Source organism: Oncorhynchus mykiss, chromosome 10 (assembly GCF_057628025.1).
Source record: "Oncorhynchus mykiss isolate SJ-2025 chromosome 10, ASM5762802v1, whole genome shotgun sequence".
Taxonomy (NCBI): domain Eukaryota; kingdom Metazoa; phylum Chordata; class Actinopteri; order Salmoniformes; family Salmonidae; genus Oncorhynchus; species Oncorhynchus mykiss.
In genome coordinates, this window is record NC_143031.1 from 74,801,936 (window position 1) to 74,946,114 (window position 144,179).

Sequence of the window (144,179 nt, forward strand, 5' to 3'; positions counted from 1 at the left end):
ACAGCCCCAAGATAATTCAGGGAGTTTCCAGAACTCCCCCTTCCTTTCTGCTGATTTGGACCCTCTGTTTACTACCAAATATACATCAACATGTTCAGGAGGTCCAGGACTACAAACATGGGTCATTATAATGTCCAGACAATAGATTTGACACTACAAACTGTTCCAAGTGGATATTGAGGGTGGGAAGGCTTAACCAGTGAGGATGAGATGTTGAGTGACATCTGTTTGAACAACTGAAAACATCCACTTCACTCTTTTGGGACCCTTATAAGGGAACATCAGTCAAATATGAGCATTTGATATTGTATGTGACTTGACAACAAAGACTGACGGTCAAAGATGACTTACTAACATAATTTAAGATCCTTTGATATCTCTACTACACTCATTGATTGGTGATACAGTCACCTCCTTCCTATACTGTGTATGTAATGGTGGTTTGGTACTGTTGAGTGTGTTATCACCAGGCCACAATTAGAATATATTCTTTAGAATTATTTGAATTGGAATTTATGTTTTTGCACAAAGTCAACTGTACTAATTTCAAATTATATCTGATGACGTGTGAAACAAAATGAATAGTACACAGGAAGGTACAATCAGGAAATAAGTAGGACTTTTATTAATAAGATACTACAAACAAATACAATAATAGGTGCATTTGCATGTGTGTGTGTGTACGTGTATGCATGTGTGCTTGCGTGTGTGTGAAAATCTGTGTAAGGGTGTGTTTGGGATTGAGGCAGAGTGTGTGAGCGAGATCAAGACAGAGGCTCTATCTGTGTGTGTGTGAGAGAGAGAGAGAATGAAGGAGGAAGTTGTGTGCACTGCAGGCTACAGTATGTTGTCAGGATGATGTTAAACCACTTTCTCACAAATCCAGTTGAGTTTCCAGTCACATGGCATGTCATTCCATGCCTTAAGTGGAAAGATCCAATCTTTATGTATCTCAACACAGTCCTCCTCCCCACTAGGATCTCCACTATCAGGCTGATGGTCATTTCAGTACCTACAGGGTTAAAAACCATCAGAAACCATGTTTAATACCAGTACCTAAAGGGTTAAATACCATCAGATATCATGTTTAATACCAGTACCAACAGGGTTAAAAACAGTCAGATATCATGGTTAATACCAGTACCTACAGGGTTAAACACAATCAGATATCATGGTTAATACTAGTACCTACAGGGTTAAAAACAGTCAGATATCATGGTTAATACCAGTACCTACAGGGTTAAAAACAGTCAGATTTCATGGTTAATACCAGTACCTACAGGGTTAAAAACAGTCAGATATCATGGTTAATACCAGTACCTACAGGGTTAAAAACAGTCAGATATCATGGTTAATACCAGTACCTACAGGGTTAAAAACAGTCAGATTTCATGGTTAATACAAGTACCTACAGGGTTAAAAATAGTCAGATATCACAGAACATCACAATCCTAAATAATATACTGACATTATTCAGCTTAATTCAGCTTTGTTGAATACCACCATCAATGACAATAACCTGTAGGGATAGAGGTTGAATGAACTGAACATTGGAGCCTTATTGTCATAGTAGTTATCATCTCTTAGTCTGTGGTCAGTGTTGGTCTATCAGTTGAGTATGAAGAACCTAGAGTATGAACAACACAGAGAATCAGTCCTACTCCTTACACTGTGGTCAGTGTTGTTAGAGCAGTAGTATATTACCTTGGGTTGGTCAGTGTTATTATAACAGTAGTATATTACCTTGGGGTGGTCAGTGTTATTATAGAGCAGTAGTCTCTTACCTTGGGGTGGTCAGTGTTATTATAACAGTAGTCTCTTACCTTGGGGTGGTCAGTGTTATTAGAGCAGTAGTCTCTTACCTTGGGTTGGTCAGTGTTATTAGAGCAGTAGTATATTACCTTGGGTTGGTCAGTGTTATTATAACAGTAGTATATTACCTTGGGGTGGTCAGTGTTATTATAGAGCAGTAGTCTCTTACCTTGGGGTGGTCAGTGTTATTATAACAGTAGTATATTACCTTGGGTTGGTCAGTGTTATTATAACAGTAGTCTCTTACCTTGGGGTGGTCAGTGTTATTAGAGCAGTAGTCTCTTACCTTGGGGTGGTCAGTGTTATTATAACAGTAGTATATTACCTTGGGTTGGTCAGTGTTATTAGAGCAGTAGTATATTACCTTGGGGTGGTCAGTGTTATTATAACAGTAGTATATTACCTTGGGGTGGTCAGTGTTATTATAACAGTAGTATATTACCTTGGGTTGGTCAGTGTTATTATAACAGTAGTATATTACCTTGGGGTGGTCAGTGTTATTATAACAGTAGTATATTACCTTGGGTTGGTCAGTGTTATTAGAGCAGTAGTATATTACCTTGGGGTGGTCAGTGTTATTATAACAGTAGTATATTACCTTGTGGTGATCAGTGTTATTATAACAGTAGTATATTACCTTGGGGTGGTCAGTGTTATTAGAGCAGTAGTATATTACCTTGGGGTGGTCAGTGTTATTATAACAGTAGTATATTACCTTGTGGTGATCAGTGTTATTATAACAGTAGTGTATTACCTTGGGTTGGTCAGTGTTATTATAACAGTAGTATATTACCTTGGGGTGGTCAGTATTATTAGAGCAGTAGTATATTACCTTGGGGTGGTCAGTGTTATTATAGCAGTAGTATATTACCTTGGGGTGGTCAGTGTTATTATAGCAGTAGTATATTACATTGGGGTGGTCAGTGTTATTAGAACAGTAGTATATTACCTTGGGGTGGTCAGTGTTATTATAACAGTAGTATATTACCTTGGGGTGGTCAGTGTTATTATAACAGTAGTATATTACCTTGGGTTGGTCAGTGTTATTAGAGCAGTAGTTTATTACCTTGGGGTGGTCAGTATTATTATAACAGTAGTATATTACCTTGGGTTGGTCAGTGTTATTAGAGCAGTAGTTTATTACCTTGGGGTGGTCAGTGTTATTATAACAGTAGTATATTACCTTGGGTTGGTCAGTGTTATTAGAGCAGTAGTATATTACCTTGGGGTGGTCAGTGTTATTAGAGCAGTAGTTTATTACCTTGGGTTGGTCAGTGTTATTAGAGCAGTAATATATTACCTTGGGGTGGTCAGTGTTATTAGAGCAGTAGTATATTACCTTGGGGTGGTCAGTGTTATTATAACAGTAGTATATTACCTTGGGTTGGTCAGTGTTATTATAACAGTAGTATATTACCTTGGGTTGGTCAGTGTTATTAGAGCAGTAGTTTATTACCTTGGGGTGGTCAGTGTTATTAGAGCAGTAGTATATTACCTTGGGTTGGTCAGTGTTATTAGAGCAGTAGTATATTACCTTGGGGTGGTCAGTGTTATTAGAGCAGTAGTATATTACCTTGGGTTGGTCAGTGTTATTATAGCAGTAGTATATTACCTTGTGGTGGTCAGTGTTATTATAACAGTAGTATATTACCTTGGGTTGGTCAGTGTTATTATAGCAGTAGTATATTACCTTGTGGTGGTCAGTGTTATTATAACAGTAGTATATTACCTTGGGGTGGTCAGTGTTATTATAACAGTAGTATATTACCTTGGGGTGGTCAGTGTTATTATAACAGTAGTATATTACCTTGGGTTGGTCAGTGTTATTATAACAGTAGTATATTACCTTGGGGTGGTCAGTGTTATTATAACAGTAGTATATTACCTTGGGTTGGTCAGTGTTATTAGAGCAGTAGTATATTACCTTGGGGTGGTCAGTGTTATTATAACAGTAGTATATTACCTTGTGGTGATCAGTGTTATTATAACAGTAGTATATTACCTTGGGGTGGTCAGTGTTATTATAACAGTAGTATATTACCTTGTGGTGATCAGTGTTATTATAATAGTAGTATATTACCTTGGGTTGGTCAGTGTTATTAGAGCAGTAGTATATTACCTTGGGGTGGTCAGTGTTATTATAACAGTAGTATATTACCTTGTGGTGATCAGTGTTATTATAACAGTAGTGTATTACCTTGGGTTGGTCAGTGTTATTATAACAGTAGTATATTACCTTGGGGTGGTCAGTATTATTAGAGCAGTAGTATATTACCTTGGGGTGGTCAGTGTTATTATAACAGTAGTATATTACCTTGGGTTGGTCAGTGTTATTAGAGCAGTAGTTTATTACCTTGGGGTGGTCAGTATTATTATAACAGTAGTATATTACCTTGGGTTGGTCAGTGTTATTAGAGCAGTAGTTTATTACCTTGGGGTGGTCAGTGTTATTATAACAGTAGTATATTACCTTGGGTTGGTCAGTGTTATTAGAGCAGTAGTATATTACCTTGGGGTGGTCAGTGTTATTAGAGCAGTAGTTTATTACCTTGGGGTGGTCAGTGTTATTAGAGCAGTAATATATTACCTTGGGGTGGTCAGTGTTATTAGAGCAGTAGTATATTACCTTGGGGTGGTCAGTGTTATTATAACAGTAGTATATTACCTTGGGTTGGTCAGTGTTAATATAACAGTAGTATATTACCTTGGGTTGGTCAGTGTTATTAGAGCAGTAGTTTATTACCTTGGGGTGGTCAGTGTTATTAGAGCAGTAGTATATTACCTTGGGTTGGTCAGTGTTATTAGAGCAGTAGTATATTACCTTGGGGTGGTCAGTGTTATTAGAGCAGTAGTATATTACCTTGGGTTGGTCAGTGTTATTATAGCAGTAGTATATTACCTTGTGGTGGTCAGTGTTATTATAACAGTAGTATATTACCTTGGGTTGGTCAGTGTTATTATAGCAGTAGTATATTACCTTGTGGTGGTCAGTGTTATTATAACAGTAGTATATTACCTTGGGGTGGTCAGTGTTATTATAACAGTAGTATATTACCTTGGGGTGGTCAGTGTTATTATAACAGTAGTATATTACCTTGGGTTGGTCAGTGTTATTATAACAGTAGTATATTACCTTGGGGTGGTCAGTGTTATTATAACAGTAGTATATTACCTTGGGTTGGTCAGTGTTATTAGAGCAGTAGTATATTACCTTGGGGTGGTCAGTGTTATTATATCAGTAGTATATTACCTTGTGGTGATCAGTGTTATTATAACAGTAGTATATTACCTTGGGGTGGTCAGTGTTATTATAACAGTAGTATATTACCTTGTGGTGATCAGTGTTATTATAATAGCAGTATATTACCTTGGGTTGGTCAGTGTTATTAGAGCAGTAGTATATTACCTTGGGGTGGTCAGTGTTATTATAACAGTAGTATATTACCTTGTGGTGATCAGTGTTATTATAACAGTAGTGTATTACCTTGGGTTGGTCAGTGTTATTATAACAGTAGTATATTACCTTGGGGTGGTCAGTATTATTAGAGCAGTAGTATATTACCTTGGGGTGGTCAGTGTTATTATAGCAGTAGTATATTACCTTGGGGTGGTCAGTGTTATTATAGCAGTAGTATATTACATTGGGGTGGTCAGTGTTATTAGAACAGTAGTATATTACCTTGTGTTGGTCAGTGTTATTATAACAGTAGTATATTACCTTGGGTTGGTCAGTGTTATTAGAGCAGTAGTTTATTACCTTGGGGTGGTCAGTATTATTATAACAGTAGTATATTACCTTGGGTTGGTCAGTGTTATTAGAGCAGTAGTTTATTACCTTGGGGTGGTCAGTGTTATTATAACAGTAGTATATTACCTTGGGTTGGTCAGTGTTATTAGAGCAGTAGTATATTACCTTGGGGTGGTCAGTGTTATTAGAGCAGTAGTTTATTACCTTGGGGTGGTCAGTGTTATTAGAGCAGTAATATATTACCTTGGGGTGGTCAGTGTTATTAAAGCAGTAGTATATTACCTTGGGGTGGTCAGTGTTATTATAACAGTAGTATATTACCTTGGGTTGGTCAGTGTTAATATAACAGTAGTATATTACCTTGGGTTGGTCAGTGTTATTAGAGCAGTAGTTTATTACCTTGGGGTGGTCAGTGTTATTAGAGCAGTAGTATATTACCTTGGGTTGGTCAGTGTTATTAGAGCAGTAGTATATTACCTTGGGGTGGTCAGTGTTATTAGAGCAGTAGTATATTACCTTGGGTTGGTCAGTGTTATTATAGCAGTAGTATATTACCTTGTGGTGGTCAGTGTTATTATAACAGTAGTATATTACCTTGGGTTGGTCAGTGTTATTATAGCAGTAGTATATTACCTTGTGGTGGTCAGTGTTATTATAACAGTAGTATATTACCTTGGGGTGGTCAGTGTTATTATAACAGTAGTATATTACCTTGGGGTGGTCAGTGTTATTATAACAGTAGTATATTACCTTGGGTTGGTCAGTGTTATTATAACAGTAGTATATTACCTTGGGGTGGTCAGTGTTATTATAACAGTAGTATATTACCTTGGGTTGGTCAGTGTTATTAGAGCAGTAGTATATTACCTTGGGGTGGTCAGTGTTATTATAACAGTAGTATATTACCTTGTGGTGATCAGTGTTATTATAACAGTAGTATATTACCTTGGGGTGGTCAGTGTTATTATAACAGTAGTATATTACCTTGTGGTGATCAGTGTTATTATAATAGTAGTATATTACCTTGGGTTGGTCAGTGTTATTAGAGCAGTAGTATATTACCTTGGGGTGGTCAGTGTTATTATAACAGTAGTATATTACCTTGTGGTGATCAGTGTTATTATAACAGTAGTGTATTACCTTGGGTTGGTCAGTGTTATTATAACAGTAGTATATTACCTTGGGGTGGTCAGTATTATTAGAGCAGTAGTATATTACCTTGGGGTGGTCAGTGTTATTATAGCAGTAGTATATTACCTTGGGGTGGTCAGTGTTATTATAGCAGTAGTATATTACATTGGGGTGGTCAGTGTTATTAGAACAGTAGTATATTACCTTGGGGTGGTCAGTGTTATTATAACAGTAGTATATTACCTTGGGGTGGTCAGTGTTATTATAACAGTAGTATATTACCTTGGGTTGGTCAGTGTTATTAGAGCAGTAGTTTATTACCTTGGGGTGGTCAGTATTATTATAACAGTAGTATATTACCTTGGGTTGGTCAGTGTTATTAGAGCAGTAGTTTATTACCTTGGGGTGGTCAGTGTTATTATAACAGTAGTATATTACCTTGGGTTGGTCAGTGTTATTAGAGCAGTAGTATATTACCTTGGGGTGGTCAGTGTTATTAGAGCAGTAGTTTATTACCTTGGGGTGGTCAGTGTTATTAGAGCAGTAATATATTACCTTGGGGTGGTCAGTGTTATTAGAGCAGTAGTATATTACCTTGGGGTGGTCAGTGTTATTATAACAGTAGTATATTACCTTGGGTTGGTCAGTGTTAATATAACAGTAGTATATTACCTTGGGTTGGTCAGTGTTATTAGAGCAGTAGTTTATTACCTTGGGGTGGTCAGTGTTATTAGAGCAGTAGTATATTACCTTGGGTTGGTCAGTGTTATTAGAGCAGTAGTATATTACCTTGGGGTGGTCAGTGTTATTAGAGCAGTAGTATATTACCTTGGGTTGGTCAGTGTTATTATAGCAGTAGTATATTACCTTGTGGTGGTCAGTGTTATTATAACAGTAGTATATTACCTTGGGGTGGTCAGTGTTATTATAACAGTAGTATATTACCTTGGGGTGGTCAGTGTTATTAGAGCAGTAGTATATTACCTTGGGTTGGTCAGTGTTGTTAGAGCAGTAGTATATTGCCTTGGGTTGGTCAGTGTTATTATAACAGTAGTATATTACCTTGGGGTGGTCAGTGTTATTAGAGCAGTAGTTTATTACCTTGGGTTGGTCAGTGTTATTATAACAGTAGTATATTACCTTGGGGTGGTCAGTGTTATTAGAGCAGTAGTATATTACCTTGGGGTGGTCAGTGTTATTATAACAGTAGTATATTACCTTGGGTTGGTCAGTGTTATTATAACAGTAGTATATTACCTTGGGTTGGTCAGTGTTATTACAACAGTAGTATATTACCTTGGGGTGGTCAGTGTTATTATAGTAGTAGTATATTACCTTGGGGTGGTCAGTGTTATTAGAGCAGTAGTATATTACCTTGGGGTGGTCAGTGTTATTATAACAGTAGTATATTACCTTGGGTTGGTCAGTGTTATTAGAGCAGTAGTTTATTACCTTGGGGTGGTCAGTGTTATTAGAGCAGTAATATATTACCTTGGGGTGGTCAGTGTTATTAGAGCAGTAGTATATTACCTTGGGGTGGTCAGTGTTATTATAACAGTAGTATATTACCTTGGGGTGGTCAGTCTTATTATAACAGTAGTATATTACCTTGGGGTGGTCAGTGTTATTAGAGCAGTAGTATATTACCTTGGGTTGGTCAGTGTTATTATAACAGTAGTATATTACCTTGGGTTGGTCAGTGTTATTATAACAGTAGTATATTACCTTGGGTTGGTCAGTGTTATTATAACAGTAGTATATTACCTTGGGGTGGTCAGTGTTATTATAACAGTAGTATATTACCTTGGGTTGGTCAGTGTTATTATAACAGTAGTATATTACCTTGGGTTGGTCAGTGTTATTATAACAGTAGTATATTACCTTGCGGTGGTCAGTGTTATTATAACAGTAGTATATTACCTTGGGGTGGTCAGTGTTATTATAACAGTAGTATATTACCTTGGGGTGGTCAGTGTTGTTAGAGCAGTAGTATATTGCCTTGGGTTGGTCAGTGTTATTATAACAGTAGTATATTACCTTGGGGTGGTCAGTGTTATTAGAGCAGTAGTTTATTACCTTGGGTTGGTCAGTGTTATTATAACAGTAGTATATTACCTTGGGGTGGTCAGTGTTATTAGAGCAGTAGAATATTACCTTGGGGTGGTCAGTGTTATTATAACAGTAGTATATTACCTTGGGTTGGTCAGTGTTATTAGAGCAGTAGTATATTGCCTTGGGTTAGTCAGTGTTATTAGAGCAGTAGTATATTACCTTGGGTTGGTCAGTGTTATTAGAGCAGTAGTATATTACCTTGGGGTGGTCAGTGTTATTATAACAGTAGTATATTACCTTGGGTTGGTCAGTGTTATTAGAGCAGTAGTATATTGCCTTGGGTTGGTCAGTGTTATTAGAGCAGTAGTATATTACCTTGGGGGGGTCAGTGGGGTGCCGTCCACCCATTTCCAAGTCCCCTCACTAACAGAGTCAGTCAGACCAATCCAGACTCTCTTCTTGAGTTTGAAGAGAAACTCCTGTTGTTGAGAGAGATAAGTATATATTAATATGTTTGATCATATCTACCCCTGCAATGCCATTTCTTCTCTCTCTCTTTCTGTCTCTGTCTCTCTCTCACTCTCACTCTCTCTCTCTCACCTGTTCCATATCACTGTTTATGATCACAAGGTCTGCTCCTCTCTTCAAACAGTCCTGTCTGCTCTCCTTCCAGGTTTTAGTCTCAGTAGACAGGAAGTACCAACTGGATTCAAACTTCTGCCAGCCTTCAGGACAGGTTTGTTCTACAAGATGAAAACATGCATTTCCTTCAATGTATCACGCTGGACACTTAATGACAGAATACAGACATACAATAATGTGCTTGGGATGAATGTTAACTCACTACAATTGGTAAGCTGGTCTCTCTCTTTAGTCAGGGTGTTGTAACTGGTCTGTAGCTGGTCTCTCTCTTTAGTCAGGGTGTTGTAACTGGTCTGTAGATGGTCTCTCTCTTTAGTCAGGTTGTTGTTACTTGTCTGTAGCTGGTTTCTCTCTTCAGTCATGGCATTGTAACTGGTCTGTAGCTGGTTTCTCTCTGTTGAGTTGTGATGACCAATGACTCCATCTGTATAAGGGAAGAGTTATTCAAACATGTAACTACCAAACCATTTATGGATAAGTATGATTAAGTATGCTACTTAAGTCTCAGTAAAAACATACTAAACTTACAGTAGACAGACAGGCCTATGATCCCAGCCAGTAGGAGAACACACAGCAGCCCCAGACACACTGCAGCAACTCCAGAGGGTCTCTTCCACCACTGAACATGTACTGAATCACACATTATTAAAGTAAGATCTTTAGTAATGTGTATTACTGTATCATCTAGGAATGGGACGAATAAAGGTATAGAAATACTGGGTAATCTCACCTGTTTAATATATATTGTGTGTGTGTGTGTGTGTGTTCGTGGAATCGTACCTGAAGCAACAATTCCATCTCTTGGACTAGGCTTGAAGGCTCCTACATTGGAATATAATTGGCCATCGATGTCTGTGTTCTTCATAGCATCAGGCTCATCGTTATTAAATCCATCTGGGATTTCATAGACTCCCTTTGACATCTTAACACACTTGTGGTCAAATACAGTAACTTCTACTTCTTACCTCAACTCTAATGTGCATCTAGCTGTGTTGTCTCCCTGTGCTGTTCTGCGTCTGTGTGACTTTTTAGGTAGTGAAACTCCTTATCAGTCAACCACAGTGGATGACAAATTGTGAAATCAACACAACACTGGCCACCATGTGACTTCCACCAGCCTTAGTTTGATAATATACATTATGTGACTCTATATCATGATATATGATGTATGTGTGAATTCACAGGGTCACAATTTTGTATCTGCTAAAATAAATTGGGATCCTGTTAATTGACATATACACTACATATATCATGACTGAGTTTACAGCATCCCTAGCCTTCAAATGGAGAACACATTATGGATCTCACTCTGACTGGAGGTGTAGGGGGGAGTTGCCCTTAGATGCTGATCTTGTTCAGTTGTATATTTATTCCACAAATGGTTAAGGTTGGGATTGAGGGAAAGTAACCTGATCAAAGATCTGTACTTAGGGGAAACTTCCCCCTGTGTTGTGACCGGCCACCAATGGCCATGTAAGGGTCTATGCTCTATCTATGCTGACTGTGAAGAGTTACTCAGAATGAAAAAGCAGAAGATCTGACAATATCTCCATAGTTTCAGTTTGACAGATTTAAGAGGAAGAAGAATAAAAACCCTTCACATGTATTATGATAAAACGTTCATATTTCCACCCTGTCATTCAAATCAAATCAAATCAAATGTTATTTGTCACATACACATGGTTAGCAGATGTTAATGCGAGTGTAGCGAAATGCTTGTGCTTCTAGTTCCGACAATGCAGCAATAACCAAGGAGTAATCTAGCTAACAATTAAAAAACTACTACCTTATACACAAGTGTAAAGGGATAAAGATTATGTACATAAAGATATATGAATGAGTGATGGTACAGAGCGGCATAGGCAAGATGCAGTAGATGGTATCGAGTACAGTATATACATATGAGATGAGTATGTAAACAAAGTGGCATAGTTTAAAGTGGCTAGTGATACATGTATTACATAAAGATGCAGTAGATGATATAGAGTACAGCATATACATATACATATGAGATAAATTATCTAGGGTATGTAAACATTATATTAAGTAGCATTGTTTAAAGTGGCTAGTGATATATTTTACATCAATTCCCATTATTAAAGTGGCTGGAGTTGAGTCGGTGTGTTGGCAGCTGCCCCTCAATGTTAGTGGTGGCTGTTTAACAGTCTGATGGCCTTGAGATAGAAGCTATTTTTCAGTCTCTCGGTCCCAGCTTTGATGCACATGTACTGACCTCACCTTCTGGACGATAGCGGGGTGAACAGGCAGTGGCTCGGGTGGTTGTTGTCCTTGATGATCTTTATGGCCTTCCTGTGACATCGGGTGGTGTAGACAGACAGGCCTAGGTGTCCTGGAGTAGGTGTCCTGGAGGGCAGGTAGTTTGCCCCCGGTGATGCGTTGTGCAGACCTCACTACCCTCAGGAGAGCCTTACGGTTGTGGTCGGAGCAGTTGCCGTACCAGGCTGTGATACAGCCCGACAGGATGCTCTCGATTGTACATCTGTAGAAGTTTGAGTGCTTTTGGTGACAAGCTGAATTTCTTCAGCCTTCTTCACGATGCTGTCTGTGTGGGTGGACCAATTCAGTTTGTCTGTGATGTGTACGCCGAGGAACTTAACTGACTACCCTCTCCACTACTGTTCCATCGATGTGGATAGGGGGATGTTCCCTCTGCTGTTTCCTGAAGTCCACAATCATCTCCTTAGTTTTGTTGATGTTGAGTGTGAGGTTATTTTCCTGGCACCACACTCCGAGGGCCCTCACCTCCTCCCTGTAGGCCGTCTCGTCGTTGTTGGTAATCAAGCCAACCACTGTTGTGTCGTCCGCAAACCTGATGATTGAGTTGGAGGCGTGCGTGGCCACGCAGTCGTGGGTGAACAGTGGGTCTGGCGACGAATATGTAGCGAGGGCGAGCCGACTAGAGCATACATGTCGCAGTGGTGGGTGGTATAAGGTGATTTGGTAACAAAACGGATGGCACTGTGATAGACTGCATCCAGTTTGCTGAGCAGAGTATTGGAAGCTATTTTGTAGATGACATCGCCAAAGTCGAGGATCGGTAGGATAGTTAGTTTTACTAGGGTAAGTTTGGCGGCGTTAGTGAAGGAGGCTTTGTTGCGAAATAGAAAGCCGATTTCTAGATTTGATTTTGGATTGTAGATGAGTCTGGAAGGAGAGTTTACAGTCTAACCAGACACCTAGGTATTTATAGTTGTCCACATATTCCAGGTCGGAACCGTCCATGGTGGTGATGCTATTCGGGCGGGCGGGTGCGGGCAGCGAACGGTTGAAAAGCATGCATTTGGTTTTACTAGTGTTTAAGAGAAGTTGGAGGCCACGGAAGGAGTGTTGAATGGCATTGAAGCTCATTTGGAGGTTAGTTAGCACAGTGTCCAAGGAAGGGTCAGAAGTATGCAGAATAGTGTTGTCTGCGTAGAGCAAGAGCAGCAACATTGATATATACAGAGAAAAGAGGCGGCCCGAGAATTGAACCCTGTTGTACCTCCATAGGGACTGCCAGAGGTCCGGACAACATGCCCTCCGATTTGACACACTGAACTCTTTCTGCAAAGTAGTTGGTGAACCAGGCGAGGTAGTCATTAGAAAAACCAAGGCTATTGAGTCTGCAGATAAGAATACAGGGATTGACAGAGTCGAAAGCCTTGGCCAGGTCGATGAAGACAGCTGCACAGTATTGTCTTTTATCGATGGCAGTTATGATATCATTTAGTACATTTTTTATTTGTATCTTTATTGAACTATGCAAGTCAGTTATTAAGAACAAATTCTTATTTTCAATGACGGCCTAGGAACAGTGGGTTAACTACCTTGTTCAGGGGCTGAGCGACAGATCTTTATCTTGTCAGCTCAGGGATTTGAACTTGCAACCTTTCGGTTATTAGCTCAACGCTCTAACCACTAGGCTGCCCCATTGAGCGTAGCTGAGGTGCACCCGTGACCGGCTCGGAAACAGGATTGCACAGCGGAGAAGGTACGGTGAGATTCGAAATGGTCATTGATCTGTTTATTAACTTGGCTTTCGAAGACTTTAGATGGGCAGGATCGATATAGGTCTGTAACAGTTTGCTTCTATGGTGTCACCCCCTTTGAAGAGGGTGATGACCACGGCAGCTTTCCAATCTTTAGGGATCTTGGACGATACGAAAGAGAGGTTGAACAGGCTGGTAATAGGGGTTGCAACAATGGCGGCGGATAGTTTTAGAAAGAGAGGGTCCAGATTGTCTATCCCAGCTGATTTGTAGGGGTCCAGATTTTGCAGCTCTTTCAGAACATCAGCTGACTGGATTTGGGAGTTACATCACAAACGATTAACAAATTTGACAGCATTGCTTGCTATTGGAGTTTTAGGCTGGGTTTCTATATAACACTTTGACATCGGCTGATGAAAAAGGGCTTTATAAATACATTTGATTGAAATTTGATTTCCCACCGACCGTTTCTACATTCTCAAAAATATAATTATTGTTTAATTCTTCAATTTTGTGGATGTAGTTTTGTGGATGCGTTTTGGCAGGGGAAGATCCTTGTCTCACATAGGTTTCTTTCCCCTCACACTTGCCAAACCCAAAGTTTCTACAAGGTATTTATGACCATCATAAAACCTGTGATGGGAGAGAGAGTGAGAGAGAATGGCTGTGATATACACACAAAAGGGCACCTTGTGACACCTTTGGCATATTGAGCAAGGCCTGGGTCTTTCTTTCTATGTAGGTCTACTATACATTAAGTCTCTGCTTCTAGAATTAATGTGGTGGTCTTCCAACATGGCCACCAGGAGGTGTCGTACATCAACTGCAAGACCTCTATACGTTAAGTCTCTGATTCTAGTGATATCTCTGTCTCTGAGTCATCAGTGTGTCTCTGTCTGTGTGACTGATGTATCAAATCAAATTGTATTTGTGACATACACATGGTTAGCAGATGTTAATGCGAGTGTAGCGAAATGCTTGTGCTTCTAGTTCCGACAATGCAGTAATAACCAACGAGTAATCTAACCTAACAATTCCACAACAACTACCTTATACACACAAGTGTAAAGGGATAAAGAATATGTACATAAAGATATATGAATGAGTGATGGTACAGAACGGCATTGGCAAGATGCAGTAGATGGTATCGAGTACAGTATATACATATGACGTGAGTATTGTAGGGTATGTAAACATTATATTAAGTGGCATTATTTAAAGTGGCTAGTGATACATTTTTTACATCAATTTCCATTATTAAAGTGGCTGGAGTTTAGTCAGTATGTTGGCAGCAGCCACTCAATGTTAGGTCTAATGGCCTTGAGATAAAAGCTGTTTTTCGGTCTCTCGGTCCCTGCTTTGATGCACCTGTACTGACCTCGTCTTCTGAATGATAGTGAGGTGAACAGGCCGTGGCTCGGGTGGTTGTTGTCCTTGATGATCTTTATGGCCTTCCTCTGACATCGGGTGGTGTAGGTGTCCTGGAGGGCAGGTAGTTTGCCCCTGGTGATGCGTTGTGCAGACCTCACTACCCTCTGGAGAGCCTTAGGGTTGTGGGCGGAGCAGTTGCCGTACCAGGTGGTGATACAGCCCGACAGGATGCTCTCGATTGTGCATCTGTCGACGTTTGTGAGTGCTTTTGGTGACGAGCCAAATTTCTTCAGCTTCCTGAGGTTGAAGAGGCGCTGCTGCTTCTTCTTCACAACGCTTTATGTGTGGGTGGACCAATTCAGTTAGTCCGTGATGTGTATGTCGAGGAACTTAACTTACTACCCTCTCCACTACTGTCCCTTCGATGTGGATAGGGGGATGCTCCCTCTGCGTTTTCCTGAAGTCCACGATCATCTCCTTTGTTTTGTTGACATTGAGTGTGAGGTTATTTTCCTGAATCCACACTCCGAGGGCCCTCACCTCCTTCCTGTAGGCCCTCTCGTCGATATTGGTAATCAAGCCTACCACTGTAGTGTCGTCCGCAAACTTGATGATTGAGTTGGAGGCGTGCATGGCTAAACAGTCATGGGTGAACAGGGAGTACAGGAGAGGGCTTAGAACGCACCCTTGTAGGGCCCCAGTGTTGCGGATCTGCAGGGTGGAGATGTTGTTACCTACCCTCACCACCTGGGGGCTGCCCGTCAGGAAGTCCCGTACCCAGTTGCACAGGGCAGGGTCGAGACCCAGGGTCTCGAGCTTGATGACAAGTTTGGAGGGTACTATGGTGTTAAATGCTGAGCTGTAATCGATGAAGAGCATTCTCACATAGGTATTCCTCTTGTCCAGATGGGTTAGGGCAGTGTGGTTGCGATTGCGTCGTCTGTGGACCTATTGGGGCGGTAAGCAAATTGGAGTGGGTCTAGGGTGTCAGGTAGGGTGAAGGTGATATGGTCCTTGACTAGTCTCTCAAAGCACTTCATGATGACGGAAGTGAGTGCTACGGGGCGGTAGTCGTTTAGCACAGTTACCTTAGCTTTCTTAGGAACATTAACAATGGTGGCCCTCTTGAAGCATGTGGGGACAGCAGACTGGGATACGGATTGATTGAATATGTCCGTAAACACACCAGATGTAGATGTTAACTCTAGAGTATTATCATCAACATGACACGGGTATGCCAATACAAAAATACATCAAGTTACATACTTGTGTGCATTTGTGCATGTGAGAGATTGTTACAGTGGTTATTGTAAAACTATTTTCTGCAGCACAATATACATCATTCCATGTCTCTACATGGTCAGCTTGTCAAGAGTATATCTCAACACAGTCCTCCTGCCCAGGGAATGGGACTTGCTATTTGTGATGATGGACAGGACACTATCATACCAGGAAGATATAGATCACAGAGGGGAAGTGGAGAACAAAGACTAGCTGGTAACATATATTAAATATCATATGTAACAGCCCCAAGATAATTCAGGGAGTTTCCAGAACTCCCCCTTCCTTTCTGCTGATTTGGACCCTCTGTTTACTACCAAATATACATCAACATGTTCAGGAGGTCCAGGACTACAAACATGGGTCATTATAATGTCCAGACAATAGATTTGACACTACAAACTGTTCCAAGTGGATATTGAGGGTGGGAAGGCTTAACCAGTGAGGATGAGATGTTGAGTGACATCTGTTTGAACAACTGAAAACATCCACTTCACTCTTTTGGGACCCTTATAAGGGAACATCAGTCAAATATGAGCATTTGATATTGTATGTGACTTGACAACAAAGACTGACGGTCAAAGATGACTTACTAACATAATTTAAGATCCTTTGATATCTCTACTACACTCATTGATTGGTGATACAGTCACCTCCTTCCTATACTGTGTATGTAATGGTGGTTTGGTACTGTTGAGTGTGTTATCACCAGGCCACAATTAGAATATATTCTTTAGAATTATTTGAATTGGAATTTATGTTTTTGCACAAAGTCAACTGTACTAATTTCAAATTATATCTGATGACGTGTGAAACAAAATGAATAGTACACAGGAAGGTACAATCAGGAAATAAGTAGGACTTTTATTAATAAGATACTACAAACAAATACAATAATAGGTGCATTTGCATGTGTGTGTGTGTACGTGTATGCATGTGTGCTTGCGTGTGTGTGAAAATCTGTGTAAGGGTGTGTTTGGGATTGAGGCAGAGTGTGTGAGCGAGATCAAGACAGAGGCTCTATCTGTGTGTGTGTGAGAGAGAGAGAGAATGAAGGAGGAAGTTGTGTGCACTGCAGGCTACAGTATGTTGTCAGGATGATGTTAAACCACTTTCTCACAAATCCAGTTGAGTTTCCAGTCACATGGCATGTCATTCCATGCCTTAAGTGGAAAGATCCAATCTTTATGTATCTCAACACAGTCCTCCTCCCCACTAGGATCTCCACTATCAGGCTGATGGTCATTTCAGTACCTACAGGGTTAAAAACCATCAGAAACCATGTTTAATACCAGTACCTAAAGGGTTAAATACCATCAGATATCATGTTTAATACCAGTACCAACAGGGTTAAAAACAGTCAGATATCATGGTTAATACCAGTACCTACAGGGTTAAACACAATCAGATATCATGGTTAATACTAGTACCTACAGGGTTAAAAACAGTCAGATATCATGGTTAATACCAGTACCTACAGGGTTAAAAACAGTCAGATTTCATGGTTAATACCAGTACCTACAGGGTTAAAAACAGTCAGATATCATGGTTAATACCAGTACCTACAGGGTTAAAAACAGTCAGATATCATGGTTAATACCAGTACCTACAGGGTTAAAAACAGTCAGATTTCATGGTTAATACAAGTACCTACAGGGTTAAAAATAGTCAGATATCACAGAACATCACAATCCTAAATAATATACTGACATTATTCAGCTTAATTCAGCTTTGTTGAATACCACCATCAATGACAATAACCTGTAGGGATAGAGGTTGAATGAACTGAACATTGGAGCCTTATTGTCATAGTAGTTATCATCTCTTAGTCTGTGGTCAGTGTTGGTCTATCAGTTGAGTATGAAGAACCTAGAGTATGAACAACACAGAGAATCAGTCCTACTCCTTACACTGTGGTCAGTGTTGTTAGAGCAGTAGTATATTACCTTGGGTTGGTCAGTGTTATTATAACAGTAGTATATTACCTTGGGGTGGTCAGTGTTATTATAGAGCAGTAGTCTCTTACCTTGGGGTGGTCAGTGTTATTATAACAGTAGTCTCTTACCTTGGGGTGGTCAGTGTTATTAGAGCAGTAGTCTCTTACCTTGGGTTGGTCAGTGTTATTAGAGCAGTAGTATATTACCTTGGGTTGGTCAGTGTTATTAGAGCAGTAGTATATTACCTTGGGGTGGTCAGTGTTATTAGAGCAGTAGTGGGTTGGTCAGTGTTATTAGAGCAGTAGTATATTACCTTGGGGTGGTCAGTGTTATTATAACAGTAGTATATTACCTTGGGTTGGTCAGTGTTATTAGAGCAGTAGTATATTACCTTGGGGTGGTCAGTGTTATTATAACAGTAGTATATTACCTTGGGGTGGTCAGTGTTATTATAACAGTAGTATATTACCTTGGGTTGGTCAGTGTTATTATAACAGTAGTATATTACCTTGGGGTGGTCAGTGTTATTATAACAGTAGTATATTACCTTGGGTTGGTCAGTGTTATTAGAGCAGTAGTATATTACCTTGGGGTGGTCAGTGTTATTATAACAGTAGTATATTACCTTGTGGTGATCAGTGTTATTATAACAGTAGTATATTACCTTGGGGTGGTCAGTGTTATTATAACAGTAGTATATTACCTTGTGGTGATCAGTGTTATTATAATAGTAGTATATTACCTTGGGTTGGTCAGTGTTATTAGAGCAGTAGTATATTACCTTGGGGTGGTCAGTGTTATTATAACAGTAGTATATTACCTTGTGGTGATCAGTGTTATTATAACAGTAGTGTATTACCTTGGGTTGGTCAGTGTTATTATAACAGTAGTATATTACCTTGGGGTGGTCAGTATTATTAGAGCAGTAGTATATTACCTTGGGGTGGTCAGTGTTATTATAGCAGTAGTATATTACCTTGGGGTGGTCAGTGTTATTATAGCAGTAGTATATTACATTGGGGTGGTCAGTGTTATTAGAACAGTAGTATATTACCTTGGGGTGGTCAGTGTTATTATAACAGTAGTATATTACCTTGGGGTGGTCAGTGTTATTATAACAGTAGTATATTACCTTGGGTTGGTCAGTGTTATTAGAGCAGTAGTTTATTACCTTGGGGTGGTCAGTATTATTATAACAGTAGTATATTACCTTGGGTTGGTCAGTGTTATTAGAGCAGTAGTTTATTACCTTGGGGTGGTCAGTGTTATTATAACAGTAGTATATTACCTTGGGTTGGTCAGTGTTATTAGAGCAGTAGTATATTACCTTGGGGTGGTCAGTGTTATTAGAGCAGTAGTTTATTACCTTGGGGTGGTCAGTGTTATTAGAGCAGTAATATATTACCTTGGGGTGGTCAGTGTTATTAGAGCAGTAGTATATTACCTTGGGGTGGTCAGTGTTATTATAACAGTAGTATATTACCTTGGGTTGGTCAGTGTTATTATAACAGTAGTATATTACCTTGGGTTGGTCAGTGTTATTAGAGCAGTAGTTTATTACCTTGGGGTGGTCAGTGTTATTAGAGCAGTAGTATATTACCTTGGGTTGGTCAGTGTTATTAGAGCAGTAGTATATTACCTTGGGGTGGTCAGTGTTATTAGAGCAGTAGTATATTACCTTGGGTTGGTCAGTGTTATTATAGCAGTAGTATATTACCTTGTGGTGGTCAGTGTTATTATAACAGTAGTATATTACCTTGGGTTGGTCAGTGTTATTATAGCAGTAGTATATTACCTTGTGGTGGTCAGTGTTATTATAACAGTAGTATATTACCTTGGGGTGGTCAGTGTTATTATAACAGTAGTATATTACCTTGGGGTGGTCAGTGTTATTATAACAGTAGTATATTACCTTGGGTTGGTCAGTGTTATTATAACAGTAGTATATTACCTTGGGGTGGTCAGTGTTATTATAACAGTAGTATATTACCTTGGGTTGGTCAGTGTTATTAGAGCAGTAGTATATTACCTTGGGGTGGTCAGTGTTATTATAACAGTAGTATATTACCTTGTGGTGATCAGTGTTATTATAACAGTAGTATATTACCTTGGGGTGGTCAGTGTTATTATAACAGTAGTATATTACCTTGTGGTGATCAGTGTTATTATAATAGTAGTATATTACCTTGGGTTGGTCAGTGTTATTAGAGCAGTAGTATATTACCTTGGGGTGGTCAGTGTTATTATAACAGTAGTATATTACCTTGTGGTGATCAGTGTTATTATAACAGTAGTGTATTACCTTGGGTTGGTCAGTGTTATTATAACAGTAGTATATTACCTTGTGGTGATCAGTGTTATTATAACAGTAGTATATTACCTTGGAGTGGTCAGTGTTATTATAACAGTAGTATATTACCTTGTGGTGATCAGTGTTATTATAATAGTAGTATATTACCTTGGGTTGGTCAGTGTTATTAGAGCAGTAGTATATTACCTTGGGGTGGTCAGTATTATTAGAGCAGTAGTATATTACCTTGGGGTGGTCAGTGTTATTATAGCAGTAGTATATTACCTTGGGGTGGTCAGTGTTATTATAGCAGTAGTATATTACATTGGGGTGGTCAGTGTTATTAGAGCAGTAGTTTATTACCTTGGGGTGGTCAGTGTTATTAGAGCAGTAATATATTACCTTGGGGTGGTCAGTGTTATTAGAGCAGTAGTATATTACCTTGGGGTGGTCAGTGTTATTATAACAGTAGTATATTACCTTGGGTTGGTCAGTGTTAATATAACAGTAGTATATTACCTTGGGTTGGTCAGTGTTATTAGAGCAGTAGTTTATTACCTTGGGGTGGTCAGTGTTATTAGAGCAGTAGTATATTACCTTGGGTTGGTCAGTGTTATTAGAGAAGTAGTATATTACCTTGGGGTGGTCAGTGTTATTAGAGCAGTAGTATATTACCTTGGGTTGGTCAGTGTTATTATAGCAGTAGTATATTACCTTGTGGTGGTCAGTGTTATTATAACAGTAGTATATTACCTTGGGTTGGTCAGTGTTATTATAGCAGTAGTATATTACCTTGTGGTGGTCAGTGTTATTATAACAGTAGTATATTACCTTGGGGTGGTCAGTGTTATTATAACAGTAGTATATTACCTTGGGGTGGTCAGTGTTATTATAACAGTAGTATATTACCTTGGGTTGGTCAGTGTTATTATAACAGTAGTATATTACCTTGGGGTGGTCAGTGTTATTATAACAGTAGTATATTACCTTGGGTTGGTCAGTGTTATTAGAGCAGTAGTATATTACCTTGGGGTGGTCAGTGTTATTATAACAGTAGTATATTACCTTGTGGTGATCAGTGTTATTATAACAGTAGTATATTACCTTGGGGTGGTCAGTGTTATTATAACAGTAGTATATTACCTTGTGGTGATCAGTGTTATTATAATAGCAGTATATTACCTTGGGTTGGTCAGTGTTATTAGAGCAGTAGTATATTACCTTGGGGTGGTCAGTGTTATTATAACAGTAGTATATTACCTTGTGGTGATCAGTGTTATTATAACAGTAGTGTATTACCTTGGGTTGGTCAGTGTTATTATAACAGTAGTATATTACCTTGGGGTGGTCAGTATTATTAGAGCAGTAGTATATTACCTTGGGGTGGTCAGTGTTATTATAGCAGTAGTATATTACCTTGGGGTGGTCAGTGTTATTATAGCAGTAGTATATTACATTGGGGTGGTCAGTGTTATTAGAACAGTAGTATATTACCTTGGGGTGGTCAGTGTTATTATAACAGTAGTATATTACCTTGGGGTGGTCAGTGTTATTATAACAGTAGTATATTACCTTGGGTTGGTCAGTGTTATTAGAGCAGTAGTTTATTACCTTGGGGTGGTCAGTATTATTATAACAGTAGTATATTACCTTGGGTTGGTCAGTGTTATTAGAGCAGTAGTTTATTACCTTGGGGTGGTCAGTGTTATTATAACAGTAGTATATTACCTTGGGTTGGTCAGTGTTATTAGAGCAGTAGTATATTACCTTGGGGTGGTCAGTGTTATTAGAGCAGTAGTATATTACCTTGGGGTGGTCAGTGTTATTAGAGCAGTAATATATTACCTTGGGGTGGTCAGTGTTATTAGAGCAGTAGTATATTACCTTGGGGTGGTCAGTGTTATTATAACAGTAGTATATTACCTTGGGTTGGTCAGTGTTATTATAACAGTAGTATATTACCTTGGGTTGGTCAGTGTTATTAGAGCAGTAGTTTATTACCTTGGGGTGGTCAGTGTTATTAGAGCAGTAGTATATTACCTTGGGTTGGTCAGTGTTATTAGAGCAGTAGTATATTACCTTGGGGTGGTCAGTGTTATTAGAGCAGTAGTATATTACCTTGGGTTGGTCAGTGTTATTATAGCAGTAGTATATTACCTTGTGGTGGTCAGTGTTATTATAACAGTAGTATATTACCTTGGGTTGGTCAGTGTTATTATAGCAGTAGTATATTACCTTGTGGTGGTCAGTGTTATTATAACAGTAGTATATTACCTTGGGGTGGTCAGTGTTATTATAACAGTAGTATATTACCTTGGGGTGGTCAGTGTTATTATAACAGTAGTATATTACCTTGGGTTGGTCAGTGTTATTATAACAGTAGTATATTACCTTGGGGTGGTCAGTGTTATTATAACAGTAGTATATTACCTTGGGTTGGTCAGTGTTATTAGAGCAGTAGTATATTACCTTGGGGTGGTCAGTGTTATTATAACAGTAGTATATTACCTTGTGGTGATCAGTGTTATTATAACAGTAGTATATTACCTTGGGGTGGTCAGTGTTATTATAACAGTAGTATATTACCTTGTGGTGATCAGTGTTATTATAATAGTAGTATATTACCTTGGGTTGGTCAGTGTTATTAGAGCAGTAGTATATTACCTTGGGGTGGTCAGTGTTATTATAACAGTAGTATATTACCTTGTGGTGATCAGTGTTATTATAACAGTAGTGTATTACCTTGGGTTGGTCAGTGTTATTATAACAGTAGTATATTACCTTGTGGTGATCAGTGTTATTATAACAGTAGTATATTACCTTGGGGTGGTCAGTGTTATTATAACAGTAGTATATTACCTTGTGGTGATCAGTGTTATTATAATAGTAGTATATTACCTTGGGTTGGTCAGTGTTATTAGAGCAGTAGTATATTACCTTGGGGTGGTCAGTATTATTAGAGCAGTAGTATATTACCTTGGGGTGGTCAGTGTTATTATAGCAGTAGTATATTACCTTGGGGTGGTCAGTGTTATTATAGCAGTAGTATATTACATTGGGGTGGTCAGTGTTATTAGAACAGTAGTATATTACCTTGGGGTGGTCAGTGTTATTATAACAGTAGTATATTACCTTGGGGTGGTCAGTGTTATTATAACAGTAGTATATTACCTTGGGTTGGTCAGTGTTATTAGAGCAGTAGTTTATTACCTTGGGGTGGTCAGTATTATTATAACAGTAGTATATTACCTTGGGTTGGTCAGTGTTATTAGAGCAGTAGTTTATTACCTTGGGGTGGTCAGTGTTATTATAACAGTAGTATATTACCTTGGGTTGGTCAGTGTTATTAGAGCAGTAGTATATTACCTTGGGGTGGTCAGTGTTATTAGAGCAGTAGTTTATTACCTTGGGGTGGTCAGTGTTATTAGAGCAGTAATATATTACCTTGGGGTGGTCAGTGTTATTAGAGCAGTAGTATATTACCTTGGGGTGGTCAGTGTTATTATAACAGTAGTATATTACCTTGGGTTGGTCAGTGTTAATATAACAGTAGTATATTACCTTGGGTTGGTCAGTGTTATTAGAGCAGTAGTTTATTACCTTGGGGTGGTCAGTGTTATTAGAGCAGTAGTATATTACCTTGGGTTGGTCAGTGTTATTAGAGAAGTAGTATATTACCTTGGGGTGGTCAGTGTTATTAGAGCAGTAGTATATTACCTTGGGTTGGTCAGTGTTATTATAGCAGTAGTATATTACCTTGTGGTGGTCAGTGTTATTATAACAGTAGTATATTACCTTGGGTTGGTCAGTGTTATTATAGCAGTAGTATATTACCTTGTGGTGGTCAGTGTTATTATAACAGTAGTATATTACCTTGGGGTGGTCAGTGTTATTATAACAGTAGTATATTACCTTGGGGTGGTCAGTGTTATTATAACAGTAGTATATTACCTTGGGTTGGTCAGTGTTATTATAACAGTAGTATATTACCTTGGGGTGGTCAGTGTTATTATAACAGTAGTATATTACCTTGGGTTGGTCAGTGTTATTAGAGCAGTAGTATATTACCTTGGGGTGGTCAGTGTTATTATAACAGTAGTATATTACCTTGTGGTGATCAGTGTTATTATAACAGTAGTATATTACCTTGGGGTGGTCAGTGTTATTATAACAGTAGTATATTACCTTGTGGTGATCAGTGTTATTATAATAGCAGTATATTACCTTGGGTTGGTCAGTGTTATTAGAGCAGTAGTATATTACCTTGGGGTGGTCAGTGTTATTATAACAGTAGTATATTACCTTGTGGTGATCAGTGTTATTATAACAGTAGTGTATTACCTTGGGTTGGTCAGTGTTATTATAACAGTAGTATATTACCTTGGGGTGGTCAGTATTATTAGAGCAGTAGTATATTACCTTGGGGTGGTCAGTGTTATTATAGCAGTAGTATATTACCTTGGGGTGGTCAGTGTTATTATAGCAGTAGTATATTACATTGGGGTGGTCAGTGTTATTAGAACAGTAGTATATTACCTTGGGGTGGTCAGTGTTATTATAACAGTAGTATATTACCTTGGGTTGGTCAGTGTTATTAGAGCAGTAGTATATTACCTTGGGTTGGTCAGTGTTATTAGAGCAGTAGTATATTACCTTGGGGTGGTCAGTGTTATTAGAGCAGTAGTATATTACCTTGGGTTGGTCAGTGTTATTATAGCAGTAGTATATTACCTTGTGGTGGTCAGTGTTATTATAACAGTAGTATATTACCTTGGGTTGGTCAGTGTTATTATAGCAGTAGTATATTACCTTGTGGTGGTCAGTGTTATTATAACAGTAGTATATTACCTTGGGGTGGTCAGTGTTATTATAACAGTAGTATATTACCTTGGGGTGGTCAGTGTTATTATAACAGTAGTATATTACCTTGGGTTGGTCAGTGTTATTATAACAGTAGTATATTACCTTGGGGTGGTCAGTGTTATTATAACAGTAGTATATTACCTTGGGTTGGTCAGTGTTATTAGAGCAGTAGTATATTACCTTGGGGTGGTCAGTGTTATTATAACAGTAGTATATTACCTTGTGGTGATCAGTGTTATTATAACAGTAGTATATTACCTTGGGGTGGTCAGTGTTATTATAACAGTAGTATATTACCTTGTGGTGATCAGTGTTATTATAATAGTAGTATATTACCTTGGGTTGGTCAGTGTTATTAGAGCAGTAGTATATTACCTTGGGGTGGTCAGTGTTATTATAACAGTAGTATATTACCTTGTGGTGATCAGTGTTATTATAACAGTAGTGTATTACCTTGGGTTGGTCAGTGTTATTATAACAGTAGTATATTACCTTGTGGTGATCAGTGTTATTATAACAGTAGTATATTACCTTGGGGTGGTCAGTGTTATTATAACAGTAGTATATTACCTTGTGGTGATCAGTGTTATTATAATAGTAGTATATTACCTTGGGTTGGTCAGTGTTATTAGAGCAGTAGTATATTACCTTGGGGTGGTCAGTATTATTAGAGCAGTAGTATATTACCTTGGGGTGGTCAGTGTTATTATAGCAGTAGTATATTACCTTGGGGTGGTCAGTGTTATTATAGCAGTAGTATATTACATTGGGGTGGTCAGTGTTATTAGAACAGTAGTATATTACCTTGGGGTGGTCAGTGTTATTATAACAGTAGTATATTACCTTGGGGTGGTCAGTGTTATTATAACAGTAGTATATTACCTTGGGTTGGTCAGTGTTATTAGAGCAGTAGTTTATTACCTTGGGGTGGTCAGTATTATTATAACAGTAGTATATTACCTTGGGTTGGTCAGTGTTATTAGAGCAGTAGTTTATTACCTTGGGGTGGTCAGTGTTATTATAACAGTAGTATATTACCTTGGGTTGGTCAGTGTTATTAGAGCAGTAGTATATTACCTTGGGGTGGTCAGTGTTATTAGAGCAGTAGTTTATTACCTTGGGGTGGTCAGTGTTATTAGAGCAGTAATATATTACCTTGGGGTGGTCAGTGTTATTAGAGCAGTAGTATATTACCTTGGGGTGGTCAGTGTTATTATAACAGTAGTATATTACCTTGGGTTGGTCAGTGTTAATATAACAGTAGTATATTACCTTGGGTTGGTCAGTGTTATTAGAGCAGTAGTTTATTACCTTGGGGTGGTCAGTGTTATTAGAGCAGTAGTATATTACCTTGGGTTGGTCAGTGTTATTAGAGAAGTAGTATATTACCTTGGGGTGGTCAGTGTTATTAGAGCAGTAGTATATTACCTTGGGTTGGTCAGTGTTATTATAGCAGTAGTATATTACCTTGTGGTGGTCAGTGTTATTATAACAGTAGTATATTACCTTGGGTTGGTCAGTGTTATTATAGCAGTAGTATATTACCTTGTGGTGGTCAGTGTTATTATAACAGTAGTATATTACCTTGGGGTGGTCAGTGTTATTATAACAGTAGTATATTACCTTGGGGTGGTCAGTGTTATTATAACAGTAGTATATTACCTTGGGTTGGTCAGTGTTATTATAACAGTAGTATATTACCTTGGGGTGGTCAGTGTTATTATAACAGTAGTATATTACCTTGGGTTGGTCAGTGTTATTAGAGCAGTAGTATATTACCTTGGGGTGGTCAGTGTTATTATAACAGTAGTATATTACCTTGTGGTGATCAGTGTTATTATAACAGTAGTATATTACCTTGGGGTGGTCAGTGTTATTATAACAGTAGTATATTACCTTGTGGTGATCAGTGTTATTATAATAGCAGTATATTACCTTGGGTTGGTCAGTGTTATTAGAGCAGTAGTATATTACCTTGGGGTGGTCAGTGTTATTATAACAGTAGTATATTACCTTGTGGTGATCAGTGTTATTATAACAGTAGTGTATTACCTTGGGTTGGTCAGTGTTATTATAACAGTAGTATATTACCTTGGGGTGGTCAGTATTATTAGAGCAGTAGTATATTACCTTGGGGTGGTCAGTGTTATTATAGCAGTAGTATATTACCTTGGGGTGGTCAGTGTTATTATAGCAGTAGTATATTACATTGGGGTGGTCAGTGTTATTAGAACAGTAGTATATTACCTTGGGGTGGTCAGTGTTATTATAACAGTAGTATATTACCTTGGGTTGGTCAGTGTTATTAGAGCAGTAGTTTATTACCTTGGGGTGGTCAGTATTATTATAACAGTAGTATATTACCTTGGGTTGGTCAGTGTTATTAGAGCAGTAGTTTATTACCTTGGGGTGGTCAGTGTTATTATAACAGTAGTATATTACCTTGGGTTGGTCAGTGTTATTAGAGCAGTAGTATATTACCTTGGGGTGGTCAGTGTTATTAGAGCAGTAGTTTATTACCTTGGGGTGGTCAGTGTTATTAGAGCAGTAATATATTACCTTGGGGTGGTCAGTGTTATTAGAGCAGTAGTATATTACCTTGGGGTGGTCAGTGTTATTATAACAGTAGTATATTACCTTGGGTTGGTCAGTGTTAATATAACAGTAGTATATTACCTTGGGTTGGTCAGTGTTATTAGAGCAGTAGTTTATTACCTTGGGGTGGTCAGTGTTATTAGAGCAGTAGTATATTACCTTGGGTTGGTCAGTGTTATTAGAGCAGTAGTATATTACCTTGGGGTGGTCAGTGTTATTAGAGCAGTAGTATATTACCTTGGGTTGGTCAGTGTTATTATAGCAGTAGTATATTACCTTGTGGTGGTCAGTGTTATTATAACAGTAGTATATTACCTTGGGTTGGTCAGTGTTATTATAGCAGTAGTATATTACCTTGTGGTGGTCAGTGTTATTATAACAGTAGTATATTACCTTGGGGTGGTCAGTGTTATTATAACAGTAGTATATTACCTTGGGGTGGTCAGTGTTATTATAACAGTAGTATATTACCTTGGGTTGGTCAGTGTTATTATAACAGTAGTATATTACCTTGGGGTGGTCAGTGTTATTATAACAGTAGTATATTACCTTGGGTTGGTCAGTGTTATTAGAGCAGTAGTATATTACCTTGGGGTGGTCAGTGTTATTATAACAGTAGTATATTACCTTGTGGTGATCAGTGTTATTATAACAGTAGTATATTACCTTGGGGTGGTCAGTGTTATTATAACAGTAGTATATTACCTTGTGGTGATCAGTGTTATTATAATAGTAGTATATTACCTTGGGTTGGTCAGTGTTATTAGAGCAGTAGTATATTACCTTGGGGTGGTCAGTGTTATTATAACAGTAGTATATTACCTTGTGGTGATCAGTGTTATTATAACAGTAGTGTATTACCTTGGGTTGGTCAGTGTTATTATAACAGTAGTATATTACCTTGGGGTGGTCAGTATTATTAGAGCAGTAGTATATTACCTTGGGGTGGTCAGTGTTATTATAGCAGTAGTATATTACCTTGGGGTGGTCAGTGTTATTATAGCAGTAGTATATTACATTGGGGTGGTCAGTGTTATTAGAACAGTAGTATATTACCTTGGGGTGGTCAGTGTTATTATAACAGTAGTATATTACCTTGGGGTGGTCAGTGTTATTATAACAGTAGTATATTACCTTGGGTTGGTCAGTGTTATTAGAGCAGTAGTTTATTACCTTGGGGTGGTCAGTATTATTATAACAGTAGTATATTACCTTGGGTTGGTCAGTGTTATTAGAGCAGTAGTTTATTACCTTGGGGTGGTCAGTGTTATTATAACAGTAGTATATTACCTTGGGTTGGTCAGTGTTATTAGAGCAGTAGTATATTACCTTGGGGTGGTCAGTGTTATTAGAGCAGTAGTTTATTACCTTGGGGTGGTCAGTGTTATTAGAGCAGTAATATATTACTTTGGGGTGGTCAGTGTTATTAGAGCAGTAGTATATTACCTTGGGGTGGTCAGTGTTATTATAACAGTAGTATATTACCTTGGGTTGGTCAGTGTTAATATAACAGTAGTATATTACCTTGGGTTGGTCAGTGTTATTAGAGCAGTAGTTTATTACCTTGGGGTGGTCAGTGTTATTAGAGCAGTAGTATATTACCTTGGGTTGGTCAGTGTTATTAGAGCAGTAGTATATTACCTTGGGGTGGTCAGTGTTATTAGAGCAGTAGTATATTACCTTGGGTTGGTCAGTGTTATTATAGCAGTAGTATATTACCTTGTGGTGGTCAGTGTTATTATAACAGTAGTATATTACCTTGGGGTGGTCAGTGTTATTATAACAGTAGTATATTACCTTGGGGTGGTCAGTGTTATTAGAGCAGTAGTTTATTACCTTGGGTTGGTCAGTGTTGTTAGAGCAGTAGTATATTGCCTTGGGTTGGTCAGTGTTATTATAACAGTAGTATATTACCTTGGGGTGGTCAGTGTTATTAGAGCAGTAGTTTATTACCTTGGGTTGGTCAGTGTTATTATAACAGTAGTATATTACCTTGGGGTGGTCAGTGTTATTAGAGCAGTAGTATATTACCTTGGGGTGGTCAGTGTTATTATAACAGTAGTATATTACCTTGGGTTGGTCAGTGTTATTATAACAGTAGTATATTACCTTGGGTTGGTCAGTGTTATTATAACAGTAGTATATTACCTTGGGGTGGTCAGTGTTATTATAGTAGTAGTATATTACCTTGGGGTGGTCAGTGTTATTAGAGCAGTAGTTTATTACCTTGGGGTGGTCAGTGTTATTAGAGCAGTAATATATTACCTTGGGGTGGTCAGTGTTATTAGAGCAGTAGTATATTACCTTGGGGTGGTCAGTGTTATTATAACAGTAGTATATTACCTTGGGGTGGTCAGTCTTATTATAACAGTAGTATATTACCTTGGGGTGGTCAGTGTTATTAGAGCAGTAGTATATTACCTTGGGTTGGTCAGTGTTATTATAACAGTAGTATATTACCTTGGGTTGGTCAGTGTTATTATAACAGTAGTATATTACCTTGGGTTGGTCAGTGTTATTATAACAGTAGTATATTACCTTGGGGTGGTCAGTGTTATTATAACAGTAGTATATTACCTTGGGTTGGTCAGTGTTATTATAACAGTAGTATATTACCTTGGGTTGGTCAGTGTTATTATAACAGTAGTATATTACCTTGCGGTGGTCAGTGTTATTATAACAGTAGTATATTACCTTGGGGTGGTCAGTGTTATTATAACAGTAGTATATTACCTTGGGTTGGTCAGTGTTATTATAACAGTAATATATTACCTTGGGTTGGTCAGTGTTATTATAACAGTAGTATATTACCTTGGGGTGGTCAGTGTTATTATAACAGTAGTATATTACCTTGGGTTGGTCAGTGTTATTATAACAGTAGTATATTACCTTGGGTTGGTCAGTGTTATTATAACAGTAGTATATTACCTTGGGGTGGTCAGTGTTATTATAACAGTAGTATATTACCTTGGGGTGGTCAGTGTTATTATAGCAGTAATATATTACCCTGGGTTGGTCAGTGTTATTATAGCAGTAGTATATTACCTTGTGGTGGTCAGTGTTATTATAACAGTAGTATATTACCTTGGGGTGGTCAGTGTTATTATAACAGTAGTATATTACCTTGGGGTGGTCAGTGTTGTTAGAGCAGTAGTATATTGCCTTGGGTTGGTCAGTGTTATTATAACAGTAGTATATTACCTTGGGGTGGTCAGTGTTATTAGAGCAGTAGTTTATTACCTTGGGTTGGTCAGTGTTATTATAACAGTAGTATATTACCTTGGGGTGGTCAGTGTTATTAGAGCAGTAGAATATTACCTTGGGGTGGTCAGTGTTATTATAACAGTAGTATATTACCTTGGGTTGGTCAGTGTTATTAGAGCAGTAGTATATTGCCTTGGGTTAGTCAGTGTTATTAGAGCAGTAGTATATTACCTTGGGTTGGTCAGTGTTATTAGAGCAGTAGTATATTACCTTGGGGTGGTCAGTGTTATTATAACAGTAGTATATTACCTTGGGTTGGTCAGTGTTATTAGAGCAGTAGTATATTGCCTTGGGTTGGTCAGTGTTATTAGAGCAGTAGTATATTACCTTGGGGGGGTCAGTGGGGTGCCGTCCACCCATTTCCAAGTCCCCTCACTAACAGAGTCAGTCAGACCAATCCAGACTCTCTTCTTGAGTTTGAAGAGAAACTCCTGTTGTTGAGAGAGATAAGTATATATTAATATGTTTGATCATATCTACCCCTGCAATGCCATTTCTTCTCTCTCTCTTTCTGTCTCTGTCTCTCTCTCACTCTCACTCTCTCTCTCTCACCTGTTCCATATCACTGTTTATGATCACAAGGTCTGCTCCTCTCTTCAAACAGTCCTGTCTGCTCTCCTTCCAGGTTTTAGTCTCAGTAGACAGGAAGTACCAACTGGATTCAAACTTCTGCCAGCCTTCAGGACAGGTTTGTTCTACAAGATGAAAACATGCATTTCCTTCAATGTATCACGCTGGACACTTAATGACAGAATACAGACATACAATAATGTGCTTGGGATGAATGTTAACTCACTACAATTGGTAAGCTGGTCTCTCTCTTTAGTCAGGGTGTTGTAACTGGTCTGTAGCTGGTCTCTCTCTTTAGTCAGGGTGTTGTAACTGGTCTGTAGATGGTCTCTCTCTTTAGTCAGGTTGTTGTTACTTGTCTGTAGCTGGTTTCTCTCTTCAGTCATGGCATTGTAACTGGTCTGTAGCTGGTTTCTCTCTGTTGAGTTGTGATGACCAATGACTCCATCTGTATAAGGGAAGAGTTATTCAAACATGTAACTACCAAACCATTTATGGATAAGTATGATTAAGTATGCTACTTAAGTCTCAGTAAAAACATACTAAACTTACAGTAGACAGACAGGCCTATGATCCCAGCCAGTAGGAGAACACACAGCAGCCCCAGACACACTGCAGCAACTCCAGAGGGTCTCTTCCACCACTGAACATGTACTGAATCACACATTATTAAAGTAAGATCTTTAGTAATGTGTATTACTGTATCATCTAGGAATGGGACGAATAAAGGTATAGAAATACTGGGTAATCTCACCTGTTTAATATATATTGTGTGTGTGTGTGTGTGTGTTCGTGGAATCGTACCTGAAGCAACAATTCCATCTCTTGGACTAGGCTTGAAGGCTCCTACATTGGAATATAATTGGCCATCGATGTCTGTGTTCTTCATAGCATCAGGCTCATCGTTATTAAATCCATCTGGGATTTCATAGACTCCCTTTGACATCTTAACACACTTGTGGTCAAATACAGTAACTTCTACTTCTTACCTCAACTCTAATGTGCATCTAGCTGTGTTGTCTCCCTGTGCTGTTCTGCGTCTGTGTGACTTTTTAGGTAGTGAAACTCCTTATCAGTCAACCACAGTGGATGACAAATTGTGAAATCAACACAACACTGGCCACCATGTGACTTCCACCAGCCTTAGTTTGATAATATACATTATGTGACTCTATATCATGATATATGATGTATGTGTGAATTCACAGGGTCACAATTTTGTATCTGCTAAAATAAATTGGGATCCTGTTAATTGACATATACACTACATATATCATGACTGAGTTTACAGCATCCCTAGCCTTCAAATGGAGAACACATTATGGATCTCACTCTGACTGGAGGTGTAGGGGGGAGTTGCCCTTAGATGCTGATCTTGTTCAGTTGTATATTTATTCCACAAATGGTTAAGGTTGGGATTGAGGGAAAGTAACCTGATCAAAGATCTGTACTTAGGGGAAACTTCCCCCTGTGTTGTGACCGGCCACCAATGGCCATGTAAGGGTCTATGCTCTATCTATGCTGACTGTGAAGAGTTACTCAGAATGAAAAAGCAGAAGATCTGACAATATCTCCATAGTTTCAGTTTGACAGATTTAAGAGGAAGAAGAATAAAAACCCTTCACATGTATTATGATAAAACGTTCATATTTCCACCCTGTCTTTCAAATCAAATCAAATCAAATGTTATTTGTCACATACACATGGTTAGCAGATGTTAATGCGAGTGTAGCGAAATGCTTGTGCTTCTAGTTCTGACAATGCAGCAATAACCAAGGAGTAATCTAGCTAACAATTAAAAAACTACTACCTTATACACAAGTGTAAAGGGATAAAGATTATGTACATAAAGATATATGAATGAGTGATGGTACAGAGCGGCATAGGCAAGATGCAGTAGATGGTATCGAGTACAGTATATACATATGAGATGAGTATGTAAACAAAGTGGCATAGTTTAAAGTGGCTAGTGATACATGTATTACATAAAGATGCAGTAGATGATATAGAGTACAGCATATACATATACATATGAGATAAATTATCTAGGGTATGTAAACATTATATTAAGTAGCATTGTTTAAAGTGGCTAGTGATATATTTTACATCAATTCCCATTATTAAAGTGGCTGGAGTTGAGTCGGTGTGTTGGCAGCTGCCCCTCAATGTTAGTGGTGGCTGTTTAACAGTCTGATGGCCTTGAGATAGAAGCTATTTTTCAGTCTCTCGGTCCCAGCTTTGATGCACATGTACTGACCTCACCTTCTGGACGATAGCGGGGTGAACAGGCAGTGGCTCGGGTGGTTGTTGTCCTTGATGATCTTTATGGCCTTCCTGTGACATCGGGTGGTGTAGACAGACAGGCCTAGGTGTCCTGGAGTAGGTGTCCTGGAGGGCAGGTAGTTTGCCCCCGGTGATGCGTTGTGCAGACCTCACTACCCTCAGGAGAGCCTTACGGTTGTGGTCGGAGCAGTTGCCGTACCAGGCTGTGATACAGCCCGACAGGATGCTCTCGATTGTACATCTGTAGAAGTTTGAGTGCTTTTGGTGACAAGCTGAATTTCTTCAGCCTTCTTCACGATGCTGTCTGTGTGGGTGGACCAATTCAGTTTGTCTGTGATGTGTACGCCGAGGAACTTAACTGACTACCCTCTCCACTACTGTTCCATCGATGTGGATAGGGGGATGTTCCCTCTGCTGTTTCCTGAAGTCCACAATCATCTCCTTAGTTTTGTTGATGTTGAGTGTGAGGTTATTTTCCTGGCACCACACTCCGAGGGCCCTCACCTCCTCCCTGTAGGCCGTCTCGTCGTTGTTGGTAATCAAGCCAACCACTGTTGTGTCGTCCGCAAACCTGATGATTGAGTTGGAGGCGTGCGTGGCCACGCAGTCGTGGGTGAACAGTGGGTCTGGCGACGAATATGTAGCGAGGGCGAGCCGACTAGAGCATACATGTCGCAGTGGTGGGTGGTATAAGGTGATTTGGTAACAAAACGGATGGCACTGTGATAGACTGCATCCAGTTTGCTGAGCAGAGTATTGGAAGCTATTTTGTAGATGACATCGCCAAAGTCGAGGATCGGTAGGATAGTTAGTTTTACTAGGGTAAGTTTGGCGGCGTTAGTGAAGGAGGCTTTGTTGCGAAATAGAAAGCCGATTTCTAGATTTGATTTTGGATTGTAGATGAGTCTGGAAGGAGAGTTTACAGTCTAACCAGACACCTAGGTATTTATAGTTGTCCACATATTCCAGGTCGGAACCGTCCATGGTGGTGATGCTATTCGGGCGGGCGGGTGCGGGCAGCGAACGGTTGAAAAGCATGCATTTGGTTTTACTAGTGTTTAAGAGAAGTTGGAGGCCACGGAAGGAGTGTTGAATGGCATTGAAGCTCATTTGGAGGTTAGTTAGCACAGTGTCCAAGGAAGGGTCAGAAGTATGCAGAATAGTGTTGTCTGCGTAGAGCAAGAGCAGCAACATTGATATATACAGAGAAAAGAGGCGGCCCGAGAATTGAACCCTGTTGTACCTCCATAGGGACTGCCAGAGGTCCGGACAACATGCCCTCCGATTTGACACACTGAACTCTTTCTGCAAAGTAGTTGGTGAACCAGGCGAGGTAGTCATTAGAAAAACCAAGGCTATTGAGTCTGCAGATAAGAATACAGGGATTGACAGAGTCGAAAGCCTTGGCCAGGTCGATGAAGACAGCTGCACAGTATTGTCTTTTATCGATGGCAGTTATGATATCATTTAGTACATTTTTTATTTGTATCTTTATTGAACTATGCAAGTCAGTTATTAAGAACAAATTCTTATTTTCAATGACGGCCTAGGAACAGTGGGTTAACTACCTTGTTCAGGGGCTGAGCGACAGATCTTTATCTTGTCAGCTCAGGGATTTGAACTTGCAACCTTTCGGTTATTAGCTCAACGCTCTAACCACTAGGCTGCCCCATTGAGCGTAGCTGAGGTGCACCCGTGACCGGCTCGGAAACAGGATTGCACAGCGGAGAAGGTACGGTGAGATTCGAAATGGTCATTGATCTGTTTATTAACTTGGCTTTCGAAGACTTTAGATGGGCAGGATCGATATAGGTCTGTAACAGTTTGCTTCTATGGTGTCACCCCCTTTGAAGAGGGTGATGACCACGGCAGCTTTCCAATCTTTAGGGATCTTGGACGATACGAAAGAGAGGTTGAACAGGCTGGTAATAGGGGTTGCAACAATGGCGGCGGATAGTTTTAGAAAGAGAGGGTCCAGATTGTCTATCCCAGCTGATTTGTAGGGGTCCAGATTTTGCAGCTCTTTCAGAACATCAGCTGACTGGATTTGGGAGTTACATCACAAACGATTAACAAATTTGACAGCATTGCTTGCTATTGGAGTTTTAGGCTGGGTTTCTATATAACACTTTGACATCGGCTGATGAAAAAGGGCTTTATAAATACATTTGATTGAAATTTGATTTCCCACCGACCGTTTCTACATTCTCAAAAATATAATTATTGTTTAATTCTTCAATTTTGTGGATGTAGTTTTGTGGATGCGTTTTGGCAGGGGAAGATCCTTGTCTCACATAGGTTTCTTTCCCCTCACACTTGCCAAACCCAAAGTTTCTACAAGGTATTTATGACCATCATAAAACCTGTGATGGGAGAGAGAGTGAGAGAGAATGGCTGTGATATACACACAAAAGGGCACCTTGTGACACCTTTGGCATATTGAGCAAGGCCTGGGTCTTTCTTTCTATGTAGGTCTACTATACATTAAGTCTCTGCTTCTAGAATTAATGTGGTGGTCTTCCAACATGGCCACCAGGAGGTGTCGTACATCAACTGCAAGACCTCTATACGTTAAGTCTCTGATTCTAGTGATATCTCTGTCTCTGAGTCATCAGTGTGTCTCTGTCTGTGTGACTGATGTATCAAATCAAATTGTATTTGTGACATACACATGGTTAGCAGATGTTAATGCGAGTGTAGCGAAATGCTTGTGCTTCTAGTTCCGACAATGCAGTAATAACCAACGAGTAATCTAACCTAACAATTCCACAACAACTACCTTATACACACAAGTGTAAAGGGATAAAGAATATGTACATAAAGATATATGAATGAGTGATGGTACAGAACGGCATTGGCAAGATGCAGTAGATGGTATCGAGTACAGTATATACATATGACGTGAGTATTGTAGGGTATGTAAACATTATATTAAGTGGCATTATTTAAAGTGGCTAGTGATACATTTTTTACATCCATTTCCATTATTAAAGTGGCTGGAGTTTAGTCAGTATGTTGGCAGCAGCCACTCAATGTTAGGTCTAATGGCCTTGAGATAAAAGCTGTTTTTCGGTCTCTCGGTCCCTGCTTTGATGCACCTGTACTGACCTCGTCTTCTGAATGATAGTGAGGTGAACAGGCCGTGGCTCGGGTGGTTGTTGTCCTTGATGATCTTTATGGCCTTCCTCTGACATCGGGTGGTGTAGGTGTCCTGGAGGGCAGGTAGTTTGCCCCTGGTGATGCGTTGTGCAGACCTCACTACCCTCTGGAGAGCCTTAGGGTTGTGGGCGGAGCAGTTGCCGTACCAGGTGGTGATACAGCCCGACAGGATGCTCTCGATTGTGCATCTGTCGACGTTTGTGAGTGCTTTTGGTGACGAGCCAAATTTCTTCAGCTTCCTGAGGTTGAAGAGGCGCTGCTGCTTCTTCTTCACAACGCTTTATGTGTGGGTGGACCAATTCAGTTAGTCCGTGATGTGTATGTCGAGGAACTTAACTTACTACCCTCTCCACTACTGTCCCTTCGATGTGGATAGGGGGATGCTCCCTCTGCGTTTTCCTGAAGTCCACGATCATCTCCTTTGTTTTGTTGACATTGAGTGTGAGGTTATTTTCCTGAATCCACACTCCGAGGGCCCTCACCTCCTTCCTGTAGGCCCTCTCGTCGATATTGGTAATCAAGCCTACCACTGTAGTGTCGTCCGCAAACTTGATGATTGAGTTGGAGGCGTGCATGGCTAAACAGTCATGGGTGAACAGGGAGTACAGGAGAGGGCTTAGAACGCACCCTTGTAGGGCCCCAGTGTTGCGGATCTGCAGGGTGGAGATGTTGTTACCTACCCTCACCACCTGGGGGCTGCCCGTCAGGAAGTCCCGTACCCAGTTGCACAGGGCAGGGTCGAGACCCAGGGTCTCGAGCTTGATGACAAGTTTGGAGGGTACTATGGTGTTAAATGCTGAGCTGTAATCGATGAAGAGCATTCTCACATAGGTATTCCTCTTGTCCAGATGGGTTAGGGCAGTGTGGTTGCGATTGCGTCGTCTGTGGACCTATTGGGGCGGTAAGCAAATTGGAGTGGGTCTAGGGTGTCAGGTAGGGTGAAGGTGATATGGTCCTTGACTAGTCTCTCAAAGCACTTCATGATGACGGAAGTGAGTGCTACGGGGCGGTAGTCGTTTAGCACAGTTACCTTAGCTTTCTTAGGAACATTAACAATGGTGGCCCTCTTGAAGCATGTGGGGACAGCAGACTGGGATACGGATTGATTGAATATGTCCGTAAACACACCAGATGTAGATGTTAACTCTAGAGTATTATCATCAACATGACACGGGTATGCCAATACAAAAATACATCAAGTTACATACTTGTGTGCATTTGTGCATGTGAGAGATTGTTACAGTGGTTATTGTAAAACTATTTTCTGCAGCACAATATACATCATTCCATGTCTCTACATGGTCAGCTTGTCAAGAGTATATCTCAACACAGTCCTCCTGCCCAGGGAATGGGACTTGCTATTTGTGATGATGGACAGGACACTATCATACCAGGAAGATATAGATCACAGAGGGGAAGTGGAGAACAAAGACTAGCTGGTAACATATATTAAATATCATATGTAACAGCCCCAAGATAATTCAGGGAGTTTCCAGAACTCCCCCTTCCTTTCTGCTGATTTGGACCCTCTGTTTACTACCAAATATACATCAACATGTTCAGGAGGTCCAGGACTACAAACATGGGTCATTATAATGTCCAGACAATAGATTTGACACTACAAACTGTTCCAAGTGGATATTGAGGGTGGGAAGGCTTAACCAGTGAGGATGAGATGTTGAGTGACATCTGTTTGAACAACTGAAAACATCCACTTCACTCTTTTGGGACCCTTATAAGGGAACATCAGTCAAATATGAGCATTTGATATTGTATGTGACTTGACAACAAAGACTGACGGTCAAAGATGACTTACTAACATAATTTAAGATCCTTTGATATCTCTACTACACTCATTGATTGGTGATACAGTCACCTCCTTCCTATACTGTGTATGTAATGGTGGTTTGGTACTGTTGAGTGTGTTATCACCAGGCCACAATTAGAATATATTCTTTAGAATTATTTGAATTGGAATTTATGTTTTTGCACAAAGTCAACTGTACTAATTTCAAATTATATCTGATGACGTGTGAAACAAAATGAATAGTACACAGGAAGGTACAATCAGGAAATAAGTAGGACTTTTATTAATAAGATACTACAAACAAATACAATAATAGGTGCATTTGCATGTGTGTGTGTGTACGTGTATGCATGTGTGCTTGCGTGTGTGTGAAAATCTGTGTAAGGGTGTGTTTGGGATTGAGGCAGAGTGTGTGAGCGAGATCAAGACAGAGGCTCTATCTGTGTGTGTGTGAGAGAGAGAGAGAATGAAGGAGGAAGTTGTGTGCACTGCAGGCTACAGTATGTTGTCAGGATGATGTTAAACCACTTTCTCACAAATCCAGTTGAGTTTCCAGTCACATGGCATGTCATTCCATGCCTTAAGTGGAAAGATCCAATCTTTATGTATCTCAACACAGTCCTCCTCCCCACTAGGATCTCCACTATCAGGCTGATGGTCATTTCAGTACCTACAGGGTTAAAAACCATCAGAAACCATGTTTAATACCAGTACCTAAAGGGTTAAATACCATCAGATATCATGTTTAATACCAGTACCAACAGGGTTAAAAACAGTCAGATATCATGGTTAATACCAGTACCTACAGGGTTAAAAACAGTCAGATTTCATGGTTAATACCAGTACCTACAGGGTTAAAAACAGTCAGATATCATGGTTAATACCAGTACCTACAGGGTTAAAAACAGTCAGATATCATGGTTAATACCAGTACCTACAGGGTTAAAAACAGTCAGATTTCATGGTTAATACAAGTACCTACAGGGTTAAAAATAGTCAGATATCACAGAACATCACAATCCTAAATAATATACTGACATTATTCAGCTTAATTCAGCTTTGTTGAATACCACCATCAATGACAATAACCTGTAGGGATAGAGGTTGAATGAACTGAACATTGGAGCCTTATTGTCATAGTAGTTATCATCTCTTAGTCTGTGGTCAGTGTTGGTCTATCAGTTGAGTATGAAGAACCTAGAGTGTGAACAACACAGAGAATCAGTCCTACTCCTTACACTGTGGTCAGTGTTGTTAGAGCAGTAGTATATTACCTTGGGTTGGTCAGTGTTATTATAACAGTAGTATATTACCTTGGGGTGGTCAGTGTTATTATAGAGCAGTAGTCTCTTACCTTGGGGTGGTCAGTGTTATTATAACAGTAGTCTCTTACCTTGGGGTGGTCAGTGTTATTAGAGCAGTAGTCTCTTACCTTGGGTTGGTCAGTGTTATTAGAGCAGTAGTATATTACCTTGGGGTGGTCAGTGTTATTAGAGCAGTAGTGGGTTGGTCAGTGTTATTAGAGCAGTAGTATATTACCTTGGGGTGGTCAGTGTTATTATAACAGTAGTATATTACCTTGGGTTGGTCAGTGTTATTAGAGCAGTAGTATATTACCTTGGGGTGGTCAGTGTTATTATAACAGTAGTATATTACCTTGGGGTGGTCAGTGTTATTATAACAGTAGTATATTACCTTGGGTTGGTCAGTGTTATTATAACAGTAGTATATTACCTTGGGGTGGTCAGTGTTATTATAACAGTAGTATATTACCTTGGGTTGGTCAGTGTTATTAGAGCAGTAGTATATTACCTTGGGGTGGTCAGTGTTATTATAACAGTAGTATATTACCTTGGGGTGGTCAGTATTATTAGAGCAGTAGTATATTACCTTGGGGTGGTCAGTGTTATTATAGCAGTAGTATATTACCTTGGGGTGGTCAGTGTTATTATAGCAGTAGTATATTACATTGGGGTGGTCAGTGTTATTAGAACAGTAGTATATTACCTTGGGGTGGTCAGTGTTATTATAACAGTAGTATATTACCTTGGGGTGGTCAGTGTTATTATAACAGTAGTATATTACCTTGGGTTGGTCAGTGTTATTAGAGCAGTAGTTTATTACCTTGGGGTGGTCAGTATTATTATAACAGTAGTATATTACCTTGGGTTGGTCAGTGTTATTAGAGCAGTAGTTTATTACCTTGGGGTGGTCAGTGTTATTATAACAGTAGTATATTACCTTGGGTTGGTCAGTGTTATTAGAGCAGTAGTATATTACCTTGGGGTGGTCAGTGTTATTAGAGCAGTAGTTTATTACCTTGGGGTGGTCAGTGTTATTAGAGCAGTAATATATTACCTTGGGGTGGTCAGTGTTATTAGAGCAGTAGTATATTACCTTGGGGTGGTCAGTGTTATTATAACAGTAGTATATTACCTTGGGTTGGTCAGTGTTATTATAACAGTAGTATATTACCTTGGGTTGGTCAGTGTTATTAGAGCAGTAGTTTATTACCTTGGGGTGGTCAGTGTTATTAGAGCAGTAGTATATTACCTTGGGTTGGTCAGTGTTATTAGAGCAGTAGAATATTACCTTGGGGTGGTCAGTGTTATTATAACAGTAGTATATTACCTTGGGTTGGTCAGTGTTATTAGAGCAGTAGTATATTACCTTGGGGTGATCAGTGTTATTATAACAGTAGTATATTGCCTTGGGTTAGTCAGTGTTATTAGAGCAGTAGTATATTACCTTGGGTTGGTCAGTGTTATTAGAGCAGTAGTATATTACCTTGGGGTGGTCAGTGTTATTATAACAGTAGTATATTACCTTGGGGTGGTCAGTGTTATTATAACAGTAGTATATTACCTTGGGTTGGTCAGTGTTATTAGAGCAGTAGTATATTACCTTGGGGTGGTCAGTGTTATTATAACAGTAGTATATTACCTTGGGGTGGTCAGTGTTATTATAACAGTAGTATATTACCTTGGGTTGGTCAGTGTTATTAGAGCAGTAGTATATTGCCTTGGGTTGGTCAGTGTTATTAGAGCAGTAGTATATTACCTTGGGGGGGTCAGTGGGGTGCCGTCCACCCATTTCCAAGTCCCCTCACTAACAGAGTCAGTCAGACCAATCCAGACTCTCTTCTTGAGTTTGAAGAGAAACTCCTGTTGTTGAGAGAGATAAGTATATATTAATATGTTTGATCATATCTACCCCTGCAATGCCATTTCTTCTCTCTCTCTTTCTGTCTCTGTCTCTCTCTCACTCTCACTCTCTCTCTCTCACCTGTTCCATATCACTGTTTATGATCACAAGGTCTGCTCCTCTCTTCAAACAGTCCTGTCTGCTCTCCTTCCAGGTTTTAGTCTCAGTAGACAGGAAGTACCAACTGGATTCAAACTTCTGCCAGCCTTCAGGACAGGTTTGTTCTACAAGATGAAAACATGCATTTCCTTCAATGTATCACGCTGGACACTTAATGACAGAATACAGACATACAATAATGTGCTTGGGATGAATGTTAACTCACTACAATTGGTAAGCTGGTCTCTCTCTTTAGTCAGGGTGTTGTAACTGGTCTGTAGCTGGTCTCTCTCTTTAGTCAGGGTGTTGTAACTGGTCTGTAGATGGTCTCTCTCTTTAGTCAGGTTGTTGTTACTTGTCTGTAGCTGGTTTCTCTCTTCAGTCATGGCATTGTAACTGGTCTGTAGCTGGTTTCTCTCTGTTGAGTTGTGATGACCAATGACTCCATCTGTATAAGGGAAGAGTTATTCAAACATGTAACTACCAAACCATTTATGGATTAGTATGATTAAGTAGGCTACTTAAGTCTCAGTGACAACATAGTAAACTTACAGTAGACAGACAGGCCTATGATCCCAGCCAGTAGGAGAACACACAGCAGCCCCAGACACACTGCAGCAACTCCAGAGGGTCTCTTCCACCACTGAGCATGTACTGAATCACAAATAATTAAAGTAAGATCTTTGGTATTATGTTTTACTGTATCATCCAGGATTGGGACAAAAAAAAGGTCTAGTACAACAGGGTAATCTGTTTTAATGTATTGTGTGTGTAATTTATGTGTGTGTCACATCTGCTCCTGCACCGCCCTCTACTGGCCATCTTGTGTCTCGACCTGCCGCCTCTCCCAGTATTCTCTCCCGATCTGTGTGTGTGTGTGTGTATGTTCATGTGTGCATGTGCGTGTGTGTGTGAGAGCATGAGTGCAATCTTACCTGAAGCAACAACTCCATCTCTTGGTCTGGGTTTGAAAGCTCTTACGTTGGCATATAATTGGCCATCAATGTCTGTGTTCTTCATTGCATCAGGCTCATCGTCTTCAACTCCATCTGAGTTTCCATAAACTCCCTCTGACATCTTAACACACTTTTGGTCAAATACAGTAACTTCTACTTCTGACCTCAAATCTAATGTATGTCTGTGTCTTCTCCCTGCACTGTCCTGCGTCTTCTCCCTGCAATGTCCTGTCTTCTCACTGCACTGTCCTGCGTCTTCTCCCTGCACCGTCCTGCGTCTTCTCCCTGCACCGTCCTGCGTCTTCTCCCTGCACCGTCCTGCGTCTTCTCCCTGCACCGTCCTGCGTCTTCTCCCTGCACCGTCCTGCGTCTTCTCCCTGCACCGTCCTGCGTCTTCTCCCTGCACCGTCCTGCGTCTTCTCCCTGCACCGTCCTGCGTCTTCTCCCTGCACCGTCCTGTGTCTTCTCCCTGCACTGTCCTGCGTCGTCTCCCTGCACTGTCCTGCGTCGTCTCCCTGCACTGTCCTGCGTCTTCTCCCTGCACTGTCCTGTGTCTTCTCCCTGCACTGTCCTGTGTCTTCTCCCTGCACTGTCCTGTGTCTTCTCCCTGCACTGTCCTGTGTCTTCTCCCTGCACTGTCCTGTGTCTTCTCCCTGCACTGTCCTGTGTCTTCTCCCTGCACCGTCCTGCGTCTTCTCCCTGCACTGTCCTGCGTCTGTTTGACTTAGGGTAATGACTATTTCTTAAACAGTCATCCACTGTGAAGGGGAAACTGTCAAATCGACACGTCACTGGCCACCACATGACCCACTATAGACCCACTATAGCTTCTATTGGAAATATGTTTTAAATGATTCAAGATAACTGAAGTGATCATATATTTTAGCAGATAAAAGATTGGACTTAGTGAATTTGCACATAGATCATATATCATTACTGAGGCTTTGACACCCCAGCCTTCAAACAGAGGTCACGTTATGTCTACTCTGTGACCGGCCACCGATGGCCATATAAGGATATTTTTTATCTGTATGTGTGACATCAGTGTGAAGACTTATTCGGAGCTGGTGGGGGAAATCTTTTGTCTGCATCTTTATCAGAGGTTTAAAAGGGGAACTTTAAGTGTGTGTGTGTGGCTGCGTGTGTCGTGCAGTGTGTGTGTCCTCTCATACTAGACATCATCACTTAACCATTCATCATGACAATCAACATGATAACTACTAGACATCATCACTTCACCATTCATCATGACCATCAGCATGATAACTACTAGACATCATCATGACCATGGTCAGTGTTATTATAGAGCAGTAGTCTCTTACCTTGGGGTGGTCAGTGTTATTATATAGCAGTAGTCTCTTACCTTGGGGTGGTCAGTGTTATTATAGAGCAGTAGTCTCTTACCTTGGGGTGGTCAGTGTTATTATAGAGCAGTAGTCTCTTACCTTGGGGTGGTCAGTGTTATTATAGAGCAGTAGTCTCTTACCTTGGGGTGGTCAGTGTTATTATAGAGCAGTATTCTCTTACCTTGGGGTGGTCAGTGTTATTATAGAGCAGTAGTCTCTTACCTTGGGGTGGTCAGTGTTATTATATAGCAGTAGTCTCTTACCTTGGGGTTGTCAGTGTTATTATAGAGCAGTAGTCTCTTACCTTGGGGTGGTCAGTGTTATTATAGAGCAGTAGTCTCTTACCTTGGGGTGATCAGTGTTATTAGAGCAGGAGTCTTGGGTTGGTCAGTGGGGTGCCGTCCACCCATTTCCAGGTCCCCTCAGTAACAGTAATTCAGACCAATCAAGGCGTAACTGACTGATGTAACCCCATTGATAAATATATTTTGTTGTCTCACAGAAAACATTGTAATACAAAGTATTGCCTCCACGCATTTCCAAATCCCCTTTGTCTCTCTGTCATTCAGACCGATCCAGACACTATCAATGTTCCTGTTTTAATTCAGTGAGGGATTTGTTGTTGAGAAAGATAAAGAAGTCAATTACATATGAGTATTCATTATTTACCTCTCTCTCTCTCTAGCTCTCTCTCTCTCTCTCTCTCTCATGTTGATAGTTGGATACAGTACTGAATTGTTAAGTGATGCTTCCACCTAGTGGTTAAAATGAGAGATGAACTCACCATAGAGAAGAAATAGTGGAATTACAGAAGTGTCAATGGGATCTTTCTCAATTCATCATTCCTCAATTCCTCCTCACATCCTCTCTCCTCCACTCCATTCTCCTCTAATATGGTTGAGTGTGTGTTTTACCTGAGTGCTGGTCTCCTGGTCCATTTTTAGGCGAAGGAGACCACCTCTCTTGGTGCTGGTCTCACCGTATCTCAGGGTGTCTGCACTGATGTAGATATCCACAATCCTCTCCTCCATCTCACCTCTGTTAAACTTGACCTTCTTGTTCATATCTGTTTCAGTATAGATGACCTTTGACATCTTTAACAATACCTAGATCTTTCTTTCTATGTAGGTCTAACGTGCGCTGCCACTTTAAGGGCGCATGGAGCGGTAAGGAAGGAAGAAATAAAGAGAGCTCATTCAGCTCTTTGGGAAGGGGCTCTTGGGTGGCGCGACGGTTTGATTGTGCCGTGCTGCAGAAGTTTTGTTTGTTTTCAGCGCGTGTAGTTTATAAAGTATTTAACTCAATCATCGGTGTGATCGCTCTACGTCGTGGTTGTTTTCGTTTGGGACCGATGCAACTTGTGTATTGTTATTTGAACTGTATTGAGGTGAGGTGTACTAATGACATGTGGCCGAGAAGATTGTGAACATTTTTATGGCCTTTGTTTTGTCTATGAACACCCCCCACATTCATACCCTCTGCACTCCTCCACTGGAAGATAATACAGATTATTGCAAATCCTCTGTTGATGGCTGGGTTCTTTCTGGTATGAAGTTGCTGTTAAATTGCCATTATTAGTATTATTATTATTATTATTATTGTATGAGGTATTCTTGGTGGGGTTACCCCTGTGCTGTGATGTGGGTTTAATATGGTGTGCATTCTCTCTCCACTGGCTATCTGGTGAACAGGTTACACTAGGCAGTCTCTTCTGCTGATGTGTGTGTGTGTGTGTCTGGTAGTGGTTCTCTCTATTCTACTATTTTCCTTTCGGCATGGTTAATACCTGCCTGGCGCCCGAACAAAATCTTTCTTTACCCCTCTCAAATAAACACCACTACAATACATTAAGTCTCTGCTTCTAGAATTAATGTGGTGGTCATCCAACATGGCCGCCAGGAGGTGTGGTATGTTAACTGCAAGGCCTCTATACGTTAAGTCTCTGCTTCTAGTGATATCTCTGTCTCTGAGTCATCTGTGTGTCTGTCTGTGTGACTGCTGTAGGTGTTAACTCTAGGGAAGTATCAACAAAATGACATAGTAGTTGTAGCTATGCTAATACAAAAATACAAGTTTGCAAGATTGTGTGAGAGATTTACAGTGGTTATTGTTAAACCATTTTCTGCAGCACAATATAAACCATTCCATGTCTCTACATGATCATCTTGTCCAGAGTACATCTAAACACAGTCCTCCTGCCCAGGAAATGGGACTTGCTATTTGTGATGATGGACAGGACACTATCATACCAGGAAGATATAGATCATAGAGGGGAAGTGGAGAACAAAGACTAGCTGTTAACATATATTAAATATCATATGTAACAGCCCCAAGATAATTCAGAGAGTTTCCAGAACTCCTCCTTCCTTTCACCTTTCTGCTGATTTGGACCCTCTGTTTACTCCCAAATATACATCAACATGTTCAGGAGGTCCAGGACTACAAACATGGGTCATTATAATGTCCATACAATAGATTTTAGACTACAAACTGCTCCAAGTGGATATTGAGGGTGGGTAGTCTTAACCAGTGAGGATGAGATGATTACAGTAACCACCATGTCTCTCCTCTACATTTACAGTTTAGTCATTTAGCAGACCCTCTTATCCAGAGCGGCATACAGGACCAATTAGGGTTAAGTGCCTTGCTCAAGGGCACAGCGACAGATTTTCACGTAGTCGGCTCGGGATTTTGATGCAGCAGCCTTTCGGTTTCTGGCCAAACAATCTTAACTGCTAGAAGACCTGCCTCCCTCTCTCTTAATGAACCTGATTGGTCGAGGAGATTAAGTGACAACTGGTTGACTGACTGAAAAGATCCATTTCACTTCCCTCCTTTTGGGGCCCATATAGGGAAACAACAGTCAAATATGAGCATTTTACATTGTGCTTATCTGTAACTTGACAGTAAAGATCCTAAGGTTAGGATCAGGGGAGGGGAACCTGATCCTAGATCTGTACCTAGGGAAATTTTCCCCTGAAGTGTGACCGGCCACCAATGACCATAGGGGTCTTTGTTCTATCTATGCTGACTGTGAAGAATTACTCAGAATGAAAAAGCAGAAGCTCTGACAACATCTCCATAGTTTCAGATTTAAGGGACGGCAGGGTAGCCTAGTGGTTAGAGCGTTGGACTTGTAACCGGAAGGTTGTAAGGTCAAACCCCTGAGCTGACAAGGTACAAATCTGTCGGTCTACCCACTGTTCCTAGGCCGTCATTGAAAATAATAATTTGTTCTTAACTGAAAAGTATTTTAAAAAAGATCCTGGTTAAAAAAATATATTTAAAAAAAGGGAAATGAAAGAAGAACAAAAACCCCTCACATGTTTTATGACAAAACGTTCATATTTCCACCCTGTCTTTCAGTAAAACATAACATATACACACTAGTTACATCTAATGACACAACTCTCTCTGCACTGATTCCACTGTTCCACATGACATCTACCTACATTAACTATTATACAACTCTACAGCTCTACTCTGTTCCACAGGAGGAGAGAAAGCATCACAGAGACCCTTAGATGCAGGGACAGAGTCAAAGGTGGCCCTCTGGTGGACGTAGTACTAACTACAGGTACAACTGTAGTGTTGGTGACAGAGACCTGGGTGGATGTAGTACTAACTACAGGTACAACTGTAGTGTTGGTGACAGAGACCTGGGTGGATGTAGTACTAACTACAGGTACAGCTGTAGTGTTGGTGACAGAGACCTGGGTGGATGTAGTACTAACTACAGGTACAGCTGTAGTCTTGGTGACAGAGACCTGGGTGGATGTAGTACGAACTACAGGTACAGCTGTAGTGTTGGTGACAGAGACCTGGGCCCTATTGAAAAATAGGATGATATTGGTAATAATTATGGACTTAGCCATTAGAATGGAAATGGGGCCCTGGGATGTAGAGCTCACATCCACCCCAACAGAGTTCTTCACTGAGCCCAGACACACACCTACGTTGCCTGTCCTGTCCACTACCACCAGTTCTAACTTTGAACAGCAGTTGGAGCTGCAGTCCACAGGGTCATTTTTTTCGGCCCTGGGGCCTACCGCCTTAGACATGTTGAGGGTCCCGTTGCCCTGGCATAGGGTGACGCAGACAATGCCTGTCTCATTGACACCGTCAGTGAGGTTGGCAGAGCGCTGCCAGTTTGAGGAGCTGCATGCTAACGGGCAGTCAGAGGAGAGTCAGAGGTATAATAAGAACCCGTTGTTATCAAGGTAATCATGTGTATATCTGGGTTGCATCCGGTTTACTCAGCCCACCATCACATGCACAGTAGCACTCAGTGCTCCCTGGGAGCAGCGGGAGCAGTGATGTCATCATTACGTCATCCAAAAACATGGAAGACATTGGATGAATTCACTTTTTTATTTTTTTATTTATATATATTTTTTTATCTGCCTCAGTGATAATTATCCGAATAATTCAATGGATATTTTGTGCACAAAGGTGATGACTAAAGTGTCTTCTTACACATTTTCAAATCTGACTTCTAGGCCTAGCATCCGTTAAACTGCAGTACCGAAACATAACTATTGGAGCAATCGAAACCATGCTTCTAGACCATTAACCCTGGCCCATTGGAGGAGAAGCCTGGTAGCACTCAATGGGGAGTGGTAAAACCTGTCACCTTGAGGGGGGAAGGAGGGAGGGGGTTAAGGAGGGAGGGAGAAGGGGTGGAGAGAGAGAGAGAGAGAGAGGAATGGCGATATCGGCAGATTTGGTGGACTGAGACGCAACCCATGCAAAAAAACCTGACATCTCCAGCTTAAATTGACAGATTTTGATGGGGATATTTTTATCCTTAGATTGACTCACCAGTCAATATACTCTATGGGTTTTCTAATATTTGTGGAAAGTACGAATAATATATTTAAAATGGAAATTATGAAATGCACCACATGTAGAGTGTGGACAAAGTCAAATGTACTAATGTAATGTTGATTTTTCAAACAACTACTGGTATACAGGATGCTAGAATCTGAGGAAATAACTAATGGTATAAAGAGGAAATCATATTGGTAATATGCTGGTTTCTCTCCTCAGTTGTAACTGGTCTGTAGGCGGTCTCTCTACCTTTAGTCAGGGTGTTGCAATGGGTCTGTAGCTGGTCTCTCTTCCATCCAGTTGTTGAAACTGGTCTGTAGCTGGTCTCTCTCTTCAGCCTGTTCTTCCAGGTCGGTTAAATTAAAAACATTCCTGCGGTACTCCAGGACCACGGTTGCCTACAAGGTGCAGTACTTCCCAACCCTCTCCTCTGGGTTCACCAGACAGGCACACCTGCATCAATTAGTAAAGGGTTTGATGGTTAGTAGAATGAATCAGGTGTGTCAGATTAGGACCACTGAAAACCTAACACACACTAATGTACCCAGAGGCCTTTAGTTAAAAGACACGGTTCAGTCTGCACAACAGCCAGAAGAGGGCAGTATTTAACTCCACAAGCTAAAGGAATGATTGGCAGACTAAGCTCTGACTAGACAAACCTCTTTCTGCAGCACTCCAGGACCAGGGTTTTCTACTACACTGTAGGTGCAGTACTTTCCAACCCTCTCCACTGGGTTCACCAGACAGGCACACCTGCATTAATTTGATGCACTACAGGGTTTGATGGTTAGTAGACTGAATCAGGTGTGCCAGTTAAGTGCTAAAACCAAAATGTGAAATGTCTCATGGTCCCTGAGAAGAGGGTTGGGAAACCCTGGACTGGGGGCCTCAATCTTCACTGTAGTGCTGTTTTCCATTATTCTGGGTGATTGAATGATTAAAGTGGTGTATTGGCTATTAGTATTCTAGACCTGAATCAGTCCCTGGTCAGAGGAGAATGATGATGATGAGGTTTAAGGGTATTTCTGTACTGTTACTATGGGAACCTTTATTTAGTATCAGCAGTGGTGTTGGTCATGTTCACACGTAGATCAGTATGGAAGAATGTGAAGCCATGTGGTGTTGCCTCCCTGTGTGCATGCATTAGAATGTGACCTCTATTGATCTGTGCAAACACACAACACTCTGTAAATACAGTGCATTTGGAATGTATTCAGACATGTTCACTTTTTCCACATTTTGTTACGTTACAGGCTTATTCTAATGTGGGTTAAATTGTTTTCCCTCTCTTCAATCTACACCTAACACCTCATGATAACAAAGCAAAAACATTTTTTTATGACATTTTTTTTAATTTTTTAAATCAGACCCTTTACTCAGTACTTTGTTGAAGCACGTGACAAATAAACTTTGATTTGATTTGAAGCACCTTTGGCATTGATTACAGCCCTGAGTCTTCTTGGGTCTGACGCTACCAGCTTGGCACGCCTGTATTTCTAGGAATTGCTCCCATTCTTCTCTGCAGATCCTCTTAAGCCCTGTCAGGTTGGATGGGGAGTTTTGCAACACAGCTATTTTCAGGTCTCTCCAGAGATGTTCGATCGGGTTCATGTCCGGGCTCTAGCTGGGCCACTCAAAGACATTCAGAGACTTGTCCCAAAGCCACTCCTGCGTTGGCTTGGCTGTGTGCTTAAGGTCATTGTCCTGTTGGAAGGTGAACCTTCGACCCAGTCTGAGGTTCTGAGCGCACTGGACCAGGTTTTCATCAAAAATCTCACTGTACTTTGCTCCATTCATATTTTCCTTGATCCTGACTACTCTCCCAGTCCCTGCCGCTGAAAAATATCCCCATAACTTGATACTGCCCTCACCAAGCTTTACCGTAGGGATGGTGAAAGGTTTCCTCCAGACGTGACGCTTGGCGTTCAGGCCAAACAAATAGTTCAAACTTGGTTTCATCAGACCAGAGAATCTTGTTTCTCATGGTCTAATAGTCATTTAGGTGTCTTTTGGCAAACTCCAAGCGGGCTGTCATGTGTCTTTTACTGAGGAGTGTCTTCCGTCTGGCCACTCTACTATAAAGGCCTGATTGGTAGAGTGCTGCAGAGATGGTTGTACTTCTGGAACGGTCTCTCATCGCCACAGAGGAGCTCTGGAGCTCTGCCAGAGTGACCATCGGGTTCTTGGTAACATCCCTGACCAAGGCCCTTCTCCCCCGATTGCTCAGTTTTGCCAGGCGACCAGCGCTAGGAAGAGTCTTGGTAGCAAAGGATCTGAATACTTATGTAAATAAGGTATTTCAGTTAATTTTGGGGGAGAAAAAATCATCTAAAACCTGTTTTCACTTAGTCATTATGAGGTATTGAGTGTAGATTGATCTTTTTTTATTTAATCCATTTTAGAATATGGCTGTAATATGAATATGGCTGTAATGTCACAAAATGTGAAAAAGTCAAGGGGTCTGAAAGCACCTAATCCAGCAGACATATAGTGTTATCTATACAGTTGCTGTACTTCACACATTCAGCAGCTATGAAAATTATGTTTCTGATTCCCTCCCTCTGCATCAATATTGTTTAATATTCACCATTATATTACTGATTAGCGCAGCGGTCTAAGTCATCACAGTGCTGAGGCGTCACTATAGCCCGGGGTTTGATCCCAGGCTGCGTCACAACGGGCCATGACCAGGAACCCCATCGGGTGACCCAAAACTGGCCAAGCACTGTCCGGGTTAGGGGAGAGTTTGGCAGGAGGGGAGCTATTCTTGGCTCATCGCACTCTAGTGACTCCTTGTGGAGGGACGGGAGCCTGCAACCTAACTTTGAATGTCAGTCAAATGGTGTTTCTTCCAACACATTGGTGAGGTTGACTTCTGGGTTAGTGAAAGGAAGGGGGATACCTAGTCAGTTGTACAACTGAATGCATTCAACTGAAATGTGTCTTCCGCATTTAACCCAACCCCTCTGAATCAGAGAGCAAGTATTGTGTTTAGAAGTTGGAGGCTAGGTGTTCATGACCTTCTCCTCTCCAGAACTCCACCGAGGACTTTCAGCGCTGAGACAAGATTGTAACTAGCAACTGGGGAGGAAATGGGGTTAAAACTATAATACATTTTTTGGGGGGTGAATCATTTGACATAGTTTTAAAGAGAAGTGACACTTAGTGATGGCTTTGAAATAAACTTGAGTCAAAGAGTAACAAGTAGGCTGTCTAACCAGAGAGAGAAGATTAAACTGTGTCTATCAGAGGGAGATGGGAGGGAGAGCAGTAGCAGTAGCAGGGTTGGTAGTTTCCTGTGTCTGTGAGGGCAGAGCTCAGTATGGCTCACGCTATCAACCACAAGAAGGAGAGAGCGGTCTCGTTCAAGGTCGACTATATTGCAGTCAGGCTGCACACAACAACTAATGGGCCTCCGATTGCTATATCATATAATGTGGTTAGCTGATGTGTTAAACACCTATCCAGAAGTTGTGAGATCTGGAAGGCGACTTCATTGCAGTCAGCCTGGAACACGACAATGTTACGACAGGGGTGGGAGGAGAGAGGGGCCAGGGCTCAGTTATCAGTTGTCCATTAATTTATGTTAGTATTTTTTGCTGATACAAGATTGTCTTATGTGACTTAGTCATAAGTCTGGGCATACAGATAAGAGCCGTTTGGGTACGACCTGAGTGTGTGACATCCTGTTCTCATATATCTACAGGAACTTAGATGGGTGGAAACATGAAGGAAGGAACAAACAATGGTGGCAATGTTAGCTATTTTAATCTGAACAGACAAGCTAAATCAGCTTTTACACACCATGTTCTGTGTCTACCCATCTAAGTTCCACCCATCTGCTAAACTGCCACAATGACACATTTTTTTGGGTAATTTTCCTATAAGAGGAGAGAGAACTCTGTTTGTTGGGCTTTCCTAACGATGCACTGTTGAGTGGTTGTTAATGATTGCTTCATTTTTGCTGATCTTATAACAAAGTGTTTGTTAAAGGAATCTACAGTCTCTCTTCCTGTAGAATTGCTATCATAAATAAATTACATGTATCTTATCTTTGTAAGGTTGTAGTTAGGTGTTGTAGTTTACACCAAACTCACCCTGACGACTCTCTCGCTCTAACACCTTCAAGAGGGCTTCAAACTTGTTAGCAGGGGGTTTCTGATGAACTTGGGTGGGGGGGGGGGGGGGGGGGGTCTACCAGTCAACTATCTATCCTGCCCTCTATCGACCATTCATAGTGACAATAGTGGTAGATGGATTGTTTGTCCAGATCTGCAATAGGCTAACTGGCAATCATACCACACATAAAAGCATTCCAAGCTGCATCTATAGGAATTGCTGATAGGCAGCAGACAGGCCAGTTGCATCATTGTGCATAAAATAACAGTATAGACATGAGACACAGCTCAAAAAGATCCCCTATTGATCTTGCTTAGGGACAATACAGTTATCCTGCCAAGACTAGCCTACAAAACCAAAATCCAATGAATAATTGCATTATTGTTCTACTCTAGGCTGTAGACTGCAGTAAAAATGTAATAATAAGCCCTGTTATTTGAATGTTTCATTCCATTTGGATCAGTTGTGGGCCTACTCTGACAGATTCTAGAAAGGCACAGCAGCAGGCCAGTCTGGCTGTATTTTTACTGCTGATACTGATGCGCTGTCTCTTGCCGATCATCATTCTCCCAAGTCGTTCTATATAGTGTGACCACATAGGCCTATGATCCCAGCAGGCCCAGTTATTCAGAAAAGCTCAACACACCTTCTGCCTGCTTTCCGATCCGAGCGGCTATTCCTCAACCTAGAACCTAAAGCTTAAATATAGCCTAAATACTTTCATTTTAAAATGTATTTCCTTTTAAGTGTGCATTAACATAACAGGTCACAATGTTTTAATCTGATTAGGCTACTTTAAAAGTCTCCTGTAGACTACCTGCAAATGTTCATCCACTCCCCTCTAATGTAATTCAAGCATCCAAACTGCACACCGGCCATTCCATTACACCAAAAAATGTAAAGAAATTTGGAGATTGTCAAGCCAAGACTTTAATCCTGAGTAGGGAGGGTTATATTTTCTGTTTGTCAAGATTGACATACTCTATTTGATTGTGGTGTTGAAAACGCAAACCATGATGATAAGCACTCAGTCACTAATCGGTATGCAGTCATGTGTTGCTTATTGGTTGGTGGAAAATGTGTTGCATATATGTTATATAATTAAGCAATAAGACCTGAGTTGGTGTGGCATTGCGTCGTGCTTAAGTACATCCCTTAGCCGTGGTATAATGGCCATAAATCACAAACCCTTGAGGTGCCTTATTGCTCTTATAAACTGCTTACCAACTTAATTAGAGCAGGAAAACAAAATGTATTGTCATACCCGTGGCATACGGTCTGATATACCATGACTTTCAGACAATCAGAACACAGGGCTCAAACCACCCAGTTTATAATTATAAATACAGCACCAAACTGTTGAAAATATGGTATCCCACTAGCTCATCATTATCTGAATCCGGCTCTGATCATAAAACAGGCAGAGAGAGTTGGATCATCTGTTGTGCTCGGCGAACCTTCAACCTTCTGGCCCGTTAGCCCTGCGTGGCATCCACTGTGGTAAAGTTGATATCCACGTTTGTAAGCACAAGGTTGCTACAGTTATTATTTATGGTGGTAATTCCTTTTTTTGTACATTTTAAAAGGGGAGGGTCTGCACCTTTTGGACAGTACTAGGGGAAGGTTATGTGAAAATATTATTTACGTTAGGGAGGGGGGTGAATCTTTTTTATGACACCTCCAGTTAGCAAGACCGTACAAACAGATCTGGGACTCAGGCTAGGAAAGATCTAAACAGCAGTCAGAAGTCATGAGTGAAGTCACCCTGATGACTGACTGATGACTGGTATCCTTCCATATCACAGGAGGTTGGTGGCACCTTATTTGGAGAGAGGGGCTTGTAGTAATGACTGGAGCGGAATCAGGGGAAGGGATTCAAATACATCAAACACATGGTTTCCAGGTGTATGATGTCATTCCATCCTCCGTTCCGGACATTATTATGATATTATGAGCTGTCCTCCCTTCAGCAGCCTCCACTGTTCCACATATACCAAATGTGATACATTTGCTGAAATATTTTAATTGACAATTAAGATTTTATGTTTTATTCTATTGAAATTATGATACTTGGTTCTGCCACAACATTTTTAAATAAAACCTGTTGTTGAGTCACACAACCTCAGAGACTTGTGACCATGACAACTGACTGAGCACACATTGAGGTGTTTGACTTGGGGTTGAGAAGAGCGTGAGAAAGACAGGAAGGGGGAACATGAACTCTTTCTCAGCAGCATCACTTTTAGTTTCAAATGGCCCTGTGGTGAACCAAGGTAGAGCTGTGTACATCCTCATGCATGTGTACGTGTGCAGACACAAAGATCTGCATGACTTTGTGCACGTGTTATCTTGGTGCTTCAGTGTGGGAACATGGTTTGTGGTCATGTCTGCTTGTAAAGTCAGACATCTGACCAGCTATAAGTAGAAATGTTCAGTCTGCAACACACAAGTCCTAAAGCTGAACAATAGAGGAATCTGCATACAGTCTATCTGCACTTGTCATATCCTTTCTGCCTCTGTCTGAATTTTGCTGCTCCCCAGCTTCCTGTGATAAAGGCTTCTTCTTCCTCTTCTTCATCTTCCTTGTCTCCGTGTTACTATAGCTCTGACTGAAGTCTGGAGGAGTCAACAGGTCATATTGACTAGGCTCATAACATCTTAAGATATGGGGAAAACGTGCGTAGTCGTAATTATAATTTTTTTGGGGGCGGTAGCAATGGCGTTGACCCTGGGTCTTTACTTTGGACGGGTGAGATCATTTTATTTGATTCATATGCAACTGTCATTGTTGTCTTCCCCTAAAGATTAGGGGTTCCAGAATAGTCAACACAATCTATAGTGGAACATTGTTTACTGCATCATACAGTTCTCATTCTGAATTAATTATTTGAAATGTTAAGCTTCATAGTTTGATCATCTATATTGACAACAGACATGGGTTTACACACATGAAAAATTATTTCAAATACTTTGAGTGTTTTCTGGAGTCTGCCTGAAGTACCAGATGGGACATTTCTATTGGTCTATTGAGCCAGGCAAGATCAAAATGGCACTTCTTTATTTGTACGATATTTGAAAACCAGGTCTGATTGAGTTTATCATCAAAAGCTCAAGTTCCTCTACTATCTGTTGACTTTATCTGATATGAGAGAATATACACTGCTGTTCAAAAGTTTGAGGTCATTTAGAAATGTCGTTGTTTTTTAAAGAAAAGCAAAAAAATGTTGTCCATTAAAATAACATCAAATTGATCTGAAATACGTTGTAGACATTGTTCATTTTGTAAAGGAGTATTGTAGCTGGAAATGGCTGATTTTTCATGGAATATCTACATAGGCATACAGAGGCCCATGCTGATTGATCATTAGAAAACCCCTTTGCAATTATGTTAGCATAGATGAAAACTGTTGTTCTGATTAAAGAAGCAATAAAACTTACCTTCTTTAGACTAGTTATGTATCTGGAGCATCAGCATTTGTGGGTTTGATTACAGGCTCGAAATGGCCTGAAACAAAGACCTTTCTTCTGAAACTCGTCAGTCTATTCTTGTTCTTAGAAATGAAGGCTATTCCATGTGAGAAATTGCCAAGAAACTGAATATCTCATACAACGCTGTGTACAGAACAGTGCAAACTGTCTCTAACCAGAATAGAAAGAGGTGCACAACTGAGCAAGAAGACAATTACATTAGAGCGTTTATTTTGAGAAACAGACACCTCATAAGTCCTAAACTGGCAGCTTCATTAAATAGTACCCAGGCAGATTGGTCAGGCGGCGGCTCAGGGTCAGGACAGGCAAGGGTAAAAACCAGAAGGACGAGAAAAGAAAGACTGGCGAAAAGCAGGAGCTGATACAAAAACCGCTGGTTGACTTGACAAACAAGGTGAACTGGCAACAGACAAACAGAGAACACCGGTGTAAATACACAGGGGATAATGGGGAAGATGGGCGACAATGGAGGGGGGTGGTGACAATCGCAAAGACAGGTGAAACAGATCAGAGTGTGACCCCTAAAAGTGTTGGGCCATCAATAAAGGGCCTTTTGAGTAATTCAGTGAAACATAACTATTTATTTCAACAAATTTTAACATTCTGTCATAAAGAACACAATCATTTTAATTAAAAAAAACAAATGTTTTATCATCTCCAGAGTATTAAGCATGAAAAGCAACTATAAAAGGTGACAATTAAAGTAACAGGGTTGACCGTGACAGGGTGGACTATTTCATCTTAAATCAGCCATAACTCCACTTGTGACAGGGGAAAGAAGCTGGTTGTGTGCGATAGAGAATGTGAACTTTACAAAATGTGAATTTAACATAGATAAAACATTTCTATCTATAGGTAACAGGGTTGACGTGCCATGCTCTAAGCACTTTCCCCACAAAACACCAGATAACGGCTAAAAAAAGTCAACGCAGCTCACTTGTTTTTACACTTTTTAAAAAGTAATTAAAAAAATACAAGTTTAACAGTATTAAAGAGAGCTCAGATTAACAGACTTAACTGTAAACCGGAGGGACAAATGTAAATTCATCACCATCAAATAAAATGAGTAATTTCAGAATTTTCAAAGCAACAAAATAACCACGGTTTACAATGATGGTGATAACTTGGAGAAATGTGGGTTGAAGTGTATTTAAATCTTCGTAGAAGTCAGACAAACATGATAAGGGACAACTCATTTATTTGATTGAAAACACACTATTATTATTATTATTATCACTCCAAATTGTTCCTCCCAAACCAATCTAATTCTTTCTACACATTTCCATTACACAAATTTCTCCGCCATTCAATTTTTTTATTATTATTTTTTATTTCACCTTTATTTAATCAGGTAGGCCAGTTAATCAGGTAGGCCAGTTAATCAGGTAGGCCAGTTGAGAACAAGTTCTCAATTACAACTGCGACGTGGCCAAGATAAATCAAAGCAGTGCGAAACAAACAACAGAGGGATAAACAAACGTACTGTCAATAACACAATAGAAAAATATATATATACAGTGTGTGCAAATTAAGTAAGATTAGGGAAGTAAGGCAATAAAAAGGCCACAGAGGCATAGTAATAAAAATGTAACTATTAAATACTGGAGTGATAGATGTGCAGAAGATGAATGTGCAGAAGATAAATGTGCAAGTAGAGCTATTGGGGTGCAAAGGAGCAAAAAAAGAAATAACAATATGGGCATGAGATGGTTGGGTGGGCTATGTACAGATGGGCTGTGTATAGGTACAATAATCTGTGAGCTGCTCTGACAGCTGATGTGGAGCTCTATGCCTGTACAACAGAGGATTCTCTACATGCAGGGCTGGGTGTTTAAATCCCATTTCTTTCCTAATTTACCAATTAAAATGATTAAGCCATGCAAACAACCATTATTGAGGAAAAGTCCATCCACATAATTATCCCACTTCCATAACTTCTACAATACAGCTGCCCAGATACTATTCTAACCCATTTCTTATCTTTCAATTGCTCCCATCGAATCTCTGCTGGAATCCTTTTCTTAATGGGCTTATTTCTTACATCTCTTAGCCCAAATGGTCCAGGCTCCCTCTGGCTGTTCTAAAATCACCTCTTTTCCTTCCTTAGATGTTTACCATGAACCCGGACCCACAGATGGTGGGTATGGAATTTTAGTTAGTGTGTGAATCAACTGTTAAATTGAGTGTTTATTCAAAATGTCCACACATGATACAAGGACATAAATGTCACTATATGTATGAAAACGACCCAAATCTATCACACAAAAGAGTTAGCCGCCTTTAAAAAAAAATATATATATATATTTTTTTTAATTCATGGGGAGAAACAGAGACCTAGTAAGTATTAAGCAATGTATTGAAACTAAATGTTATTTTTACAGAATCCTTTCCCACTGGACATGGCCCCTACATCTATTGATGATCAATACGTTGGCTGCAGAGCGAACATGCGCATTCAGGTGAACACAGACTACCTCCCACGTGAGAAGAAAACCAGTACAAACTTCAATAATGCCTGGAAGGAAGCAGAAGAAAAAGCCAAACCGTCTATCCATGGTCTGCAAGATGAACACTCCAAAGCTATATATGTGTACACAAATGAAGAGCCTAAGATCTACCCGGACTTCAACAGAGAAGTTAGAGATGGTAGATCTAATTATGGGACAACATTCCAGTACCATTCCCTGCACTTCTATCTAACTGAAGCCATTCAGATTCTCAAACAAAGGCAAACAACATGCATGACCACCTACCGTAGAACCAATGTGTATTTTCATGATGTCAAAGAATATATCCGTTTCGGCACCTTCACCTCGAGCACTTTAAACAAGAAAATAGGCAGAGATTCATTTGGAGCGACGTCCTGCTTTGAGATCACCACATGTTTTGGAGCTGACATATCACATTACTCTGTATTTACAGGAGAGAGAGAAGTCTTAATTCCTCCCTATGAGGTATTCACAGTGACCAACATCCAGAAGAAGTCACCAGAGAATAACCTGTGGTGTGAAGTCGTCTACACATTAGTGAACACTGGACATCAGAGTGACTTGAATTGCAAGTTGCAAAATGGAGTAAAAGTCTAACCTGTGAAGCAGCTTTTCTGCATTCAACCGCACATCAGGAAAAGGCTACATAACGCTCTATAATGTGTTGATAATTACTGTATATCACTGATCATTCCCACACCAATGTACGATTAAGTCATCTGTAAAAATAAAAAATGTTTACTTTCCTTCTTTCAGTTGTAATGATCCTGTTAAAGACTGTTTAACCCTTATTGCTGCCTCAGATTAAGATCAAGTTAGAAAAAAGTATAATTTGCCGACATTGAATCAAATTGTAATTTGTGATTTGTTGACATTTGTTAGCATGTGTACCGTGTTTGTTTATATTCACCATTATGTTACTGATTCCCTCCATCAATATTGTGTTTATATTCACTATTATGTTGCTGATTCCCTCCATCAATATTGTGTTTATATTCACCATTATGTTACTGATTCCCTCCATCAATATTGTGTTTATATTCACCATTATCTTACTGATTCCCTCCATCAATATTGTGTTTATATTCACCATTATGTTACTGATTCCCTCCATCAATATTGTGTTTATATTCACCATTATGTTACTGATTCCCTCCATCAATATTGTGTTTATATTTACCATTATCTTACTGATTCCCTCCATCAATATTGTGTTTATATTCACCATTATGTTACTGATTCCCTCCATCAATATGGTGTTTATATTCACCATTATGTTACTGATTCCCTCCAACCTATCAATATTGTGTATATTTAACATTATGTTACTGATTCCCTCCATCAATATAGTGTTTATATTCACCATTATGTTACTGATTCCCTCCATCAATATTGTGTTTATATTCACCATTATGTTACTGATTCCCTCCATCAATATTGTGTTTATATTCACCATTATGTTACTGATTCCCTCCATCAATATTGTGTTTATATTTACCATTATCTTACTGATTCCCTCCATCAATATTGTGTTTATATTCACCATTATGTTACTGATTCCCTCCATCAATATGGTGTTTATATTCACCATTATGTTACTGATTCCCTCCAACCCATCAATATTGTGTATATTTACCATTATCTTACTGATTCCCTCCATCAATATTGTGTTTATATTCACCATTATGTTACTGATTCCCTCCATCAATATGGTGTTTATATTCACCATTATGTTACTGATTCCCTCCAACCTATCAATATTGTGTATATTTAACATTATGTTACTGATTCCCTCCATCAATATAGTGTTTATATTCACCATTATGTTACTGATTCCCTCCATCAATATTGTGTTTATATTCACCATTATGTTACTGATTCCCTCCATCAATATTGTGTTTATATTTACCATTATCTTACTGATTCCCTCCATCAATATTGTGTTTATATTCACCATTATGTTACTGATTCCCTCCATCAATATGGTGTTTATATTCACCATTATGTTACTGATTCCCTCCAACCCATCAATATTGTGTATATTTACCATTATGTTACTGATTCCCTCCATCAATATTGTGTTTATATTCACCATTATGTTACTGATTCCCTCCAACCCATCAATATTGTGTATATATACCATTATGTTACTGATTCCCTTCATCAATATTGTGTTTATATTCACCATTATGTTACTGATTCCCTCCACCCCATCAATATTGTCTTTATATTCACCATTAAATTGCTGATTCCCTCCAACCCATCAATATGGTGTTTATATTCACCATTATGTTACTGATTCCCTCCAACCCATCAATATGGTGTTTATATTCACCATTATGTTACTGATTCCCTCCAACCCATCAATATGGTGTTTATATTCACCATTATGTTACTGATTCCCTCTGATTCCCTCTCCCTCTATCTAATGGGTAACTTGATATTTGTCGACATTTGATAGCATCTTTCTTAACGTTGTAATGATCCTGTATTAAGGGATATCCCCCCTTTAAAAAAAAAATAATCTTGACCAAAAATGACATACTCAAATCTAACTCTCTGTAGCTCAGGCCCTGAATCAAGGATATGCATTTTCTTGGTACCATTTGAAAGGAAACACACCTTCTGCCTGCTTTCTGATCCGAGCGGCTATTCCTCTACTTAGAACCTAAAGCTTCAATATAGCCTAAATACTTGTCATTTAACTTTAAAGTGTATCACATTTTATGTGGAGGAAAGGAAACATGGCTGACGTTTTACATTCTGCTATTTTGTTAGTTGTTTTGTGTTTTGTGTAACTTATCTTTTTACTTATTTTGTACATAGTGTTGCTGCTACAGTTTCTTATGACCGAAAATAACTTCTGGAAATCAGAACAGCAATTACTCACCGCAGACTGGAGGAAACATTTTCCTTTAACGAGTCTGATGAGAAGGATATACTGCTTTCACTGGAACAGGCCCTGATCCCCGTCATTTGCTTTAAAATTGATGTAGGAAAAGGGGCCGCAGATCGGGAAGCCTTCTGAGATTCCATAGGCGAGCGAGTAAAGTCCCACTGCCATCCGTTCTTCTTGCTAACGTGCAATCATTGGAAAATTAAATTGACAACCTACGATTTAAGATTATCCTACCAAAGGGACATTAAAAACTGTAATATCTTATGCTTCACAAAGACGTGGCTAAACGACATTAAGGATAATATAGAGCTGGTTGGATTTTCCATGCACCGGCAGAACAGAGAAGCTACGTCTGGTAAGACGAGGGGTGGGGGTGTGTCTATTTGTCAATAACAGCTGGTGCGCACTGTCTTATAGTAAAGTAGTCTCGAGGTACTGCTTGTCTGAGGTATAGCACCTTATGATAAGCTGTAGACCACAGTATCTACCAAGAGAGTTCTCCTCTATATTATTCGTAGCCATCTATTTACCATCACAGAACGAAGCTGGCATTAAGACCGCTCTTAACCAACTCTATAAGGCCATAAGCAAACAAGAAAATGCTCACCCAGAAGCGGCTCTCCTAGTGGCCAGGGACTTTAATGCAGGAAAACTTAAATCAGTTTCACCAAATTATTACCAGAATGTCACATGTGCAAAAAGAAGGAAAAAAATCATAGACCACCTTTACTCCACACACAGAGATGCATACAAACTCTCCCTCACCCTCCATTTGGCAAATCTGACCATAATTATGTCCTCCTGATTCCTGCTTACAAGCAAAAACTAAAGCAGGAAGTACCAGTGACTCTCGCAATACAGAAGTGGTCAGATGATGCGGATGCAACACTACAGGACTGTTTTGTTAGGACAGACTTGAATATGTTCCGGGATTCATCCAATGGCATTGAGAAGTAGAGCACCTCAGTCATCGGGTTCATCATTATGTGCATCGACGACATCGTCCCCACAGTGACTGTAAGTACATATCCCAACCAGAAGACATGGATTACAGGCAACATCCGCATCGAACTAAAGGCTAGAGCTGCCGCTTTCAAGGAGCGGGAGACTAATCCGGACGCTTCTAAGAAATCCAGCTATGCCCTCAGACGAACCATCAAACAAGCAAAGAGTCATTGTAGGATTAAGATTGAATCTTACTACACAGGCTCTGATGCTGTTCTGGATGAATGTGTGATAACACTCTCGGTAGCCAATGTGAACAAAACCTTTAAACAGGTCAACATTCAAAAATCCGCTGGGCCAGATGCATTACCAGGACGTGTACTCAAAGCATGCGCGGACCAACTGTCAAGTGTCTTCACTGACATTTTCAACCTCTCCCTGACCGAGTCTCTAATACCTACATTTCTCAAGCAGACCACCATAGTCCCTGTGCCCAAGAAAGTGAAGGTAACCTGCCTAAATGATTACCGCCCCGTAGCACTCACGTTGGTAGCCATGAAACACTTTGAAAGGCTGGTCATGGCTCACATCAACAGCATCCTCCCGGACACCATAGACCCAATAAATGTGCATACCGCCCCAACAAATCCACAGATGACGCAGTCTCAATCGCACTCCACACTGCCCTTTCCCACTTGGACAAAAGGAACACCTATGTGCGAATGTTGTTCATTGACTACAGCTCATCATTCAACACCATAGTGCCCTCGAAGCTCATCACTAAGCTAAGAACTCTGGGACTAAACACCTCCCTCTGCAGCTGGAACCTGGACTTCCTGACGGGCCGCCCCCAGGTGGTAAGAGTAGGCAACAACACGTCTGCCACACTGATCCTTAACACTGGGGCCCCTCAGGAGTGTGTACTTAGTCCCCTGCTGTACTCCCTGTTCACCCATGACTACGTGGCCCAACACACCTCCAACACAATCATTAAGTTTGCTGATGACACAACAGTGGCAGGCCTGATCACCGACAATGATAAGATGGCCTATAGGGAGGAGGTCAGAGAACTGGCAGTGTGGTGCCAGGATAACAACCTCTCCCTCAATGTGAGCAAGACAAAGGAGCTGATTGTGGATTACAGGAAAAGGCGGGCCGAACAGGCCCCCATTAATATCGTTGGGGCTGTAGTGGAGCGGGTCGAGAGTTTAAAGTTCCTTGGTCTCCACATCACCAATGAACTATCATGGTCCAAACATAACAACACAGTCGTGAAAAGGGCACGACAAAACCTGTTCCCCTCAGCAGACTGAAAAGATTTGGCATGGGTCCCCAGATCCTCAAAAAGTTCTACAGCTGCACAATCGATAGCATCCTAACTGTTTGCAGCACTGCCTGGTATGGCAACTGCTCGGCCTCCGACCGCAAGGCACTACAGAGGGTAGAGGGTACGGCCCAGTGCATCACTGGGGCCAACCTTCCATCCAGGACCTCTATACCAGGCGGTGTCAGATGAAGGCCCTAAGAATCTATTCAGAGAGAGAGAGAGAGAGAGAGAGAGAGAGAGATTTCATATGTAAATATTACCTGGTTTCTATGACACATCTATAGTTCTCATTGAATGACATCGAAACATTCTTTTTTTTAACATGATTGGAAGCAATATATCATTGTTTTTTTATTTTCAATTAACAAGGTAAAATGTTCAAATATCTCACGCTGTGGTCAGTGGGGTGCCGTCCACCCACTTCAAGGTCCCCCCTCAGTGACAGGTTCAGTCTGACCAATCCAGGCTCTCAGGTGGAGGTTGAAGAGAAATATCTGTTGTTGAGAAAACTGTCACTTTTAATATATTTATAAAATACTGCCCAAATATGAGTGTACTGATGAAACGTATATTTTCTCTCTCTCTCTCTCTCACCTGTTCCTCTCTGCTGTTTGTGATCACCAGGTCTGCTCCTCTCTCCAGACAGTCCTGTCTGCTCTCCTCCCCGGTTTTCTTCTCAGTAGAGAGGAAGTACAAACTGGAGTCAAAAGTGTCTCCATCCCTCTTGAAAATGCTGCTCTGTTGAAGAACAAAGATGAAAGCAGTGAGAAACTAAGCAGGTAAACCCATTGATATATAATTACTATTGATTTTACATCTGATTTATCATAGTTTGATTCTCACCTATAACAAAAAGCTTTGCCTGAATATGGGTTCTCTTCAGTCAGATTGTGGTAGCTGGTGATGGGGTTCACTTTGGGGTCATGATAGGGGCTGCACCAAATGATTGATGTATTATAATAATGAATTATGCTTATGTTGTATTAATAGAAGGGGAAGGGCTATAAGACCCTCCCCCACTACATTTATAGGGTCCTGGACCACATATTATCAATATATTAATTCTAAGGTTTAATACTGTTCCACAGTTCTTTTCTAGTCTCTGCCTCTTATAAGAAACGGTATGAGAGATGTGTGAGTTGTTTACAGTCAAAACAGGGTGTCTGTGAGAAAAGGCCTCAAGGCTAAAAGAGATTCATAGACACAGAACCCTGCAGGGGAGTGAAAGAAATAAGACAAGTCAGACATACCACTGTAAGCCACACGGGAGTGGAAAATTACTGCTGAACCCTTAGAAAACACTGGAACTATTGTCTCTCCTGCAAGTTTGTATAACTGTATATGCATGGGCTTGGTCTCATGAGTAGAAGGTGTTGATGTAGGCAGTTACATCACTAGGGGTTGACTGCAAGTATATTAAAACAACTTTTAACTTTTTGATTTTGCAGAACTTACTCGGAAACATTTGTGCTGTGTTTCCGTTGTCACCTTCTGTCTGCAATTGCATTAATAAAGGTTTAATTTACTTGAAGATATTGTCTGATTGCTGATTTCACCAAGAAGCCAATGATTGACAAGGAATAAGGAACCTACCCCAACACTGGTCTGTAGCTGGTCTCTCTTCAGTCCGGTTGTTGTAGCTGGTCTGTAGCTAGACTCTCTTCAGTCTGGTTGTTTTAGCTGGTCTGTAGCTGGAATCTCTCTGCAGTTGCAGGGAGAAACTCTGGAACCAGTTGTTACTTTTATTCTCAGAATATTTGATGGCTCTGTTATCTACAAAGTATAAACATATAGTTACCAGGTAAAACACCAGGTAAATAGGCCTAGTAACCAGCACTTCTTACAACTAGGTGATAAGCAACGAACTTGGACACAATCTCACAGTTGAGAGACAGGCCTATGATCCCAGCCAGTAGGAGAACACACAGCAGCCCCAGAAACACTGCACAGCTAGGAAGGGTCTCTTCTCAGAGCTATCAGGCTCTGTGGACACATACAAGACACTTTCATTTGTTTTGTGTGTGTGCGTGCGTGTTACCAGAGTGCTGGTCTCCTGGTCCTTTATTCTTCTCTTTTGGTGCTGGTCTCACCGTCTCTCAGGGTGTCTGCACTGACGTAGATATCCACAATCCTCTCCTCCATCTCACCTCTGTCAAACTTGACCTTCTTGTTCATATCTGATTCAGCATAGATGACATTTGACATCTTTAACATTGCCTGGGTCTTTCTTTCTATGTAGGTCTACTAGAAGTCTCTGCTTCTAGAATTAATGCGGTGGTCTTCCAACATGGCGGTCAGGAGGTGTCATATGTCAACTGCAAGACCTCTAAACGTTAAATTTATGCTTCTAGTGATATCTCTGAGTCATCTGTGCGTCTCTGTCTGTGTGACTGCTGTAGGTGTTAACTCTAGGGAAGTATCAACAAAATTACATAGTAGTTGTAGCTATGCTAATACAACAAAATAGAACAAGTTTACATACTTGTGTGTGTGTGTGCATGTGAGAGATTTTTGCAGTGGTTATTGTTAAACCATTTTCTGCAGCACAATATAAACCATTCCATGTCTCTACATGTTCATCTTGTCCAGAGTGTATCTCAACACAGTCCTCCTGCCCAGGGAATGGGACTTGCTATTTGTGATGATGGACAGGATATTATCATACCAGGAAGATATAGATCATAGAGGGGAAGTGGAGAACAAAGACTAGCTGTTAACATATATTAAATGTCATATGTAACAGCCCCAAGATAATTCAGGGAGTTTCCAGAACTCCTCCTTCCTTTCACCTTTCTGCTGATTTGGACCCTCTGTTTACTCCCAAATATACATCAACATGTTCAGGAGGTCCAGGACTACAAACATGGGTCATTATAATGTCCAGACAATAGATTTGACACTACAAACTGTTCCAAGTGGATATTGAGGATGGGTAGTCTTAACCAGCGAGGATGAGATGGCGACATAATTTGCCGCAGACCTCTCCTCTCTTCATTAACGTGATTGGTCGAGGAGATTTTGAGTAAGAGCTATTTGAGCGACTGAAAAGATGCACTTCCCTCTTTTGGGACCCTTATAAGGGAACAACAGCCGAATATGAGCATGTGATATTAGATATTACAAAGACTGACTGTCAAAAATGATTAAATAACATGCTGTGATATCTCTACTACACTCATTGATTGGTGATACAGTCAACTCCTATACAGTGAACGTGTCACACCCTGATCTGTTTCACCTGTCTTTGTGATTGTTTCCAAATCCCTCCAGGTGTCACCCATCTTCCCAGTTATCCCCTGTGTATTTAAACCTGTGTTCTCTGGTTGTCCGTTGCCAGTTGTCTTGTTTGTCAAGTCAACCAGTATTTTTCTCAGCTCCTGCTTTTCCCTAGTATCTCTTTTTCTCACCCTCCTGGTTTTGACCCTTGCCTGTCCTGTCTCTGAGCCCGTCCGACTACTCTGCCTGTCCTGACTCTGAGCCAGCCTGCCGTCTTGTACCTTTGCCCCTATACTCTGGATATTTGACCGTTGCCTGCCTTGACCTGCCCCTGCTGCTATAATAAACAGTTTTACTATGCAGTCTGCATCTGGGTCTTACCTTGATTCCTGAGGGTATGTAATGGTGGTTTGGTACTGTTGAGAATGTCATCACCAGGCCTCAATTGGAGCATGTAAATATCTGTAGAATACATTTGAATTGAGAAATATTTGAATGCACAAAGTCAAATGTCCTAAATTCATGTTGTATCTGATAATGTGTGAAACATAACTACTGGTACACAGGAAGCTACAAACAGGAAATAAGTAGGACTTTTATTAACATGATACAACAAAAAATACAACAATAGGTGTGTAGAGAGAGAGAGAGAGACAAAGTTATGTGCACTATAAGTTGCTGTACGTGTTACAGTATGTTGTCATGGTGATGTTAAATCACTTGCTCACAAATAAAGTAGATTTTCTTGTCACATGACAAGTCATTCCATGCCTTCAGATGATGGTGAACTTTGTTTATTTCAGCACAGTGCTCCTCGCCATGTTCTGCATAGCCACCACCATTATCAGGCTGTGGATCATACCAGTACCTACAGGGTTAAAAACAGTCAGATATCATGGTTAATACCAGTACCTACAGGGTTAATAACAGTCATATGGTTAAAACCAGTACCTACAGGGTTAACAACAGTCAGATATCATGGTTAATACCAGTACCTACAGGGTTAAAACAGTCAGATGCCATTGTTAATACCAGTACCTACAGGGTTAAAAACAGTCAGATATCATGGTTAATACCAGTACCTACAGGGTTAAAACTGTCAGATATCACGGTTAATACCAGTACCTACAGGGTTAAAAACAGTCAGATATCATGGTTAATACCAGTACCTACAGGGTTAAAAACAGTCAGATATCATGGTTAATACCAGTACCTACAGGGTTAAACACAGTCCGATATCATGGTTAATACCAGTACCTACAGGGTTAACAACAGTCAGATATCATGGTTAATACCAGTACCTACAGGGTTAAAAACAGTCAGACATAACTTAGAACATCGCAAATCTTTTTTTTTTTGTGTGTCTGTGAATTTTACCAATTTTTCTCCCCAATTTCATGGTATCCAATTGTTTTTCGTAGCTACTATCTTGTCTCATTGCTACAACTCCCGTACAGGCTCAGGAGAGACGAAGATCGAGAGCCATGCGTCCCCCGAAACACAACCCAACCAAGCCATACGGCTTCTTAACACCGCGCGCATCTAACCCAGAAGCCAGACGCACCAATGTGTCGGAGGAAACTGGCAACCTTGGTTAGCGCGCACTGCACTCTCCTTCAGAGCCTGGGCTCGAACCCAGAGTCTCTGATGGCACAGCTGGCACTGCAGTCCAGCACCCTTAACCACTGCGCCACCCGGGAGGCCAGAACATCGCAATTCTAAATAATATACAGACATGTTTCATTTTTAACTTTGTTGCCTGCCATCAATGACAATTACCTCTATAGAAAAAGGTTGAATGTCTTATTGATAGATTAGTTATCATCTCTCACCTTGTGGTCAGTGGGGTGCCGTCCACCCATTTCCAGGTCCCCAGAGTCAGTCAGACCAATCCAGACTGCCTTCTTGAGGTTGAAGAGAAACTACTGTTGAGAACGATTAATATACAGTATATTTATGTTTGATCATTTCTACCCCTCTTTCTTTCTCACTCTCACCTGTTCCTTATTGCTGTTTATGATCACCAGGTCTGCTCCTCTCTCCAGACAGTCCTGTCTGCTATTCTCCCAGGTTTTCTCAGTCGTCTCAGAGAGGAAGTACCAACTTCATTCAAATTTCTGCCAGCCTTCAGGACAGGTTTGTTCTACCAGAATATAACATGAATTTCCTTCAACTTATCTCTTTGGTTGTTGTAGCTGGCCTTATTTTCTTTTTTATATATATTTTAACCCCTTTTTCTCCCCAATTTCATGCTATCAAATTGGTAGTTAGTCTTGTCTTATTGCTGCAACTTCCGTACGGCCTCGATAGAGGCAAAGGTTGAGAGCCGTGCTTCCTCCAAAATTACAACCCAACCAAGCCGAACTGCTTCTTGACACAACGCCCACTTAACCCGGAGGCCAGCCGCACCAATATTTGTCTGAGGAAACACCATACACCTGGTGACTGTGTCAGCGTGCACTGCGCCCGGCCCGCCACAGGAGTTGCTAGAGCGCGACGGGACAAGGATCTACCGTCCATACTCTCCCCTAACCCGGATGACGCTGGGCCAATTGTGCGCCGCCCCATGGGATTCCCGGTCGGGGGCGGCTGAGACAGAGCCTGGATTCAAACCTAGAATTTCTAGTGTCACAGCTAGCACTGTGATGCAGTGCTTTAGACCACTGTGCCACTCGGGAGGCCGTTGCTGGCCTTTCTGCACATGTGTTGAGGTGCTGGTCTCACCGTCTCTCAGCGTGTCTGAACTCATGTATCCACAATCCTCTCCTTCATCTCACCTCTGTCAAACCTTATTAGTCATATCTCGCTTGGTATAGATGGACTCAACCTCAGTCCTGGGGCCTCCCTGGGTGCACGTTTTAGTTTTTGCCGTAGCACTACACAGCCGATTCAAATAACAGGACCAAGGTTGGGAACCCTGCCTTAAAGTACACAAGACAATTTCACTGGTTCAGGAGAGTATCTCTGCCCAGTGTCTGAGTCTGAAGCTGACTGCTTTTGACCCTGTTGTAGGTGGTGGGGGTTATCCACAGAGCACAGGAAGAGTCAAATATCAAGAGGTGATGGAACCTGGACAAAAGTAGTGTACTATACAGGGAATATGGTGCCATTTAAGAAGTGCCCTTAATGACATTATTCATATTCTATGTAGGTCTTATGCACTGCATCTGTCCTAAAAACACAGACCACTTTTTGCCCATGAATATATGGTCACCACAAGTACAACAGGACATCTATACAGAAAAAATGCTTAATTTTAAACGTCAAGAACATTATTTTATTTAATCATAAAACATTTAGAATTTGTTAAAATTAGGAGAAGGTTAGGGTCAAGGTAAGGGTCAGTTTTAGGTTTTGTCTATAATCTGCTTGTCAATGGGATATTGGTCAGAAAAGTCCCTCATGTTGGGTATAATACCTTCTTTATTAAGTGTTTGTCTCCCCCTACTGGCTGTTTTCTAAAAGCTCAGTTTCTTCCTTCTATTACTGTTACCTTGACCCATAGAGATAGATAGAGGACATCTTTGTATCAAGCTCCAGTTGAAATGTCATTCTCAGTTGTCTGACGAGAGATGTAAATAAGTGTGTATAGTGTAATTGTAGATCAGAGACCATAAGTCTCAGAGGTGTAAACCTAATAATTAACTGTGAAAGTTAATCATGTTTTATGTCTTTGTTCATTTAGAAGTAATTTCCAAGTTTATATCATGTTGAACAGTGTGGAATTGTTGTTCAAAATTCATTAGGGGGGACTGAAGGGTTCTACATTTGAAATATAAAAAATCCTTGTTCATGGTACTGAGGGAGAGATTGGAATGCAGAACGTTTACATTCCGTCAGAACGTGTTATTGTTTGACATCAGGTATCCTATGGAGAAGGTCCACAGTCTGGTTTGAGTTGCTGGGTTGTAATTTGAAATCCTTGCTACAACAGACGTTAATGGTTATCTGTAGGAGGAATGTATATGGTGGGGTCGATGGAGGTTGAATATGAACCAGGGGCTTGGAATGCTACTAAGGGAAAGGCAATGACATGGTTACAGTCACAGATAAGGGTGGAGAGCTGTGTATTAGTGAGGAATGGAGGAGGAGGTCAGCTCAGGTCATATTAAGGGAGAAGGAACAGTTTATTAGCCAAATCACTTTTAACTTCCTGCTTTGCAATAAAGATGTAATGTTTAGAGGTAAGGAGGAGACTCCACCTAAACTGAGGTATACATGCGTGTGATGTTGGGAACATGTATTTGTCTGTTCAGCTGTCTCACCCATTGGGTGAATAAACTTGGTTTGAGCTTTTCCTAGTTGCCTGTTAATGTTTACTCTGTTTATTTAGTACCTAACAATTCAATAACCTGGTCATTGATGTGGTCATCCATCTCAACTAACTGTATGATTACCTTTCTAACTGTCTCCTAATGGTAATAACTACTGTATGATTCTAACTGTACTGACAAGTAGCTATGTTGGTCTAATGGGCCAGGTACCTGGTACTCCACCAGGTACCTCTCTGATATCTGTCTTTGGTCCAAAACAGTTGATTAGAATGTCTTCAGTGTCCAATCACCTTCAAGCAGGAAGTTATACTTTGCAAGGTTATACTGTTTGTGGCATCGTTCATATGGAAGTCATGTGATGGCTTGCACTCGATGGCCATAAAGTCATCAGTGTGAAGAGATATTGAGAAGTGTGTGTGGGAAATGTGAGTATTAATTATTTTCCTGATTCATAAGCATATAAATCTCTCTCTCTCTCTCTCTCTCTCTCTCTCTCTCTCTCTCTCTCTCTCTCTCACACCTGCTCCTCTCTGCTGTTTATGATCACCAGGTCTGCTCCTCTCTCCAGACAGTCCTGTCTGCTGTAAGCCCAGGTTTTCTTCTCAGTAGACAGGAAGTAACATCTGAATCCCAACAGCCTCCATCCTTCAGGACACCTCAACACGGTCCTCATCGTTGGGGCTGCAATGTCCCTCTCTTCCACCAGTGTTCTAGTACCTACGTACAACACACACACATTGTCCATCATATTGGTTTTTAAATGTTCTCATCTGGATTGTGTTCAAATAATATCTCCTTTCTCCGAAAGTGTTTGTTTGTCCAGTAATTCCAACAAATGTAAAAGCATTGGGTTGGTGTAGGTATGGGCACTAGAGTGAATTCCCATGTACCAGTCATTTCCATTCAAATCCATGAAGGGAAGTGAACAGGTGCACACACCTGGAGAATTTGGAGATTATTGGGACAAGTTTCCTTCAGGACAGTTTTTCCTGATTTTCAGACAACTGTTTAGCTCTGTTGGAGAAATCTTCTTTATGTCACACAACAAATTCTAATGCGATATTTAACTGGTACACTACACCTCAATGAACTAGTTTGAAGAATGTGGTGGAAACTCCATCCAGCCATGTTTGCACCAATCCTATGCACACTTCTGGAGAAGGGTAGAGAATCAGAATTCAGCCAGTGTCTAAGTGTACACCACAAGTGCACACATCAGGAGAAAGATGGTTGGAGTAGATGAATGGAGTCCTAGTTACTCAGTAACATCTATCTTCCTGTTGAGGGGGACGTGCATGTTGTTGTTAACCATACAGGTTTTCACAGCAACAGGAAGTACACAGTGGCCAGTTTAATAGGACTATATGAACATATAACTAACTTTCAGCAGTTAGTATACATCCTAAAATACACCTTAGGAGCCTCCATAATTTCAGAACATTTAACCTGGAACACATGTCATGTGTAGAATGTCATGTATAAGTTTCCACACATAAATCATTTTAATGTTTCAAAACCTTTCCCTTGTGGAGGAAGACACCATCGTTTGGAAGACAAGATGTTTTCTATTTTTTTATTTTTATAGTATTAGTAATCTGTTTGTTAGTTTATTTTTGGAAGACTTGTGTTTGGGGCATTGGACATCGACCAACCTCATTATCTTAAGGTAAAAAGTGTATGTGGCAAGTGGAGGGATAAAAACCATTGGTTTAACTTCCATGTGTGTGTCTCTATGACTACAGTGTACTTACCAGTGTTCTGAGATTCAAGTTGTTTATCTATGCTCCTGTCCACAGTGTCCTGTCCACATTAGCATGAATCTCCTCAGACTGCTCTATATAAAGGCTCATTCTAATTGCTCCCTTAAAATATACGTTGGTACTTTATGTATCTGCACACAGTACAACAGACAGTATATTATGTTGTATATCCTGTTAAACAGCTGTTTTAGTTTAACAGTCTGTTGGGTCTGAGAACGTACAGTGTTATAGATTTAGGGAGGACTTCACACCTTAACCAGTGGTTTGAGCAGACAGCAACCTCCAGGAAGAGACACAACAGCAGATTGACACCATGATGAGTGTGTGGATATGTAGCAGGCAGGTCCACTGGTGCTTGGTGTTGCTATTGGTAAACAACACGTTGTACCTTGTACTGTGAAGGTTGTGAGTCATTTTCACCTTTCCTTAGCATTTGTGTTAGTGTGTGTGTGTTTCCTCTTAGAACTGTTCTGCCCTCTGTGTGTCCATGTAACACTGTTTTAAGTGTGCAATCACATTAAATCAGGAATCTTGTAGACCTTGTGAAAGAACATTTTTCCTTTATTTATTAATCTGTGACTTTGTTATTCTTAATACTAAAGTGATAAACATAGGTTAAACATAGGAGGCCTACTCAATCACTTTTTATAGCTACTGTTTACAGGCCTCCTGGGCCATATACAGCGTTCCTCACTGAGTTCCTTGAATTCCTATCCTATTCCTAATTCCTAATTTTTTGTGACTTTAATATTCACATGGAAAAGTCCACAGACCCACTCCGGAGTCATCATCGACTCAGTGGGTTTTGTCCATCATGTTTCCGGAGCTACTCACTGCCACAGTCATACATACTCTGGACCTAGTTTTGTCCCGTGGAATACATTTTGTGGATCTTAAAGTTTTTCCTCATAATCCTGGACTATCGAACCACCATTTTATTACGTTTGCAATCGCAACAAATGATCTGCTCAGACCCCAACCAAGGATCATCAAAAGCTGTGCTATAAATTCTCGGACATCCCAAAGATTCCTAGATGCCCTTCCAGACTCCCTTCACCTACCAAAGGACGTAAGAGTACAACAATCTGTTAATCACCTAACTGAGGAACTCAGTTTAACCTTGCGCAATACCCTAGATGCAGTCGCAACGCTAAAAACGAAAAACATTTGTCATAAGAAACTAGCTCCCTGGTATACAGAAAATACCCAAGCTCTGAAGCAAGCTTCCAGAAAACTGGAACATAAATGGCTCTACACCAAACTGGAAGTCTTTCCGAATAACTTTGAAAGACAGTACCATGCAGTATCGAAGAGTCCTTACTGCTGCTCGATCATCCTATTTTTCCAACTTAATTGAGGAAAATAAGAACAATCCAACATTTATTTTTGATACTGTCGCAAAACTAACTAAAAAGCAGCATTCCCCAAGAGAGGATGGCTTTCACTTCAGCAGTGATAAATTCACATACTTCTTTGTGGAAGAGATCATGATCATGAGAAAGCAAATTACGGACTCCTCTGTAAATCTGCGTATTCCTCCAAAGCTCAGTTGTCCTGAGTCTGCACAACTCTGCCTGGACCTAGGATCAAGGGAGACACTCAAGTGTTTTAGTACTATATCTCTTGACACATTGATGAAAATAATCATGGCCTCCAAACCTTCAAGCTGCATATTGGACCCTATTTGACCAAAACTACTGAAAGAGCTGCTTTCTGTGCTTGGCCCTCCTATGTTGAACATAATAAATGGCTCTCTATCCACCAGATGTGTATTAAACTCACTAAAAGTGGCAGTAAAAAGCCTCTCATGAAAAAGCCAAACCTTGACCCAGAAAATATAATAAAATATCTGCCTATTTCGAATTTCCCATTCCTCTCAATAAAAAAAAGCTGTTTCTTTGCAACTAACTGCCTTCTTGAAGACAAACATTGTATACGAAACGCTGAAGCTGAAGAGACTGCACTTGTGAAGGTGGTAAATTACCTTTTAATGGCGTCAGACCGAGGCTCTGCATCTGTCCTCGTGCAACTAGACCTTAGTGCTGCTTTTGATACCATCGATCACCACATTCTTTTGGAGAGATTGGAAACCCAAATTGGTCTACCCGGACAAGTTCTGGCCTTGTTTAGATCTTTCTGTCGGAAAGATATCAGTTTGTCTCTGTGGATGGTTTGTCCTCTGACAAATCAACTGTACATTTCGGTGTTCCTCAAGGCTCCGTTTTAGGACCACTTTTGTTTTCACTATATATTTCAACTCTTGGTGATGTCATTCGGAAACATGATGTTGTAATAATGCCTGTGTGTAGCTGGTGTTGAGGAGTCAGGCGCAGGACAGCAGATATGAGTAATAAACGTAATTTACTCAAGTACACAAATACACAATAATACTAGCCCGCAATAACAGACTGTATTACAAATAAACAATCACTCACAAACAAACATGGGGGAACAGAGGGTTAAAAAATTAACAAGTAATTGGGGGATTGAAAGCAGGTGTGTAAGACAAAGACAAAACAAATGGAAAATTAAAAGTAGATCGGCGATGGCTAGAAGGCCGGTGACGTCAACTGCCGAACGCCACACGAAAAAGGAGGGGGACGGAAGTCGTGACAGAGTCGTGACAGATGTTAACTTTCACTGCTAAGCAGATGACACACAGCTGTACATTTCGATGAAACATGGTGAAGCCCCAAAATTGCCCTCCCTGGAAGCCTGTGTTTCAGACATAAGGAAGTGGATGGCGGCAAATGTTTTACTTTTAAACTAAGACAAAACAGAGATGCTTCTTCTAGGTCCCAAGAAACAAAGAGATCTTCTGTTGGATCTGACAATTAATCTTGATGGTTGTACAGTCGTCTCAAATAAAACTGGGAAGGACCTCGGCATTACTCTGGACCCTGATCTCTCTTTTGACGAACAAATTAAGACTGTTTCAAGGATAGCTTTTTTCCATCTACGTAATATTGCCAAAAAAACTGTGATATTCTCTCTATACTGGCTTCATGTTAAGGCTAGGGATGATTTCAAGGTTTTACTGCTAACCTACAAAGCATTACATGGGCTTGCTCTGGAGGCAGGGCTTTCTGGAGGCAGGGCTTTCTCCTATAGAGCTCAATTTTTATGGAATGGTCTGCCTATCCATGTGAGAGATGCAGACCTGTAGGTCTTTATTGAAGACTCATCTCTTCAGTAGGTCCTATGATTGAGTGTAGTCTGGCCCAGGGGTGTGAAGGTGAAAGGAAAGGCACTGGAGCAATGAACCGCCCTTGCTGTCTCTGCCTGGCCGGTTCCCCTCTCTCCACTGGGATTCTCTGCCTCAAACCCTATTACAGGGGCTGAGTCACTGGCTTACTGGTGCTCTTCGATGCCATCCCCAGGAGGGGTGCGTCACTTGAGTGGGTTGAGTCACTGACGTGATATTCCTGTCCGGGTTGGCGCCCCTCCTTGGGTTGTGCCTTGGGGGAGATCTTTGTGGGCTATACTCGGCTGTCACGACTTCTGCCGAAATCGATGCCTCTCCTTGTTTGGGCAGTGCTCGGCAGTCGACGTCACCGGTCTTCTAGCCATCATTGATCCATTTTTCATTTTCCATTGTTTTTTTCTTGTCTTCTTACACACCTGGTTCCAATCCCATTCATTATCCGGTTGTGTATTTAAGCCTCTGTTTCCCCTCATGTCCTTGTCAGATTGTTTGTTTGTTCATGATCTTGTAGTTTTATGTGGCGTGCTGGTATTTTGGGGGGTTCATGCTATCAGATAATAGCTTCTCATGCTTTCGCCGAAAAGCATTTTACAAATCTGACTTGGTGGCTAGATTCACAACGAGTGTAGCTTTAATTCAGTACCTTGCATGTGTGTTTTAATGAAAGTTTGAGTTTTATCGAAAACTATAGTTGGCGTTCTGAAATTTCCGCCCGTTGGTGTTCCTGCACTGGGATTAAATTCCGCATCAAAGTACTGTATTCAACCATCAACATAACAATAACAGAGCGAGAGAGAGAGACTGTTTGTTACTGTGGGTTATTGTTACACCACTTTCTCACAGATCCAGTTATGATTTGTGCCACATTTGTCATCATTCCATGTCTTTACAGGGTCATCTTGTCCATAGTATATCTCAGCACAGTCCTCTTGCCCTCTATCATCAGGCTGTCCTTTCCCCCAGTACCTAAACAACACAGAGACAGTCAGACATTGTGGTACAAACATACTCCTCAATTATAGACATAGTCATATGTTTTAACAGTTTAAAGACACATTCTGAAAGATGACCATACCATTATACAGAATGGGCCATTTCCAATTATATTTATTTATTATATAATGGAATTTTAATCGAAAAATATGACTTGATTATTGTGATACATCTATAGTTCTCATTGAATAACATCCATGAATAGAAACATACATTCTGATGAACATGATTAGATGCAATTTATCATTGTTGTTTTGTATCCCAATATCATCTGGTAAAATGGTAAATCTCTCACCCTGTGGTCAGTGGGGTGCCGTCCACCCACTTCCAGGTCCCCTCAGTAACAGAGTCACTTAGACCAATCCAGGCTCTCAGGTGGAGGTTGAAGACAAATGTCTGTTGTTGAGAAAGATAGCACATTTTAAGATATTTATAAAATACTGCACACATATTAGTGTACTGAGGAAAATTATATTTGCTCCGACTTTCTCTCTCACCTGTTCCTCTCTGCTGTTTATGATCACCAGGTCTGCTCCTCTCTCCAGACAGTCCTGTCTGCTCTCCTCCCAGGTTTTCTTCTCAGTAGACAGGAAGTAGAACTTGTAGTCAAAGTATCTCCATCCCTCCTGACAATGCTGCTCTGTTGAAGAGAAAATGTGAAAACATTGTGAAACTTAGCCAGTATCTTTAAACTCATAAACCCATTGATGTATTATTACTGTTGATCTACTAATAATTTATCATAGTTTATATCTCACCTATCACAAAAAGCTTTGCCTGAATATGACCTTTCTCTTCAGTCAGGTTGTTGTATCTGGTCTGTAGCTGGTCTCTCTCTGCAGTTGCGTTGATTTTATAAAGGGAGAAACTCTGAAACAAGTTGTTCCTTTTATCTTCAGAATCGTTCATGACTCTGTTATCTACAAAGTATAAACACAGTTACTAGGTAAAACACCAGGTAATTAGGCATAGTAACCTGCACCTCCTATAACTAGGTGATACGCAATGAACTTGGACACAAACTCACAGTAGACAGACAGGCCTATGATCCCAGCCAGTAGGAGAACACAGAGCAGCCCCAGACACACTGCAGCAACTAGGAAGCGTCTCTTCCCTGAGCTATCAGGCTCTGTGGACACATACAAGAGACTGTTATGTTTTGTGTGTGTGTGTGTGTGTGTTACTTGACCTAGTTCATATCTGGCTCAGCATAGATGCCCTTTGACATCTTCAACAATACATGGGTCTTTCTTTCTATGTAGATCTACTATACATTAAGTCTCTGATTCTAGAATGAATGTGGTGGTCTTCCAACATGGCAACCAGGAGATGTTGTATGTCAACTGCAAGCCCTCTATACGTTAAGTCTCTGCTTCTACTGATATCATTGTCTCTGAGTCAACTGTGTGTCTCTGTCTGTGTGACTGCTGTAGGTGTTAACTATAGGGAAGTATCAACATAATGACACAGTAGTTGTTAATAAAAAAAATAGGACAAGTTTGCATGCTTGTGCCCGTGCTTGCGTGTGTATGTGTGTGTGAGAGAGATTGTTACAGTGATTATTGTTAAAACATTTTCTGCAGCACAATATAAAACATTCCATGTCTCTACATGGTCATCTTGTCCAGAGTATATCTCAACACAGTCCTCCTGTCCAGGGAATGGGACTTGCTATTTGTGATGTTGGACAGGACACCCTCATACCAGGAAGATATAGATCATAGAGGGGAAGTGGAGAACAAAGACTAGCAGTTAACATATATTAAATATCATGTGTAACAGTCCCAAGATAATTCAGGGAGTTTCCAGAGCTCCTCCTTCCTTTCAGCTTTCTGCTGATTTGGACCCTCTGTTTACTCCCAAATATACATCAACATGTTCAGGAGGTCCAGGACTACAAACATGGGTCATTATAATGTCCAGACAATAGATGTGACACTACAAACTGCTCCAAGTGGATACTGAGGATGGGAAGGCTTAACCAGTGAGGATGAGATGACAACAGTAACCACCAGGGCTCTCCTCTAGAATCCAGAGCGATTTACTCTTATCCAGAGCGACTTACACGACCAATTAGGGTTAATTTCGGGCTCGGGATTTCGATGCAGCACCCTTTGGTTACTGGCCAATCAATCTTAACCGCTAGACAACCTGCCTCCCTCTCTCTTAATGAACCTGATTGGTCAAGGAGATTTTGAGTGACAGCTGGTTGAATGACAGAAAAGGTCCACTTCACTTCCCTCTTTTGGGACCCATATGTAGGAACAACAATCAAATATGAGCATTTGATATTTTGCTTATATGTAATTTGACAACAGACTGACTTTCAAAGATTATTAGGAAAACACACAGCAGCCCCAGACACACTGCAGCAACTCCAGAGGGTCTCTTCCACCACTGAACATGTACTGAATCACAAATGATTAAACATCTTTGGTAATATGTTTAACTGTATCATCCAGGATTGAGACAAATAAAGCTAGAGTACTACAGGATAAGCTCACTTGTTTAATATATTGTGTGTAATGTGTGTGTGTGTGTGTGTGTGTGTGTGTGTGTGTGTGTGTGTGTGTGTGTGTGTGTGTGTGTGTGTGTGTGTGTGTGTGTGTGTGTGTGTGTTCATGCGATCTTACCTGAAGCAACAACTCCATCTCTTGGACTGGGCTTGAAGGCTCCTACGTTGCCATATAATTGGTCATCAATGTCTGTGTTCTTCATTGAATTAGATTTGTTGTCTTTAAATCCATCTGTGTTTTCATAGACTCCTTCTGACATCTTAAAATTGTGCTCAAATACAGTAACTTCTACTTCTAACCTCAACTCTAATGTACGTTTGTAGCTGTGTCTTCTCCCTGCACTGTCTTGCGTCTGTGTGACTTTAGGTAGTGAAACTCTTTATCAGTCAACCAAAGTGTGAGTTCAACACAACACAATCAGCAAGCCACCACGTGACTTGCACCAGCCTTAGTTTGATAATATAATACACGATATGGCTCTATATCATGCTATACGATGTATGTGTGATTTCACAGGGTCCCAAATCTGGATGTGCTAAAATGAATTGGGATTATGTTAATTGACATATACACTACATATATCCTGACTGAGTTTACAGCACCCCCAGCCTTCAAATGGAGAGCACATTATGGATCTCACTCTGTGGCTGGTGGTGTAAGGGGAAGATGTCCCTAGACGCTGATCTTGGGTCAGTTTTGCATTTCCACCACAAATGGTTAAGGTTAGGATCGTGGGAGGGATTGCTGATCATACACCTAGGGGAAACTTCCCCCCAGAGTTTGACTGGCCACCAAATACCATGTACTGTACAGTGCATTCAGAAAGTAATCAGACCCTTCACTTATTTCACATTTTGTTACGTTACAGCTTTATTCTAAAATTGTTTACATTGTTTTTTCCCCTCATCAATCTACACACAATACCGCATAATGACTGAGCAAAAACGTTTTTTCAGAAATGAGCGGGTTTTCAGAAATGCTTGCAGGACATATAGAAAAACCTATTGTTGACTTTCAAATTAATCATTAGACGTAGTTTTACACAAAAGTAACACTAAGAAATGGCTTTGAAACAAAGTTGAGGCCAAAGAGTAACAAGTATGCTGTCCAACCAGAGAGAGAAGAGGAAATTGTGGCTATCAGAGTGAGATGGGAGGGAGAACAGTAGCAGGGTTAGCAGTTTCCTGTGTTTGTGAGGTCAGAGTGAGATTGGAGGGAGAACAGTAGCAGGGTTAGTAGTTTCCTGTATCTGTGAGGTCAGAGTGAGATGGGAGGGAGAACAGTAGCAGGGTTAGTAGTTTCCTGTGTCTGTGAGGTCAGAGTGAGATGGGAGGGAGAGAAGTAGCAGGGTTAGTAGTTTCCTGTGTCTGTGAGGTCAGAGCTCAGTACGGCTCAATCTATCAACTACAATGAGGAGAGAGCTGTCTCGTTCCAGGCCGAATATATTGCAGTTGAGTAGCACGCATCAACAAATGGGCATCAGATTACTGTACAACATGATGTGATTAACTGATGTGTTAAACACCAATCCAGGCATTGTGAGATCTGGCAGGTGACTTCAATGTAGTCAATCTGGAACGTGGACAATGTCACTAGTGGGGTTGGAGGAGAGAGACGGCGGACCTTGGTAATGAAGGAATCTTTCAGCAGAGACTGAAAGAGACAGCAGAGACAGGTTAACTGTCATAAAATCTATTGTCTACCCACAGGTTAACTGTCATATCATCTACTGTCTATCCACAGGTTAACTGTCATGACATCTATTGTCTACCCACAGGTTAACTGTCATATCATCTACTGTCTATCCACTGGTTAACTGTCATAACATCTACTGTCTATCCGCAGGCTAACTGTCATAACATCTACTGTCTATCCACAGGTTAACTGTCATAACATCTACTGTCTATCCACAGGTTAACTGTCATAACATCTACTGTCTATCCACAGGTTAACTGTCATAACATATACTATCTATCCACAGGTTAACTGTCATAACATCTACTGTCTATCCACAGGTTAACTGTCATAACATATACTATCTATCCACAGGTTAACTGTCCTAACATCTACTGTCTATCCACAGGTTAACTGTCATAACATCTACTGTCTTTGCACAGGTTAACTGTCCTAACATCTACTGTCTATCCACAGGTTAACTGTCATAATATCTACTGTCTATCCACAGGTTACTTTGACACTAACTGTTGTTTTGACACCACTATAAAACACAATATCTCTAAGAGATATATTTGAAAACATTTCCCAGAATGCAGCATGGTACTAGGAAAAGTGCTTTCAACAGTTCCTGGTATAAGGTCAATTTATGGCTTTAATCATCTGTAAATTAAGATTTAACTTATTGTTTTGCCTGTAGGCGTTTTTCTCTGCCTAACACTTCTGAATCTGCCTTCACATCACAGTCAGGTTTTTGTAACTGGAAATAGGCTCTGTTTAAAGATTCTGGGTTTAAGCTACATTCAAAGGCAGAGCATCATATCAATGCTATGTATGCTTGAAATCAGCATAAAAAGGCTATTGACAGCAACTCATCAATGTTAGATGTCAAAAATGAGGACCGTACAAAGAAAGTGGGGGGGAAACTGTACTTCCATTTAAACAATTGCAGATTTGCTCCTATTAACTGCCACTCAAAATATAGCGCAGAGATGTCATCAAGAGTCTGATGACTCTCACAACAAGGATTATTTTTAGACAATCTTAGAAGAAATAGCAAAGCATGACCCTGTCATGGAGAAAAGGATGAATGCATGTGGCAATGCTAAGTACAAAAGCCACCAAATCCAGAAGGAAGTTCTTGAGGGCTTTGCTGAGATGTTTCAAAGTGAACTATTAAGAGAAGTAAAAGAAAGTAAAGTGTTGAGAGTAATTGCAGATGAAACCAAAGAGTTAAAGAAAAAATAACAAATGTCTTTAGTTGTGAGGTACTATTACAACGGGGCCATCCACAAAAGCTTTTTATGCTTTCGGTCAGCTGAAAGCTTAGATTCATCAGGGCTCACAAAAATGATAATTGATCGCCTTGAAAAACATGGTCTGGACTACTGAAATAATCTTATGGGGCAAGGCTATGATGGTGCATCCGTCATGAGCGGAAAACATTCTGGTGTGTCTGCCTGGATTAAAAACAGTGCAAGATTTGCATTTTATGTGCACTGCAATGCACATTGTTTGAATTTGGTTCTTGTCGATGCTGTAAAATCAGTGCCTGAGGCAGTTACTGTTTTGCTCTCCTGCAGCTTTATAACTTTGTATCTGGCTCTTACGTTCATCTCAAGTGGCTTGCAGTTCAGGAAGAGCTGTATCCACAGCAGCAGCCCAGGGAACTACAGTGCGTGTCACCAGTCCGGTGCCACCTGTACCAGCCCCACGCATCAGGCCTCCGGTGCACCTCCCCAGTCCAGGCGACGTTTCACAGTCCGGAACCCCCGGTGACGGTCCACAGTCCGGAACCTCCGGTGACGGTCCACGGTCCGGAACCTCCTGAGACGGTCCACGGTCCGGAACCTCCTGAGACGTCCACGTTCCGGAACCTCCTGAGACGGTCCACGGTCCGGAATCTCCTGCGACTGTCCACTGTCCGGAACGTCCTGCAACGGTCCACGGTCCGGAACCTCCAGCTCCGGGGCAGGAGCTCTTCTCTCCGCCGATGCCCAGTCCAGGTACGGCATCAGGTCCAGCTCCAAGGCCGGAGCCTTCCTCTGTGCTGGTGCCGCTCCATGGGAGGAGCTTTGCTCTGCGCTGGTGCCCAGTCCAGGCACGGCGGTCAACTCAGCTCCATGGCCGGAGCCTTCTTCCGCGCCGGTGCCTAGTCCGGGTGTGGCGAACAACCCAGCTCCATGGCCGGGGCCCTCCTCTACGTCGATGCCCAGTCCGGGCACGGCGTTCTACCCCGCTCCATATCCGCGAGTGGATTGGGTACTTCGCCCTGCACCGGAGCCGCCCCCAACATTAGATGCCCACCCGGACCCTCCCCTATTGAGTCAGGTTTTGCGGCCGGAGTCCGCACCTTTGGGGGGGGGGGGGTGGGGGTGGGGGGGGGACTGTCACACCCTGACGATAGAGAGCCTTCTATTCTCTATGTTGGTTAGGTCGGGGTGTGACTACTCTAGTTTTTTATTTCTATGTTTGCCTGGTATGGTTCCCAATCAGAGGCAGCTGTCTATTGTTGTCTCTGATTGGGGATCATATTTAGGCAGCCATTTCCCCATTGCGCTTCACGTTTCGTTTGTTTTTGTATCCGTTTATTCTACACACGATCGTGACAAATACACCTTTGGAGCCTCCAACATTTCAGAACATTTAAACTGGGACACGTAGTATGTAGCATTTAATGTATCAATTTCCACACGCAAATAATTTGAATGACTGTTTCAAAACCTTTCCCTTGTGAAGTAAGACACCATTGTTTGGAAGACAAGTTGTGTTCTGTTTTAAAATATTAATAATTTGTTTGTTACAGATCATTATTTTAAATATTTGAGTTTGGGGCATTAGACATCAACCAACCTCATGATCTTAAGGTAAACAGTTTGTGTGGCAAGTGGAGGGATAATAACTATTGGTTTACACTTCCATGTGTGTGTCTCTATGACTACAGGGTATTTATCAGTGTTCTGAGATTCAGGTTGTTTATTTATGCTCCAGTTCACAGTATCCTGTCGACGGCTCTTTCTGTCCACATTAACGTACATCTCCGAAGATATCTCCATTTATAGGTTCATTCTAATTACGCCCTAAAATATATTGTTGTTTTCTATGGAGCTAGAGAGTATACACTGGATTGGGACTATATGCTGTTAAACAGCTGTTTTGTCTTAACAGGCTGAGTCTGAGAACATACACTGTTATAGGTTTGTGGGAGGACTTCACACCTTAACAAGGTCTACCAACTTCCTGATTAAATGTGATTGGATACTTTAAACAGTGTGACCTGGACACACACAGAGTGCAGAACAGTACTGAGAGGGCACAAACACACACATTCACACACTGCTGTTGAGTCTCTTCCTGGAGGTTGCTGTCTGCTCAAACGATTGGTTAAAGAACATTGTTACTTCATTTATTAATCTGTGACATTATTATGTACATTATTAAAGTGAAAAGTATAGGTTAATATTTGGTCCCGCGTTCTTTTTTTTTGTATAAGCCTATGGCAAATCACATGACATGTTTTTAATAAAAAATAATGAATAATCATTTTCCAGAGTAGGCTCTATCTCTATTAGTCTTTCCTATATTCCTCTCCTCCCATCTCCTCTCTGCCTATCTGAGAACCTTACTCTATTTCATATAACAGCTTCTACCCCCAAACCATAAGATTGCTGAACAATTAATCAAATGGCCACCAGACTATTTACATTGACCCCCCCATGCTGACGCAGAGAGCACAGCATGATCATAGGTGAGATGTCACTTGGTCAGGTCAACAGAAAGTATTATTAAAAACTTCTTAAGGCTAGGGGGCAGTATTTTCTTTTTTGGCTAAAAAACGTACCAATTTGAAACTGCCAATTTCTCAGCCCCTGAAACTAGAATATGCATATAATTGTCTGATTAAGATATAAAACATTTTGAAGTTTCCAAAATGGTCAAAATGTTGTCTGTGAGTTAAACAGAACTGATATTGCAGGCTAAAACCTGAGGAAAATCCAATTAGGAACTGCCCCTGTTTCTGAAACCTCTCTGTTGTTATGCATCCCTATTGCCCATTTAAAGGGATATCAACCAGACTCCTTTTTCTATGGCTTCCCTAAGGTGTCAACAGCCTTTAGACATAGTTTCAGGCTTTTATTTTGAAGAATGAGTGTGAACGTCCACATTGCGTAAGTGGATAGGTGGGGGCTCTCAGAGTGAGTTATGCGCAAAAGAGAAAGGCAGCCATTGTTACTCCCGGTCCTAGTGAAAAGCCAACTTTCCCGGTTGATATATTATCGAATAGATATTTGAAAAACACCCTGAGGATGGATTATAAAAAACATTTGACATGTTTCTGTGAACATTATGGATATAATTTGGAATTTTTGTCTGCGTTGTCGTGACCGCTCTTTCCGGTGGATTCCTGTGCATAACGCACCAAACTAACGGAGGTTTGGATATGGTTTGGATATTTGGATATAAAAAAATATCTTTATGGAACAAATGGAACATTTGTTGTCTAACTGGGAGTCTCGTGAGTGAAAACATCCGAAGATCAAAGGTAAACGATTAATTTGATTGCTTTTCTGATTTTCGTGACCAAGTTACCTGATGCTATGTGTACTTATTGTTTTGTCGAGCAATCGATAAACTTACACAAACGTTTGTATTGCTTTCGCTGTAAAGCATAATTTCAAAATCTGAGACGACAGTTGGATTAACAAAAGGCTAAACTGTGTTTTGTAATGTTGCACTTGTGATTTCATGAATATTAATATTTTCTTGTAATATTATTTACCTGTGGCGCTATGCTACGCTATGCTATTCAGCGTTGCTGATGACAATTATCCCGGATCCGGGAAGGGTGGTTCAGAAAGGTTAATTGAAATACAGACAGAGATGGAGTAGTCCCAGAGTTAATGATCAAAGGTCAGTTTTGCATTTCACCTCCTGATTTAAGATGACTGACCTTGTTAGAATAAAACAATCAGGGCTTAATCATGCTCTCTCGTCTGCAGGTATGTTTTGATGTGAGAGAGGAAGCCAGTCCCGTTATCGCCACCTCACCCGCTCTTAAGATAACCTTCGGGCCGACTGGGAGCCCAAGGCTGGTTAGGAGACACCGCAATTGTGAGAGAATATTAGGGTAGCACTGTAATTCATGAATCATATGTTGTCTGCGAGGTTCTTACCTCTTTCCCTTTCTGTCTTCTACACCACTTTCCCCACCTCGTCTTTCTTCCTCGTTTTATAATGCACACCATATGTGCATTGAAGTACAGATATTATATATTTATAATATTACAATTATCATAATTATAATGCATTTATAACACCTGGATCATGAACTTCTTTAAATAAAGTGTTTCACATTATCCACTGGTTGGAATGAAGTATCTCACTGAAATACTATCCTGTGTCCTCAGATTAATAAAGATGAAGGGAGTTAGATATGCATAGTTTTTCTTCTTCTGTATATATGAATTACAAATCAATCATGTTTCTAATCTATTGCATAGTTACAATGTATAATCATTGATGACCAAGGAGCTGGAGTGGTTAACACTGTTGAAGTGTATAATTGTAATACATACATGCAGACACAGTAAGCATGTAAATAGTTAGTTAGCTATGTTACTTCAGCTGCATTGCAAGGCAAGCTTACATAACTGTGCATTCAATTTGCAGTAAATGCTTTCGCTAGCTAGATTCTTTACATTCACTGTTTCACAAGATGGCAGCCTGGTTTGCTGGTAATCTCAGGAGTCCCTAAAACATTAATCAACACAAATTATAAATTAATTATCCTAACACTAGCTAGCTGGCTAATGTTAGCTAGACAGATAACTTGCTAAAGAGCGATTTTCGTGAATTAACTTCATGACAAAATAATATGCACAAACGTTTTGTCTCTACATGAACTAACATTTTCCTCTCCATTGTAAATGTTTTGCCTGACTCATTATGACGTTATAACAACCTACATCTGGATCCACCGTAATGTTTTGTTAGCCATCTTTGATGAAGAACGCCACAAGGCAAGGGTGGCTCACGTCAACATCATTGGAACCACTCGATATGATTGGTCATATAAAAACCTTGGGACCCAAATGCATAATGAGCGCTCTAACTCCCCCTTGTGGTAGTCTGGAGCAATGAAGCCGTGATGCTGGGTACCTCTTAATCCTGCGGTACAAGCTCGCAACTTTTAAAGGAAGAACCACTGTAGGTTGTACCCAAAGCCCAGTGCTCCATGAGCAAGGCTGTTTACTGTAGGTTGTACACACAGCCCATGGGGCAACCAAATCTCACTTAAGGCCACCTAAAGGCTAGAAGGGTGCGTCTTGGTCAATTTAGCTAGAAAAATGCTGCCTTCGTCAATCTGCCTCTCTATGAGGCCGCCCATATTTATATCCACCACTTACCAAACATAGCAAACATCTCCTGAACCCTGTCTTGGTCTCGCTGTTGCTGGTTTCTCTCTTCAGTCAGGGCATCGTAGCTAGTCTGTAATCATCAATCAATCAAATGTATTTATAAATCACACCCTGATCTGTTTCACCTGTCTTTGTGATTGTATCCACCCCCCTCCAGGTGTCGCCCGTCTTCCCCTTATCCCCTGTGTATTTATAGCTGTGTTTTCTGTTTGTCTGTTGCCAGTTAGTCCTGTTTGTCAAGTCAACCAGCGGTTTTGTGTCTCAGCTCCTGCTTTTTCTTGTCTCCCTTTTTCTCGCCCTCCTGGTTTTGACCTTTACCTGTCCTGACTCCGAGCCCACCGGCCTGACCATTCTGCCTTCCCCTGACACTGAGCCTGCCTGCCAACCTGTACCTTTGCCACCCTCTGGATTGTTGACCTCTGCCTACCCAGACCCTGAGCCTGCCTGCCAACCTGTACCTTTGCCACCCTCTGGATTGTTGACCTCTGCCTACCCAGACCCTGAGCCTGCCTGCCAACCTGTACCTTTGCCACCCTCTGGATTGTTGACCTCTGCCTACCCAGACCCTGAGCCTGCCTGCCAACCTGTACCTTTGCCACCCTCTGGATTGTTGACCTCTGCCTACCCAGACCCTGAGCCTGCCTGCCAACCTGTACCTTTGCCACCCTCTGGATTGTTGACCTCTGCCTACCCAGACCCTGAGCCTGCCTGCCGTCCGGTACTGTTGCCCCACCTCTGGTTTACTGACCCCTGCCTGCCTTGACCTGTCTATTGTCTGCCTTGACCTGTCTATTGTCTGCCTTGACCTGTCTATTGTCTGCCTTGACCTGTCTATTGTCTGCCTTGACCTGTCTATTGTCTGCCTTGACCTGTCTATTGTCTGCCTTGACCTGTCTATTGTCTGCCTTGACCTGTCTATTGTCTGCCTTGACCTGTCTATTGTCTGCCTTGACCTGTCTATTGTCTGCCTTGACCTGTCTATTGTCTGCCTTGACCTGTCTATTGTCTGCCTTGACCTGTCTATTGTCTGCCTTGACCTGTCTATTGTCTGCCTTGACTTGTCTATTGTCTGCCTTGACCTGTCTATTGTCTGCCTTGACCTGTCTATTGTCTGCCTTGACCTGTCTATTGTCTGCCTTGACCTGTCTATTGCCTGCCCCTGTTGGATTATTAAACCTTTGTTAATTCAATGTGGCCTGCATCTGGGTCTTACCTTCATCCTGATAGATGTCACAAAGTGCTATATAGAAACCCAGCCTAAAACCCCAAACAGCAAGCAATGCAGATGTAGAAGCACGTTGGCTAGGAAAAACTCCCTAGAAACTGTCTGTGCTGGGTGGAGATTATAAGTGTACGTCACCATTAAAGGCCAGATTTTTCTAAAAACAGCAGGTCCTGGACAAGTTAGCAAGTCCTGTGAACACTAAGTCAGTGTTCCATAAGTCGCAGGCAGAACATATCATAGTGGAGCAGCAGCACGATCAGGTGGACTGGGGACAACCAGGAGTCATCGGGCCAGGTAGTCCTGAGGCATGGTCCTAGGGCTCATATCCTCTGGTCTGTAGCTGGTCTTTCTCTTTAGTCTGGGTGTTGTAACTGGTCTGTAGCTGGTCTTTCTCTGTTGCAATGTGTTGTAACTGGTCTGTAGATGCTCTCTCTCTCTTTAGTGAGGGTGTTGTAGCTGGTCTGTAGCTGGTCTCTCTTTGCAGATGAGTTGATCATTTAACCTAAGAAGCAGTGGGGGAAAAAGTACCCAATTGCCATACTTGAGTAAAAGTTTTTAAAAAATGAGGTTTTAAAGATACAAGTATCAAAGGTAAAAGTAAAAGTATAAATCACTTAAAATTCCTAAATTAAGCAAACCAGATGGCACGATTTGAATAGTTTTATTTTTATTTAAGGATAGCCAGGGGCTGACTCCAACACTCAGACATAATTTACAAACGAAGCATGTGAGTTTAGTGAGTCCACCAGATCAGAGGCAGTATGGATGACCAGGGATTTTCTGTTGATAAGTGTGTGAATTTGACAATGTTCCTGTCCTGCTAAGCATTCAAAATGTAATGAGCACTTCTGGGTGTCATGGAAAATATATGGTATAAAAGTACACTATTTTCTTTAAGATTATAGTGAGGCATAAGTAAAAGTAGTTCAAATATATAGTAAATTCATTCAAATAGATGGGCTCTATTGTGAAACTGGTCCCCTAAAACACACTGTATTCCTCTAACATCTTCATTGATATAAACAGTGGACACAGACATCTCCATAGTCTACCACTATCTCTCTATGAGAGCTGTCCAGTGTGTGCAGCCTGGCACTTGCTATTTGTGACGATGGACAGGACACGATCATACCAGGAAGATATGAACTAGAGAATGGAAGTGAGTGTGAGAGAGAGAGAAATAAAGAGTGAGAGAGAGAGAGAGAAAGAGTGTGAGAGAGAGAGAGAGAGAGAGAGAGAGAGAGAGAGAGAGAGAAAGAGTGAGAATGAGAGTGAGTGAGAGAGAGAATGAATGTGTTACAGTATGGTGATGTTAAACCACTTTCTCACAAATCCAGTTCAGTTTGCTGCCACATGACAAGTCATTCCATGCCTTTAGAGGACTCTGATCTTTGTGTATCTCAACACAGTCGTCCTCCCCAGTAGAACCTGCATTATCAGGCTGTGGGTCATACCAGTACCTACAGGGTTAAAAACAGTCAGATATCATGGTTAATACGAGTACATACAGAGTTAAAAAACAGTCAGATATCATGGTTAATACCAGTACCTACAGGGTTAAAAACGGTCAGATATCATGGTTAATACCAGTACCTACAGGGTTAAAAACAGTCAGATATCACAGTTAATACCAGTACCTACAGGGTTAAAAACCGTGAGATTTCACAGTTAGAACATTACAATCCTAAATAATGTACATTATAATATACATAACTAAAGATATCTTTGTTGACTGCTATAATCAACGATAATAACCTGTATAGAAACATTTTCATTGGAGCATTATTGCGAGAATAGTTATCATGTTAGGGGTATATACGGAGGCGAAGTCAGGTGCAGGAGATCAGAGTGTAGTAAACAGGCACACTTTAATTCCAGTCCAAAAAGAACAGCACATAAAAACATAAACGTGCCAAAAAAACAGAGGATAACACAAGTATGGCGCCTGACAATATCCACATAACAATAAACAATTACACACAAAGACATGGAGGAGAACAGAGAACTAAATACATGCAGTGTGATTATGGAATGAAAACCAGGTGTGTATGGAACAAGACAACACAAATGGACATATGAGAAATGGAGCAGCAATGGCTAGAAAGCCCATTGACGTCGATCGCCGAACGCCGCCCGAACATGGAGAGGAGCTGACTTCGGCGGAAGTCGTGACATAACATCTCTTACTCTGTGGTCAGTGGTGTTCCATCCACCCATTTCCAGGTCTCCTCTGTCTCTCTGTCAGTCAGACCAATCCAGACTCTCTTCTTGAAGTGGAAGAGAAACTCCTATGGTTGAGAAAGATACAATATACACTGCGTTGAGTAAGCTCCAAAAGTTTTGGGAAACTGACACATTTTTTGTTGTTTTGGCTCTGTACTTCAGCACTTCGGAATTGAAATGACACATTAAAGGTTAAAGGTTAAAGTACGGACCGTCAGCTTTCAGTTTCGGGTTTTGTCATCCATATCGAGTGAACCGTTTAGAAATGACATCACTGTTTGTACATCGTCCCCCATTGTAGGGGACCAAAAGTATTAGGACAAATTCACTTATATGTGTATTAAAGTAGTCAAAGTGTTTAGTATTTGGTCCCATATTCCTAGCATGCAATGACTACATCTAGCTTGTGACTCTACAAACGTGTTGGATGAATTTGCATTTAGTTTTGTGTTGTGTTTCACATTATTTTGTGCCCAATAGAAATGAATGGTTAATAATGTATTGTGTCGATTTGGAGTAACGTTACATGTAAATAAGTATATATTATGTTTTATAAACACTTCCACATGAATGTGGATGCTACCATGACTACGGATAGTGCTGAATGAATTGTCAATAATGATGAGTGAGAAAGTTAAAGATGCACAAATCCCATAAACTGAAAGCTGTCAGTCTGCCCGTCAACCTCATAGACATTGTGTCGTTCCAAATCCAAAGTGCTGGAGCACAAAGCCCCACCAAAAAATATTTGTCAAAGTCCCAATACTTTTGAAGCTCATTGTTTGACCATATCTACCCCCGACAGACCTATATCCCCCCTCCCCCCCTCAACCTTCTCTTTCGTGCTATCTCCTCTCACCTGTTCCTCTTTGCTGTTTATGATCACCAGGTCTGTTCCTCTCTCCAGACAGTCCTGTCCTTTTTTCTGTTTGACGACACAACACTGATACAATGTGATACAATACAATAAACTTCACATTTTATTTTCCATCAGTCACTGGATCTCAATGAAAAATGTACTTTATAATAAAGAAAGTTATGAAAACCAGCTCACTGACCACAAAGCAAATTCTGAAGCCTGTCTCTCTCTGTAGTCAGGTTGTTGTATCTGGTCTGTAGCTGGTCTCTCTCTTCAGTCAGGTTGTTGTATCTGGTCTGTAGCTGGTCTCTCTCTGCAGTTGTGTTAGTCTTATAAAGGGAAAAACTCTGTGACAAGTTGTTCCTTTTATCCTCAGAATCTTTGATGGCTCTGTTATCTATAAAGTATAAACACATAGTTACTAGGTTAAACACCAGGTAAATTGGCTTAGTAACCAGCACCTCTATATAACTGGGTGATAATCAATGAACTTGGACACAAACTCACAGTAGACAGACAGGCCTATGATCCCAGCCAGTAGGAGAACACACAGCAGCCCCAGAAACACTGCAGCAACTAGGAAGGGTCTCTTCACTGAGCTATCAGGCTCTGTGGACACATTCCATATTATTTTATGTTTTGTGTGTGTGTGTGTGTGTGTGTGTGTGTGTGTGTGTGTGTGTGTGTGTGTGTGTGTGTGTGTGTGTGTGTGTGTGTGTGTGTGTGTGTGTGTGTGTGTGCGCGTGTGCGTGTTTGTGTGTGTCACCTGAGTGCTGGTCTCCTGGTCCATTATTAGGAGCAGTGTCTGCTGTCTTTTCTCTCTTGGTGCTGGTCTCACCGTCTCTCAGGGTGTCTGCACTGACGTAGATATCCACAATTCTCTCCTCCATCTGACCTCTGTCAAACGTGACCTTCTTGTTCATATCTGGCTCAGCATAGATGACCTCTCCAACAACTTACTGTGTTTTCTGGTAATATAGTTGCCCCTGTGTCTGTTTCTTTACTGTACCTATCTCTGCTCTGAGTCTTTGACTAACTGTTTATGACTTCATCCACAGAATAAAAGGGAAATGTCAAAAGAGGAAGGTGATGAAATAGTAACATTGTGGTCAGGGCATTTTCATCTCCTGTTCATGTTGTGTGTAATGTCCTGACCTCATGTTGTGTCTAATGTCCTGTTTTTATTTATCTGTTACTTTACCAGGTAAGTTGACTGAGAACACATTCTCATTTGCAGCAACAACCTGGGGAATAGTTACAGGGGAGAGGAGGGGGATGAATGAGTCAATTGTTAACTGGGTGACAGTTCAAGGGCAAGATTGGGAATTTAGCCAGGGTAAACACCGCTACTCTTACGATAAGTGCCATGGGATCTTTAATGACCTCAGAGAGTCAGGAGACCTGTTTAAAGTCCCATCCGAAAGACTGCACCCTACACAGGGCAGTGTAGGGTACAATCACTGCCCTGGGGAATTGGGATATTTCTTTTTTTAGACCAGAGGAAAGAGTGCCTCCTACTGGCCCTCCAACACCACTTCTAGCAGCATCTGGTCTCCCATCCAGGTACTGACCAGGACCAACCCTGCTTAGCTTCAGAATCAAACCAGCAGTGGTATGCAGGGTGGTATGCTGCTGGCCACATGTTGTGTCTAATGTACTGATCTCATGTTGTGTCTAATGTACTGGAAATCTGCCAGAATATATGCAGTTAGGATGACCACGTGTTTCACAATTTTTCCTGTTCTGCCAAGTATTCAAAATGTAATGAGTACTTTAGTTTTTTTCCCCCCACCTTTATTTAACCAGGTAGGCCAGTTGATAACAAGTTCTCATTTACAACTGCAACCTGGCCAAGATGAAGCAAAGCATTCCGACACAAACAACACGGAGTTGCATGTGGGATAAACAAACGTACAGTCAATATCACAATAGATATACATACAGTATGTGTAAATGTAGTAAGATTAGGGAGGTAAGGCAATAAAGAGTCCAGAGTGGCGAAAATAATTACAATTTAGCATTAACACTGGAGTGATAGATGTGCAGAAGATGAATGTGCAAGTTGTCAGGGAAAATGTATGTAGTAAAAAGTATTGAAGTAAAGTGAAGTGAAGTAAAGGTTGTCAAAAATATAAATAGTAAAGGACAGATACCCCAAAAATGACTTTAGTAGTACTCTAAAGTATTTTTTCTTAAGTACTTTACGCCACTGCTCATTACTGTAAGTCGCTCTGTTAAATGATGAAATTGGAGCGAGAGAGAGACAGGAGGAGGAGGTTGTGTGCACTAGGCTGCTGTATGTGTCACAGTCTGTTGTCATGGTGATGTTCAACCACTTTCTCGCAAATCCAGTGAAGATTCTCACTCACATGTTTCTGTGTTCTCCCAGCATAGTCCTCCTCTCCAGCAAGGACCCAGATTATTGCATTTGGATAGATACCTGTACCTAGATGGTTAACAACACAGAGAAGCAGCGAGTCAGACACTGTGGAAACATGCTTGATAAGTACAGTGCTTTCAGAAAATATTCACACCCCTCGACTTATTCCACATTTGGTTTTGTTACAGTCTGAATTAAAAATGGATTCAATTGATTATTTGTCTCACCCATCTACACACAATACCCCATCATAAGAAATTGAAAACATGTTTTAAAAATGTTTGCACATGTATTGAAAATTAAATGCAAAAAAATAAGTGTTCATACCCCTGAGTCAATACTTTGTAGAAGCAACTTTGGCGGTGATTACAGCTGTGAGTCTTCCTGGGTAAGTCTCTAAGAGCTTTCTACACATAGATTGTGCAATATTTGCCCATTTTTTTTAAATTTATTTTTAAATTCAAGCTCTGTCAAGTTGATTGTTGATCATTGCTAAACAGACATTTTCAAGTATTTCCATAGATTATCAAGCCAATTTAAGTCAAAACTGTAACAAGGCCACTCAGGAACATTCAGTGTTGTCTTGGTCAAACTGTGTTTTAGCTTATTGTCCTGCTGAAAGGTGGTCTCCCTTCCTCAGTAAATGGTCTCTCTCCCTCAGTAACTGGTCTCTCTCCTTCAATGATAGGTCTCTCTGCCTCAGTAACTATGGCCTATTTATTGCCTTACCACCTCACGCCATTTCCACACACTGTATAGACTTTCTTTTTTCTATTGTGTTATTGACTGTACGCCTGTTCATTCCATGTGTATCTATGTGTTGTTGTTTGTGTCCCTCTGCTTTGCTTTATCTTGTCCAGGTCACAGTTGTAAATGAGAACATGTTCTCAACTAGCTTACCTGGTTAAATACAGGTGAATAATTTTTTTAAATAAAAAAACTGGTCTCTCTCCTTCAGTAACTGGTCTCTCTGCCTCAGTAACTGGTCTCTCTGCCTCAGTAACTGGTCTCTCTGCCTCTGTACCTTGTCTCTCTCCCTCAGTAACTTGTCTCTATGCCTCAGTAACTGGTCTCTCTCACTCTAATTGCTCTCTGTCCCTCAATAACTGGTCTCTCTCACTCTTAAACTGGTTTCTGTTCCTCAGTAACTAGCCTCTCTCCCTCAGCAACTGGCCTCTCTCCCTCAGTAACTGGTCTCTCTCCCTCAGTAACTGGTCTCTCTCCCTCAGTAACTGGTCTCTCTCCCTTAGTAAATGGTCTCTCTGCTTCAGTAACGGTTCTCTCTCCATCTGTAACTGGTCTCTCTCCCTCTGTAACTGGTCTCTCTCCCTCTGTAACTGGTCTCTCTCCCTATGTACCTGGTCTCTCTCCTTCTGTAACTGGTCTCTCTCCTTCTGTACATTGTATCTCTCCCTCTGTAACTGGTCTCTTTCCTTCTGTAACTGGTCTCTCTCCTTCAGTAACTGGTCTCTCTCTTTCAGTAACTGGTCTCTCTCTTTCAGTAACTGGTCTCTTTCCTTCTGTAACTGGTCTCTTTCCTTCTGTAACTGGTCTCTGTCCCTCAGTATCTGGTCTCTGTCCCTCAGTAACTGGTCTCTCTGCCTCTTTAACTGGTCTCTCTCTCTTTAACTGGTATCTGATCCTTAGTAACTGGTCTCCCTCACTCTTTAAATGGTCTCTGTCCTTCAGTAACAGCTCTCTCTCCCTCAGTTACTGGTCTCTCCTCCTCAGTAACTGGTCTCTCTCCCTCAGTAACTGGTGGCCAAATGGCATCCTATTTCCCTACGTAGTGCACTATATAGAGAATAGGGAATAAGGACACACGGGTCTGTTTCTTATTGGTGGATAGAGCCGTGACACATCCTGTCACTTGCTGTGGTTCACAGACAGAACAGAGAGGGAGAGGGTGGAGACCCCATTAGACACCATGATGAGTGTGTAGCAGACAGGTCCTTGGTCATCTACACGTTGTCCCTTGTACAGTGAAGGTTGTGAGTCATTCTCACCTTTCATTAGCATTGTTTGTGTGTGTGTGAGTGTGCCCTCTCAGTATTCAATCTCATTCAATCAGGAAGCTGGTATACCTTGTTAAAGACAACTGTTCCTTTTATTCAAAAGTGACTTTGTTATTCATATCATTAAAGTGATAAGCATTGGTTAATAATTGGTCCCAATTTTCTTTTACTAAGCACAAGTCTATTGCAAATCACATGACATGTTTCTAATAAAAATAAAGAAGAATCATTTTCTAGAGTACAGTATGTTTACATACTCTCCTCTAAATCTAAACACAACAATTAATTGTCTTATTTTTCTCTTTATTTTCTTATTCCTTCTTTATGGCTCTCTGACACTAAGACTTTATCTCCTCTCCTCCTTTCAACCCTATTAGAGGAGAGGGACCAAGGTCAGTCCCCTAGGATTCTGTTCTTCAATGTGTTTTGAGACAGTCTGTCATACCACTATTTCACTTCTATGGTGAGTTCATCTCTCACTTTAACCACTAGGTGGAATCATCACCTAACCATTCAGGACCTTATCCAACCATTAGAGGGAGAGGGAGAGAAAGGGAGAGAGAAAGGGGGAGAGAGAGGGACTGTTTGTTACTGTGGGTTATTGTTACACCTCTTTCTCACAGATCCAGTTGAGATTTGTGCCACATTTGTCATCATTCCATGTCTTTACAGGGTCATCTTGTCCATTGTATACCTCAATAGTCCTCTTGCCCACTATCATCGGGCTGTCCTGTCCTCCAGTACCTAAACAACACAGAGAACCACACAGTCAGACACTGTGGTACAAACATCCTTCTCAATTATACACATAGTCCTATGTTTTTACAGTTTTAAAGAAAGATGATCATAAAATTAGCAAGAATGGGCCATCAACACATTTAGTTAACCTTTTCATATGTAAATATTACCTGGTTTCTAAAATACATCTATAGTTCTCAATGAATGACATTAATGAGTCGAAACATACATTTTTCTGAACATGATTGGAAGCAAAATGTATTTGTTTTTTGTCTCAATTTCACCTGCTAAAATGGTCAAATCTCTCACCCTGTGGTCAGTGATGTGCCGTCCACCCACTTCCTGTCATGTATTGTCATGTTGTGTCTTGTTTCTGTCCTTTCCCTTCACCCTGTCTCCCTCTGCTGGTCGTTATTAGGTTACCTTTTCTCCCCCTCTTTCCCCCAGCTGTTCCTTGTCTCCTCCTAACTACCTCGTCACCCCTTTTCCCACCTGTTCCCTTTTTCCCTCTGATTAGTCCTCTATATCTCTCTCTGTTTTTGTTTCTGTCCTTGTCGGATTCTTGTTTGTGTTATTCATGCCTGAACCAGACTATCGTCATGTTTGCTGCAACCTTGTCCTGTCCTGTCGGAATCTGCCGGTCCATCTGAGCCTATGTATGTTTTGTTATTAAAGAAGCTCTGTTTACGTTAATTCGCTTTTGGGTCCTCATTCACGCACCGTAACAGAAGAATCCGACCAAGAATGGACCCAGCGACTTCGGATCCTCTCCACTCAGCCGTCGAGATCCAGGGAGCGATGCTAGGCAGACACGAGCAGGAATTGTCTGCTGCTCGACATGCCGTTGAGACCCTGGCCACCCAAGTCTCCAACCTCACAGAACAGGTTCACCATCTCCGCCTCGATCCACCGGCCACTTCCAGGGCTTTCGAATCTCCGGAGCCCAGAATCAATAACCCGCCGTGTTACTCTGGGGAGCCCACTGAATGCCGCTCGTTCCTCACCCAGTGTGATATTGTGTTTTCTCTCCAGCCCAACACTTACTCCAGGAGCACTGCTCGTATCGCCTACGTCATATCTCTCCTTACTAGACGGGCTCGTGAGTGGGGCACGGCAATCTGGGAGGCAAGGGCTGAGTGTACTAACCAGTATCAGGACTTTAAGGAGGAGATGATACGGGTTTTTGATCGATCTGTTTTTGGGGAGGAGGCTTCCAGGGCCCTGTCTTCCCTATGTCAAGGTAATCGAGCCATAACAGACTACTCTATTGAGTTTCGCACTCTTGCTGCCTCCAGTGGCTGGAACGAGCCGGCTTTGCTCGCTCGTTTTCTGGAGGGTCTCCGCGCAGAGGTAAAGGATGAGATTCTCTCCCGGGAGGTTCCTTCCAGCGTGGATTCCTTGATTGAACTCGCTATTCGCATTGAGCGACGGGTTGATCTTCGTCACCGAGCTCGTGGAAAGGAGCTCGCGTTCTCCGTTGCCCCCCTCTCCGCATCACTACCATCTTCCTCTGCCGGCTCGGGTGCTGAGCCTATGCAGCTGGGAGGTATCCGCATCTCGACTAAAGAGAGGGAACGGAGAATCACCAACCGCCTCTGTCTCTATTGCGGTTCCGCTGGTCATTTTGTCACTTCATGTCCAGTAAAAGCCAGAGCTCATCAGTAAGCGGAGGGCTACTGGTGAGCGCTACTACTCCTGTTTCTCCTTCAAGATCCTGCACTACCTTGTCGGTCCATCTACGCTGGACCGGTTCGTCAGCTTCCTGCAGTGCCTTAATAGACTCTGGGGCGGAGGGCTGTTTTATGGACGAGACCTGGGCTCGGGAACATGACATTCCTCTCAGACAGTTAAGGGAGCCCACGGCCTTGTTCGCCTTGGATGGTAGTCCTCTCCCCAGGATTCAGCGTGAGACGCTACCTTTAACCCTCACTGTCTCTGGTAATCATAGCGAAACCATTTATTTTTTAATTTTTCGTTCACCTTTTACACCTGTTGTTTTGGGCCATCCCTGGCTAGTTTGTCATAATCCTTCTAATAATTGGTCTAGTAATTCTATCCTCTCCTGGAACGTCTCTTGTCATGTGAAATGTTTAATGTCTGCTATCCCTCCTGTTTCCTCTGTCTCTTCTTCACAGGAGGAGCCTGGTGATTTGACAGGGGTGCCGGAGGAATATCACGATCTGCGCACGGTGTTCAGTCGGTCCAGGGCCACCTCTCTTCCTCCACACCGGTCGTATGATTGTAGTATTGATCTCCTTCCGGGAACCACTCCCCCCCGGGGTAGACTATACTCTCTGTCGGCTCCCGAACGTAAGGCTCTCGAAGATTATTTGTCTGTAGCTCTTGACGCCGGTACCATAGTCCCCTCCTCCTCTCCCGCCGGAGCGGGGTTTTTTTTTGTTAAGAAGAAGGACGGGTCCCTGCGCCCCTGCATAGATTATCGAGGGCTGAATGACATAACAGTGAAGAATCGTTATCCGCTTCCTCTTATGTCTTCAGCCTTCGAGATCCTGCAGGGAGCCAGGTTTTTCACTAAGTTGGACCTTCGTAACGCTTACCATCTCGTGCGCATCAGGGAGGGGGACGAGTGGAAGACGGCGTTTAACACTCCGTTAGGGCACTTTGAATACCGGGTTCTTCCTTTCGGCCTCGCTAACGCTCCAGCTGTCTTTCAGGCATTAGTCAATGATGTCCTGAGAGACATGCTGAACATCTTTGTTTTCGTTTACCTTGACGATATCCTGATTTTTTCACCGTCACTCCAGATTCATGTTCAGCACGTTCGACGTGTCCTCCAGCGCCTTTTAGAGAATTGTCTTTTTGTGAAGGCTGAGAAGTGCACTTTTCATGCCTCCTCCGTCACATTTCTCGGTTCTGTTATTTCCGCTGAAGGCATTAAGATGGATCCCGCTAAGGTCCAGGCTGTCATTGATTGGCCCGTCCCTAAGTCACGCGTCGAGCTGCAGCGCTTTCTCGGCTTCGCGAACTTCTATCGTCGTTTCATCCGTAATTTCGGTCAGGTGGCAGCTCCTCTCACAGCCCTTACTTCTGTCAAGACGTGCTTTAAGTGGTCCGTTTCCGCCCAGGGAGCTTTTGATCTCCTCAAGAATCGTTTGACATCCGCTCCTATCCTTGTTACACCTGACGTCTCTAGACAGTTCGTGGTCGAGGTTGACGCGTCAGAGGTGGGCGTGGGAGCCATTCTTTCTCAGCGCTCTCTCTCTGACGACAAGGTCCACCCTTGCGCGTATTTTTCTCATCGCCTGTCGCCGTCGGAACGTAACTATGATGTGGGAAACCGCGAACTGCTCGCCATCCGCTTAGCCCTAGGCGAATGGCGACAGTGGTTGGAGGGGGCGACCGTTCCTTTTGTCGTTTGGACTGACCATAGGAACCTTGAGTACATCCGTTCTGCCAAACGACTTAATGCGCGTCAGGCGCGCTGGGCGCTGTTTTTCGCTCGTTTCGAGTTTGTGATTTCTTATCGTCCGGGCTCTAAGAACACCAAGCCTGATGCTTTATCTCGTCTCTTCAGTTCTTCAGTAGCCTCCACTGACCCCGAGGGGATTCTCCCTGAGGGGCGTGTTGTCGGGTTGACTGTCTGGGGAATTGAGAGGCAGGTAAAGCAAGCACTCACTCAAACTCCGTCGCCGCGCGCTTGTCCCAGGAACCTTCTTTTCGTTCCCGTTCCTACTCGTCTGGCCGTTCTTCAGTGGGCTCACTCTGCCAAGTTAGCCGGCCACCCTGGCGTTCGGGGTACGCTTGCTTCCATTCGCCAGCGTTTTTGGTGGCCCACCCGGGAGCATGACACGCGTCGCTTCGTGGCTGCTTGTTCGGTCTGCGCGCAGACTAAGTCCGGTAACTCCCCTCCTGCCGGCCGTCTCAGGCCGCTTCCCATTCCCTCTCGACCGTGGTCTCACATCGCCTTAGATTTTGTCACCGGACTGCCTTCGTCAGCGGGGAAGACTGTTATTCTTACGGTTGTCGACAGGTTCTCTAAGGCGGCTCATTTTATTCCCCTTGCTAAGCTTCCTTCTGCTAAAGAGACGGCACAAATCATCATCGAGAATGTTTTCAGAATTCATGGCCTTCCGTCAGACGTCGTTTCGGACAGAGGTCCGCAATTCACGTCTCAATTTTGGAGGGAGTTTTGCCGTTTGATTGGGGCTTCCGTCAGTCTCTCTTCCGGCTTTCACCCCCAGTCTAACGGTCAAGCAGAACGGGCCAATCAGACTATTGGTCGCATCTTACGCAGTCTTTCTTTTCGCAACGCTGCGTCTTGGTCAGAACAGCTCCCCTGGGCAGAATACGCCCACAACTCGCTTCCTTCGTCTGCGACCGGGCTATCTCCTTTTCAGAGTAGCCTCGGGTACCAGCCTCCGCTGTTCTCATCTCAGTTCGCCGAGTCCAGCGTCCCCTCCGCTCAGGCTTTTGTCCAACGTTGCGAGCGCACCTGGAAGAGGGTCAGGTCTGCACTTTGCCGTTATAGGGCGCAGACTGTGAGGGCTGCTAATAAGCGTAGAACTAAGAGTCCTAGATATTGTCGCGGTCAGAGAGTTTGGCTCTCCACTCAGAACCTTCCCCTTAAGACCGCTTCTCGCAAGTTGACCCCGCGGTTCATTGGTCCGTTCCGTATTTCCCAGATCATTAATCCTGTCGCAGTTCGACTTCTTCTTCCGCGATATCTTCGTCGCGTCCACCCGGTCTTCCATGTCTCCTGTGTCAAGCCCGTTCTTCGCGCCCCCGCTCGTCTTCCCCCCCCCCCCCATCCTTGTCGAGGGCGCACCCATCTACAGGGTCCGTAGGATTTTGGACATGCGTCCTCGGGGCCGTGGTCATCAGTACCTAGTAGATTGGGAGGGGTACGGTCCTGAGGAGAGGAGTTGGGTTCCCTCTCGGGACGTGCTGGACCGTGCGCTGATCGATGATTTCCTCCGTTGCCGCCAGGTTTCCTCCTCGAGTGCGCCAGGAGGCGCTCGGTGAGTGGGGGGGTACTGTCATGTATTGTCATGTTGTGTCTTGTTTCTGTCCTTTCCCTTCACCCTGTCTCCCTCTGCTGGTCGTTATTAGGTTACCTTTTCTCCCCCTCTTTCCCCCAGCTGTTCCTTGTCTCCTCCTAACTACCTCGTCACCCCTTTTCCCACCTGTTCCCTTTTTCCCTCTGATTAGTCCTCTATATCTCTCTCTGTTTTTGTTTCTGTCCTTGTCGGATTCTTGTTTGTGTTATTCATGCCTGAACCAGACTATCGTCATGTTTGCTGCAACCTTGTCCTGTCCTGTCGGAATCTGCCGGTCCATCTGAGCCTACGTATGTTTTGTTATTAAAGAAGCTCTGTTTACGTTAATTCGCTTTTGGGTCCTCATTCACGCACCGTAACACTTCCAGGTCCCCTCAGTAACAGAGTGAGTCAGACCAATCCAGGCTCTCATGTGGAGGTTGAAGACAAATGTCTGTTGTCGAGAAAGATAAAGCTTATGTCACAATTGGTATATTTATAAAATAATGCAAACATATTAGTGTACTGATGAAAAGTATACTTGTTCCACCTCTCTCTCTCTCCTCTCTCCTCTCTCTCAGCAAAGGTGAAAACATTGAGACACTTAGCCATTATCTCTATACTCATAAACCCATTGATATATAGTTATTGTTGATTTTACTTCTAATTTATCAGTTTATATCTCAAAAATCTTTGACTGAATATGGCCTTTCTCTTTAGTCAGGTTGTTGTATCTGGTCTGTAGCTGGTCTCTCTCTTCAGTCAGGTTGTTGTATCTGGTCTGTAGCTGGTCTCTCTCTTTAGTCTGGTTGTTGTATCTGGTCTGTAGCTGGTCTCTCTCTTCAGTCAGGTTGTTGTATCTGGTCTGTAGCTGGTCACTCTCTTCAGTCAGGTTGTTGTATCTGGTCTGTAGCTGGTCTCTTTCTTCAGTTGTGTTGGTCTTATTAAGGGAAAACTCTGACAAGTTGTTCCTTTTATCCTCAGAATCTTTGTCTCTGTTATCTATAAAGTATAAACACATAATTACTAGGTAAAACACAAGTTAAATAGGCTTAGTAGCCTGTACTTCTTACAACTATGTGATAAGCAATGAACTTAGACACAAACTCACAGTAGACCGACAGGCCTATGATCCCAGCTAGTAGAACACACACAGCCCCAGAAACACTGCAGCAACTAGGAAGGGTCTCTTCACTGAGCAATCAAGCTCTGTGGACACATACAAGAGACATTTATGTCTCAGGGTGTCTGCGCTGACGTAGATATCCACAATCCTCTCCTCCATCTCACCTCTGTCAAACTTGACATTCTTGTTCATATCTGGTTCAGTATAGATGACCTTTGACATATTTAGCAATGTCAGGGTCTTTCTTTCTATGTCGGTCTACTGCAGGGGCAAAAGCTGATATCAACTTTGGATTGGACAATTACATTACATTTTCTCAAGAGCAATTCCTGAGGGGGGGGGCAATTCCTGCTGTAACACATAGCCTACGTTGTAATATGTTAAATATATATTGAGGAACCATAATTACTACATCTGGATAATTGATAGGTACAGTAGTTAACTGAAGGGTTGTCCCAACTTGTTCAAATGTTTAAACCATTATAATACTACAACTAATAATAGTTATAGCAGTGTTTCTTATCAGTCCAGTATGTATGCAGGTATTTGTATTTACAACCAGCAATACCAAGATAAGGCCAGTAGGTGGCAATGGTACACTGTGTATGGGTGCAGTTTTCATAAATACAATGAACATGGTGTGATCTCATCTAAAATCATCTCCATTGAGAACCATCACAAAGTTGGTCTCCGTAAACCTTTTTATTTGACTTTTTCTGATACATTTATATAGTCATTAAACATGTGCCACTGGCCTGAGTCTACTACAGTAGAACAGAAAGCTCAGAATAAGTACAGTTGTAAAAGCAAAATAACTACTTCAATGAATAACCCAAATAAATCAACCAAAATGTCCTTCAAAAATACATATTTATTGTTCAGTCAGTGTCTCAACCCTTCAAACAGCAGCTATGGACAAGTATGTGACACAATGTATGCCATTTTAAATAAAATAACATAATATAAATAATTAGTAAGTGTACTGTCATGTACTAAAAACTGAAAACTACTAAACAAAAGCACAAATATCACACTATACAGCAGGGGTTCACAAACAGGGGTCAATGGACCCCTAGGGGTCCCTGGTGTAATTGTAAAGGGGCCGTGAAAAGTGTAATGAACGTATTCAGCACCACAAGGATTACAGTAACTTTACATATAATATAGAGGTGGTGGGGGTCCCTGAGGACCACTCAAAACCTTGCCCACCTTGCCTCAAAATATGCAGGGGTTCCAGTACCCCAAAAAGGTTGAGAACCACTGCTATACACACTACTGAACAAAATAAACAAACATATGTTTGTAGGTTTCAAAGGATCCAACAAATTGCTGGCAGATATTTTCCCTCGAGACTATCCAGCCTGTCTTAATGTACATTACAGACAACTACGCCGTTCAGTCTCTCTTGGCCCCTGCTGGCCCGTAGCCAAGTCTTTAACCTACGGAGTGCACTGAAACTTCTCTCAGCCTCACATGAAGACACTGGTACCACAAACAGAATTCTGTTCAGCACCTCAACTTGGTCAACCAACCCCCGGCACCTCCACTGGAAGCCTCCCAAGGACGTCTGCTGCCTCTCCACTGCTGCTACAGGGGTATTTGTTGCAAAGAGAGGGATCTGCACTGAAAGAGAATCTATGTTCAGCTCAGGGTACTGATCTAGAGACTCATCCAACTCCCCCGTGAGAAGCTCTCTTTCCAACTTTTACAGAATGTTTAGACTGTCCTGTTCAAAACGGTCGTCAAACTGAACCTCCACTCCGTCCAACACTTTAAAAAATACTGCCCTATAGTGATCCACTGCTTTGCCAGAAAATCGTCTTGAGTGTGTCTCAATGGACTCAATGGAGTCAATCAATGTTGTTGCTTTCTCATACAGTGCAAGGTAGCTTTCGTCATTTCTACTGTTTACCCCACGCGCTGGATAACTGGACACTGATTGGATTTAGCTGGTGTGCTGTTACCGTTACACAGTGGCGGTGGGTTTGGCTGTTTTGATGTGCTGTGAATTATTCAATGGCTTTTCCACCCGTTCCTAAATCTTGCACTAATGAAGGCAACATCCGCTCTTTGGCCAAAAGATGGCTGGCTTGAAAACCCTTGGCTACAGTGAAAACACAACACTCCTTTCATTGATGGATTATAATGTAGCCAGGGGAAATCGCAAAACCATCTCTCTTGAAACCTCAACACTCTGTTGGCAAGAGTTTGTGGTTCTATAAATTGTGTGTGTGGCTGATATGGTTTTGTGCCATCACTGAGGTAACTGGACAATGGCGTGCCACTGTCTCTTATACTGGTGCTGCTGGCAACAAGGTTGACACCTGGTCCTGCCGTGGCTGTGATATTGTCCTGTGAAGTCTCTCTCCGTGGCTCTTTCTGTTTCACCACCCTCACTGACTCACAGTCTGCCTCCAAGAAAATAAATAAGGTGTTGGCCATACTCCTAACTACTGGTACCCAAAACTACATAATTAATCACAACCGCAATACCATTGCCTTTAACGAATCTTAGTTCAGTCACCAGTTTAAGTTGAGAGTGGGGGTATCCATGGCATTTTCCAATTATGTCCCAATTTTACAAGTCTAAAAAAGAGAGAACCTTTCATAATGTTGCCAAACAAAGACTCAACAAACTTACCTGAGACTCCCTGTCTCTGCCAGTCTGTCCCTGCCCATCTGTCCCTGCCAGTCTGTCTCTGCCAGTCTGTACCTGCCCATCTGTCCCCAGCTCTACTGTATGTGTGCCATCTGTAGCCTGCTCTGCCTAATGACATCATTGTGAAACATTCCCATTATCATTTCACTTCTTTCTTATGAACATTTTATCAACAAGTCTGAGATATTAGGCTAGTAGGGGGTTCTTACTTTGCGTTTTGGTTTCTGAAAAATACTCTTGATGTCTGTCTTTTCTCTGCCATTTTTCTACCTGGCTGGCTACCATCATCATCTATCATCTTCTATCATTCTAGATGTTCTTCTATCATCATCTTCTATCATTCTAGTTGGGCTTCGATCTAAAAGGAAGCTAGCTAGTCAGCTGGCAAATGTGAAACGGATTGCAGTGACAAGGGTTGACAGCTGTATGAGTTCACCATTTACACAACGTATGCTGCAACGTTTTGTACTTTTAATATAGTTTATGTTTAATATTGGCTGGCTTCCAACAATAGCTGAACTTGCAGAGCTAGCAAGCACCAGTTCCGTTTCTGTGGTGTTTGCTATAATCTTTGCTATCGTCAGTTTACTCCAAGATCGGCACACAGGTGCTTCCAAGTCCCCTAGCGACAATTTACCTTTTGCAACGAGGTCATTAAAGATATTTAAGACAATGGTAGAAGAGAGTGTAGTTCTGTTCAGTTTATCGCTAACCTTATCACAGGGACTTCGAAGCACTACAGCTGCATGCTAATCTTGGAATAAACTGATGTTAGCAAAGATTCCATCTTTGACGACACCACATAAATGTAATAGGTACTAGCTAGCTTGTTAGCTATTTGTTTTTTTAGTTTGCGCGCTAGCTCTGCAAATGTAGCTATTTTGTGTGTGAACCCTGCCAACATAAAACAAAATCGCTATGGTGAGATTGACTTGATCAACCTCACGTTAGTTATGTGCATTGAGGGCCTTTCAGACGGTAGACATGAACCCTCTGTTACTTTGCCAGCTAAGGAACAGTACATTGCATTGCTAGCTTCTCTCATTGACTCATATTCAAATAGCTGCAAAAACTGGTTGATGTTACTGTAGCTAGCTGGCAATCATCAGCTAACCGCTAGCTAACATAGAGAGTGATCTGTAAGTTAATGCAGCGAAAATTAAGACTGGTGACGGTTATAAATGTGTTTTCTTGTAATGAGTGGTAGAAGTAAAGAAATGTCTAACATATCCTTTGTTTGAACTACTTACTGGAGGTCAGCCACCAAAAACAGACTGTCAGATTCCCACACATGCACAGTACCTGCATCATGTAACACTGCTAGGGTGTGGGATGCTGTGGATTAAACCATTGTGTGGCAAAAGGCGAGGTGTGACAATCTTTTGAAACTTAAAAACACGCTATTAAGTGTCTATGATCAGCACAAGTGCTTTCATTGCGTATTATTAATATTATTGATGTTCCATAGTTATGTTTACATTTATATATTGTGGAGAAAAATCATATTTTTCCAAGGATGGGGAGTCGTGTCCCCCCCAACTGTACATTAAGTCTCTTGTTCAAGAAATTAATGTGGTGGTATTCCAACATGGCCCCCTGGAGGCGTCGTATGTCAACTGCAAGCCCTCTATACGTTAAGTCTCTGCTTCTAGTGACATCTCTGTCTCTGAGTCATCAGTTTGTCTCTGTCTGTGTGACTGCTGTAGCTGTTAACTCTATGGAAGTAACAACAAAATTTCACGTGAAGTTGTGGCTATGATAATACAAAAATGTTTACAAGTTTGAAAACTTGCGTGTGTAGTTGTGTGAGTGTGAGAGATTGTTTTAGTGTTTATTGTTAAACCATTTTCTGCAGAACAATATAAACCATTCCATGTCTCTACATGATCATCTTGTCCAGAGTATATCTCAACACAGTCCTCCTGCCCAGGGAACGGGACTTTCTATTTGTGATGATGGACAGGACACTATCATACCAGGAAGATATAGATCATAGAGGGGAAGTGGAGAACAAAGACTAGCTGTTAACATATATTACATATCATATGTAACAGCCCCAAGATAATTCAGGGAGTTTCCAGAACTCCTCCTTCCTTTCACCTTTCTGCTGATTTGGACCCTCTGTTTACTCCCAAATATACATCAACATGTTCAGGAGGTCCAGGACTACAAACATGGGTCATTATAATGTCCAGACAATAGATGTGACACTACAAACTGTTCCAAGTGGATATTGAGGGTGGGAAGTCTTAACCAGTGTGGATGAGATGTTTAGTGACATCTGTTTGAACAACTGAAAACATCCACTTCACTCTTTTGGGACCCTTAAAAGGGAACATCAGTCAAATATGAGCATTTGATATTGTATGTGACTTGACAACAAAGACTGACGGTCAAAGATGACTTAGTAACATCCTTTGATAGCTCTACTACACTCATTGATTGGTGATACAGTCACCTCCTCCTATACAGTGTATGTAATGGTGGTTTGGTAATGTAGAGAATGTCATCACCTCAATTGGAGCATGTAAATATCTGCAGAATACATTTGAATTGAACATTTTTTGTCAAATGTACTAACTTCCTGTTGACTCTGATGATATGTCAAACATAACTACTGGTACACAGGAAGCTACAAACAGGAAAAAAGTAGGAATTTTATTAATATGATACAACAAACTATTACAACAATAGGTGCATTTGAATGCGTGTGTGCACCTGCATGTATGTGTGTGTGCGGGTGTGTGTGAAAATGTGTGTAAGTGTGATAGAGAGAGAGAGAGAGTGTGTGTGTGTGTGAGTGTGAGAGAGAGAGAGAGAGAGAGAGAGAGAATGAAGAATAAAGTTGTGTAAACTAGAAACTGCTGTATGTGTTATAGTACGTTGTCATGGTGATGTTAAAACACTTTCTCACAAATCCAGTTGAGTTTCCTGTCACATGACATGTCATTCCATGCCTTAAGTGGAGTCCAATCTGTATGTATCTCAACACAGTCCTCCTCCCCAGTAGGATCTTTACTATCAGGCTGCTTGTCATTCCAGTACCTACAGGGTTAAAAACCATCAGATATCATGGTTAATACTAGTACCTACTGGGTTCAAAACAGTCAGATATCATGATTAACACCAGTACCTACAGGGTTAAAAACAGTCAGATATCATGGTTAATACCAGTACCTACAGGGTTAAAAACAGTCAGATATCATGGTTAATACCAGTACCTACAGGGTTAAAAACAGTCAGATATCATGGTTAACACCAGTACCTACAGGGTTAAAAACAGTCAGATATCACAGTTACAACATCATAATACTAAATAATATGTAGACATTTTTCATTTTATAGTTATCTGCGTTGACTGCTATCATCAATGTCAGTAACCTGTATAGAAAAGGTTGAATGGAGCCGTATTGACAGATTAGTTATCATCTCTCACCTCGTGGTCAGTGGGGTGCCGTCCACCCATTTCCAGGTCCCCTCCTTAACAGAGTCAGTCAGACCAATCCAGACTCTCTTCTTGAGGTTGAAGAGAAAAGTCTGTTGTTGAGAAAGATAAATTAACTGACGTTTATGTTTGAACATATTTACCCCTTGCACACCCATCCCCACTCCCTCTCCCTCTTTCTCTCACCTGTTCCTTATCACTGTTTATGATCACCAGGTCTGCTCCTCTCTTCAAACAGTCCTTTCTGCTCTCCTTCCAGGTTTTGGACTCAGTAGACAGGAAGTACCAACTGGATTCAAACTTCTGCCAGCCTTCAGAACAGGTTCGAAAATATTGATGAAAATATGAATTTCCTTCAATTTATCACACTGGACACTTAATGAAAGAACAGAGACTCATGATCAGTTGTGTGGGATTAATTATAATTAATTACTGTAGGTTTACTCACTGAGATTGGTAAGCCTCCAGTTAAGAAAATCTCTCTCAGTCTGTAGCTGGTCTCTCTCTTTAGTCATGGTGTTGTAACTGGTCTGTAGCTGGTCTCTCTCTTTAGTCAGGGTGCTGTAACTGGTCTGTATCTGGTCTCTCTCTTTAGTCAGGTTGTTGTTGCTGGTCTGTAGGTTTTCTCTCTCTTTAGTCATTGTGTTGTAACTGGTCTGTATCTTGTTTCTCTCTTTAGTCAGGTTGTTGTTGCTGGTCTGTAGCTGTTCTATCGCTGCAGATGAGTTGGTCTTATAGGCTAAGAAGCTCTTAGAGACCCCATCATCTGTTTTAACAACAACAAAGTGTATCAATAAAATTGATAATCTGGTGAATTGTAGGTGAATGCTGGTGAATTGTAGGAATTATAACTTCAGACTTACAGTAGACAGACAGGCCTATGATCCCAGCCAGTAGGAGAACACACAGCAGCCCCAGACACACTGCAGCAACTAGGAAGGGTCTCTTCCCTGAGCTATCAGGCTCTGTGGACACAGGTACTGTACATAGCATCAATGAGACACAATCACACTTTTAAAGTGATGTTTTCTCACACCATCTCTCTTCCTGTTGAGGGGGACTTGTGACTCGGATTTACGTACATAATAATACAAATGCAATGAGACCATGTTGGAAATACACATTGGCGATTTGCATAGTAAACATCCTAAAATACAGAGCCTCGAACATTTCAGATCATTTAACCTCTAGTCTTAAAGGAACAATGTTTCATTTAGGAGATGTAGTATTTAGCATTTAATGTATCCTTTTCCATAAGTATATCAATTCCAAAGCTTTCCCTTGTGAAGTAAGACCTATATTTGGAAGACACATTGTATTCCGTTTTTGAATATGTAATAATCTGTTTGTTACAGTTTATTTTACTCAGTTGACTTTTGAAGTCTTGGAGCATGGGGCATCGGCCAACCGCATCACATTAACATAGGCACAATTGTTTATGCGGCAAGTGGAAGGAGAATAACCATTAGTTTAAACTTCCATGTGTGTGTCTCTATGACTGTGGTGTATTTACCAGTGTTCTGAGATTCAGGTTGTTTATCTGTGCTCCTGTTCACAGTATCCTGTCCACAGCTCTCCCTGTCTACAGTAGCATAAATATCCTCAGACTGCTCCATATAAAGGCTAATTCTAATTGCCCCCTTAAAATATACTTTGGTACTTTATGTATCTACACACTGTACAATGGACAGTATATTATGTTTTATATCCTGTTAATAACTTCTTTGGGATAGGGGGCAGCATTTTCACTTCTGGATGAAATGTGTGCCCAGAGTAAACTGCCTCCTACTCAGTCACAGATGCTAATATATGCATATTATTAGTAGTATTGTATAGAAAACACTCTGAAGTTTCTAAAACAGTTTGAATGATGTCTGTGAGTATAACAGAACTCATATGTCAGGCAAAAACCAGAGAAAAAATCCAAACAGGGAGTGGTAAATCTAAGGTTTGTAGTTTTTGAACTCAGCCCTATCGAATACACAGTGGGATATGGGTAATGTTGATGTCTAGATGTCAACAGTATTTAGAAACTTGAATGAGGCTTGTAGTGTGAAGTGGGACCGGATGAGAGCTGTTGAGAGCTGTTTGAGTGAGTGGTCTGGCAGAGTGTCACAGCCTCATGATGCGTGGTCACGAGAGAGTTAGCTCTCGTTCCATGGCTTTTCGACAGACAATGGAATTCTCCGGTTGGAACATTATTGATCCTTTATGATAAAAACATCCTGAAGATTGATTCTATACTTAGTTTGACAAGTTTCTTCGACCTGTAATATAACTTTTTGAACGTTTCGTCCGACTGGACCAGATCGTGCTTTTGGATATGTTTACCAAACGCCCTAACAAAAGAAGCTATTGGACATATATGATGGACATTATCGAACAAAACAAGCATTTGTTGTGGAACGTTTCCTCTCAGTAATGTTCTGCCCTCTGTGTGTGTCCAGGTCACACAGTTTTAAGTATCCAATCACATTCAATTAGGAAGCTGGTCGACCTTGTCAAATAACTTTGTTCCTTCATTTATTAATCTGTGCTTTGTTATTCTTATTATTAAAGTGATAAGCATAGGCTAATAATTGGTCCCACTTTTTTACAAAATCACATGACATGTTTCTAATAAAAATAATGAAGAATACTTTTACAGAGTACAGTATGTCTACATTCTCTGCTCTAAATCTAAACAAAACAATTATTTGTCTTCATCATTCTCTTAATTTTCTTCTTCCTCTTCTGTGTCTTTCTGACACTAAGGCTCTATCTCAATTAGTCTCTCCTCTCCACCTATCTCCTCACCTCCTCATATCTACTCCTTTCTCCTCTCCTCCTATCTCCTCTCCTCCTATCCTCTTATCTCCTCTCCTCCGTACCACTGTATCCAACCATCAACATAGTAATTACTACCAGCTTGCTAATGTTAGTAGAATTCATATCTTTAGGACATTCGTAACATATTGTTTGTTTTTGCAAATTCGTAACATATCATACACATTGTAATTTGTAACAATTCATACAACATGGTTGATGGGCATCCACAAATTGATACATACCATATGAAAGGTAATATATCATATTAAAATGGAGTGTCTCTGATATACGTACAGAATAATACAACATGTTTTGAGACTAGGTTGGAAATACACAGTGGCGAGTTACAGTACATACTGAAGGACTTTATCAGCATAGTAACTAAACTACCAGAAAAACAGAGAGAGAGAGAGTTTCCAATCATGTTCCTAAAAGTGTATGTTTTGATTCATGGATGTTATTCCATGAGAACTGTAGATGCATCAAAGAAGCCAAGTACTATTTGCATTTGAAAATGTAATGGAAAGAGAGAGAGATTAAAAAAAAAAAATCAAAACTGGATCTGTGAGAAAGTGATGTAACATCAACCTACTATGACAACGTTCTCACTCACTCACTCACTCACTCACTCACTCACTCACTCACTCACTCACTCACTCACTCACTCACTCACTCACTCACTCACTCACTCACTCACTCACTCACTCACTCACTCACACACACACACACACTCACTCACACACTCACTCACTCACTCACTCACTCACTCACTCACTCACTCACTGTAGTGTGTGTGTGTGTGTGTGTGTGTGTGTGTGTGTGTGTGTGTGTGTGTGTGTGTGTGTGTGTTCGTGCAATCTTACCTGAAGCACCAACTCCATCTCTTGGACTGGGCTTGAAGGCTCTTACGTTGGCATATGATTGGCCATCAATGTCTGTGTTCTTCATTGCATCAGGCTCATCGTCATTAAATCCATCTGGGTTTTCATAGACTCCCTCTGACATCTTAACACACTGCTGATAAAATACAGTAACTTCTACATCTAACCTCAACTCTAATATACATCTATAGCTGTGTCTTCCTCCTGCACTGTCCTGGGTCTGTGTGACTTTAGGTAGTGAAACTCTTTTTCAGTCATCCGCAGTGGATGATAAATTGTGACATCAACACAACACAGGCCACCACATGACTCCCAACAGCCTTAGTTTCATAATATAATACATTATATGACTCCCACCAGCCTTAGTATGATAATATAATACATGATATGACTCCCACCAGTCTTAGTGTGACAATATAATACATTACATTACTATATATCATGCTATACGATGTATGTGTGAATTCACAGGGTCCCAATTTTGGATGTGCTAAAATAAATTGTGATCCTATTAATTGACATATACACTACATATATCCTGACTGAGTTTACAGCACCCCCAGCCTTCACATGGAGAACACATTATGGATCTCACTCTGTGACTGGTGGTGTAGGGGGAGAAGTTGCCCCTAGATGCTGATCTTAGGTTGGTTTTACATTTCCACCACTAATGGTTAAGGTTAAGATTGGGGGAGGGAAACCTGATCCTAGATCTGTACCTAGGGGAAACTTCCCCCCGAAGTGTGACCGGCCACCGATGGCCATATAGGGGTCTTTATTCTATCTATGCTGACTATGAAGAGTTACTCAGAATGAAAAAGCAGAAGTTCTGACAACATCTCCATAGTTTCACTTTTAAGAGAATAGAAAGAAGAATAAAAAGCTGACACATGTATTATGAGAAAACGTTCATATTTCCACCCTGTCTTTTAGTATAACAAATACATACCAGTTACATCTAATGACACAACTCTCTCTGCACTGATTCCACTGTTCCACATGACATCTACCTACATTAACTATTATACAACTCTACAGCTCTACTCTATTCCACAGGATGAGAGAAAGCATCACACAGATCCTTAGATACAGGGACAGAGTCAAAGGTGGCCCTCTGTTGGACGTAGTACTAACTACAAGTACAACTGTAGTGTTGGTTACAGAGACCTGGGTGGATGTAGTACTAACTACAGGTACAGCTGTAGTGTTGGTTACAGAGACCTGGGTGGATGTAGTACTAACTACAGGTACAGCTGTAGTGTTGGTGACAGAGTCCTGGGTGGATGTAGTACTAACTACAGGTACAACTGTAGTGTTGGTGACAGAGACCTGGGTGGACGTAGTACTAACTACAGGTACAACTGTAGTGTTGGTGACAGAGACCTGGGTGGATGTAATACTAACTACAGGTACAGCTGTAGTGTTGGTGACAGAGACCTGGGTGGATGTAGTACTAACTACAGGTACAGCTGTAGTGTTGGTGACAGAGACCTGGGTGGATGTAATACTAACTACAGGTACAGCTGTAGTGTTGGTGACAGAGACCTGGGTGGATGTAATACTAACTACAGGTACAGCTGTAGTGTTGGTGACAGAGACCTGGGTGGATGTAGTACTAACTACAGGTACAGCTGTAGTCAATCAATCAATCAATCAATCAAATTTATTTTATATAGCCCTCCGTACATCAGCTGATATCTCAAAGTGCTGTACAGAAACCCAGCCTAAAACCCCAAACAGCAAGCAATGCAGGTGAAGAAGCACGGTGGCTAGGAAAAACTCCCTAGAAAGGCCAAAACCTAGGAAGAAACCTAGAGAGGAACCAGGCTATGTGGGGTGGCCAGTCCTCTTCTGGCTGTGCCGGGTGGAGATTATAACAAAACATGGTCAAGATGTTCAAATGTTCATAAATGACCAGCATGGTCGAATAATAATAAGGCAGAATAGTTGAAACTGGAGCAGCAACACAGTCAGGTGGACTGGGGACATCAAGGAGTCATCATGTCAGGTATTCCTGGGGCATGGTCCTAGGGCTCAGGTCCTCCGAGAGAGAGAAAGAAAGAGAGAATTAGAGAGAGCATATGTGGGATGGCCAGTCCCCTTCTGGCTGTGCCGGGTGGAGATTATAACAGAACATGGCCAAGATGTTCAAATGTTCATAAATGATCAGCATGGTCGAATAATAATAAGGCAGAACAGTTGAAACTGGAGCAGCAGCACAGCCAGGTGGACTGGGGACAGCAAGGAGTCATCATGTCAGGTAGTCCTGGGGCATGGTCCTAGGGCTCAGGTCCTCCGAGAGAGAGAAAGAGAGAAGGAGAGAATTAGAGAACGCACACTTAGATTCACACAGGACACCGAATAGGACAGAAGAAGTACTCCAGATATAACAAACTGACCCTAGCCCCCCGACACATAAACTACTGCAGCATAAATACTGGAGGCTGAGACAGGAGGGGTCAGGAGACACTGTGGCCCACTCCGAGGACACCCCCGGACAGGGCCAAACAGGAAGGATATAACCCCACCCACTTTGCCAAAGCACAGCCCCCACACCACTAGAGGGATATCTTCAACCACCAACACACCATCCTGAGACAAGGCTGAGTATAGCCCACAAAGACCTCCGCCACGGCACAACTTAAGGGGGGGGGGGGGGGGGGCGCCAACCCAGACAGGATGACCACATCAGTGACTCAACCCACTCAGGTGACGCACCCCCTCCAGGGACGGCATGAGAGAGCCCCAGTAAAGCCAGTGACTCAGCCCCTGTAATAGGGTTAGAGGCAGAGAATCCCAGTGGAAAGAGGGGAACCGGCCAGGCAGAGACAGCAAGGGTGGTTCGTTGCTCCAGAGCCTTTCCGTTCACCCTCCCACTCCTGGGCCAGACTACACTCAATCATATGACCCACTGAAGAGATGAGTCTTCAGTAGAGACTTAAAGGTTGAGACCGAGTTTGCGTCTCTGACATGGGTAGGCAGATCGTTCCATAAAAATGGAGCTCTATAGGAGAAAGCCCTGCCTCCAGCTGTTTGCTTAAAATGTTACGGTGAGTGAATGAGGACCCAAAAGCGAACTAACTTAAACAGAGCTTCTTTAATAAACAAACATAGGTAGGCTCAGATAGACCGGCAGATTCCGACAGGACAGGACAAGGTTACAGCAAACATGACGATAGTCTGGCTCAGGCATGAAACACAACAAACAAGAATCCGACAAGGACAGGAACAAAAACAGAGAGAGATATAGGGACCTAATCAGAGGGAAAAAGGGAACAGGTGGGAAACGGGGTGAATGGGTAGTTAGGAGGAGACAAGGAACAGCTGGGGGAAAGCGGGGGAGAAAAGGTAACCTAACAAAGACCAGCAGAGGGAGACAGGGTGAAGGGAAAGGACAGAAACACACAACATGACAATACATGACAGTACCCCCCCACTCACCGAGCGCCTCCTGGCGCACTCGAGGAGGAAACCTGGCGGCAACGGAGGAAATCCTCGATCAGCGCACGGTCCAGCACGTCCCGAGAGGGAACCCAACTCCTCTCCTCAGGACCGTACCCCTCCCAATCAACGAGGTACTGGTGACCACGGCCCCGAGGACGCATGTCCAATATCCTGCGGACCCTGTAGATGGGTGCGCCCTCGACAAGGATGGGGGGGGGGGGGGGGAAGACGAGCGGGGGCGCGAAGAACGGGCTTAATACAGGAGACATGGAAGACCGGGTGGACGCGACGAAGGTATCGCGGAAGAAGAAGTCGAACTGCGACAGGATTAATGACCCGAGAAATACGGAACGGACCAATGAACCGCGGGGTCAACTTGCGAGAAGCCGTCTTAAGGGGAAGGTTCTGAGTGGAGAGCCAAACTCTCTGACCGCGACAATATCTAGGACTCTTAGTTCTACACTTATTAGCAGCCCTCACAGTCTGCGTCCTATAACGGCAAAGTGCAGACCTGACCCTCTTCCAGGTGCGCTCGCAACGTTGGACAAAAGCCTGAGCGGAGGGGACGCTGGACTCGGCGAACTGAGATGAGAACAGCGGAGGCTGGTACCCGAGGCTACTCTGAAAAGGAGATAGCCCGGTCGCAGACGAAGGAAGCGAGTTGTGGGCGTATTCTGCCCAGGGGAGCTGTTCTGACCAAGACGCAGGGTTGCGAAAAGAAAGACTGCGTAAGATGCGACCAATAGTCTGATTGGCCCGTTCTGCTTGACCGTTAGACTGGGGGTGAAAGCCGGAAGAGAGACTGACGGAAGCCCCAATCAAACGGCAAAACTCCCTCCAAAATTGAGACGTGAATTGCGGACCTCTGTCCGAAACGACGTCTGACGGAAGGCCATGAATTCTGAAAACATTCTCGATGATGATTTGTGCCGTCTCTTTAGCAGAAGGAAGCTTAGCAAGGGGAATGAAATGAGCCGCCTTAGAGAACCTATCGACAACCGTAAGAATAACAGTCTTCCCCGCTGACGAAGGCAGTCCGGTGACAAAATCTAAGGCGATGTGAGACCACGGTCGAGAGGGAATGGGAAGCGGCCTGAGACGGCCGGCAGGAGGGGAGTTACCGGACTTAGTCTGTGCGCAGACCGAACAAGCAGCCACGAAACGACGCGTGTCATGCTCCCGGGTGGGCCACCAAAAACGCTGGCGAATGGAAGCAAGCGTACCCCGAACGCCAGGGTGGCCGGCTAACTTGGCAGAGTGAGCCCACTGAAGAACGGCCAGACGAGTAGGAACGGGAACGAAAAGAAGGTTCCTAGGACAAGCGCGCGGCGACGGAGTGTGAGTGAGCGCTTGCTTTACCTGCCTCTCAATTCCCCAGACAGTCAACCCGACAACACGCCCCTCAGGGAGAATCCCCTCGGGGTCAGTGGAGGCTACTGAAGAACTGAAGAGACGAGATAAAGCATCAGGCTTGGTGTTCTTAGAGCCCGGACGATAAGAAATCACGAACTCGAAACGAGCGAAAAACAGCGCCCAACGCGCCTGACGCGCATTAAGTCGTTTGGCAGAACGGATGTACTCAAGGTTCCTATGGTCAGTCCAAACGACAAAAGGAACGGTCGCCCCCTCCAACCACTGTCGCCATTCGCCTAGGGCTAACCGGATGGCGAGCAGTTCGCGGTTTCCCACATCATAGTTACGTTCCGACGGGGACAGGCGATGAGAAAAATACGCGCATGGGTGGACCTTGTCGTCGGAGAGGGAGCGCTGAGAAAGAATGGCTCCCACGCCCACCTCTGACGCGTCAACCTCGACAACGAACTGTCTAGAGACGTCAGGTGTAACAAGGATAGGAGCGGATGTAAAACGATTCTTGAGGAGATCAAAAGCTCCCTGGGCGGAAACGGACCACTTAAAGCACGTCTTGACAGAAGTAAGGGCTGTGAGAGGAGCTGCCACCTGACCGAAATTACGGATGAAACGACGATAGAAGTTCGCGAAGCCGAGAAAGCGCTGCAGCTCGACGCGTGACTTAGGAGCGGGCCAATCAATGACAGCTTGGACCTTAGCGGGATCCATCTTAATGCCTTCAGCGGAAATAACAGAACCGAGAAATGTGACGGAGGAGGCATGAAAAGTGCACTTCTCAGCCTTCACAAAAAGACTGCTGAAGATGAATCTGGAGTGACGGTGAAAAAATCAGGATATCGTCAAGGTAAACGAAAACAAAGATGTTCAGCATGTCTCTCAGGACATCATTGACTAATGCCTGAAAGACAGCTGGAGCGTTAGCGAGGCCGAAAGGAAGAACCCGGTATTCAAAGTGCCCTAACGGAGTGTTAAACGCCGTCTTCCACTCGTCCCCCTCCCTGATGCGCACGAGATGGTAAGCGTTACGAAGGTCCAACTTAGTGAAAAACCTGGCTCCCTGCAGGATCTCGAAGGCTGAAGACATAAGAGGAAGCGGATAACGATTCTTAACTGTTATGTCATTCAGCCCTCGATAATCTATGCAGGGGCGCAGAGACCCGTCCTTCTTCTTGACAAAAAAAAACCCCGCTCCGGCGGGAGAGGAGGAGGGGACTATGGTACCGGCGTCAAGAGCTACAGACAAATAATCCTCGAGAGCCTTACGTTCGGGAGCCGACAGAGAGTATAGTCTACCCCGGGGGGGAGTGGTTCCCGGAAGGAGATCAATACTACAATCATACGACCGGTGTGGAGGAAGAGAGGTGGCCCTGGACCGACTGAACACCGTGCGCAGATCGTGATATTCCTCCGGCACACCTGTCAAATCACCAGGCTCCTCCTGTGAAGAAGAGACAGAGGAAACAGGAGGGATAGCAGACATTAAACATTTCACATGACAAGAGACGTTCCAGGAGAGGATAGAATTACTAGACCAATTAATGGAAGGATTATGACAAACTAGCCAGGGATGGCCCAAAACAACAGGTGTAAAAGGTGAACGAAAAATCAAAAAAGAAATGGTTTCGCTATGATTACCAGAAACAGTGAGGGTTAAAGGTAGCGTCTCACGCTGAATCCTGGGGAGAGGACTACCATCCAGGGCGAACAAGGCCGTGGACTCCCTTAACTGTCTGAGAGGAATGTCATGTTCCCGAGCCCAGGTCTCGTCCATAAAACAGCCCTCCGCCCCAGAGTCTATTAAGGCACTGCAGGAAGCTGACGAACCGGTCCAGCGTAGATGGACCGACAAGGTAGTGCAGGATCTTGAAGGAGAGACAGGAGTAGTAGCGCTCACCAGTAGCCCTCCGCTTACTGATGAGCTCTGGCTTTTACTGGACATGAAGTGACGAAATGACCAGCAGAACCGCAATAGAGACAGAGGCGGTTGGTGATTCTCCGTTCCCTCTCCTTAGTCGAGATGCGGATACCTCCCAGCTGCATAGGCTCAGCTCCCGAGCCGGCAGAGGAAGATGGTAGTGATGCGGAGAGGGGGGCAACGGAGAACGCGAGCTCCTTTCCACGAGCTCGGTGACGAAGATCAACCCGTCGCTCAATGCGAATAGCGAGTTCAATCAAGGAATCCACGCTGGAAGGAACCTCCCGGGAGAGAATCTCATCCTTTACCTCTGCGCGGAGACCCTCCAGAAGACGAGCGAGCAAAGCCGGCTCGTTCCAGCCACTGGAGGCAGCAAGAGTGCGAAACTCAATAGAGTAGTCTGTTATGGATCGATTGCCTTGACATAGGGAAGACAGGGCCCTGGAAGCCTCCTCCCCAAAAACAGATCGATCAAAAACCCGTATCATCTCCTCCTTAAAGTCCTGATACTGGTTAGTACACTCAGCCCTTGCCTCCCAGATTGCCGTGCCCCACTCACGAGCCCGTCCAGTAAGGAGAGATATGACGTAGGCGACACGAGCAGTGCTCCTGGCGTAAGTGTTGGGCTGGAGAGAAAACACAATATCACACTGGGTGAGGAACGAGCGGCATTCAGTGGGCTCCCCAGAGTAACACGGCGGGTTATTGATTCTGGGCTCCGGAGATTCGAAAGCCCTGGAAGTGGCCGGTGGATCGAGGCGGAGATGGTGAACCTGTTCTGTGAGGTTGGAGACTTGGGTGGCCAGGGTCTCAACGGCATGTCGAGCAGCAGACAATTCCTGCTCGTGTCTGCCTAGCATCGCTCCCTGGATCTCGACGGCTGAGTGGAGAGGATCCGAAGTCGCTGGGTCCATTCTTGGTCGGATTCTTCTGTTACGGTGAGTGAATGAGGACCCAAAAGCGAACTAACTTAAACAGAGCTTCTTTAATAAACAAACATAGGTAGGCTCAGATAGACCGGCAGATTCCGACAGGACAGGACAAGGTTACAGCAAACATGACGATAGTCTGGCTCAGGCATGAAACACAACAAACAAGAATCCGACAAGGACAGGAACAAAAACAGAGAGAGATATAGGGACCTAATCAGAGGGAAAAAGGGAACAGGTGGGAAACGGGGTGAATGGGTAGTTAGGAGGAGACAAGGAACAGCTGGGGGAAAGCGGGGGAGAAAAGGTAACCTAACAAAGACCAGCAGAGGGAGACAGGGTGAAGGGAAAGGACAGAAACACACAACATGACAATACATGACATAAAAATTCTAGGGACAATTAGGAGGCCTGCGTCTTGTGACCGTAGCGTACGTGTAGGTATGTACGGCAGGACCAAATCAGAGAGATAGACAGGAGCAAGCCCATGTAATGCTTTGTAGGTTAGCAGTAAAACCTTGAAATCAGCCCTTGCTTTGACAGGAAGCCAGTGTAGAGAGGCTAGCACTGGAGTAATATGATCAAATTTTTTGGTTCTAGTCAGGATTCTAGCAGCCGTATTTAGCACTAACTGAAGTTTATTTAGTGCTTTATCCGGGTAGCCGGAAAGTAGAGCATTGCAGTAGTCTAACCTGGAAGTGACAAAAGCATGGATTAATTTTTCTGCATCATTTTTGGACAGAAAGTTCCTGATTTTTGCAATGTTACGTAGATGGAAAAAAGCTGTCCTTGAAATGGTCTTGATATGTTCTTCAAAAGAGAGATCAGGGTCCAGAGTAACGCCGAGGTCCTTCACAGTTTTATTTGAGACGACTGTACAACCATTAAGATTAATTGTCAGATTCAACAGAAGATCTCTTTGTTTCTTGGGACCTAGAACAAGCATCTCTGTTTTGTCCGAGTTTAAAAGTAGAAAGTTTGCAGCCATCCACTTCCTTATGTCTGAAACACATTCTTCTAGCAAGGGCAATTTTGGGGCTTCACCATGTTTAATTGAAATGTACAGCTGTGTGTCATCCGCATAGCAGTGAAAGTTAACATTATGTTTTCGAATAACATCCCCAAGAGGTAAAATATATAGTGAAAACAATAGTGGTCCTAAAACGGAACCTTGAGGAACACCGAAATGTACAGTTGATTTGTCAGAGGACAGACCATTCACAGAGACAAACTGATATCTTTCCGACAGATAAGATCTAAACCAGGCCAGAACTTGTCCGTGTAGACCAATTTGGGTTTCCAATCTCTCCAAAAGAATGTGGTGATCGATGGTATCAAAAGCAGCACTAAGGTCTAGGAGCACGAGGACAGATGCAGAGCCTCGGTCCGATGCCATTAAAATGTAATTTACCACCTTCACAAGTGCCGTCTCAGTGCTATGATGGGGTCTAAAACCAGACTGAAGCATTTCGTATACATTGTTTGTCTTCAGGAAGGCAGTGAGTTGTTGCGCAACAGCCTTTTCTAAAATTTTTGAGAGGAATGGAAGATTCGATATAGGCCGATAGTTTTTTATATTTTCTGGGTCAAGGTTTGGCTTTTTCAAGAGAGGCTTTATTACTGCCACTTTTAGTGAGTTTGGTACACATCCGGTGGATAGAGAGCCGTTTATTATGTTCAACATAGGAGGGCCAAGCACAGGAAGCAGCTCTTTCAGTAGTTTAGTTGGAATAGGGTCCAGTATGCAGCTTGAAGGTTTAGAGGCCATGATTATTTTCATCATTGTGTCAAGAGATATAGTACTAAAACACTTGAGTGTCTCTCTTGATCCTAGGTCCTGGCAGAGTTGTGCAGACTCAGGACAACTGAGCTTTGAAGGAATACGCAGATTTAAGGAAGAGTCCGTAATTTGCTTTCTAATAATCATAATCTTTTCCTCAAAGAAGTTCAAGAATTTATCACTGCTAAAGTGAAAGTCATCCTCTCTTGGGGAATGCTGCTTTTTAGTTAGCTTTGCGACAGTATCAAAAAGGAATTTCGGATTGTTCTTATTTTCCTCAATTAAGTTAGAAAAATAGGATGATCGAGCAGCAGTAAGGGCTCTTCGGTACTGCACAGTACTGTCTTTCTGTAGTGTTGGTGACAGAGACCTGGGTGGATGTAGTACTAACTACAGGTACAGCTGTAGAGTTGGGCACCTAGGCACAGTTTCCCAAAAGCATATTCAAATCAAATCAAATTTTATTTGTCACATACACATGGTTAGCAGATGTTAATGCGAGTGTAGCGAAATGCTAAGGCTAAGTAGCAGATTAAGGCTAAATTAATCTTAGAACATCGTTGAAACGATGGACGGGGCCCTGGCCTGTAGAGTTCACAACCACCCCCACAGAGTCCTTCACTGAGCCCAGACACACCCTCGTTGCCTGCCCTGTCCACTACCACCAGCTCTACCTTCTTTGAACAGCAGGTTGCTCTGTAGGCCACCCGGGTCACATTATTGGCCCTGAGGCGCACGACTGTAGAAGTGTTGAGGATCCCATTGCCCTGGATGAAGATAAAATCTTTTTTTAATATCTGCCACATCAACATATATTTGAATAATTCAGTGGATGTTTTGTGCACAAATGTGATGACTAAATTGTCTTATTTGGAATTTTCTCATTTGGATTCTCAATGTGGCCTTGTTTGGAATATTGTCTTTCTGGGCCGAGCCTCCGTTAAACTGCAGTACCAAAACAAAACTGTAGGTGCAATCCAAACTGGGCTTCTAGACCGGAACGCTGGTACCTTGGAGACGCCTGGTAGTCCGCACTGGGAGAGGTAAAATCTGTCACCTGGAGGGAGGAAGGAGGAGAAGGGGGAGAGAGGGAGAGGGGATAGAGGGAGAGAGAGAGCAAGAGCTAATGTAGCTGATAACAACTGGTAGCTTACAGCCACCAATTCGCTCAAATCAGTGGTTGTGAGGGAGAGAGAATATGAGAAAAGGAGGCCATTTTAGAGTTTTGAAACAAGACCCTTACTTTGCTGACAACGGACAGGGTTACATCTGTTCCTGACGGGGTGCTGGCGGGCACCATGAGGCTCACTGTACCGTTGGCCGCAGCGCCCCCAGTCACCATGGAGATGTTGGCAGGGAAGGAAGAAGTGAATCTGCGATCGTTGGTGGCTCGGACGGTAAAGGTTCCTCAGGTTCTGTTGGCCGTTTCTACGGTGAATGGGACTGAAATGGTGGAAAACTATGGACAGAACAGGGCTTAGACTCTGATTGGTTAAGTAGTAGTAGTATTTATAAATGAGGCCTCAAGGCTCTGTATTTATGTTGATTTATTTTCCCTTTTGTACATTAACCATTTGTACATCGTTACAACACTGTATACAGTGCCTTGCGAAAGTTGTTGATGAAAGTTGATGCTCTCTGTGCTTTTAACGGACCTCTGAGACTATCACAGTGCAGGTGCATTTATACGGAGACTTGATTACACAGAGGTGGATTGTATTTATCATTTTTTATTTTTTTTTATTTAATTTTTTTAATTTTACCCCTTTTTCTCCCCAATTTCGTGGTATCCAATTGTTGTAGTGGCTACTATCTTGTCTCATCACTACAACTCCCGTACGGGCTCGGGAGAGACGAAGGTTGAAAGTCATGCGTCCTCCGATACACAACCCAACCAAGCCGCACTGCTTCTTAACACAGCACGCATCCAACCCGGAAGCCAGCCGCACCAGTGCGCCGGAGGAAACACCGTGCACCTGGCCACCTTGGTTAGCGCACACTGCGCCCATCCCGCCACAGGAGTCGCCGGTGCGCGATGAGACAAGGACACCCCTACCGACCAAGCCCTCCCTAACCCGGGCGACGCTAGGCCAATTGTGCGTCGCCCCACGGACCTCCCGGTCGCGGCCGGTTATGACAGAGCCTGGGCGCGAACCCAGGGACTCTGATCGCACAGCTGGCGCTGCAGTACAGCGCCCTTAACCACTGGGATTGTATTTATCATCATTAGTCATTTAGGTCAACATTGGATCATTCAGAGATCCTCACTGAACTTCTGGAGAGAGTTTGCTGCACTGAAAGTAAAGGGGCTGAATAATTTTGCACGCCCAATTTTTCAGTTTTTGATTTGTTAAAAAAGTTTGAAATATCCAATAAATGTCGTTCCACTTCATGATTGTGTCCCACTTGTTGTTGATTCTTCACAAAAAAATACAGTTTTATATCTTTATGTTTGAAGCCTGAAATGTGGCAAAAGGTCGCAAAGTTCAAGGGGGCCGAATACTTTCACAAGGCACTGTATATATATAATATGGAATTTGAAATGTCTTCATTCTTTTGGAACTCCTGTGAGTGTAATGTTTACTGTTATTTTTTATTGTTAATTTCACTTTTGTATATTATCTACTTCTCTTGCTTTGGCAATGTTAACATATGTTTCCCATGACAATAAAGCCCCTTTAATTTAAATGCAATGAGAGACACAGAGAGACACACAGAGAGGAGACAGAATGTTTGTTACTGTGTTATTGTTACACCACATTCTCACAGATCCAGTTATGATTTGTGCCACATTTGTCATCATTCCATGTCTTTACAGGGTCATCTTGTCTAAAGTATATCTCAGCACAGTCCTCCTGCCCATAATTATCAGGCTGTCCTGCGCTCCAGTACCTAAACAACACAGAGAACCAGACAGTCAGACACTGTGGTACAAACATCCTCCTCATTTATACACATAGTCCTACGTTTTGAAGACACTCTCTGTAAGATGATAATACCGTTATCAAGAATGGGCCATCAACACATTTCACTACATTCATATGTAAATATTGCCTGGTTTCTATAATACATCTATAGTTCTCATTGAATGACATTCATGAGTGGAAACATACCTTTTTATGAACATGAATGGTAAGCAATATGTCTTTGTTGTTTTTTTATCACCATATCAACTGGTAAAATGGACAAATCTCTCACCCTGTGGTCAGTGATGTGCCGTCCACCCACTTCCAGGTCCCCTCAGTGACAGAGTCAGTCAGACCAATCCAGGCTCTCATGTGGAGGTTAAAGACAAATGTCTGTTGTTGAGAAAGATAAAAACGTATTATACTGCACATATTAGTGTACTGCTGGAAATGGAAATCTCTCTCTCTCTCTCTCTCTCTCTCTCTCTCTATCTCTCTCTCTCTCTCTCTCACCTGTTCCTCTCTGCTGTTTATGATCACGAGGTCTGCTCCTCTCCTCTTGCAATCCTGTCTGCTCTCCTCCCAGGTTTTCTTCTCAGTAGAGAGGAAGTACAAACTGGAGTCAAAGTATCTCCATCCCTCCTGACAATGCTGCTCTGTTGAAGAGCAAAGGTGAACACATTGAGAAACTTAGCCAGTATCTTTATACTCATAAAGCCATGATATATAATTACTGTTGATTTTACTTCGAATTTATCACAGTTATATCTCACCCATCACAAAAAGCTTTGCCTGAATATGACCTTTCTCTTTAGTCAGGTTGTTGTATCTGGTCTGTAGCTGGTCTCTCTCTGCAGTTGCATTATTCTCATAAAGGGAACAACTCTGTGACAAGTTGTTCCTTTTATCCTCAGAATCTTTGATGACTCTGTTATCTACAAGGTATAAACACATAGTTACTAGGTAAAACACCAGGTAAATAGGCTTAGTAACCTACACCTCTATATAACTGGGTGATAATCAATGAACTTGGACACAAACTCACAGTAGACAGACAGGCCTATGATCCCAGCCAGTAGGAGAACACACAGCAGCCCCAGACACACTGCGGCAACTAGGAAGGGTCTCTTCCCTGAGCTATCAGGTTCTGTGGACACACATAATATACTGTTATGTTTTGTGTGTGTGTGTGTTTTACCTGAGTGCTGGTCTCCTGGTCCATCATTAGGAGCAGTGTCTGCTGTCTCTTCTCTCTTGGTGCTGGTCTCACCGTCTCTGAGGGTGTCTGCACTGACGTAGATATCCACAATCCTCTCCTCCATCTCACCTCTGTCAAACTTGACCTTCTTGTTCATATCTGGTTCAGTATAGATGACCTTTGACATCTTTAACAATGCCTGGGTCTTTCTTTCTATGTAGGGCTACTTACTATACATTAAGTCTCTGCATCTAGAATTAATGTGATGGTCTTCCAACATGGCCACCAGGAGGCGTCATATGTCAACTGCAAGCCCTCTATACGTTCAGTCTCTGCTTCTAGTGACGTCTCTGTCTCTGAGTCATCTGTGTTTCTGTGTCTGTGTGACTGCTGTAGCTGTTAACTCTATGGAAGTAACAAAAAAATGACATGGGAAGTTGTGGCTATGATAATACAAAAATGTTTACAAGTTTGAAAACTTGTGTGTGTAGTTATGCGAGAGATTGTTACCAGTGGTTATTGTTAAACCATTTTCTGCTGCATAATATAAATCATTCCATGTCTTTACATGATCATCTTGTCCAGAGTGTATCTCAACACAGTCCTCGTGTCCAGGGAATGGGACTTGCTATTTGTGATGTTGGACAGAACACTAACATACCAGGAAGATATAGATCATACAGGGGAAGTGGAGAACAAAGGCTAGCTATTAACATATATTAAATATCATATGTAACAGTCAAACATGAGCATTTGATGTTGTGCTTATATGTAACTTGACAACAAAGACTGACTGTCAAAGATGATTAGAACACACAGCAGCCCCAGACCCACTGCAGCAACTCCAGAGGGTCTCTTCCACCACTGAACATGTACTGAATAACACATTATTAAAGTAAGATCTTTAGTGATGTGTATTACTGTATCATCTAGGATTGGGACAAATAAAGGTATAGAAATACTGGGTAATCTCACCTGTTTAATATATTGTGTGTGGTGTGTGTGTGTGTGTGTGTGTGTGTGTGTGTGTGTGTGTGTGTGTGTGTGTGTGTGTGTGTGTGTGTGTGTGTGTGTGTGTGTGTGTGTGTGTGTGTGTTCGTGCAATCTTACCTGAAGCAACAATTCCATCTCTTGGACTGGGCTTGAAGGCTCTTACATTGGAATATATTTGGCCATCAATGTCTGTGTTCTTCATAGCATCAGGCTCATCGTCTTTAAATGGTTCTGGGTTTTCATAGACTCCCTCTGACATCTTAACACACTGGTGGTCAAATACAGTAACTTCTACTTCTTACCTCAACTCTAATGTGCATCTAGATGTGTTGTCTCCCTGTGCTGTTCTGCGTCTGTGTGACTTTAGGTAGTGAAACTCCTTATCAGTCAACCACAGTGGATGAAAAATTGTGAAATCAACACAACACTGGCCACCATGTGACTTCCACCAGCCTTAGTTTGATAATATACATTATGTGACTCTATATCATGATATATGATGTATGTGTGAATTCACAGGGTCACAATTTTGTATCTGCTAAAATAAATTGGGATCCTGTTAATTGACATATACACTACATATATCATGACTGAGTTTACAGCATCCCTAGCCTTCAAATGGAGAACACATTATGGCTCTCACTCTGTGACTGGAGGTGTAGGGGGGAGTTGCCCTTAGATGCTGATCTTGTTCAGTTTTATATTTCTTCCACAAATGGTTAAGGTTGGGATTGGGGGAAAGTAACCTGATCCTAGATCTGTACTTAGGGGAAACTTCCCCCTGTGTTGTGACCGGCCACCAATGGCCATGTAGGGGTCTATGCTCTATCTATGCTGTCTGTGAAGAGTTACTCAGAATGAAAAAGCAGAAGATCTGACAATATCTCCATAGTTTCACTTTGACAGATTTAAGAGGAAGAAGAATAAAAACCCTTCACTTGTATTATGATAAAACGTTCATATTTCCACCCTGTCTTTCAGTACAACATAACATATATACTGGTTACATCTAATGACTCAACTCTCTCTGCACTGATTCCACTGTTCCACATGACTTCTACCTACATGAACTACTATACAACTCTATAGCTCTATTCTATTCCACTGGAGGAGAGAAAGCATCACACAGATCCTTAGATACAGGGACAGAGTCAAAGGTGTCCCTCTGGTGGACGTAGTACTAACTACAGGTACAGCTGTAGTGTTGGTGACAGAGACATTGGTGGACGTAGTACTAACTACAGGTACAGCTGTAGTGTTGGTGACAGAGACCTGGGTGGATGTAGTACTAACTACAGGTACAGCTGTAGTGTTGGTGACAGAGACCTGGGTGGATGTAGTACTAACTACAGGTACAGCTGTAGAGTTGATTACAGAGACCTGGGTGGATTTAGTACTAACCACAGGTACAGCTTTGGGCTGTAGAGCTCACAACCACCTCCAAGGAGTCTTTCAATGAGACCAGACTTACACCTACTTTGCCTGCCCTGTCCGCCACCACCAGTTCTACCTTCTATGAACAGCAGGTTGTGCTGCAGGCAACCCGGGTCACATTCCCGGCTCTGGGGCCCACCGCCGTAGAAGTCCTTAAAGACAATTATTTAAATTTAAATAATTTAATGGATATTTTTTGCACAAAGGTGATGACAGAAGTGTCTTACTAAGAATGTTCAAATGTGACAAATTTGACTCTGTGTCCTTGTATGGAAATTGTGTTGAGCGTCCGTTAAACAGCAGTACTGAAAAAAAACTGTAGGCGCAATCGAAACCGTGCTTCTAGACAAGAACCCTGGTAGCCCGCACTGGGGAGCAGTAAAATGTCACCTCGAGGAAGGAAGGAAGGAAGGAAGGAAGGAAGGAAGCAAGGAAGGAAGGAAGGAAGGAAGAGGGGATAGATAGAGAGAGAGAGAGCGCTTAGTCAGACAACTGATTTAGCTGATAACAACTGGTAGCTTCGAGCAACCATATCCTTTCAAATCAGTGGCTGTGAGGGAGAGAGAACATGTGAAAAGGAGGCAATTCTAGAGTTTTGAAAGAAGACCCTTACCTTGCTGACAAGGAAGAGATGCAGGAATGTGTTGTTCAAGTCTGCGGCTCCAGTGGCCTCGGCCCCGATGGTCAAGGTGATGTCCGTTCCTGACAGGGTGCTAGTGGGTGCCATGAAGCTCATGGAGATGCTTACAGGGAATAAGGAAGCGATGTGGCTCGGATGGTAAAGGTTCCTCTGGTTCCGTTGGCCATTTCCACAGTAAAGGGGACGGAAATGGTGGAAATCTATGTCTGCGTATTAATCAGAAGTTTTAAATGGAAAATGTTTGCGCATCAGTGGAGGCTCCTCAGAGAAGGAGGGGGAGGACCATCCTCCTCATGAATTTCATGATTTAATTATTATTATTATTTTTAGACCAAACTCAACTAAATGTGTTCACGTCACAAAATAATTGATTAAAACCGATTGTTTTGCAAAGAAGGTCAACAGTAGCATCAGCAACACTATGTAGGGTAGTACCATGGTGTAGCCGGAGGGCAGCTGACCTCTTTTGGAGTCTCGTGGTTCTCACCCTCTTCCATAAACTTACACATAAATGATGACAACGTCCGGAGGACGTCCTACAACCTATAATTCGTCAGTCACTGGCAGCAGAGAACTGGAAGGAAAGGCGGCCAAAAGAGGTGTTGGCTTTGGGGATGATCAGTGAGATATACCTGCTGGAACGTGTGCTGTTATCATGACCAGTGAACTGAGATAAGGTGGAGCTTTACGTAGCATAGACTTATAGATGACCTGGAGCCAGTGGGTCTGGCGATGAATATGTAGCGAGGGCGAGACGACTAGAGCATACAGGTCGCAGTGGTGGGTGGTATAAAGTGATTTGGTAAAAAAATGGATGGCACAGTGATAGACTGCATCCAGTTTGCTGAGCAGAGTATTGGAAGCTATTTTGTAGATGACATCGCCAAAGTCGAGGGTCGGTAGGATAGTTAGTTTTACTAGGGTAAGTTTGGCGGCGTGAGTGAAGAAGGCTTTGTTGCGAAATAGAAAGCCGATTCTAGATTTGATTTTGGATTGGAGATGTTTAATATGAGTCTGGAAGGAGAGTTTACAGTCTAACCATGCACCTAGGTATTTATAGTTTTCCACATATTCCAGGTCGGAACCATCCAGGGTGGTGATGCTATTCGAGCGGGCGGGTGCGGGCAGCGAACGGTTGAAAAGCATGCATTTGGTTTTACTAGTGTTTAAGAGAAGTTGGAGGCCACGGAAGGAGTGTTGTATGGCATTGAAGCTTGTTTGGAGGTTAGTTAGCACAGTGTCCAAGCAAGGGCCAGAAGTATACAGAATGGTGTTGTCTGCGTAGAGGTGGATCAGGGAATCACCCACAGCAAGAGCGACATCATTGATATATACAGAGAAAAGAGTCGGCCCCAGAATTGAACCCTGTGGTACCCCCATAGAGACTGGCCAGAGGTCCGGAAAACATGCCCTCCGATTTGACACACTGAACTCTTTCTGCAAAGTAGTTGGTGAACCAGGCGAGGCAGTCATTAGAAAAACCAAGGCTATTGAGTCTGCTGATATCGTTTATTACATTTTTTATTTTTACCTTTATTTAACTACAAAATAGCTTCCAATACTCTGCTCAGTTAAGAACAAATTCTTATTTTCAATGACGGCCTAGGAACAGTGGGTTAATTGCCTTGTTCAGGGGCAGAACGACAGATCTTTATCTTGTCAGCTCAGGGATTTGAACTTGCAACCTTTCGGTTATTAGCTCAACGCTCTAACCACTAGGCTGCTCCATTGAGCGTAGCTGAGGTGCACCCGTGACCGGCTCGGAAACAGGATTGCACAGCGGAGAAGGTACGGTGGGATTCGAAATGGTCAGTCATCTGTTTATTAACTTGGCTTTCGAAGTCTTTAGATAGGCAGGGCAGGATTGATATAGGTCTGTAACAGTTTGGGTCTATGGTGTCACCCCCTTTGAAGAGGGTGATGACCACGGCAGCTTTCCAATCTTTAGGGATCTCGGACGATACGAAAGAGAGGTTGAACAGGCTGGTAATAGGGGTTGCAACAATGGCGGCGGATAGTTTTAGAAAGCGAGGGTCCAGATTGTCTATCCCAGCTGATTTGTAGGGGTCCAGATTTTGCAGCTCTTTCAAAACATCAGCTGACTGGATTTGGGAGAAGGAGAAATGGGGATGGCTTGGGCGAGTTGTTGTGGGAGGTGCAGTGCTGTTGACCGGGGTAGGGGTAGCTAGATGGCAAGCATGGCCAGCCGTAGAAAAATACTTACTGAAATTCTCAATTATAGTGGATTTATCGGTGGTGACAGTGTTTCCTATCTTCAGTGCAGTGGGCAGCTGGGAGGAGGTGTTCTTATTCTCCATGGACTTTACAGTGTCCCAGAACTTTTTTGAGTTTGTGTTGCAGGAAGCAAATTTTTGCTTGAAAAAGCTAGCCTTGGCTTTTCTAACTGCCTGTGTATATTGGTTTCTAGCTTCCCTGAAAAGTTGCATATCACGGGGGCTGTTTGATGCTAATGCAGAACGCCATAGGATGTTTTTCTGTTGGTTAAAACCTCTTGAGGATAGGAGAGACGCTAGCGTCTCAAGTGGCCAATTTCCAGGGGAAATGCAGAGCGCCAGATTCAAATAAAATGCTATAAAATTCAAACTTTCATTAAATCACACATGTAAGATACTCAATTAAAGCTACACTCGTTGTGAATCCAGCCAACATGTCAGATTTTTTAAATGCTTTTCGGCGAAAGCATATGAAGCTATTATCTGATAGCCTGCAGCCACCCTCACGAGCAGTAAACAATGGAGCTAGCGTAGCAGGCGCTACACAAAGCACTGAAATAAAATATAAAATATGCATTACCTTTGACGAGATTCTTTTGTTGGCACTCCAATATGTCCCATAAACATCACAATTGGTCCTTTTGTACGATTAAATCTGTCCATGCATATCGAAAATGTCCATTTATAAAGCCCGTTTGATCCATAAAAAAACAGCTTAGAAAAACTCAACGTCACTACAAAATATTTCAAAAGTTGCCTATAAACTTTGCCAAAATATTTCAAACTACTTTTGTAATATAATGTTAGGTATTTTTAAACGTTAATAATCGGTCAAATTGTAGACGGGCAATCTGTATTCAATACATGAACGAAAATAAAAAAAACTCTGCTCATCACGTCTTGTGCAACTCACAAAAGTGTTCCCCGTTCCGAGTTGGCCTACTTCCTGCTAAGACAAACAAATAACCTCAGCCATATTCCAAACACTGGCGACATCGTGTGGCAGATGTAGGAACTGAAAATATGTTCCTATTACATTTCCAATGGCAAAGACAATTATAGGGAAGAGAGATGGGAAAAAAATAAAATAATTCTGAACAGTTAGTCCTCGGTGTTTTGCCTGCTACATAAGTTCTGTTATACTCACAGACATGATTCAAACAGTTTTTAGAAACTTCAGAGTGTTTTCTATCCAAATCTATGAATAATATGCATATCTTATATTCTTGGCATGAGTAGCAGGAAGTTGAAATTGGGCACGCTATTTATCCAAAAGTGAAAATTCTGTCCCCTAGCTTTAAGAGGTTAAATCTTGTTAAGGCGAGGGGTTCCCCCCAGGGAACTCCACCCCCCCGTTCAGCTGAAAAGGTGGCGGAGGGAATGCAAAAATATTCTTTAGAAATATTTAACCTCGACACATTAACAAGTCCAATACCTCAAATGAAAGATAAACACCTTGTTCATCTACCCAGCGTGTCAGATTTTTAAAATGTTTTACAGCGAAAACACAACATATATTTATGTTAGACCACCACCAAACCAAAGAAAGAACGTAGCCATTTTTTCCAGCAAAAGATAGAATCACAAAAGCAGGATAAAAAAAAAATCAATCACTAACCTCTTGAAAATTTTCATCAGATGACAGTCATATGACATGCTACACAGTACATTTATATTTTGTTCGATAATATGCATTTTATATCCATAAATCTTGGTTTACATTGACGCCATGTTCAGAAAATCCTTCAAAATATCTGGAGGAATTATAGAAAGTTACGCCAGATAACAGAAATACTCATCATAAACTTTGACTAAAGATACATGTTCTACATATAATTAAAGATACACTGGTTCTTAGTGCAACCGCTGTGTCACATTTTTTTTTACGTTACAGAAAAAGCCTAACATTGCAATAATCTGAGACGGCGCTCAGACGTAACAATATTTCTCCGCCATGTTGGAGTCAACAGAAATGCAAAATTACAACATAAATAAATATATAAATAAACATAAACAACATAAATAAATATTCCCTTACCTTTCATCAGAATGTAGTGCAAGGAGTCCTAGTTCAACGATAAATCGTTTTGTTCCATAATGTTCAATTCTAGTGTCCAAGTAGCAGCATTTGCTATCACTTTCAGCTCACATGCCCAAAAAAATGACTTCTGGTCCAGGATAACTTTGCATGAAAACTTCCAAAAGACATATTACAGGTCGAAGAAACTGGTCAAACTAAGTGCAGAATCAATCTTCAGGATGTTATAATCATATATATCCAATAACATTCCAACCGGATCATTCGTTTTCATCTGGGGCTGATTGGAACAGCCGTAGCACTCAAAGACAAATGCACCACAACAAAATGGCATTCTCTTGCGACACCGACTACTTTCCAACCCATTAGGTCAAAGTTCACAGCAAATGCTCCATTACACTTTCTACTGAATGGGGACATCTAGTGGAAGACGTAGGAAGTGTTTCCAGATCCATAACTTGTTGGGAAGGGAGGGGGCGATGACGTCAAAGTTGCCCCAACTGTCAGGATTTCAAAACTTGTTCGGAAGATTGCCTGCCCTGTGAGTTCTGTTATACTCACGGACATAATTCAAATGGTTTTAGAAACTTCAGTGTTTTCTATCCAATATTAATAATAATATGCATATATTAGCAATTTAGGACAGATTTTGATGCAGTTCACTATGGGCACGCAATTCATCCAAAGTGGAAATACTGCCCCCTATATCTAACCGGTTTTAATGATCACCAGAGGCCTCATCACCCGCAGACAGACACAAATCTGTTAGTAAACCATGTGTAGCGTAATTTCCACTCAAGGTCTGAGATTTATATGAATGTTTGCTTGATTTTACACACAGACATTACCATCCGCTAGGAACAATGAGTGCCAAGTGGTGGAATAAGGGAACTGCTTGTCAAGAATGGGGAAAATATATGTGTTGAAATTGTGTGAGTAATAATGTAGTTCTATTTCCATTGTGAATTAATGCAACAGATCTTGACAGACTAATTATAATTTCACCACTTCAGTGCATTTGTTACGATAATAATCAATATAAAGTAGGGTAATATGTTCAATTAGAGACATGTGTTAAAGTGAAACCATTGTAGAAATACCAGAAGACTGAGATAATGGAAATGGAATTAGAGATGCCTGATGTTGCTCTGTTAGAAGGTTTGTCACACACTGCATTTAGCAGAGCGTGTTTTTTAATTTTTTTTTACAGAAAGTACAGATTGGCTCATCAGATATCATTTCCCAAAACCAATCGTATTGGATCTTTTCGAGGATTTAAGACCTACCTAAGAAAGGCAAAAAATGTCAGTCCAGCGCACATCAAGTGCCATCCAACCAGCACTTTTCAGCGGGAGCCGATTTGGCATCTGACATCCCTTTATGAGCCAATGTTTTGGATTTAGTCATCAGCAAAATAAACTGTAACATACAATTTCCATAAGTCATCGTGCAACAGGTTGAAATCAATTGTTTTTTTTGCCATCAATGGATTTCCAATTACAAATGGATCAATAGACAGCACCCACATCACCATCCCAAAACCAGTTCAACTATGTCAACAGAAAAGGCTTCCACTCTTTATGTGCAGGTGATAGGTTACATGACAACAAAACAACGCTGCTGAATGTGCTGGCAGGTGGCCAGTTGGAACGCTCACTCTTTCATTCTGTTCATGTTGGCCTACACACCTACAGTAGGGAGCTGTTGAGGATGGATGGTTTATTGGTTAGTGTTGACCACTCATTTGTAGTAAATGTGCCGTTGATAAAGCAACTTAAATTGTCCTAATGGTCCTCTCTTTGTAGCTATGTTTTAATTTTTACTGTTCAAACCACAACTGAGTGAGACAATTAAAACATGTTGGTTGACCTCAATCTCTGACACTAGCACCTGTATTACAGTCTGGATTATTATCATTCTAAGGTTCTTTTGGTTGTGCCTTTGTAGCCTATATCACATACGGCGTTGTATATTCCCACGGGCTTTAAAGGGTTTATTTTGACCCTATATGATTAATTAGAGGCATTTCAATATCCAACTAGCCAAGGTTGTGCAAGAGCACTGAGGCTGAGAACAATTTGGTATTTATCAAAGGTTATCTTGGGGTGACAGGGTAGGCTAGTGGTTAGAGCATTGGACTGGTAACCAAAATGGTTGCAAGTTCAAACCCCCGAGCTGACAAGGTCTGTCGTTCTGCCCCTGAACAGGCAGTTAACCCACTGTTCCTAGACCAGTTAACCCACTGTTCCTAGACCAGTTAACCCACTGTTCCTAGACCAGTTAACCCACTGTTCCTAGAGCGTCATTAAAAATAAGAATTTCTTCTTAACTGAATTGCCTAGTTAAATAAAGGTAAAGTAAGATATATCTCCTGTTGGTGTGGTTATGATGCTGGAAGGATTGTTTTGATAAATCTAACTGTTTCTATTCATACCAATATTCTAAATTCAGTTCTAATGTGGTATTGATAAATGAGGCCCCAGGTCTTTTACTCTCTTGATACAGTCCTGTCTGCTGTCCAGGTTTTGGTAGCTAGTCTCTCTCTAGTCAGATTTTTGTAACTGGTCTGTAGCTGGTCTCTCTCTAGTCAGATGTTTGTAACTGGTCTGTAGCTGGTCTCTCTCTAGTCAGATGTTTGTAACTGGTCTGTAGCTAGTCTGTTTCTAGTCAGATGTTTGTAACTGGTCTGTAGCTGGTCTCTCTCTAGTCAGATTGTTGTAAGTGGTCTGTAGCTGGTCTCTCTCTGTAGTCAGGTTATTATAACTGGTCTATAACTCGCCTTTCTTTAGTCAGGGTGTTGTAGCTGGTCTCTAGCTGGTCTTTCTTTAGTCCGGTTGTTGTATCTGATCTCTAGCTTGTCTCTCTATTTGAGACGTTTTTATCATCAATAACAATAAAGAAGAACTGGTTCACTAAAACAGATCATAACAGAACTAGCCGGTCTCAATCTTTAGTCAGGTTGTTGTAGCTGGTCTGTAGGTGGTCTATCATTAGTCAAGTTGTTGTAACTGGTCTCTCTCTTTAGTCAGGTTGTTGTAGCTGGTCTGTATGTGGTCTCTCTTTAGTCAGGTTGTTGTAACTGGCCTCTCTCTTTAGTCCGGTTACTGTAACTGGTCTCTCTCTTTAGTCAGGTGGTTGTGTCTGGTCTGTAACTGTCCTCTCTCTTTAGTCAGGTTGGTGTAGCTGGTCTGTAGGTGGTCTCTCTTTAGTCAGGTTGTTGTAACTGGCCTCTCTCTTTAACTTCTCTGAGATAGCGTCCCACCTAACCAACAGCCAGTGAAATTGCAGGGCGCCAAATTCAAAACAACAGCAATCTCATAAATACAATTCCTCAAACATACAAGTATTATACACCATTTTAAAGATAATCTTCTCGTTAATCCAGCCAAAGTCTCTGAGGATTTACGGTGATAGCATACCTTGCGATTATGTTAGCTCAAGACATAGCCACAGAAAAACACAGACATTTTTCCAGCCAAAGAGAGGATAACAAAAAGCAGAAATAGAGTCAAAATTAATCACTAACCTTTGGTGATCTTCATCATAGGACTTCATGTTACAGGACTTCATGTTACACAATACATGTATGTTTTGTTTGGTAAAGTTCATATTATATCCAAAAATCTGAGTTTAGGCTAGACACTACTGTCTCACTTGGCTGAAAGCCAGAGAAAGTGTGCAAATTCAAATAAAATACTATAAAAATCTAACTTTCATTAAATCACACATGAAAGATACCAACTTAAAAAGCTACACTGGTTGTGAATCCAGCCAACGTCTCTGAATTCAAATAGGCTTTTTGGAAAAAGCAAACAATGCTATTATCTGAGTTAGCACCATTGTAAACAAAGAGAGATAAGCATATTTCAACCCTGCAGGCGTGACACAAAACGCAGAAATAAAATTATAATTCATGCCTTACGTTTGACGAGCTTCTGTTGTTGGCACTCCAATATGTCCCATAAACATCATAAATGGTCCTTTTGTTTGATTAATTCCGTCGATATATATCCAAAATGTCCATTTATTTGGCGCGTTTGATCCATGTCCTGTCTGGTTATACAGTAACATGTCCTGTCTGGTTATACAGTAACATGTCCTGTCTGGTTATACAGTAACATGTCCTGGCTGGTTATACAGTAACATGTCCTGGCTGGTTATACAGTAACATGTCCTGGCTGGTTATACAGTAACATGTCCTGGCTGGTTATACAGTAACATGTCCTGTCTAGTTATACAGTAACATGTCCTGGCTGGTTATACAGTAACATGTCCTGGCTGGTTATACAGTAACATGTCCTGGCTGGTTATAGTTGGGACACCTTCTTCTTTTCACCTTGTTATCTGATTCCTGAATAACTTCCTGGTCTACTGGGGGAAGTTCCACCCACATACACCAGACACACCCACCCTCTTATATGGTATCTTACTACTCTATATCACTGAATAACATATTGGATGTATACATCTTAATAATGTCTCTGGATGATTTAAAAAATAACTAATAACCAGACCTGGGTTTAAAAACGATCTAATATCTGTAAAACACTTTGGGCGTTTGGGACTATTCTATTGGTTACATTAAGCCAGACAAGCTCAACCAAGCACAGCTAAAGTATTTGGGTTGTATTTATTAGGCGCCAAAAAAAGAAAACAAACTGAAACAGGGAGGGACTAACTGTACCTGTCCAATAAGAATAACATGTTTTCATTTGTGGTTGTTAAATATTTTACTATGGTGTGCACTAATGAATACATGGCCCAGGTCTGCTAATAACCAACAACCACTGACAGACATACAGACAGCCAGACAGACAGGAAGCTGTTATTAAATATCATATGTAACAGTCAAATATGAGCATTTGATGTTGTGCTTATAACTTGCCAACAAAGACTGACTGTCAAATATTATTAGAACACACAGCAGCCCCAGACACACTGCAGCAACTCCAGAGGGTCTCTTCCAGTAAGTGCCAGGACTGTCTCCTAAAGTTGATTCAGCTGCGGGATCGGGTCACCACCAGTACAGAGCTTGCTCGGGAATGGCAGCAGGCAGGTGTGAGTGCATCTGCACGCACAGTGAGGCGAAGACTTTTGGAGGATGGCCTGGTGTCAAGAAGGGCAGCAAAGAAGCCACTTCTATCCAGGAAAAACATTAGGGACAGACTGATATTCTGCAGAAGGTACAGGAATTGGACTGCTGAGGACTGGGGTAAAGTCATTTTCTCTGATGAATCCCCTTTCCGATTGTTTGGGGCATCCGGAATAAAGCTTGTCCGGAGAAGACAAGGTGAGCGCTACCATCAGTCCTGTGTCATGCCAACAGTAAAGCATCCTGAGACCATTCATGGGTGGAGTTGCTTCTCAGCCAAGGGAGTGGGCTCACTCACAATTTTACCTAAGAACACAGCCATGAATAAAGAATGGTACCAACACATCCACCGAGAGAAACTTCTCCCAACCGTCCAAGAACAGTTTGGTAATGAACAATGCCTTGATGATGGAGCACCTTGCCATAAGGCAAAAGTGATAACTAACTGGCTCTGGGAACAAAACATCGATATTTTGTGTCCATGGCCAGGAAACTCCCCAGACCATAATCCCATTGACAACTTGTGATCAATCCTCAAGAGGCGGGTGGAATAACAAAAACCCACAACTCCAAGCATTGATTATGCAAGAATGTGCTGCCATCAGTCAGGATGTGGCCCAGAGGTTAATTGACAGCATGCCAGGGCGGATTGCAGAGGTCTTGAAAAAGAAGGGTCAACACTGCAAATATTGACTCTTTGCTTCAACTTCATGTACATTTTCAGTAAAAGTCTTTGACACTTATGAAATGCTTGTAATTATACTTCAGTATTCCATAGTAACATCTGAAAACAAAATCTAAAGACACTGAAGCAGCAAACTTCCTGGAAATTAATATTTGTGTCATTCTCAAAACTTTTGGCCACGACTGTACATTGAGATGCAGAGAAAGAGAGAGAGAAGAGTGTCAGAGAGAGAGACAAAATGAGAACAAGAGAGAAAGACCAGAAAGACAGAAAGAAAAACAGTATTGAAAGCCCTTGTAACCACAAACTTGGTGCTCTCTATGATGGTGGTGACAGTCAATAGAGGCTGGTGGAAGGAGCTATAGGAGGATGGGCTCATTGCAGTGGCTGGAATGAAATTTTGGTCAAACGTGTGGATTCCATATATTTGATGTGTTCCATGTATTCCAATCCAGCCATTACAATAAGCTTGTCCTCCTATACGTCCTCCCACCAGCCTCCACTGGTGTATGTGTGTGTGTGTGTGCGTGTGTGTGTGTGTGTGTGTGTGTGTGTGTGTGTGTGTGTGTGTGTGTGTGTGTGTGTGTGTGTGCGCTCTACAGTGCAGTGTCTTTAGCAGGAGCATCAGTGAACACAAAGATCTCAGAGGGGGGTGACGCCACCATGAGGGCCAGCTGTGAATTACAACACACACTTAAGAGAGTCAGACCACACTGGGATCAAGTACTGGAACTCTACGGGAAGTAACATTTTCAGTCCACTGGCTAACTAACCAGCTCTGGCAGAGTTATCAAAACAGGCAACCACTTTTCAAATGCAGCCATTCAAATACAGCCTTCATTTTGGCACTGTAAAGAGAATTGAACAAGTGAATAGGCATTGGTTGGAAATGATGAACCATCCCCTTTTCTAAATGTCTATAAAAGGCCTGTGACCCAAAGCCACGTCATTTCCAAATACCGTGAGGATTTGTTCTCACGTTCAAAAGGGCTAATTCTAATGTCAACCATACAGGCCAGGAAACGTGGGAGCTTGCTCTATACGTGGAATGGTATGACCTCTGAACTACTGATCACTCAAGAAGAAGTGAGTCCTAGATGACAGCCGAACAGACTGCAGCTGGAAAGGTAGCAAATCTAGTACGAGAACACTGACAGACGTGAGCGAATCTCTAGAGTGAGATGAACCTCTCAGACCAGACCAACTTCTCACACGACGACCCGGAAGATTCCACAAAGGACAGGGTGACATCGACTGGGCAAACCAGAGCCTCACATCACCAACTTCACGTAAACACTAAGCATTGCTTTTCCGGATGAGCAATAGTTAGTGGCATATGTATTTATGTGAGAATAGCTTCCCAGGTCTGTCCCAAGACCAATGTTCCTAAATCTTTCTTCCAAAACCCCCTTCTCTTCTCACTGATTTTACTGTGTTATAACCAAACAGTTTTGTCTTGTTTAGTCCACTAGGGATGGTATTTTACTGTATTATGTTATTATGAAATTGTTTAATTAGTTAGTAAATAAATAATTGAGTCAATTGGTGTATGGATCATTCAAAGTAGAGGCTGGGTTCATGCATGTAACCAACAATTTACAACGTTCAGATGAGACTGACGAAGGTAATAAGAACATTTAATGACTGATTGACTGCTATTGATATAAAATATCTCAGATCTTTAAGAGTGGATTCGGGAGATATATATATAAACAAATTCTTCCATTGTTCACCGACTTCCTAGTTAATTTAATGTACATGATTAGTTTAATCAGGTAACGATAAATACAGATAATTGATTTGATAAAATAGCAGGTCTTCACATTTAATGACAGAAACACTGGCTCTTTCCCCGGTGAGTCACCAGCAGACATTTTCTCCACCTTATTTTAATTACGTTGTCGTTTGTAAATGAGCTTTTTCTTTCCATTGTTGTTGTTTACATTATTACCTTGTCGGGGTTTTTTTAATGCTTTTTTTTGTCAGGAAAAGTTCACGTCAATCCATGGAGGCATAAATGACATTTTTGATGTTTAATTCAATAAGACAAAAGCTGCGAAAGGAGAGTTGAAGATAAAGCGAAGGCAGGGACAGAAAAGTCATGTTTAGAAAATATTTGGTGAAGTGGTAAAAGAGTATGATAGCAGTGTTGGGTTATGCTATGTGTTGTATGTGATGATTGTGAGGTGCTACACACATTTGACAGTCATAAGATGGGACTTCAAATAGGCCTGTGGCACATCAAGGGGAACTGTAGCCTACTGTTTAGATGGGTTAAGTAGAATCTGAAATCTGGACACTGACTATAGGTCTATAACCTCTCATATAGCCTTAAAATCAACTCCTGCAGAATTAAACACTTATCGCAGTATAAATGAAACACCAAATGTAGGCAAAGCTTGGACAATGGAACAGGAGTGTAGAAATAGGATTTATTTATTGTAGTAGTGTGCAAGAGTCCCACAGGGGGAGTTTTTTGGTGTGTCTGAGGGGAGAGAGCAACAGCACCACCACCAAATCATCACCTAGCCTCTTCCAGAGACAGGCCTCCACTCAGATAAAGACTTCCAGCATCTCTGTTACGGTCAGTTGGTTTCCTCTTGTAGAACTCTCTGTCTGGGCCTGAAAGTGCACACTTTTCCTCTGGACCATGGCCCCGAGTGTTCTGGTGAAATGTAGTGGAGGAACCTTTACCGTCCGAGACATCAACGACCTTCACTTCCTCCTTCCCCACCAGCATCTCCATGGTGACCCTCCTAGCGCCTGCCAGCACTCTGTCGGGAACGAACGTCACCCTGAACATCGATTCCGTTGGAGCCACAGACTTGAACTACGCTGTCCTGCGTCTCTCTGTTGTCAACAAGGTAAATGTCATGTTCCAAAACTTTAAAATGAACTACGCCGTCCTGTGTCTCTCTTTTGTCAGCAAGGTAAGAGCCATGTTCCAAAACTCTAAATTTGGTCCCCTTTCCTCATATCGTCTCTCTGGTCATTGATTTGAAAGGACTTGTTGGTGTAAGATACCAGCCCTGCTGGTCAGAGATGGTGCCACCTCTACCACCACAATCGACACAACCACCACTACCATCACCACAACAACCACCACAACCGCCACCAAAACCGCCACCACAACCACACAACCGACACTACCAACACTACCACCACAACGAACACTACAACAACCGACACTATCACCACAACTACCACTACAACCACCACCACAACCGACACTACCACCACAATCAGCACTACCACCACTTCCACCACAACAACCACAACCACAACTACCACCACAACCACAACCGCCACCACAACCACCACCACCACATCCACCACCACAACTACCACCAACACAATGAACACTACCGCCACTAGCCACCACAACTGACACTACAACAACTGACACTACCACCACTACCACCACAACCACCACCACAACCACCACCACCACCATAACCGCCACCACAACTGCCACAACTGCCACAACTGCCACTACCGCCACTACCACCACAACCACCACAACCGACACTACCACTACCGCCACAACCACCACAACCACCACAACCACCACAACCGCCACTACCACAACCGCCACTACCACCACAACCAC

The 144,179-nt window shown here is 41.9% G+C and overlaps 4 protein-coding genes, 2 long non-coding RNA genes and 1 other non-coding gene across 10 annotated transcripts; 1 reads left to right on the forward strand and 6 right to left on the reverse strand.

Moving 5' to 3' along the window:
* Positions 1 to 9,348: 9,348 nt before the first annotated feature.
* On the reverse strand, positions 9,349 to 10,671 carry LOC149980292 (uncharacterized). The gene is made up of 3 exons (XR_016483942.1): positions 9,914 to 10,671; positions 9,588 to 9,809; positions 9,349 to 9,486 (listed from the first exon to the last, which is right to left on the reverse strand). It is a non-coding gene; the product is annotated as an uncharacterized LOC149980292 (long non-coding RNA).
* Positions 10,672 to 31,532: 20,861 nt separating this feature from the next.
* LOC118966651 (uncharacterized) lies at positions 31,533 to 32,855 on the reverse strand. Its single transcript, XR_016483941.1, has 3 exons — positions 32,098 to 32,855; positions 31,772 to 31,993; positions 31,533 to 31,670 (listed from the first exon to the last, which is right to left on the reverse strand). It is a non-coding gene; the product is annotated as an uncharacterized LOC118966651 (transcript).
* A 26,095-nt stretch (positions 32,856 to 58,950) lies between these two features.
* On the forward strand, positions 58,951 to 60,070 carry LOC110534786 (GPI-linked NAD(P)(+)--arginine ADP-ribosyltransferase 1). Its single transcript, XM_090187915.1, has 2 exons — positions 58,951 to 58,974; positions 59,219 to 60,070. Exons 1-2 carry the CDS (start codon positions 58,954 to 58,956, stop codon positions 59,921 to 59,923), a joined length of 726 nt encoding a protein of 241 aa, XP_090044041.1. The 5' UTR covers positions 58,951 to 58,953; the 3' UTR covers positions 59,924 to 60,070.
* Positions 60,071 to 76,091: 16,021 nt separating this feature from the next.
* Positions 76,092 to 80,720, reverse strand: LOC110534792 (C-type lectin domain family 4 member M-like). The gene is made up of 4 exons (XM_090188566.1): positions 80,579 to 80,720; positions 78,443 to 78,618; positions 78,241 to 78,341; positions 76,092 to 77,918 (listed from the first exon to the last, which is right to left on the reverse strand). Exons 1-4 carry the CDS (start codon positions 80,718 to 80,720, stop codon positions 77,777 to 77,779), a joined length of 561 nt encoding a protein of 186 aa, XP_090044692.1. The 3' UTR covers positions 76,092 to 77,776.
* A 10,296-nt stretch (positions 80,721 to 91,016) lies between these two features.
* On the reverse strand, positions 91,017 to 114,175 carry LOC110497274 (uncharacterized). Of its 2 annotated transcripts, none has more exons than XM_090187903.1 (6): positions 113,893 to 114,152; positions 111,085 to 111,186; positions 110,670 to 110,987; positions 110,408 to 110,532; positions 110,213 to 110,313; positions 91,017 to 91,239 (listed from the first exon to the last, which is right to left on the reverse strand). In XM_090187903.1, exons 1-6 carry the CDS (start codon positions 114,032 to 114,034, stop codon positions 91,092 to 91,094), a joined length of 936 nt encoding a protein of 311 aa, XP_090044029.1. In that variant the 5' UTR covers positions 114,035 to 114,152; the 3' UTR covers positions 91,017 to 91,091. The 2 variants fall into 2 exon arrangements, with proteins under 2 accessions (XP_090044029.1, XP_090044028.1); XM_090187902.1 differs by lacking the exon at positions 91,017 to 91,239 and adding an exon at positions 109,414 to 109,821 and having other exon boundaries at positions 113,893 to 114,175.
* On the reverse strand, positions 93,057 to 93,908 carry LOC149980293 (uncharacterized). Its single transcript, XR_016483940.1, has 3 exons — positions 93,628 to 93,908; positions 93,369 to 93,470; positions 93,057 to 93,258 (listed from the first exon to the last, which is right to left on the reverse strand). It is a non-coding gene; the product is annotated as an uncharacterized LOC149980293 (long non-coding RNA).
* Positions 114,176 to 126,079: 11,904 nt separating the features above from the next.
* LOC110497266 (CD209 antigen-like protein A) lies at positions 126,080 to 135,127 on the reverse strand. Of its 3 annotated transcripts, XM_090187907.1 has the most exons (8): positions 134,793 to 135,127; positions 130,494 to 130,726; positions 128,564 to 130,032; positions 127,301 to 127,402; positions 127,029 to 127,190; positions 126,769 to 126,911; positions 126,548 to 126,648; positions 126,080 to 126,241 (listed from the first exon to the last, which is right to left on the reverse strand). In XM_090187907.1, the coding sequence occupies exons 3-8, from the start codon at positions 128,703 to 128,705 to the stop codon at positions 126,100 to 126,102; spliced, it is 792 nt and encodes a 263-aa protein (XP_090044033.1). In that variant the 5' UTR covers positions 128,706 to 130,032; positions 130,494 to 130,726; positions 134,793 to 135,127; the 3' UTR covers positions 126,080 to 126,099. The 3 variants fall into 3 exon arrangements, with proteins under 3 accessions (XP_090044033.1, XP_036789843.1, XP_090044032.1); XM_036933948.2 differs by having other exon boundaries at positions 128,564 to 130,726; XM_090187906.1 differs by lacking the exons at positions 128,564 to 130,032; positions 130,494 to 130,726; positions 134,793 to 135,127 and having other exon boundaries at positions 127,301 to 127,651.
* Positions 135,128 to 144,179: the final 9,052 nt, after the last annotated feature.

What these genes read in the sequence shown, in the direction of transcription:
- LOC110534786 (XM_090187915.1), top strand. Translation starts at nt 58,954, where the DNA reads ATGAACCCGGACCCACAGATG. An exon ending in TGAACCCGGACCCACAGATG is followed by an intron (nt 58,975 to 59,218) that starts GTGGGTATGGAA and finishes TTATTTTTACAG; the next exon opens with AATCCTTTCCCACTGGACAT.
- LOC110534792 (XM_090188566.1), bottom strand. Translation starts at nt 80,720, where the DNA reads ATGTCAGAAGGAGTCTATGAAAACACAGATGGATTTAAAGACAACAAA. An exon ending in AGATGGAGTTGTTGCTTCAG is followed by an intron (nt 78,619 to 80,578) that starts GTAAGATCGCAT and finishes ATACTGGCTAAG; the next exon opens with TTTCACAATGTTTTCACATT. An exon ending in GGCACCCCACTGACCACAGG is followed by an intron (nt 77,919 to 78,240) that starts GTGAGAGATTTA and finishes TGTGTTGTTTAG; the next exon opens with GTACTGGGGGAAAGGACAGC.
- LOC110497274 (XM_090187903.1), bottom strand. Translation starts at nt 114,034, where the DNA reads ATGTCAGAGGGAGTCTATGAAAACCCAGATGGATTTAATGACGATGAG. An exon ending in CTGGAGGCTTACCAATCTCA is followed by an intron (nt 110,533 to 110,669) that starts GTGAGTAAACCT and finishes CCTGTTCTGAAG; the next exon opens with GCTGGCAGAAGTTTGAATCC. An exon ending in TAAACAGTGATAAGGAACAG is followed by an intron (nt 110,314 to 110,407) that starts GTGAGAGAAAGA and finishes TCTCAACAACAG; the next exon opens with ACTTTTCTCTTCAACCTCAA.
- LOC110497266 (XM_090187906.1), bottom strand. Translation starts at nt 127,640, where the DNA reads ATGTCAAAGGTCATCTATACTGAACCAGATATGAACAAGAAGGTCAAG. An exon ending in GGCAAAGCTTTTTGTGATGG is followed by an intron (nt 126,912 to 127,028) that starts GTGAGATATAAC and finishes GCTCTTCAACAG; the next exon opens with AGCAGCATTGTCAGGAGGGA. An exon ending in TAAACAGCAGAGAGGAACAG is followed by an intron (nt 126,649 to 126,768) that starts GTGAGAGAGAGA and finishes TCTCAACAACAG; the next exon opens with ACATTTGTCTTTAACCTCCA.